The sequence below is a fragment of the Rhinatrema bivittatum genome, chromosome 4 (genome assembly GCF_901001135.1).
Source record: "Rhinatrema bivittatum chromosome 4, aRhiBiv1.1, whole genome shotgun sequence".
Classification (NCBI taxonomy): domain Eukaryota; kingdom Metazoa; phylum Chordata; class Amphibia; order Gymnophiona; family Rhinatrematidae; genus Rhinatrema; species Rhinatrema bivittatum.
In genome coordinates, this window is record NC_042618.1 from 321,838,986 (window position 1) to 321,972,291 (window position 133,306).

The 133,306-nt window shown below is 46.0% G+C and overlaps 1 protein-coding gene across 2 annotated transcripts; it reads right to left on the minus strand.

Moving 5' to 3' along the window:
- Positions 1–54,768: 54,768 nt before the first annotated feature.
- Positions 54,769–121,681, minus strand: PMP22 (peripheral myelin protein 22). 2 transcript variants are annotated; one of them, XM_029600296.1, is made up of 5 exons: positions 121,345–121,681; positions 114,672–114,772; positions 113,339–113,432; positions 69,446–69,586; positions 54,769–56,201 (listed from the first exon to the last, which is right to left on the minus strand). In XM_029600296.1, the coding sequence occupies exons 2-5, from the start codon at positions 114,747–114,749 to the stop codon at positions 56,029–56,031; spliced, it is 486 nt and encodes a 161-aa protein (XP_029456156.1). In that variant the 5' UTR covers positions 114,750–114,772; positions 121,345–121,681; the 3' UTR covers positions 54,769–56,028. The 2 variants fall into 2 exon arrangements, with proteins under 2 accessions (XP_029456156.1, XP_029456155.1); XM_029600295.1 differs by lacking the exon at positions 121,345–121,681 and adding an exon at positions 116,512–116,896.
- Positions 121,682–133,306: the final 11,625 nt, after the last annotated feature.

The window sequence follows — 133,306 nt, forward strand, 5'->3', positions numbered from 1 at the left end:
GGAAGACACTCTAGCTTATGTAGCCTCCTGTTCTAATTGTGCCAGACAGAAACCTCTGCCTAGGTGTCCTTGGGGCCTGCTTCAACCCTTGCCAGCACCGGATGAGACCTGGACCCATATTGCAAAATATTTTGTGGTGGACCTGGCACTCTGGAGGTAACAATACCATCTGGGTTACAGTGGATCGATTTTCGAAGATGGCTCACTTTGTGGCTCTCCCTGGTTTGCCATCAGCAATGGAACTTGCTAAGTCATTCATCAGTCACATCTTTCGCCTACACGGCCTGCCTAAACATATTGTTTCTTACAGAGGAGCTCAATTTACAGCTAAGTTCTGGAAAGCCTTGTGTAAGAAATTTGATATCACACTTGACTTCACCTCTGCGTCCCATCCTCAGTCAAATGGCCAAACTGAGAGAATGAATAGAACTCTCAAACAGTTCCTCTGCGCTTATGTCAGTTCACGACAGAATGACTGGGCTGATCTGTTGCCCTGGGCTGAATTTACCATCAATTCTCATCCAACATCATCTATTGGATCTACACCATTTGAAGTGGTCTACGGATGACAACCATTACCACCTTTACCACTTCCACTTTCTGTGTCATCCTCGGCAGCTCAATCTACTGCCAAAGATATACAGCAGCTCTGGAGAAAGACTAAAGAGATGCTCCAACAAGCAGGACAAAGAGCAAAAAAGGCTATGACGCTCACCATAGCAAGACTCCTGAATTCCAGCCTGGTGGTAAAATGTGGCTATCTACCAAACATCTGAGACTTAAGCTTCCTTCTGCTCGCTTTGCTCCATGCTTTGTTGGTCCCTTTCCTATTCTCCGACAGTTGGGTACACTCACCTATAGTCTGCAACTTCCTCCAGCTATGAAGATTCATAATGCTTTCCACGTTTCGCTGCTGAAACAGCTTGTTCTTAGCGAGTTCTCCACCAAGATACCTGAACCAACTTCTGTTGATGCAGAAGAAGACATTGAATACAAGGTAGATGCCATCCTTGATGTAAGAAAGAGAGGGAGAGTTTGGGAATCTCTCCTGTCATGGGAGGGATATGGACCAAAAGAAAACTCTTGGGAACCATTGGCTAATATCATGGACAAAGAGATCAATTTCATCGATCACATCCTCAAAAACCAAGACCAGGTAGGGGGTCTGGAGGGGGCCCTTTGAAGGGGGGTACTGTTGCGTCCGGTCTCAGACGGCTTCGACCTTTGTGCCTCACCTTTTTTCCTTCTCTCTCCTCAAGCCTTGGGAAGTTGGCTGCCACCGCGTCTTCATGCCGCTCTCCCCGGCGTCCCCGGATCTGCAACAGCGACGTCGTTCGCCATGTTTCCTAAAGGCCTCCTAGGGTGCATGCGCACACACCACCCACATCTTTAATATGTCATGGCAGGAACCTCGGGGGGGTCCCCTCCGAGTGAAGTCAGCACATCCTGGTATTTAGCCTACCCTTCGTTTGATAAAAAACTGAGTTAGCAAGGACTGGAATAGCTCTGGTCTAAGCTGCTCTGCTGCTTCCTAGCTGCCGCAGGAGGCTCTCTCCACCCTTCAGGGTAATTCTACTTTAACTAGGGTACCCGCTCCTTGGGGGCCCTTCTGCTTCTTTTCAGGTGTCTATCCTGGGATACCAGGTACTCACTCCTCGAGGGCCTGCTCTCCCTAATCTGGTGCCTCCCACTCTGGAAGTCCTGGCAGGCAGAAGTTGTAAAGCTACAGCTTCTGCTTCAGTGAGTACTAACCTATCAGTCTATCTCACCTACAGCTTTAGAGCTCTACATCCAGGACTTGTTCCTGTTCACCGCGCTGTCTTCACCTTCTCAAGAGTGAGATGGGTCCTCTCTGCTGAGGATCCCTGGACTACTACTGCTGGAGCTACCTTCCACTGCTGCCCGCTTCCCGGGCAGTGCCACCATGCTGTATAATAAAGATCAACTGCTCTGTGTTTGCGTGAATAGATTCTAGCCTGGTACTGCAGTCCCTCACGGGGCTTCTCCCTGTGGGAGTGGCCATCACTGCAGCACCCAATTATCCACTCCAATACCTCATAACCATAACAGTTTTGCATTCACTGAAATGTAACCAATCCTTTGGTTTGTCACTACATGGTCTAGGTCCCTTACGATTTGGACTAGTAACATCATGGAATTTTCCATTCTCCTTCAGTCTCTCCATTGAGCTGACTGGATTAGTTATACCAGAGGCATAAGGTGGAGTTAGAAAAGTACAGAGTGTGCTCATTTTGAGTTGGGTTGGAGGAGTAAGGAGTGTTTGTTATTTTTCTCCATGCTGAGTTGGGCCCACTAACCCAGCTCAGAATTTTTCTTGCGTTTAGTGGAGATCCCTTCTCAGTAAACTCCCTGTCTGCGAGTGTCTGCCTCCCTTTTGTAGAGGATTACGGTTTTTGTAGATTTTGATCCAATTTTCATGAGTTTCCTTATTCTAGGGAACACCCTGTGCCTTGGGAAAGGAGCAACCTCTTCTAATCCTGAGAACAGGGGCTGGAGAGCTGTAAGCAACCCTTCTGCTCCCTAGAGGAAGCAAGACCAGTGACGGCACTACCCAGCGTGAGATACTTTGGATAGGACTTTTTGTTGATGTGGAGGTTTTTGTCCCACCCCTCTGCACAACCTGGTGAAGGAGATAGAGAGCTGTGAGCTGAACTGGAACATCTGGCCTCTCACTCCCTGAGAGCTCCATCAAGGTTGTGACATCAAGACTTGGGAGATTCCCAATCAGATTTCCACCCCAGGGCACAGGCCTGGGCACAGGCCGAGGGCTTCAGACTATTTGGACTCAGGTAGGATCTTTTCATGGCGTGAGGCTCCCCACTAGGATTCTCCCTCTACTGGGCTGTTGCACAGATGAATAGACAGTGGCAAGCTCCCTCCCAGGAGCTGGAGAGATGGACACCAGCATCCCAGCAGAGACCCCGTGTAAATAGTTCAACTGCACAGTTTCATTTGCTTAATGTTTGTGGGACAGTAATTGACCTGTTGGAAATGATCAGTAAATATGATTTGATCACCCAGTCTGAGTCCAGCCTGTCTGTCCTTGAGGAGAACACCACACCAGAAAGATACACACACCATAGAAGGGACTCTCAATCACCAAGGCCACAGAGGATTTCCTCTTTCCCCAGAGAAATGCAGGAAGGAGGGGAAGGATTGCAAGATCAGCCCCGACTTATAAATAACTTTATGGCCCTAGAGGAACCATCAACACCCCAGCAAAGAGTTACAGAAATATTCAATTCAGTATTTTAAAGAATGGACTGGCTAAGTTAAAAGCAAAGTCCATGAAATAAATAAACTGGGCTCTGGGATAATGCTTGGATCGCTGGTCATTCCCTCTGAGTTCCTGGTCCATGGATAATAAGAAGGAAACAGTTCAGAGAAGGACTATTAAAATGGTAATAGGACCTGTAACCCAAGCTCTACACAGAGAAATTGAAGACAATCAAAAGGTTTTCTTTGGAAGAAAGAAGGAAAAAGTGAGATATGACAGAAACACTCAAACATTTGACAGGATTCAATAAATTAAATGAAAAGGTGAAATTTTCCATAGAAAGAGATTCAAGATCAAGGGTTCGTGAGATGAAGCTGGAAGGATGGATGCTCAAAGGGAACATGAGATATTGCTTCTTTAGTAAGAGGAAGGTAGATACCTGGCACAATGTACCAGGAGAGGTGAAGGAGATCATACTTTTGCAGAAGTTAAGCATGCTTGAGGCAGATATGGAGAGCAATGGTAAGAACAGGATTGTAAGGCTGGTTACAAAAAAAATGAGGGGCCCCCCAGGATGCTGTTTTCAGTATGGGTACTTGTATGCGCATCTATTTAGATTGGCAGAGACAACAAAACTGATGAATAAGGAGAGATATCCTACAAATGGTCAAGTTTGTATGAGTGACAGATAGGAGATAGCCTCAGAACAGTGCAGAAGTAACTAGGCAATTGGGTGGGCTAACTCTTGCTTACCTACCATCATTTACTACGTTACAGCAGATCCAGAGATCTAATTTAACTCATCATGATCTGGCATCTTTAATTAATGCTATAATCACCACCCGCTTTAATTGCTGTAATTCTTTATTTGCTGGTCTAACAAACCCCAAATAGCCAGATTGCATCTTATTCAGACTACCAACACCCGCTTACTGTTAGGATAAAAGGCAAGGAAGCTACCACGTTACACCAGCACTAGAGACACTTCATTGGGTGCCAACAGCCTTTAGAGTACAATTTAAGATTCTGTCCTTGCGCAAGATGATACACTAGAAGAGACCATCTGATATGAACAAATATTTACAGAATTGTATTCCAGGCTGGGCAATTCATTTCTTTCAAGAGGCCCTTCTTCTGCATCCTTCAGGAAAGAAGATTAGACTTGTAGAAATCAGAGGGGAGGCATTCTCATGTGCTGGGCCTATTCTGCGGAATAAAATTCCTAAGGAGTTAAGAATCATGCAGGATTATTTAGTTTTCTGAAAAGAAAGCAAAGCCTGGCTTGTTAGCATTTTGTTGGTACTGTTTTTTGGATTTAATACACTTATTATGCTGTCGTGATACTTTGCTTTTTGCTAGCCTGTATCATTTTTATTTGCAGTCTATAAATTAATTATGGGTATTAAAAAAAACAAAACCCCACATCATTCCTCCTTTCATTAATACTTTTGAAAAAATGCAGCACTTGGATGTCTTTTCCCAGAAAAAAAACAAACCTTCACCAGAGAAGAACGTTTATTTGAAGAGGCAATTGCTTTCAGTGCAAAACGTTTCACCCATCTGCAAATATTCTGATATGTGCTGGTGAATAAATAGCAGTCTGATTGCTCATTGCCATCCCCAAAGTGGCCATGCTTTGATGTCCTTGTTGGAAAAGGGCTCTCTAACCACAAAATAAAATCCCAAATCTTGAAAAGGCAGAATCACAAAACCTGAGTGCACAGCGTGCAATCTAGAGGGCTCATTTCTCTGCTTTGGACATTGTGAGGGTGTTTCTCTGTTGGTTTCCGCTGGGGTCATGGCATTTTGTTGCACTCCTGCAATTTTCTGCAACGTTTACTCCTTTCACACCTGCCAGCTGTTCCTGGGCCCACCTTGTGCTGCTTTCCAGGCAATTCTATTTCCCTCTTGAGGCGTTTTGGGATTTCTAATCACGCTTTCTCAATACGAATGCAAGGTCGTAGAATCTTGGGAAATGGGTGAAAGACTCGGCTGCCAGTTGTTCATGCAGGCAATTCGAGGTCAGGTGGTAGGGTTCCCACTTTGCCCATCAGCTGAACAGGTTTATCCCCATTGCATGCATCTGATCTTTTTTCCCCCTTTGATTTTTATAAGAAATTAGAACTACAGCTCCATGCATCCAAAGGGATAAAACTAGGACTGTATCAGGCTGTTTGGTTGACGGGTAAAGTGGCAGCCCTATTGCATAGCAAGTGTGCTTCTCGTGGCATTTTGGATTTTGCTTTCTGTGCTCGGTTTCAGGAGCTTACTTAATCTGGGTTTTTTATTTTTTGGAGGGGTGTGGGGGGGAGGGATTGCCTATGATTTGAAGAATGTTTTCACATTTTCTTCTGTTATGGGATCTTTCATTTCTTTATCTTCCCATTTTATCTGGGATTTCTTTTCTTTTATCTGACATGCTTTTATATGATATTTTCATACCGTTCTACAGACTTGTAGCTCCAATTTTCCTAATAAAGGCAAAAGGCAGAACTAGAGGTCCATAGAGTCGAGAGGCAAAACCAGAACTGGATCAGCCTGTTAAGGTTGATCTGGATCAAGTGGTGACCCTAATAGCAGAATTTCCCAAAATTATTATTATAGTAGGAGAAAGCTACAGAAGGTTAGATGTTTTGGCTTCTTTGAACTTGCTGGGAGAGGGGGAGGTTTGTTAAATGTGCTTGAAACACATCACAGAAACAATTTTACACATTGTGCTCTTACTAAATCAAATAGTGTTTTCCTTCCTTAAAAAAAAAAAAGTCTCATTGAGTTTAAACATGGCTTGACAGCACCCCCATGTGGCCAGTGGAAGTAGCACTTACTAAACTGGAATTAAAAGGACTATGCTGGAACATCCAGTGCTTTAGGCAATAATTTTAGGTATACAAGGCAATAAAATGTCTACCTGAGAGGCGATGGATGCCAGCTGTGTGCACATTTGCAAGACTATTTCTTGCTGAGAACAGCGGGATGTGGATAAGATTTTTATGATGCAGCCCACAGTAAAAAATAAAATTCCTAATAGACTTTTCACCTTTATAGTCTTGTCTTACAGTAAAAGCAAGTATTTTATTATATTGTTTTGTAATTGCTTGTTTTATTAGATAAAAAAATATTTAGTATATTATCAGGCAAACATTTTGCAAGCCGCATGGTTGAGACAGCTCAGATTTGGGACCCTAGCTGGGGTTTAGCTACTGACTTAGGCTGGGCCAGATCTTGGTCTACTGGATGAGCCAATTGGTCTTTTCCGTCATCCTCTATGGTGGCAATAAGAGGGCAATTTTCAAATATAATATGACCTGACCGAAAATCACCTTCCTCAAATGCGGGAGAGCCTGGTAGGAAAGAGGAGAGAGAGACAGACTTTTATAGTGGGCCAGAATAGCTGCTGGCCCACTATAAAAGTCTGGTAAGTTGGTACTGCTTTTATATCTTTTTTCTTTTTAGAAGTGTGACAAGGCCCCTAACATAGGGTCAGATCAATAAATGGGCCATGGAGAAATTGTAAGGAAAAATGGCCTTAACATATAGGGTTGACTGATGAGTCTTTATTGCAGAGGTTATTCATGGGGATGTGTGTGTCTTTCTCTCTCTCTCTAAGTGTGTGGCGAGGGAGAACTATTATGGGGAGTGTGTAAGGACATAATATAAGAGAACAGAGGGGAGTGTTTGGCAAGAAGCTGGAGTGAAATCAGGGAGGGGGAGTTCCTCTCTCTTACTGCCAGTGTCCAGCAAGGCTTATGACACCAGGAGATGCAGAATATACTCCTGGGCAGTGCTACCGAGCCACTCAGAAAGAAGCCTGAATTTTTCCAGTGCGGTTGCTTCCATTCCTTGAGCAGGAAGATGTTGAGAGAGGATTATGAATCCTAAGTGCTATCTATGCTGAAAGAATGGACTACGTTTAAATCGCTATTGCTCAAAGGGAAGAAGAGCAAAGAATTGATGTTATCCTGAGAGAGAACCTTGGAGGAAGAGTGTTTTGTTGTTGCCGTTTTTTGATACTGCTACTAACGCTGTAAGAAACGTACTATATACCCGGAGAAATCAGACATTTTAAGGACTTCTACTCTGACTGTTGATATCTCCACATTTTGGTAACTAAAATTATTTTTTGATTATACCTTTTGTTTGAAGTCTTCCTTAATCACAAGGTGGGAGTTCATAAAAAAAAACCAACTGGTGGTAGCTAATGAAGCTGGGGATCATTCAGAGGGGTCACAGAGGGGAAAGAGGTTTTTACTAGATCTACTACTGTCCTCACCTCTAGGCAAGGTCCATTACACCACCTGTGTAACTCCAGTTCACAGGGAGTCACCTTCCCAGCCCTGCAGAGCCCTGGGTTTGCTCGATTAGCATAGAGGAAAAGACTTTCTGGGCCAAGGGAATTGGGGCTGAAAACACCTGCAAGGCTACTGAGCAGAAGTTACTTCCAAAAATTAAAACAGTTCACACAAATGTTGTGCTCCAAACAAGAAAACAGTATACTTAAAGATGAAATTTAAAAGCCGGGCACGCACCAAAATCGGGAGATGCACATGTGCGCCGGATTATAAAAGCCTCCCTACATATGCGTGCATTTCACGATATGCAAATATCTCAAGCCAGGTCCAAAAGGGGAGTAGTTTCGGCAGGTCATGGGCATTCCGGGGCATAGCCAAGAGATGCGAGTGCAAATATTTACACAACTGGGCACGCACCCAGGTCCAGAGCTGCATGCTCATGCATGCACCACTGCTATAGAGAAGATATAACTTAAAAAAAAGAAAAAAGCCATTTCTGAGGGGTTTAAAGGGTCTGGGGTAACTGAGGGGAATGCAGACTAAAGAATCAGGGGGGGTTTGAAGATGTAACTCTAGTCTGGGTGAACTGGTGGACGAACTGGAGAAACTGGTCATGGCATGAATATGTACCTGTTATTAAACTCCTCGACTTGCATGGCTCATACCGTGATGTTTGTGGTTGTGCATGCCAAGTTGCAAAATCGGGCACACCTATATGTGTGCCTATTCTATTTTATAACATACACACGTATGTGCATGCATTTTATAAAATTGCTGCGGCCCTGGGTGCACACCAATGCACAGACGTCATTGTGCATCCGCATACCCCTTTGAAAGTTACCATCCCTGACAAAAAAATTGTAAAGTTTCAGCAGTTACATCAGCAAGTTTAAAACTTTGTCAGTACAAAATCCACAGAAAACAAAAATCCACTATTCTCCAGAAATCTTCCCAATCACTTTCACAATGCACAATTCTTAAGCAAAGTAAGTCTCTTAGTCTCCAATAGCTCTACTCTTTCTCCCTTTGGTACTCTATTGTTAGCCCAGAAATGATCAGGCTAGAAGTTAAAATCTCTCCCGAAATTGCTGCAATTATGCACAATTCAAGGAGCAATAGGGATGTACATTCATTTGTAACAAATGACAAAAATGCAACGAATGAGGCAATTTCAATATGTTCTAAATGGAATGTTCCAAAATTAATCTAAATGCAACAAATGAAGTCATTTTCGACATGTTCTGAATAGAATGCTCCAAAAATAGTCTCCTACAAAAAGAATTAATTTTCAGGTACTTTTGTATTCGCAACATTTTAAAAAGAAGCAGACCCCTGGCAGATCTAGTGTTAGGAGCGCAGCCTTCAGGCCCTGTTAGGAGCACGGAGGCGCAGTCCCATCTCAAGGGAGGATGTGAGCCCTTGAAATTGTCGGTTCAGTGTGCTGCGGCAGTCAAAAAAGCAAACAGAATGTTGGGAATTATTAGAAAAGGAATGATGAATAAAACGGAAAATGTCATAATGCCTCTGTATCGCTCCATGGTGAGACCGCACCTTGAATACTGTGTACAATTCTGGTCGCCGCATCTCAAAAAAGATATAATTGCGATGGAGAAGGTACAGAGAAGGGCTACCAAAATGATAAGGGGAATGGAACAACTCCCCTATGAGGAAAGACTAAAGAGGCTAGGACTTTTCAGCTTGGAGAAGAGACGACTGAGGGGGGATATGATAGAGGTGTTTAAAATCATGAGAGGTCTAGAACGGGTAGATGTGAATCGGTTATTTACTCTTTCGGATAGTAGAAGGACTAGGGGACACTCCATAAAGTTAGCATGGGGCACATTTAAAACTAATCGGAGAAAGTTCTTTTTACTCAACGCACAATTAAACTCTGGAATTTGTTGCCAGAGAATGTGGTTCGTGCAGTTAGTATAGCTGTGTTTAAAAAAGGATTGGATAAGTTCTTGGAGGAGAAGTCCATTACCTGCTATTAAGTTCACTTAGAGAATAGCCACTGCCATTAGCAATGGTTACATGGAATAGACTTAGCTTTTGGGTACTTGCCAGGTTCTTATGGCCTGGATTGGCCACTGTTGGAAACAGGATGCTGGGCTTGATGGACCCTTGGTCTGACCCAGTATGGCATTTTCTTATGTTCTTATGTTCTTTTGGTCCGGGATCTGATTCATCACGCCCATAGGTCTGGTCTGTCGGCGGCCTTTTTGTCCCTCGATCAGGGGAAGGCCTTCGACAGGGTAAATCGCAATTTTCTCATGGGTACTTTGCGAGTGTTCGGTTTTGGACCCGGGTTCGTGGGGTACCTCCGCCTCTTGTACTCGAGAGCGGAGTGTCTGGTTAAAGTCAACTGGTCCCTGGCGGCGCCCCTGGCATTCGGGCGGGGAGTGAGTCAGGGGTGTCCCCTCTCGGGTCAACTCTACGCGCTGGCCATCGAGCCGTTCCTGTGTCTTCTGCACAGGCGGCTCGTCGGTCTGGTGCTGCGAGAGCCTGAGTTGCGGGTCACCCTTTCAGCCTATGCCGACGACGTGCTCCTGGCAGTACAGGACCCGCTTGACTTACAGAGGGTGCGTGACTGCCAGCAGGTTTATTCCACAGCCTCATCCGCTAAGGTCAACTGGGACAAAAGCTCCGGCCTCTTGGTAGGGCCGCAGGGGGTGGACGCCCATCTCCCTGCCCTGTCGTGGGGCAGGGAGACCCTTAAGTATCTCGGCATCCACCTGTCCATCGCGGATGCCACCGCCTCCGTTAACTGGAGTGAGCTCGAAGAGAAGCTTGCCTCAGGGCGTGGAGGGGTCTACTGCATCTGGTGTCATTCCGGGGTCGGGCCTTGGTGGTGAATCAGCTGCTGGCGAGCATGCTGTACCACCGCCTCACCGCCTTGAGTCCGCCCCCGGAGTTCCTTGCTCGTGCTCAAAGGAAACTGCTGGACTTCTTTTGGGGCGGTGGGAAGCACTGGGTCTCCGTCGGGGTCCTGGCTCTCCCGTCGGGAGAGGGCGGTCATGGGCTAGTGTGCCTGAGAAGTCAGGTGCACACCTTCCGTCTACAGGCCCTGCAGAGATTCCTGTACGCGGACCCCGCTCCGCGATGGCGCCCGCTGGCAAACCATTTTTTGCGCCAGACGGGCAACCTGCGGTACGACTGGCAGCTGTTGGTCCTCGACCCGAGCGGCTTCACCCCCAAGAGGCTCTCGCGGCTGCCGGGATTCTACCGAGAGATGCTGAAGGCTTGGATGCTGCTGGGACTGACCAGGGGGTTGCCGAGCGGGCCGGGCAAACTCCTGGGGGAGCCCCTCCTACATAACCGCGCTCTCGGTTTGGTGGGGCTGGAGGAGAAAGTCTGCCTGCGACGCTACCTGGTCGGCGCCCAGGTGACCAAGGTCGGGGACATGCTAGATGCCCCGCCTCAAGTCATCAGCCACATTCTCAAGTTTGTGCCAGACACTCTCCGTCTTCTAGCGAGAGTCGTGAGCGAGGCGGGCCCGCTAGAGCCCGGGGCTCCCCGCCTGACTGCATCCCCTGGCCCCCCGGCGCTGATTATAGGGCCTAGGTTTGCCGAGGACGGCAGGCCCCCTCGAAGAGCTGACGTTCCTCTTTGCGCCCACAGTCTTAGTAGGCTGCGGGAACTGCCCGTAGCGGACTTCCGGACCGTGTCCCGGAGGGTCCTGGGCAGGCTGGTGCTAAATACCGTGCATCGCCTCGCCCTCGCTCCGAGGCCCGACACTCCCTGGCAGGAGGTGTTGCCGCCGAGGAGGGTGGACGGGAGCGGGCCCCGCTGGGGATCGTTCTATTCTGAGCTGATCACCGGCTACGAAGGGGACCGCTCCTGGAGGTTGGTGCACGGGGCCGTGGCCACCAGCCGGTTCAAGGCGCGGGTTATCCGGGAGGATCCCTCCTGTCCGTTCGGCTGCGGGCAGGAGGAGGACCTTTTCTACCTGGGGCTTCAGTGCCCCAGGCTCACCCCCTTCCTGTCCTTTTTGAAAGGTTTATTTTTGGGGTTTTGGTTACATTTCACCCCGCACCACCTCATTTACGGGCGCGCACTTAGGAGGGGGCCTCTGCGCCAAAGGGCCGCCTTGGTCAACTATCTCCTGTCCGCCGCCAGATCCTCAGTCTGGCGGTCGCGGCAGGAGATGTTGACCGAGGGCCGGTCCCTGGGGTGCGAGGTCCTCTTCCGTTCGACTGTGCGCGCCCGGCTGAAAGCGGAGCACATCTGTGTGTTGTCCGCCGGGCGGGTAGAGGAGTTTACCCGCCGGTGGGCAGTGGACGGAGTGCTCTGCTCCCCTTCCCTCCCTCCCCTTTTTGAATTAATCCCTTTGATTTGAGTTTTTTGTGTTATAGTTCTGTTTTGTTTCTGTGCACTTTTTGGGTGTCCCTTTTCCCCTTTGTTTCTATACCTTTCCTCCCCTCACCCCCCGCTAAGGATCAAAGCGGTGGGGGTGAGGGGGCCCCTTCCCCCCCCCCCTCCCTTGGTCCCGATCAGGATCAGTTCCCTTTCTAATCGGCGACCCCTCCCCTTTTCCTGCCCCATCCTCCGCCCCTTGTGGCGGATCATTTGCGGGCCCCCTACCCCTGAGGTCGAACATCCCCCTTCCCTTTCCTTCCCCCTCCCTCTCTTTTTTCACAGGGTACAGCGGTCCTTCGCCAATTGGCGGCATCAGCGTAGACTGCCGCCCTGTGTCCCCCTCCCCCCCCCTGGAATGCCGTCGGTGTGGGCAGGAGTATCCTGCATGGTGGGCCTTGCCAGCAGGGGCTTAAGAGGCACTACTCAAAAATACTCCGCTCAGTATCCCACCAGACCACACACAACAAAAGAAGGCTTATTCCAATCCCCAGTTTCACTCGCAATCAAGCCATCAGTCTCTCACTCATCTCCATTATATTGTTCAACGCCCAATCCCTCCAGAAGAAAAACACATCTCCTACATGACATTCTAACTGATTCCAAACAGAAATATGCGCTGTCACTGAAACCTGGTTTAAACAACATGACACTCCCCTCATCAACCAACTACCCATAGACAACTACGACGTGTTCTCAATACCACGTAAAAAGAAGAGAGGAGGCAGCTTACTTTTGGCTGTAAAAAAGGAGCTCCAACTTCTATCCCAGAAATGCGATCTCCCAAACCAGTACGATATTGGCTTTTTCAAATCTAAGTCACTTCAAATTTGTCTCATTTACACCCCCCCAGGTCTACTAGAGAAAGACTCATCCCCCCTTATTGAATTCTTTGCGAAATCCCTATCCGCTGACTTACCCACGATTCTCCTTGGAGACTTTAACTTACATGTGGATGCTTGCCCGCAATCCCCGGCCTGTGAAGCATTCATCTCCTCCCTCGAAGCTACGGGTTTCAACCAAATTGTTCACTCTCCTACACACAAAGCTGGCCACACCCTAGATCTGATTTTCATCAACTCCCCTATCAACATAAGCAATCCCCCTTCATGCCTGGCAGTACCTTGGTCTGATCACTCTTTGATTCTTACTAACCTCACTCTTCCGCAAATTTCCCCTACCTTGCCCTGCCAGACCATATCTTTCAAATGCCGCAAAACTTGTATTGTGGACATTATCACACAAGCATGCTCTGACAATCAAATTGACCTCTCTTCCCCAGACAACGCCTTCTCCTCCTGGGTCAACCTCACCCTTAACATTGCCAATAAAAATTGCCCACTAACAAAAACCTTCAACCCGAACCGTAGAAACAGAAAACCCTGGTACACACCTGATCTCAGAATTCTTAAAACTCAGCTCAGAGCTGCTGAAAGGTGCTGGCGCAAACACCACTCCCCCCGCAGCCAAAACCAACTATTACCAATGCATGCACGAATACAGAAACTCCATCCTCCATACTAAACGTGAATACTATGCCAGAAAAATACACGGTCTACAACATAACCCCAAGGCCCTGTTCTCTATGGTTGCTGACCTTACCACTCCCTCTCACATGCAACAACTAGCAACCACCTCCAAGAGTCGATGCAATGAGTTAGCACATTTCTTTAGAGATAAAGTTACCTCCATCACGGCACACTTCTCTCACAATAACAACAATGTTATTCTTCCTATCTTCAGCGCTTCAGCTACTCTTTCCTCTTTTGACTCTTCTTCCTCCCTGGAAATAGAGAACATCCTAAGAAAAATGAAACCCTCCTCATATCCCTCTGAAACTATCCCCTCTAAACTTCTACTATCTATTCCCAAAGTAATCGCCAAACCGCTATCCAACATCCTCAACTGCTCTTTAGAGCAAGGCACAGTCCCTAACCTTCTCAAACAAGCAGTAGTGAAACCGCTACTCAAAAAACCCAATCTTGACCCTGCCACATTGTCTAATTACAGACCTGTTTCCAACCTACCCCTTCTAGCTAAAATTCTTGAAAAACTAGTTAACTCTCGCCTTTCTCTTCATCTTGAACAACACAACATTCTCCCATCAACCCAACATGGTTTCAGGAAGCATTTAAGTACTGAAACCCTACTACTCTCTCTTTCCGACACACTTATCAGACACTGGATCCTCTTATCTGATTGCTATGCTAGACATCTCCGCCGCGTTTGACACTGTCAATCACTCTATCCTCCTCAACATCCTCAGAAGTATTGGGATCTCTGGTAATGCACTCGCCTGGATACAATCTTATCTCCAAAATCGCTTTTTCACTGTCCTAGTTGATAACAATGAATCTGAACCTATCAGTCTCCCTCAGGGATGATGTTCCCCAGGGCTCCTCCCTCTCCTCTACCCTCTTTAATATATACATGCTTCCCCTTACCACCCTTCTCACCAACCTTCACATCAAGCTGTTTGAGATTAATATTTTTATATATTGAAGGTTTACTGCATGCTGTGAACCCAGTATAGGACACAGCACATTCTCCCATAGTCCCTGAAGCAGGCACCCCGTGCCGAAACATGGCCCGTGTCGGACAAGCAGCTCCGTACCCATAAGACATTACAGAGGCGACGACCCTGATAATTATGAAATAAGATAACAGTGGGATGGAAAAGCAGCAGGGGAGAAGGGATTTTTAGAAAAATTAAAAAATTAAAAAAGAGATTCGTGAGAGATATTGTTCAATTTAATAAAAGAATAATAGACGGAGGTTAAAGAGAGGATAACTGCAAATCGGTTACCCTCATTCAATAACCTCCGTACAAGATTACCACCAAGCAAACATTCCCTTGTATGTTCAACTTGGTGTACTGATGCAATTGATAGCAGTGACTATTCCCTAAGTAAATTTGATTAATAGCCGTTAATGGACTTCTCCTCCAAGAAATTATCCAAACCTTTTTTGAACGCAGCTACACTAACTGCACTAACCACAACCTCTGGCAACAAATTCCAGAGCTTTATTGTGCATTGAATGAAAAATAATTTTCTCCAATTAGTCTTAAATGTGCTACTTGCTAACTTCATGGAATGCCCCCTAGTCCTTCTATTATTCGAAAGTGTAAATAACCGATTCACATCTACCCGTTCAAGACCTCTCATGATCTTAAACACCTCTATCATATCCCCCCCTCAGCCATCTCTTCTCCAAGCTGAACAGCCCTAACCTCTTCAGCCTTTCCTCATAGGGGAGCTGTTCCATCCCCTTTATCATTTTTGTTGCCCTTCTCTGTACCTTCTCCATCGCAACTTTATCTTTTTTGAGATGCGGTGACCAGAATTGTACACAGTATTCCAGGTGCAGTCTCACCATGGAGCAATATAGAGGCATTATGACATTTTCCGTTTTATTAACCATTCCCTTCCTAATAATTCCTAACATTCTGTTTGCTTTTTTGACTGCTGCAGCACACTGAGCCGATGATTTTAAAGTATTATCCATTATGATGCCTAGATCTTTTTCCTGGGTGGTAGCTCCTAATATGGAACCTAACATCGTGTAACTACAGCAAGGGTTATTTTTCCCTATATGCAACACCTTGCACTTGTCCACATTAAATTTCATCTGCCATTTGGATGCCCAGTCTTCCAGTCTTGCAAGGTCCTCCTGTAATGTATCACAGTCTGCTTGTGATTTAACTACTCTGAATCAGTTTATATCATCCGCAAATTTGATAACCTCCCTCATCGTATTCCTTTCCAGATCATTTATATATATATATTGAAAAGCACCGGTCCAAGTACAGATCCCTAAGGCAAGCCACTGTTTACTCTTTTCCACTGAGAAAATTGACCATTTAATCCTACTCTCTGTTTCCTGTCTTTTAACCAGTTTGTAATCCCCGAAAGGACATCGCCTCCTTTCCCATGACGTTTAATTTTCTTCGAAGCCTCTCATGAGGGACTTTGTCAAACGCCTTCTGAAAATCCAAATACACTACATCTACTGGTTCACCTTTATCCACATGTTTATTAACCCCTTCAAAAAATGAAGCAGATTTGTTAGGCAAGACTTCCCTTGGGTAAATCCATGTTGACTGTGTTCCATTGAACCATGTCTTTCTATATGCTCTACGATTTTGATCTTGAGAATAGTTTCCACTATTTTTCCCTGCACTGAAGTCAGGCTCACTGGTCTATAGTTACCCAGATCGCCCCTGGAGCCTTTTTTAAATATTGGGGTTACATTGGCCACTCTCCAGTCTTCAGGTACAATGGATGATTTTAATGATAGGTTACAAATTTTAACTAATAGATCATAAATTTCATTTTTTAGTTCCTTTAGTACCCTAGGATGCATACCATCTGATCCAGGTGATTTGCTTCTCTTTAGTTTGTCAATCTGGCCTACTACATCTTCCAGGTTCATAGTGATTTCGCTCAGTTCATCTGTGTGACTGGTGTTTTTCATGGTTAAATAGGATACAATATTGCTAGGGTTATCAGATTATGCTTTAATTTTTCTGGAGTTACTTTTTTTTTCTTCACATCATGTATTGTGATAATATTGGAACATTTTTCAAGGTTACTGTAGAACAGGCCATCTAAATTAATAAAAGTATTTTTTAAAAAAAGAATAAAAATGGATATTACTGATTAAACCAGTCAAAAGATCAAAGATCTTGTAGATTTTCTAGGTCTGTCTGAAGGCAATGAAGCAAGCACTCCCATGGAAACAGGCTACCAAAAGGAAGGTGGGAATCAAAAAAGACTCAACACTAATAATCAGTACAGGACAGTAATTGGGAAACTTCTCAATATTGCAACAGTGGTGTGCTGTGACATAGCCAATGCTATGAGCCTACTGAGCAGAAGGGTGTCTAATCCAACTCAGGAAAACTGGACAGCAGTAAAAAGGCTAGGAAGGTACCTAAAACGTACAATGAACTTAAAACAGTAGTTACCAGCCCACTGAGAGTTCAGACCTGACTGGCTATGTGGATACAGATTGGGGAGGGGATAGGACAGATAGAAAATCAACAACAGGATAGGTCTTCTTAAACAAAGGTGCAGTTATCACATAGTTGAGCAAGAAGCAGACAATTGTAGCTTTCTCTTCCATAGAAGCAGAGTATTGTGCTGCAGAGCAAGCTGTCAAGAGAACTTGCATGGCTGTGCAGGTTATTCTCGGACTTTGGGATCAATCAACTGATGCCAGTACAGATTTTTGCAGACAACCAAGGGTGCTTCAAAACAGCGGGCACAAAATAACTAAAGCCAAACATGAAACATGTGGACATAAAAGTACACTATGGGGTAGATTTTTAAAAAAAGTGTGTTCGCGTACTTTTGTTGGCGCACCAGGCGCCAACAAAAGTACGCTGGATTTTATAAGATACGCGCGTGGCCGCGCGTATCTTATAAAATCCTGGATCGGCGCGCGCAAGGCTGCTGATTTTGGGCAGCCGGCGCGTGCCGAGCTGCACAACCTGCCTCCGTTCCCTCCGAGGCCGCTCCGAAATCGGAGCGGCCTCGGAGGGAACTTTCTTTCGCCCTCCCCTCACCTTCCCCTACCTAACCCAACCCCCCGGCCCTATCTAAACCCCCCCCCCCTACCTTTATTCATGGATGTACGCCTTCCGGAGGGAGACATAAATCCACACGCGCCAGCGGGCTGCTGGCGCGCCGAGACCCGACCCAGGGGCGGTTCCGGAGGGCGTGGCCACGCCCCCGGAACGCCCCCCCCCCCGCCGAAACCACGCCCCTAGGCCCGCTCCCGAAACGCCTCGTCCCGCCCCCAAAACGCCGTGTCTTTCGGCCCTGCCCCCGACATGCCCCCTTCAGAAAACCCCGGGACCTACGCGCGTCCCGGGGCTCTGCGCGCGCCGGTGGCCTATGCAAAATAGGCGCGCCGGCGCACAAGGCCCTGCTCGCGTAAATCCAGGCGGATTTACGCGAGCAGGGCTTTTAAAATCCGCCCGTATGTGAGGGACATGTGTGTGGACAGTATAAAAACATAACAAAACAGTATATCTGTTGCTGGGAGGGGGCACCCATGCCCTGGAAGATGCCCTCTGGCATAGGTAGGCTGGCAGAGGAAGGACTGTCCAAGCTCCAGTTGTCACCTACCTTTAGTGAAAGATAATAAACAGATGTAAGCTCTCACTGCAGGCCTGCAAACAGTATATTAACTCTTTAAGGGCTGCTACGATTGTGAGATTTCAGGATGATACCGAGGGAGGGCAGGCAGACCTTTGGAAAAAAACCTCTAAAGCAGGGGGTCCCAACCTTTTTGGGAGCGTGGACCCCTTTTCAAGTTCCAAAATTTTCGCAGACCGCCACATGCTTCTCTTTCATTTTTACCTGTAGTTATGTTCCATATATAGAAAAGTTATTAATGTAATAATAAAGAAATAATTAATTGCACACCAGACCAGACATTCTTAATATATAAAATGTATTAAACAATGCTTACTGATATAAATGGAATACATATAATTGCAAAGCACAGCAGTAAATAAATATGGAAGAATGTATTCATATTCAGGTATCTAGAGAGCTGGATCTGGTGCAAGTGAGGGAATGGACTGGTGGAGAAGGATAGAGAGAGAGAGTGACTGGCAGGGTGGGAGAAAGAGAGATGCGGAGATGGACTATTGAAGAAGGGAGAGAGAGAGAGGTGGAGGGAGAGAGAGAGAGACAGAGCAACCGGCAGGGCTGGATTGGTGGAGAGTGAGAAAGAGAGTGACAGGTGGGGACAGACTGGTAGAAGGAGAGATGGGGGGATGGTTGGAATGGACTGTGGATCAAAGACAGAGAGTGAGAGACTGATTGGGAAGGGGGAAGGAGGGATGTTTGAGACAGGTCCACATCACTAAAAGAAAGATGTGATAAGAGCTTTGGTGCACATATTTCCCTCAAAGCCCCCTATCCCCCCCCCCCCCCCCCCGCCAACATGATATTTTTCAAAATTATTAATATTTTTAAAGAAAATCACCTGTGACAGGGTAATCACCCTGTTTGTCTGATCTTGACAGGGGTCTATTGGCTCTCTCCACGCCTGCCTGTTACCAAATTTGATACATGCAGAGACAGGACAGCCCCGCTCATAAAGCAAGAGGCACTGCTACAAACATTTTGCTCCATTATTACAAGGTCCTGGGTATGCATCTCGGTGGCATCTCTAGACAGAAGAATCTTCTAAGTAACAAAAAAAAAAGCCCTGGCCAGTTTCAACAACTAAGTAAAACTACTACTAAAATTATTCAAAGGCATCAATCAAAAATGTTTCTATATAGGAGTGGGACAAATCCCAAATATAAAACATGCATCTCATGTTCTACAATACTCTTTGTTCACGGAAACTCCCCCAGCAAAGGTTGCAGAGTAGAACAAGGACTTTTCCACTTACCATTTCACCATAGAAAAAAATAATATTCAAATAATATTCACCTATTATTTATTTCGTTCATTGTTCCTTTTATCACTCCACTGTTTATTGTAAACCGGCATGATGTGATACCCTCACGAATCCCGGTATAGAAAAAACTAAAATAAATAAATAAATAATAAATTCTGTTGTCAACTCAGTAATAGTAACACAAACTCTCTCCACTACAAGGAACATTGTACAATACAAAATCCTGCAAAAAAATGTACTCAGAACCTATAGAAAAACGGCCATACCATATCATACAACTGCCAGGCTCAAAAGAGTAAGAACCCTACCTATGAAAAGGCAAAACTGCATATATTACAACAGGCCCTAAAACGCAAATACACCTCCTATTAGGGAAACAGAACAAGTCAAACATGCAAAAACTGAACCGGAAACCACAAGAAGCCAAACTCTGCATTGCAACAGTGGAAAAACAGAAACATCGCTGTTCCTCATAAAACATCAAATAATACAATCAAGAAATATAAAATATCAATAACAGTAAAATCATACTATTAAAAGTAATATTTCAAAACTGACATCCAATAATTTAAAACTCATATAAATTATTTTTAAATTTCCCAAACAAAATATTTCAAAACAGCAGACACATCAAATAACAGCCAATAATTGAAACTAATAAATATTAAGTCTAAAAACCTGACTGTATAAACAAGCCTTTTATAAGCAGAATGATGAGAACAAATAAGCACATATGTAAGTAAGCACCAAGCATTCAACTTTATTAAAATGTCTTTCTCCTATCTCCTATTACATATTATAGAAAGTTAACTTTATATAGGAACTGTTAAGAAGTTTTTATCCCAACCAAAATACAAGCAAACTCAACATATAGCTTTGATATTTAAAAAATGTTACCGTTCCCTAATGGCACACCTATAATATGTTATCTATACCAATCAACTTTTAACCCTATTTTGTGCCTTTTTGTAAACCGTTGTGATGGTTAATTAACTTAACGACGGAATAGAAACGTTTTTAAATAAATAAATAAATTTCAAATTTCCCCATTATCCATACCTGGGAAATTTGATTTTCAGTTACCCTGAGATTGCCATGGATTAGTAGGGGTGGGAAAGAAGGTTCACAAACTTTCTCCTCTCTCTCATATACACACACATACACGCACGCCCTTTCTCAAACATGCTCACACAAACATGCTCACTTTCTCTAAAACACACATGTTCTCAGTCTCTCATACAAACATGCTCTCTTACATACACGCTCTGTCATTCATATGTCCCCTCTGTTTCACACCCACACACATGCTCACACCTACACATACACTCTCTCACACAAACATGCTCCCACATACACAAATCCTCTAATACATGCTCCCTCTCTTATACAAATGTTTTCTCATTCACATGCTCCCTCTTTCAATCAAACACATACACACATGCTCACACCTACATATACCTTCCATCTCACACACTTTATTTCTCATACACATATGCTCACACACATACACACACACACATGCTCCCTCTAACATACACATATGCTCATACCCAAATGCTCCTTCTCTCATACACACATGATCTCTCTCTCATTCATACACATACACACACACACATATATATAAACGCGCCCTCTCTCTCATTCACAATGATTCTCTCACACACACATGCTCATAACCCTCTGTCACAGGACCTCTCTATATCTTTTTCCTATAGTCTGCAGGGGGAGAGAGTGTCCCACGGCCTGCTCTTCACTCAGGCTGCTGGCAGCCCCACGACCACCTTTTACACTTTTGCCGCTAGCAATATGGAGTGCACCATCACCCCAAGGCCTTCTTCATGCTTCAGCCACCGGCGAGATGGGGGTGCGCTGGTGGCATCTCAGTCCTCCTCTTTCGTGGCTGCCATGGGATAGGGTCCGGCGGTGGCCTGTTGGGCCTCCTTTTGTGCAACCTTTTATTTCTTCCTCCACAGTCCGTGGACCCCCTGTTATAGTCTGGTGAACCCCTAGAAGTCTGTAGACCTCAGGTTGGGAATCACTGCTCTAGAAAAAACAGGTTCCAGCAAGCCATGGGAAGGCCCTGCAACTGGCCGCACCCACCCCAAGCACTACCGAGGTCTCAGAATGCCACGGGATCTCTACAGGGCTGGGACGCCACCACCATCATACACTATGCCTGAAGTACTGCACCTCCCCCTAGGCGCACATGCACACACTCACCCTGCACGTCTAGGCTCCGTGGTGGAAAAGTCCTGGCGGTACCCCCTTGATGTTGTCAGCGTGGCTGGGTATTTAATATCCAGCCACGCTCCAGCCCGGTGCTTCAGCAACCAGTCCTCCTACCTTGCAGTGCGTGTTGTTAACTTTCTGTGCCTCTGCCTCGATGTCCTGCTTTGCCTCATTGTCTTTTCCCTGCTTTGCGTTGTTGTCTTGTTCTTGCCTTGCCTCATTGCCTTGTTCCTGCTTTGGCTTATTGTCTCACTGCCTTGCCCTGCCTCTCTGTTACTTTCCCCAGTCCATCCTGTCTGTGTCTTGGTCCCAGGTGCCTTGTCTTGTCATGTCCACTCATCTCTTCCTGGTTCTGGCCTCTGCTAAAGATGCTGACTACTCTTCTGGACTGCCCTCCCAGCTTGGATCGTAACCTGCCTTCTTGCTCCCTGCCCCACCCTAGCCTGAACCCGAATACCGATTGCTCGCTGCCAGCCCTGACTGCTGCTCCCATCTCAACTCCTTCTGACCACTAAATGCAGGACTCTCGCCTAAGCCCTGCCAGCTCCTGGACCCAAAGGCTCAACCTGCGGGGAACGGAGCTGGTATACGTGAAGCCCCAGCTCCAGTCCTAGTAAGAGCGAGTCCACCAGCTATTGGCGTGGACCTAGTGAGTTTGCCTGCTAGGCTGTCAACTATGCTACAGTCCAAGGGCTCACATCCATGACACTAATTAAATGTTTCCTTCTAGGGTAAGCAGCCTCCTGTTTTTCTGTCTTCAGAATTGTTTTGAGGTTAGCCAAGTGATTTGTAACAAAATTCATTACTGTTAACTGAGTAATGAATAACTGTATATATCAGTGCAGCATTGTATGGATTCGCAGTTGTGTAAGCCAGTGTCGATAATTGTATAAGTAAGTTGAGCCACTGTATTTGCCTTTCTCAAGATATTGTGTTAAGATGGGATTACATATTTTATAAAGTATAAAAAATGTTTGCATGTGAGGCACACCGTTGAAAACAACCTCTAGAGCAACAAGCTGCTTGCTTTTGCCCTGCCGCTGGAAACTAATTGCATCTGTTTACTACTAAGGGACTTGAGCTGCAGATAGATGGGTGGCTGAACTCAGGGGTACCAAGGGACCCTGTTGTGAGGCTTGCATTGCCGACTAGGCTGTCAGTCAGCCTGGAGAGCAGCAACAAATTTTCCCGCCAGCCAGGATATTCAAATCTGCAGCACAGTAGGCCCACTGGGTTGATTATAGGGCAGAGACTTACAAAGCATTGAGATTACTGTGTCTTCCAGCCTGGATTACTCTGCTCATTACCATTTAGATAGTTCACATGCACATTAGAAATTGTATGGTATTTGTAAAGCCTAACTGATTAAGCTTGGTTCATTCTTGCAGCAAACTGTTATGGTGTTTTATACTTTTGAATCATGGTCTCATTACTGGTGCTGGGTTAAATGCAGAGCTGGAAATTGCCCATAGTGATTGCATAACACAAGCTGAACCTTAGATCCAAAGCAGCATCAGATGAAGAAAAGCTAAAATATATATCAGTAAATGTTATACAGTGATACGGTATTCTGGGCAGGAGCAGGCTGAAAAAGCCTGACAGTTAAAAAAGAAAAAAATTATTTTGTTTTCTTTCTTGCCCTGGCACAGGTTCAAAAGGAGCCCATGGCTGAAGCACTGAGGAGCAGGGTCGGCAGCCATGGGGAGATCTTTCTGCTACTTCCCGCGGCTCTCTCAGAAGGGGAGGCACCTAGCGAGTGCTCTGCCGCGGCCTGTCCCAGCCATGTCAGATGAAAGAGGCTCCTGCTGCTGCACAGAGGCAGTACCGGAGCCAGGAAGAAGTGGAGCCCTGGGAAAGTCCTCCCTGCGTGACAACAAGCGTGATTGGGCACGGCGTGGCGTCATCACCATGCGACCCTAAAAGGGGCCCAGCTCACAAAGGCATCAAGGGAGGGGGGGAGGGGGCAGGAAATAAAATAAAAAAAAATAAAAGAATTAAAAATAAGATGGTGGGGCAGAGAAGCAGCGGGAGGACCTGAGTCCGTCCTCACTGCGGTGATAAGGGTGTCCATTGCCCCAAAGTGCACCATGGCACTCGGAGGATTAGGAAGCAGCAAGAGGTCCTGGGTAAACCCTGGCTGCGTATGGCATGTATGCTTGGGAGAAAGTTAATACCCAGAAGCAGCAGCCGCAGCAGTGCCACCTCCAGGGAAGAACTATCTAAAATAAGTAAATGGGCCAGGATTAGTGGTGAGGTGCTGTGTACTAGCCTTCACCACTTGTGCCAGGGTGGTTGGGCACTCTAATGTAACTTATTTTATAAAAATGATAGAAATCAAATGGAGGTGGCTGGCACAAGTGCCAGGGTACTTGGGAGCTGTGGAGATACGTGACAATTTTTTAAATGGTAATGTTTTTATGTGATGTGAGCAGGTCGAGAGGGGGGCCTTCCAGCCTTTTGCATTGAGTGTCACATATATGTTTTTTTTACCTGCTAGTGAGAGACTGTATGTGTGCACCCAATGCAAAGAGTTCCTGGTTCTCGGAGAATAAGTCCGATCTCTGGAGACTACAGTGGCAGACTTGGAGGAGCTGAGGCAGACAGAGAGGTACATTGATGAGACCTTCAGGGACATAGTAGCCAAGTCCCAAATCCAGTCTGGAAGCCCCGGTGCTGCCTTGGATCAGAAAGGTCTCCTGTTTGGAGAACATCACCCTGGTGTAGCAGGAAGTGATCCTGCTACACCAGGGTAGCAGTATATAGCAAGCACCTGCTCTCCAGATAATGTGTTGTCCTCTCACACTGAGGACAACTCTCCCAGGGCTACTGCCCAGGAGGAAAGGGTTAGAACAGTCATCATAGTTGGTGATTTGATTTTTAGAAATGTAGATAGCTGGGTGGCTGGTGGATGTCAGGACCGCCCGGTAACTTGCCTGCCTGGTGTGAAGGTGGCAGATCTGACACATCACCTAGATAGGATTATAGACCATGCTGGGGAGGAGCCGGCTGTCTTGGTACATGTGGGCACTATCAACATAAGAAAATGTGGGAGAGAGGTTCTGGAAGCCAAATTTAGGCTCTTAGGTAGAAAGCTGAAATCCAGGGTAGCATTCTCTGAAATGCTACCTGTTCCATGCGCAGATCCCCAGAGCTCAGTATGGATGAGACGATATGCAGGAAAGAGGGATTCAGTTTTGTAAGGAACTGGGCAAACTTTTGGGGAGGGGAGTCTTTTCCGAAAGGACAGGGGAGTGACGCTTTATATCAGGGATGGCATAGAGTCCAACAGGATAAAGATCCTGCAAGAGATTAAGTGCACAGTAGAATCTTTATGGGGAGAAATCCCATGTGTGTGTTGGGTAAGAGTAGGGTAAGAGTATAGATGATTGAGGGGTTAAAGGCACTCAGGGAAGATAAGGCTATCATGGAAATTCTTTGCTTCAGTGTTTACTAATGAGGATGTTGGGGAGATTCCTGTTCTGGAGACGGTTTTCAAGGGTGATGATTCAGATGATCTGAACCAAATCATGGTAAATCTGGAAGATGTAGTAGGCCAGATTGACAAAGTCCAGTAGCAAATCACCTGGACCAGATGGTATACACCCCAGGATTCTGAAAGAACTCAAAAATTAAATTTCAGACCTATTACTAGTAATTGGTAACCTATCATTAAAATTTTCTCCATTGTACCTGAAGACTGGAGGGTGACCAATGTAACCCTGATATTTAAAAATGGCTCCGCAGTAATGCAGGAAACTATAGATCAGTGAGCCTGACTTCAGTGCCGGGAAAAATCATGGAAACTATTCTAAAGAATAAAATCACAGAACATATAGATAGTAGGGATGTGAATCGTTTTTTGACGATTTAAAACAATCGTCAGATATATTTTAAATCGTCAAAAATCGTTAGAGCCGCGATACAATAGCAATTCCCCCGATTTATCGTCAAAAAATCGTAAATCGGGGGAGGGGGGAGGGCAGGAAAACCGGCACACCAAAACAACCCTAAAACCCACCCCGACCCTTTAAAACAAATTCCCCACCTTCCCGAACCCCCCCAAAATGTTTTAAATTACCTGGGGTCCAGTGGGGGGGTCCCAGCGCGATCTCCCGCTCTCAGGCCACGGCTGCGTTAATAGAAATGGCGCCGGTGGCCCTTTGCCCTTACCATATGACAGGGCAAAGGTAGCACCGGTGCCATTTTGGTTCCTGTCACCCGACATCACGAGTGCAGGAGATCGCTCCCGGACCCCCACTGGACCCCTAGGGACTTTTGGCCAGCTTGGGGGGGGCCTTCTGACCCCCACAAGACTTGCCAAAAGTCCAGCGGGGATCCGGGATCGACCTCCTGCACTCGGGCTGTATTGCCAATATTCAAAATGGCGCTACTTTTGCCCTCACTATGTCATACGGGTCGTGAACCGGTAGATGTAGCGTATTTGGATTTTCAGAAGGACTTTTCACAAAGTCCTTCATTAGAGGCTTCTAAGAAAACTAAAAAGTCATATGATAGAAAGCGAAGGCTTTTGTGAATTGTAAACTAGTTAAAAGACAACAGAGAGTAGGATTAATTGATCAGTTCTCTCAGTGAAAAAGGTAAACAGTGGAGTACTACAGGTATTTGTACTTGGACTGGTGCTTTTTAATATCATCCCAATTTTAAATGCCTGTCGCGTGTAAAGAATGGGGATTACACGCGCAGCCAGGCCTTGCATGCGCTGTGCGTATTTTAAAAGGGGCCCGGCCACGTGTGTAACCCACGTTATGTGCACAAGAGCCGGGCCAAAAAAAAGGGACAGTCCAGGAGGCGGAGCTGGAGGTGGCTGGTACAGTGGCCATTTGCTGCTGTGCCAGGGGATCGTGCGCCAGCAGCCTGCCAGCGCGCACAACTTACGCCAGCTCAGAAGCTGGCGTAAGTTCTAAAACAAGAAAAAAAAAAGGTAGGGCCTTCTAAGGGGTCGGCGAAGAGAGGGGAAGAGGGAGGAAGGGTAGGTAGGGGGGTAGGAAAGTTCCCTCCCAATCCACTACTTAATTGGAGTGGACTGGGAGGGAACTGGGGAAGTCCCGATCTCATCGCCATGCGTAAATTGCAATTTTCAACCCCTCCCCCCTTGCGCGCGCCACCCTGGATTTTATAACATATGTGTGCCTGCGTGCACATGTTATAAAATTGCGTGCTCTGGGAAGCGCATGCACATGGATGTGAGCACGTTTTTTTTTTTGTAATCTACATGTGTAAATGATCTAGAAAGGAGTACGAGGAATGAGATGATCACATTTGCAGATGACACAAAATAATTTAGCATAGTTACATCACAAGCAGATTGTGATAAATTGCAGGACGATCTTGCTAGACTGAAAGATTGGGCTTCCAAATGACAGATGAAATTTAATGTGGACAAGTGCAAGGTGATGCATATAGGGAAAAATAACCCTTGCTGTAGTTACACAATGTTAGGTTCCATGTTAGGAGTTAAAAGCCATGAAAAATATTTAGATGTCATAGTGGATAATACATTAAAATCATCGGCTCTGTGCCACCATGGTGAAACACAGCAAACAGAATGTTAGGAATTATTAGGAAAGGAATGGTGAATAAAAGGGAGAATGTCATAATGCCTCTGTATCGCTCCATGGTGAGACCGCACCTTGAATACAGTGTGCAAGTCTGGTCACCGCATCTCAAAAAAGATATAGTTGCACTGGAGAATGTACAGAGAAGAGTGACCAACATGATAAAGGGCATGGAATGGCTTATGAGAAAAGGCTAAAGAGGTTAGGACTGTTCAGACTGGAGAAGAAATGGCTGAGGGCGGATATGATAGAAGTCTATGAAATCATAAATGGACTTGAACAGGTAAATGTGAATTGGTTATATGCTCTTTCAAATAATACAAGGACTAGGGGGCGCTCCATGAAGTTAGCAAGTAGCACAATTAAAACAGACTGAAGAAATTCTTTTCTACTCAATGCACAATTAAGCTCTGGAGTTCATTGCATAGAGGATGTGGTTAAGGCAGCTAATGTTGCTGGGTTTAAAAAAAAACATTTGGATAAGATCCTGGAGGAGAAGTACATAAATTGGTATTAATCAAGTTGACTTAGGGAATAGCCATTGCTTATTACCAACTTTAGTAGTATGAAAACTATTTAATGTTTGGATACTTGCCAGGTACTTGTGACCTGGATTGGCCACTATTGGAAACAGGATTCTATGCTTGATGGACCCATGGTCTGACCCAGTATGGCTACTCTTATATTCTTATCTGCTTTAGGGAAAAAAGGTTCTGGAAGAAGGCAGAAGGACTGTTCACCAGCTCTGCCAGACTCCATGGAAATATTTGTGGAGCCAGCCTGGAACAAAAGGGGAACAGCTGCAGGAAATAGTAACACTTGTTTTACTGTCTGCCTGAGACAAATGGAAGAAGAAAAAGAGGGGAAAAAAGTGAGTATAGTTTCAAGTGACTCCTGTGCCAGGGTAGGGGGACAAAATAGTTCTGTTTTCCCTTTTCTTAAGCAGGAGAGGTTGTGAGATGGAGTCAGTGCTGCTCCCTTAAGGTTCCATTTAAGACAGGATATTTTGATTATCTGTTTATTTTCTATAGCTAGAAACCAGTTTCAACAAGCCATCAGACACCTCACTTAGCTGGCGGAAGATTCTTAGTGCCAGGGAGAACCAGTGCCCAGTGCATCTGGATTTGATGTCCTGAGGACGTCCTCTGCTCCAATAATCATTGCCCAGGAGATGTCTGCTGCCACAGAGATATTGCATCAGCAAGCAAAGTACTGGAGATAAGTGAAGAATACTCACATCTGAGGGTCTGGCCAGATTAGTTACATGCTATTGAGCGCAATAGTAAAGCAAAGACAGAGAAAAACAACTGACACACACAGAGGGAAAGGGAAAGAAAAGAATACTTACCTCAAAGGAACTCTCTGATCCAGAAGAGCCAACACAAAGGATCAATTTCTTAAAACACCACTTTGGAGTACAGACGCAGATTACAGTAAATGGAGAAATACAGACACAATACTTATCTGACTCATAGTTGATTTCAGCTTAATCAACTGCAGAAAAGGAAAAAATTATAATATTGTTTTCAAAGTATTTCTATGCTAAAAATAGTTTAAATCTGGTAAAATTTCAAATTGTTGTCTAAGTACGGTATATCTAAAAAAGAAAAAAAGTTGTTTTGAAGTATTGTTTCAAAGATACTTGTTGAAAGATTTTAAATACTTGGTATATTGTCTATTGCCAGCCAATTATTTTCTTTTTAGTATAATACAATTATTAAATCTTTTTTCTTCAGGAATTATTTATTTCAGAGGTTTTCTGGGCTAACATCCTCACTCAGGGCCTGTTTCCTAATTGTATCCCTCCCTACCCTGGGGAGACTTTGCTGGGTGGGTTCTGGACCTCTTTTTTGCACAGAAGACCCAGTTGGGAAGAGGGCATCATACATTACACCCTGTGAGGTTCCAATACAGAAACACCTAACACCCCACCAACCTTGCCCATGACAGAGGAAAAGGTCTCTGCTACAAGGGGGTGCTGTTTAGATGTGTGAAAACAGATAAGTTGACCTGAAATACTGCCCCACAGAGAACATGGTGGCAAATACAGTATATTAACTAGAGATGTGCATTGTTTTGTTTTATCGGTTCGCGCTTCGTTTTCGGGTCCCCTGCGGGAAATTTCGTTTTCCCTTGGTTCGTTTTGTTTTGTTTTTTGTGGGTCCCGATTATCTAATTCATGAAAAACGAACGCACATGTCTAATATTAACTAAGCTTTTTTTTTCCAGGAGTCTATTCTTGGCCCTGCATGATGAATTGGGACTAGAGTAATAATAGATAGCAAATGTGCAGAGTGGTTGAGAAGAGGATTGCTGGGAACATCAACTCCAAAAATGTAAAAAGGAGGGAAGTTTCTTATGTTCCTTTGAACTAATGCACTGTTATGTAAGAATTGATAATGTTAAAATGGTTTTTCCTCCATTTGTGTTTCAGGCTTATTGTTTATGATTGGACAAGGGGAGTGAGCTTAGGACAAAAACCGATTTTTCTTCTTTCTTTCTTCCTGTTTTCTGCTTTCAGTTTTACTTCTGTTCTGCCCAGCAACCATGCTATAGCTTCTAAATAGAGTAGACTTTCTTATTTTACACAGATGTTTTCTTTTCTCAGATAAATACTAAACTACTTTTTTGGAACTTATTATTAAGTGGTGTATGCATTCTTTCTTCTAGCTACTTACTTTGAACACGGGTTAAACTGCAGCCTCCATTTCATCTAGCCCAAGGAGAGCATTCTCTCCCAGACTGTATTCGTTTAACCTCCAATCGCAGAGAATTTAAAAAACTTTAAAAAACTCATCTATTTACTCAAGCATTCAATTTATAATAATATTCCAATACTAGATCGGACTCTCATTCTCGAAGCATTACGTTTATTTTGTTGTCCATAATGATTGTTGTGTTATAATTTTATGTATGTATTTTTAACTATGTAAACCGCCCAGACGGATAGACCCCTATCCATTGTGCGGTATATAAAAATTTTAAATAAATTAAATAATAAGCATGCAGAAAGGAATAGATCCCCAAGGAGTGATCAAGGGAGTCACAGATTTCCAGAGTGTATTATTGATGGCATACGAAAGATATATATATAAGATGCCAAGTTATTTTAATTGAAGAAGTTCCTCAGTAAATTTTATGTTATGTTGGAACACCATCACTGTGTGGGAAGTCTATTGAAGAGCAACACCCAAGGATTTAGAAGTAGTGCTTCTCCCCTATCGTAAAACCTTGGGGTGGTAAGAGTGAGAGGATTTATCCAGCTCCTATTTTGGAGGACTTGACCTTGTTCAGAGACTATACTCTCTTACTGACACGATCTACACATCTAAATTTCATCTCCAGAATGAGTTTGCCCTTTGCCATGCCTTTCTCCTTGATTGAAAGGGTAGACAGAATATTACTAGTTCCCCTGCCTCTTTCACCCATACTCCCAGTGCTATGGGTGCTGCTCCTCATCATATTTTTCTGAATCATTTAGAAAACAAAACCATTTGATCATAAAGTCTGTCAATTTCCATTTTCTCCCTCCCTCTAATTCCTCTGAAAAAATGTTCTTCAACAGGATAGCTTTCTGTGTCATACTGTCCCTAGATCTTCATCTTAAGAACTTTGAATTATTGGTGCGAATGTTCATGACCCCAGGTCCTTCACAAATCAAGTTACCTACTGCATAAGATTTGATAGTTCATGTGTAATACTGGCACTGGACCATGTGAGGGCAGGGCTGTGCCATGTTTGAGACAATTGTAAGCGTCAGTGAGCCAGATGTTCTAGGTGCTTTCACTTGATCTGTGTCTGGGAAAATCTCATAGCACATCTGCCTCATTTTTCTCTTATTCTTATGTGTAGCTTCAGAATCCTCTGGAGAACTTAAACAGCCAATGCTTTTGTTCCTTTCTTGCAAAATTGAGAACTTTAAAATTAGAGTGTAGATTTATTTATAGTAATATACAGAAACAGATTCAGGAAAGTTTAGGGCTGATGCAATAATGAGTGCGGAAAATGGGTGCTCAGTGTTGAGCGTCTGCTTTCCTAATGCACGCCCAGGCACCTCTCCTGGATGCGCGATGCAATTTTTAAATGAGGGTCAGTTGCCCCTAGCGCCTCCTTGGCAGCAGGCGCCCAGAAGTGATTGTCTGTCAGTGGGTTAGGAAAACGGATGCTCAATTTTACGAGCATCCATTTTCCTAACCGATGCACAGCCACAAGTTAGGAAAATGGATGCTGGTTAATTGAGCATCACTTTCCCTAACCCTGACCACCAACACTTTTTAAAAAACTTTTTTTTTTAACTTTTTGTTCCTCCGACTTAATATTGCCACGATATTAAGTCAGAGGAAGTACAGAAAAGCAATATTTTCTGCTTTTCTGTACAATGTTTTGGGCTGTTCAGAAATTAACGACTGCTCTGGGCAGGCGTTAATTTCTGAGTGTAAAAATGTGCGGGTCAAGCGCACATTTTTTTTTAGATTGGGGTGAGTAACTAATAGCCTCATCATCATGCAATTGCAGGTGATGTGCTCTATTAGTTTCACCATCGGTTGGATACGCATTTTGGATGCACTAATCCCTTATAGCATAAGGGGCTGTGGATGAGCATACAAATCGGGCGTCTAACTTCAGGTTAAACAGTGCGGTAAAACAGAGCACAGCCCTAGAGATGTCAGACCCTGCAGCATCTGACGTCATCTCTAGAGCTGTACCCCATGCTGCGGGCCCTTATTTAAAACCCTGCAGCTGGCTCTAAGCTTTGCCTTGCAATGAGGTTCACTCGGTTGAGTTATTAGTTGCTGTTCCAGAGTATCTTCTGCTTCTGACTCCTGGCTTCCGACCTTGGCTCATTCACCGACTTCTGGCTTCAGCTTCTGTCCTTGGTTTTTGTCTTTGGCTTCTGACTCCTGGCTTCCGACCTTGGCTCGTCCATCGACTTCTGGCTTCAGCTTCTGTCCCTGGTTTTGTCTTCGGCTTCTGACTCCTGGCTTCTGACCTTGGCTCGTCCACTGACTTCTGGCTTCAGCTTCCATCCCTGGCTTGACTCCGGCTTCTGGCTTCTCTTTATCCTCAGGTATCCAGTTCTTCGCCCGCCAACGGGCCTCGCCTAAGTCTCAGCGGCCCGGGTACTCACGGGCTCCTCCCGGGGACGCGGGCTTCCAAGGGTGAAGTCTTCATCGACCTCCTGGTGCCAGCTGCTTCACTGGCTGATCTCTCCTGGTCCTCGGCCGCAGAGGATCTCGCCTAAGTCCCAGCGGCTCGGGTTCTCATGGGCTCCTCCCGCGGAGGGGACCACGGGCTTCCAAGGTGAAGCTTTCCAGGGCCATCTCTTCAGCGCCGCCTCCCGGCTGCGACATCCACTGTGGGCTCCCACGGTGCATCACCATCCGATTCAGCCGACTCAAGGGTCCACGCTCCTAACACTGGGTGTACCCCACCACACAGACTTGGTGACTTTTCCTACACTCCCCGGTCCTCGGGCAGTGCCTTTCTATCTCTCTAATAAAGACTCTATTCCACAGTTGTCTCTGTCGTCTGCTGAGACCTCGCCTCCCGTTGGTGAGGCTCACGGGGCTCCTCCCTGTGGGCGGTACCATCTCTCACCTCGGCCCAGGGCCCACATACCTACAAATCCTAACAACAATTTGTACAAGTGTTGACAAAGTAATAAATAAAGAGGATAATTTATACATGGACTTCTGAGGGTAAAGCAGTGCTTTACACCCAGCAATGGCCTTTTAGAAAATTGTGAAAACAATACGCATCTAAAATTACACACATACATACTATAGGTGCATACGTTTATGCACAGAGGGGAAGTCTGATCTAAGGGATGGTCTGGGTGAGGTTTGGACTTACATGCTTTAAAAAGTATGCATGTAAAAATGTTGTAGTTACGTGTGTTTTGGTGGATCCTTGGGTGCTGTGGAGATGACCACGCCCACGGGGAGGAGCCCCGGGAGGAACCGCAGCACTGGGCTAGATTCATACTACACAAAACACAAGATAGTTCTTTATTAGACAGCTTGATGAGAACCAGCAGAGGTGGCAGTAGTGAGGCAGTCTGTAGTTGCAGTTTCAGGGACCTCGGCAGAGGGAGCCCTTCTCTCCTTGATGACATCAGGAGGTTCCGCAGTAGGTCTCCCAGCGTGGAGATACTGTGGATGAGATAGACTGAGAGTTAGAGTACTCACTAGGTATTTGCTGTTGATATACGATTCCACCAGGTATGTTGTAGAAGGTACAGGCACTGAGGCAGGGAGAGCAGGCCCTCGAGGAGCGAGTACCTCTTCCCTGTAAGGCACCTGAAATAAAGCAGAGTGCCCCCGAGGAGTGGGTACCCAGGTTAGCAGTTACCCCGAAGGGCAGAGAGAGAGCTTCCTGCGGCAGAGTAGCGTAGACAGGAACGGATTTGAGTCCATGCTAGCTCAATGAGCTAGCAAACTAGTGAAGGTAATACACCCGGATGGCGTGACATCAGCATGAGGGAACACCCTCAAGGTTCGCACCAAGGGTGGTACAAAGATGGGTTATGCACACCCTAGTACATACTTGGGAGGAGCAATGGCGGGAGGCTGCATCATAGCCATTCTGGGGATGCCAGAGAGGTCGGCTTGTAGAAGCGGCAGTAGCCATCTTTCCCAGGTAAGTGGGAGGAGCCGTGAATAAGATGGTAAGTATGTGGCAATATGTGTCCATGGTTCTTCTGGCACTGGCAAGGGTTGGAGTAGACCCCATGGACGACCTGGCGGTGTCTTCTGTTTAGCGCAGTTTGCGCAGGAGGCAACATAGGAGAATGTGTCTTCCTTCATGGTAGGCCACCAATAATAGGTCACGGGGCCGACCAATGACCTCCCCAAGATGGCGTCGGCCGTCCATTGCTCCTACTATGTGACAGGGGCCGACCAATGGCACCGGTAGCCCCTGTGACATAGTAAGGGCAAAGGCTATCGTCACCATTTTGAATACTGGCAGCCGATGGCCTGAGTGCAGGAGATCGCTCCAGGATCCCTGCTGGACCACCAGGGACTTTTGGCACGTCTTTGGGGGGGGTCAGGAGGGTGGGGGTTTATTCGTTAGTGATACGTTGTATTCGTGGGGGTTCACCATACATTTCGTGACCCCCATGAATACAACGAATATGGCATATACATTGCGGATTGCCAATACACATCCCTAGCCTCTTCTCATTGCGGGTAAAGTTATGCCTGTACTGGTACTAGACATGTACTTTTAACCACCTAATAGGCAGGCAATTTTCTAAAAGCCCAGTTCTGGGGGTAATGCACTGCTTTACCTGTGCAAATGACTTTGAAAATGTCCCTCCTTGTGGTTAAAATGAAAGGACAAAGTGTGTTATGTAGATAGATAGATAATCTCAAAAAACATAATAGTGAAAATAACAGTAAGATAAAATTACAAAACATAAAGCAGATGGCTGTGACCGCTCTTGCTCACCTCTTTCTTCACAGCATTGACTCCGTTGGGAAGACTTGCAGACTCTGCCAGCTATCACCGGCCTGCCTACTGCTCCCAGGCCTCCCTGGACGGCACGGACACTGTCGACTGCCATCTTGCCCTCAGAATCCCTTAGGCGCGCTCGTGCATGGGCCAGTCTTAAGCACATCATGGCGGGAACCTCGGGAGCATCCCCTCCAGATGATGTCATTCTTCCAGGATACTTAAGCTGGCTGGCCCTGCCTATCGATGACTTGGCAACAAGTTCCCTTATTGCTGAATCCGCTTCGCTCACTACGGACGTCCCGTTCCTGATTGCTGCCTATCTGGCATGAGACGCTCTGGGTACCCACTCCTCAGGGGCCCTTTCCTCGTCTCTGGCTATCCACTCCTCGGAGGGCCTAACGCCTTAGACTGCTATCTACCCCGTTCCCTGGGGTTTCTCTTGGAACCTGCGCTACTGTGAGTACCTCCGCTCTGCGGACCACTACCTTACCATCTCTAGTGAAGAACCCTCATCGGTGCTGCAGACAACTACTGTACCATCTCTAGTGAGGAACCCTCATCGGTGTACCCCGCGCTGCAGACCACTACCGTAACATCTCTAATGAGGAACCCTCATCAGTGTACCCCCATGCTGCGGACCACTACCGTGCAGTGGTGTAGGCAGAATTGATTTTTTGGGTGGGCACAAGGTTAACATGGGTGGGCACAAGGCATGCAGGTCTACTAGTTGTTTTCTTACTGATAAATAATGTCATATACTGCACCCTATAATGGCTTTCTAAGTAGTTTGCAACAGCCATTATGTGTCATGTATGAAACTTTAAAATAATTTACTTCAATTATTTCAAGTATAGAAAACAATCAAATCCAATCATATAATAAAACAAAAATTAATGTATTCTTTCATGAACCATCTTTGCAGAAACCCAGAAATCTTCATAAATACAATAAAATATAATTAATCATCAGAACAGGTGCAGCGCAGAGCTAGGGCAATTCACATTACAAGTAACATGGAAAAAAAAATTCTGGTGTCATCTCAGCAAAAAATAATCCTTCACTGCTATTTTGTGAAGTAACAAACTCTTGCAAAGAAAGAGGCATCTGGAACCTTGCCATACAGTCACAGCACTGACTCTCAGGATTCAAACAGCAACCTTGTGAAAAAACAGCAATGCAAATACTACATCAGGCCCTAGAACATTAATACATCACCTACTGGAATAACAGAACAAGCTGGGCTACTACTAAAGAAAACCTATATGCTAGAAATACTGCATTTCTGTCACACACAGGCAAAACTGAGACCAACCCTTACCTAACCAACCTAATAAACGAAGCTTGACCAACGTGCCACATGCGCAGTAGAGAGCAGCTCTACTGCGCATGTGCGGGCAAGCACGTCGGTCTCAGCGAGCATCAGCTGAATATCAACATGGCGGCGGCGAGCGGCGGCGAGCAGCAGCGGCAGCGATGTCGAGCGGCAGCAGCGGTGGCGGCGGTGACGAGGAGCAGCAGCCAGTAGCGAGGAAGGAGAGTGAGAGGGAGGGAGGTGAGAGTGAGATGGAGGGACTGAGTGAGAGGGAGGGAGTGGGAGGGAGGAAGGGAGGAGAGAGTGTGGGTGGGAGGAGGGAGGAGAGAGTGGGAGGGAGGGGAGAGAGGTAGGGGGTGGGAGAGGTGGGGAGGAGTGAGGGGAGAGGGAGAATGAGGGGGAAGAAGGGGAGAATGAGGGGAGGTGAGAGACAGAGGGATGGGTAAGGGTAAGAAGTTGTGGAGCAGAGAAAAAGGGAGTGGAGGAGGGCTGAGGGAGAGGGGATGGGATTGAGAGAGGGTGGGGAGTGACTGAGGGAGGTGAGAGTGAGGGGAGGGAGGCAGTGGGAGACAGAGGGTGAGTAAGACTGAGTGGAGGGAAGGGGGTGAGTGAACGAGGGGAAGGGGGAGTGAGGGAGAAAAAGTGTAGAAGGGTGCTGTGTTTGAAAATGGACTGAAAAAAAATTTAATGTAGCCCGTTTTAACGGGCTTAACGGCTTGTATAGAAATAAGAGACTATAAATTAGAAACAGAAACATGCAGATAAAGCCAAAATAGAAAGCCTTAGAAACTAAAATGTCTGAACAGTGGAAGAAAGAGCAAAATACAAAAATATAAGAATGCACATTCCCAAAGATGACATATTTAAATTGCTAACATCTCTCTCTCTCTCTCTCTCTCTCTATATATATATATATATATATATAATTTTTTTTTTCCCCCTTTGTTGTCTGATCTTTGTATTTTTCTAATCAGTTGGTCCTGGTCTCTTTTTCTCATTTTTTCCTTTGTCGCTCATTTCCTAATTCCTCTTCAGTGTCTTTTCTACTACTGTCTTCTTCTCTTCCACACACACTCAAGCTCTCATTCTCATATGCTCTCCCCCCCCCCCCCCCGCCCCAAGCTCACATTCTCTGCAGACATACATACAAGCTCTCACTTTCTCACCCCTCCCCAGGCTTATATTCTTATGCACACACAGATGCACATCCAGGCACACATTCTCACCCACACATACACATATTCAAGTTCCCATTCTCACCCACACATACACATATGCAAGCTCCCATTCTCACCCACACATACACATATTCAAGCTCCCATTCTCACCCACACATACATACATTTAAGGTTCCATTCTCACCCACACATACACACATTTAAGGTCCCATTCTCACCCACACATGCATACATTCAAGCACCCATTCTTACCCACATATTCAAGCTTCCATTCTCACCCACACACACAAACCCAGACTCCCATTCTCATCCACACACACAAATCCAGGCTCCCATTCTCACCCATATATACACACATTCAAGCTTCCATCCTCACCCACATATTCAAATTTCCATTCTCACCCACACACATTCAAGATTCCATTCTCACTCCCATACACACCCAGGCTCCGATTTTCACCCACACACACACACACACACATTCAAGCCTGTGCACATTTTCCACTTCCTCCCCCCAGAGCAGGAAGATCAGCTGGCCTCTCCTGCTGCCACCGGCCTCCTGCTATCTTCGGGCCATATGGCCGACCGATCTTCCTGCTGGGGGGGGCGGAAGCTGTGCGCGGCACTTCCGCTCTCCTCCTCTCCCCCCCCCCCCCCAACAGGGAGATCGGTCGGCCGTACGCAGGAGGCCGGTGGCAGCAGCAGAGGCCAGCTGATCTTCCTGCTCTGGGGAGAGGAAGCAGAAGCTGTGCATGGCGCTTCCGCTCTCCTTCCCCCCCCCCCAAACAGGAAGATTGGTTGGCCGTATGGCCCGAAGATAGCAGGAGAGGCCAGCTGATCTTCCTGCTTTGGGGGGAGGAAGTAGAAGCTGTGCACGGCGCTTCCACTCCCCCCCCAAACAGGAAGATCGGTCGGCCATATGGTTGCAGGACCGCTTTCCCACGTGTGCCGTGATGGAGCGCCAGGCATTGGTTCTCCTCTTCACTGTCGCGGGGATGGGATCCCACGACAGCCTTGCAGTTCCGGTATCAGTTTGGTGGGCCTGGGACTAAATTGGGTGGGCAGCTGCCCACCCAGGCCCACCCGTGGCTACACCACTGCTACCGTGTCATCGCTAAGTGAGGAACCCTCATCGGTGTACCCCGTGCTGCGGACCACTACCGTTTCACCTCTACTGAGGAACCCTCACCGGCATACCCTGCTCCACAGACCACTGCCATATCATCTCTACTGAGGAGCCTCATCAGTGTACCCTGCTCTGCGGACCATTACCGTGTCATCACTACAGAGTTATTCCCTTTGGGTATACCTCACCGCACAGGCTCTGAGATTTTCTCCTGCACTCCCCGCTCCACGGGCAGTGCCTCTCTATTTCTTAATAAAGACTCTAACCTATAGCTGTGTCTGATGTCAACTGAGACCTCGCCTCCCGACGATGAGGCTCACAGGGCTCCTCCCTGTGGGTGGTTCCATCTCTTACCTCGGCCCAGGGGCCACACACCTACAAATCCTAACAATAAAGTGTTCGTCCTTCAAATTTATGAAACAGCCTTAGTTTAATGAAATCTATTATCTCTTTTTGGTGCATGATATAGCCCAGTGCACTCCTCTGGATTTGCATCATATTTGTTCTACCTTTTAAAGGATGTTAAAAGACCCTTGAGGAAACATGACCTTTTCTCCCCGCCCCTCCCTTTTTTAGAATTGGTCCAATGTGTGGCATCTCTGAGAGATCTTCAGGGAAATGAGATTTGTAGGAGACTGGGAAAATGTCAGAGTTTAATCATGCCCAAAGAATATGGAGGCTTTGTGTGCAGTGTTGCCTCTAATTTTTCCAGGCTATGTGGGGATGTGCCCTAATTGTTCAACACATTGTTTTTGCATATGAGTGGCCAGGGGGGTGAGAGTGGTGAGGAGGGGAGGCAGCAAGAGACCAGCTCTTCCAGAGTGCCATTACTTACTGCTGCCTCTAGGTCACCACCTTCATTCTCTTCATTTCTCTCTTCTTTACCATCTCTTCCTCATTCCTCTCAAGTTTTTCTCACATCTTTCAGCTTTCACCTACATCTCCATTCTCCTCTCTCCTAGCCTTCCATTCCTTTTGTCTCCCATTCCTTCCACCTTCTTCTCCATTCCTCTATTCCTCCATCTACCACTATCCATTATCTATATCATACCTTCATTTCCATTCCTAACTCTTGCCACCAAAAACCTTCCATTTCCTAGCACATAGACAGATGAGGTCAGGACCAGTGAGTTATGCACCTCAACCAGCAGATGGAGACAGAGCAAACTGATGTCACAGTATATATACTCCTGTAGTGACATCAGCCTTCCAGTATTCTGCATCTCCAGCAGATGGTGGACGTGCATCTCCTTACTGAGGATTGCTTTAGATTTTGATAGGAGAAATAGAAGAAAACGTAATCACACCACTTTCCTGCAGTGATACCAAATGGTCCCTCCTCCTGTTGAGATTTCATGAGGTGATTTCCGTGGTCCCTCAGATGAGTGCCTTGGTTCATTAGCTGGTTTTTCAGCCGGCATGGACTTAGGTGCTTGGACAGCTGAAAGGCAGTGGGTGCAGGAAACTGAGCGCAGTGGTAACAGCATATGCCCTCTCCCCCCGCAGCCAGAGACCATCTCTGTACTCAACCAGGAAGGCTGAGCTTGGGTAAGTTAAAAAAAAAAAGTCAGACACAGAGTAGAAGGGGTTGGTAGGGCGTCCTCCGGTCTCCGTACTCAGCACGCCATTCCAACATTCGTTCCCGCTTCCATGGGGGTTAAGGGAACTAGACGTCCTGATGGGTTGAGCATCCCAGGTGGGCTAGGTCCTGCTATTAGGCTCTTTCATGAGTGCCACGTGGTAGGCTGCAGTGGTGTTTTCACGCACTTTTCTACATGTTCGGCTGCCCTTTACAGAAGTGCTTCTCAACCGGTGTGTTGCAACACACCAGTGTGCACCAAACACCGGCAGGTGTGTCGCATCTCCCGGTGTCCCACTACCCCATTGTACTTTCCTTCTCCCTTTTTCCAGCCCCCATGGGCCAATTGGAAGCCTCCTTTCTTCCTACCCCCACTGCCCAATGGGAAGCCTCCTTCATTCTGCCTGCTCCCACGCAGGCCAATCAGAAGCCTCCTCCCTACCTGCCAGTGGGAGTAGGATGATTGGAGGAAGCCTTTGATTGGCCGGTGAGGCAGATATCAGAAAGCCCGAGGGGTGGGATGGGAAGAATAGAAGTGTTGAACTCCGATGAAGCAAGGTCACCACATGAGCCCATTCCTATGGCAGTGAAAAGGAAAACCCGACCCCGATGAAGCAAGGCCACCACGGGAGCCCATTCCCATGGAGGTGAAGAAGAAAACACAACCCCAACCAAGCAAGGCCACCACAGCCCGTGGAGGTAAAGAGGAAACCTGACCCCGACCAAGCAAGGCCGCCACAGTCCGTGGCAGCGAAGAGGAAACTGACCCTGACCAAGCAAAGCTGACACAGCCTGTGGAGGCAAAGAAGAAACCCGACTCCGACCAAGCAAGGCCTCAACAGCCTGTGGCGGCGAAGAGGAAACCCAACCCCGACCAAGCAAGGCCACCACAGCCCGTGGCGGCAAAGAGGAAACCTGACCCCGACCGAGGCCACCAAGGGAGCCCATCCCCTTGGTGGTGAAGAGGAAACCTGACCCTGACTAAGGCCACCACGGGAGCCCATTCCCGTGGTGGCGAAAAAAGAAGGCCCGCCGGAGTAAAGCCGCGGTGGAACTGGAGCCCATCCCTGCATTGAAGGAAGAATAAGTTTTTGGTGAGAGCTGGTGTGTCTGTGTGTGAATGAGTACCTGGGTGAGAGCTTGTGTCTGAGGGTGTGAATGAGTGCCTGGGTGAGAGCTTGTGTGTGTGGGTGTGAATGAGTGCCTGGGTGAGAGCTTGTGTGTGTGGGTGTGAATGGATGCCTGGGTGAGAGCTTGTGTCTGTGGGTGTGAATGGAAACCTGGGTGAGAGCTTGTGTGTGTGGGTGTGAATGGAAGCCTGGGTAAGAACTTGTGTCTGTGGGTGTGAATGGATGCATGGGTGACAGCTTGTGTGTGGGGGTGCCTGGGTGAGAGCTGGTGTGAATGGGTGCTTGGGTGAGAACTTGTGTGTGTGAATGGAAACCTGGGTAAGAGCTGGAGTGAATGGGTGTGAGAGCATTTGTGTGTGATTGAGAGCTTGTATATAAGAGACCACGAGTGTGATTGAGAGAGAGACTGGTCAGGGAGATGATGTGTTTCTGTGTGAGAGAGAGAGAGACTGGTCAGGAAGATGACTAGTGTGCGTATGAGAGAGTCTGGTCAGGAAGGTGACTGGTGTGAAAGAGACTAAGACTGGTTGTGGGATCTAATTGGGGGGGGGGGGGGGGGGGGCGGTTGAGTGACTTGTTGTGGCCGCTAAGGAAGAGGATTGTGAGGACAGAGCTTCAGCAGCTCTTGTTGCTTCTGGTGAGTGCTATTGGCCTGGAAGGGAAAGGAGTAGGAGAGTTGCTAGAGAGGGTAAATAAAGGTGGCTTTTTACATTTATTTTTCTTGATTGACTGCCATTTTAATTATTGGGTATTATGCAATGTCTGCTGTTCTGAAATATTTTATTGATATTTGGACACATTTTAATAATTTTTATGTTTTTAATTGTTGGATATTATTCTGTTCAGCAGCTGTTTTGTAACATTTTTAGTATAGCTTTACAATTATTTCTGTGTGGGGCTCTATAGCAGCTTGGCTTATTCTGTTTTCCCAATAGGAAATGTATTAGTGTTTAGGGCCTGGTTTAATAGTTATATTTCTTAGATAGGGTTTTTACTGTTTGAGTGTGTTCCATAATACAGGTGTAACTTTGTGCGGGTTAGTTTGTGTGCATTATTGCAAATCCTGAGAGTCTGTTAGGTGCTATATTTCTCTTTCCATTTCTCCAGGTTTGCACTGCATGCAGAGTGGCTTTTTTTGGTTTTCCATTCCAGTTTCTGTCTCCATATTTATAATTTGTGGTTTGTCTGTACTTGGTGAAGGGTGTGTGACCGAGGTGAGGTATTTTACTAGCATGTAGGCATTTGAATCAATCTTATTTGTTGTGTTTTCTCAATAGGATATGCATTAGTGGTAAATTACTGTCTTTTCATAAGGAAGGCTATTTTGCCTGGTAGTAAAAGGAGTTTGTTTTGCTTTTACTGAGATGTCATCAGAACCAGAATATCTTTTTGAATGGTGAGTTGTACAGGGTAATGCCCTAGATCTGCTCTGCACTCATTGCTGGGGGTTGAGGGGATTCCTGAGGATGCAGAGTGTATGTTTACATTTAGCCCCATGATGGTCACATGTTCAGTGTGTCACGCATGTGAGAACCATCTGTCAGGTGTGTCCCGGCCAAACGTTGAAAACCACTGCTCTAGGTAATAAATAAATACATAAAGTAATTGAAATAAGATCTTCACCATTACGATCCTTTTAAAAATAATGGAGTTGATTTCAAGACCCGCACGTACGCGTCCATGTGCACGCGGTACCTGACACGTGCACATGGACGTGGCTATTTTATAACAAGTGCACGTGATATAAAATACGATATCTGCGCTCACATGTGCGGAGGATTTTAACTTCCACATGTGCATTTGCGGGCGGATCGACTCTGCACGCAGGAGGGGGGAATTTTTAAAAGCCCATGCGTGGTGACGGGAATAGGGCTTCCCCAGTTCCCTCCCAGTCCGCTCTAACTACTTACTTTTTTTTGTTTGGTTACTTACTGCTCCTCTGGAGCAGAAGTAATCTGCGCACGCTAGCCAGCTGCCGGCAAATGCTTCCCAGAACAGCGACTAATGGCACTGTCCCAGGCTGCCTCCCCCCACCTTGCCCACACCATGCCCCCCCAGGCTGCCCCTTTTCCCTCAGCCAGCACTTGTGTGTGTACTGGGATTTACACGCGTGGCCGGATCCGTAGTAAAATGCACAGTGTCCACAAGGCCCAGCCACGCGTGTAAAGCCTTTGAAAATTCACTTGAAAGCCAGCAGCCCAGAGGCTGACTCCAAAGTGACATCAGTTTGGTGCCAACCTTAGGGTCGCTGGCACTATTTATAAAAGGATCACTCCTGCACCTTTTTCTCTCCAGAACTCCCATGGAAGGGGGGAAGGCCGGGATGGTCCCAGAAAATTATTTGAGGGGATGGGAGAAGAAACAGAGAGGCCTGGGGAGTGTCAGGGTTGATGGAATTTGAGACCAAGACCCTGGGACTTTTAAGCTGAGGACCTACCACCTACCTGCCTGGCTTTCCTGTGGGTAATTTTGCTTGTTTTCTGGGAAAGTCAGACACGCCTTTCCGGTCTTCCAATTGGACTTACATTAGATGTGCCCAAATAGCGAGCTGTATCTAAGGAGTTCTGGTCTGACACAGCTTTGCTGGTCCAGCAGCCCAGATGGGGACCGATGCAATACAGTGCCCTCAGCCCATCGCACTGTATAACCTGCAGTCGGACGGGGGTTAAATAGGCGCTAATCCACCCCCTAATGCAATAAGGGGATTAGCACCTTTTTAACGAGCGTCTGACGCGGAGTGAATGGGATAGTGCTCATCACATGCAAATGCTTGTGAATGAGGCTATTACTCATTCACTCCAAATGCAAAAAAATAAATGTGCGTCTCAGACGCACATTTATCGCTCAGATATTAACGCCTGCCTGGAGCAGGCGTTAATAGCTGAGCGCATTGAAATGAAGTACAGAAAAGCAGAAAAACAAAAAAACTGCTTTTCTGTACTTTGTTTAAAAAAAACAAAAAACTCAGCCGGCCGCATTAAGAAGACCCACGCTGATATGCTCGGTGTCGGTTTTCATAACCGGTCGGCTGCATTATGAAAACAGTCGCCGATAAACTCAGCATCAGTTTTCATAACTGGCAGACCGCCGGTAACCGCGCCCCCCTAATTATAATATAGCATGGCGCCCCCCTTGGGGGCGCTGACTTTTCAGCACCCACTTTCCGTGCTTTTTTTTTGCATCGGCCCCATGGTGTCTGCCCTGTGGAAGTACAAGAGGTTTATCTGTTGATCTGGCCTGTATCCTTGTCCCAATACCAGTGTATTCCAGTTTTATTATCCTGTACTCTATGCTCGTGTTCCTGTGATGCAGCGTATTCCCATTTTTCCTGCCTTATAAATATTCCTGCATTCGCCATCCAGTGTCCGGTGTCTTGCTTGTCTCTAAGTTTCCAGTGCTTCCTGTTCCTGCATTCTAGTTTTGTGGTTCCTAGTTCCTGCTCCAGACTCAGATCTTGGCTCCTCCCTGGATTCCTGTTCCAGTCCTGATCCTCTGTTCCACTCTTGGATCCTACTCTCCTTCAGGGCAAAGGAACCCTTACTTCTGGCTGCCCGGCCTCTCACAAGTATACCCTGTGCAGACATCAGTCTTGCCAATACTCCCCTGCGGAGCAGGCCATGACAGTATGCATCAGCCCAAATCAGAGGCAATGGTGCCCAGTGAAATTTTGTTTTTTTTGCTGCAAATCATATATCCTATTTGAAGCTGTAACATTCAGAAAAGACTTATTGTGGATTATTTTCCTGTGCCCGTGACTCTCCTTGACAACAAGATCTATATAGAAGTGTCTGTTCTGAGAGGCCTCTATGATATGATCGCCAGCTATAGAAAGATGAAGAGCAACTAGCCCAAGTCATGATTCCTTGCTGGCACTCCAATTTTACGAATTGGACCTTGGCCCACAACAACAGACTGCTATCCAGGCTGTGCCCTGGGAATCAGCAGTGGGGGAACCACACGGACCAGGGAGGACATTGTTTTAAACAAAAATACCCCAAAATTTTCAGGCAGTTTTGTGCAAGGCTACTTTTAGTTCATTCTATTCAGAATAAATATAATGGCCTTTTTCAGTTATTCTTTTTAATTTACTTTGTATTATCTTACAGAACAATCGACAAGAAAACTCTTGTTAAAGGGATTACACAAAGATCTATATAAAGAATAAGTAATACAAATAATGGTACAAAATATAAACTAGTATACAGGCCCTGTTACAGATCACAATTTGGGTAGATTTACAAAAATAACAACCGACTTGGAAAAAAGAAGCCCTTTATCATATCATGTCCAGAATGCTGAATCACTCACTAATTGGATTAGACTTATTTTGCATGAAATTTTCCAATTGAATAGGATTAAAAAATATATAATTAGAAACTTGTAATTTAACCAAACATTTACACTGGGACTTTACTAGAAAGTGGTCCAAGGGCCAGCACCCTTTGCTTCTTCTCCAAAAATGCATTTCTTTGGACTTGTGTATCCCTGACCAAGTCATGAAATACAGATAACTTATACCCAAAGAACTGCTGATCTCTGGAATGAAGAAAAAAATGTAAGATCCACATTACCATCAGGTCTAGTGGAAACGTTTGACTCTGGAAAGTAGTAAACCTTGCCAACCTTAGGAATGATTTTCCTAGAAACTCTAAGGAAATCTGTATAAAATCTCCAAAGCATTTCCAGTGGAGAAACCATCTGAGACCTTGGGAAATTGAGAAATCTTAAATCATACCTTTTTGCTTGGTTGCCAAGAATCTCCAACCTCCTATGCCAGAGGTTCCCAAACCTGACCTGGGGGACCCCTAGCCAATCTGGTTTTCAGGATATCCACAATGAATATGCATGAGATAAAATCTGCATGCTATGGAAGTAGTGCCCTATGCAATCCCAAATTATCTTTAACTAAAGAAGTCCTTTAACTGAAGAAGTCCTTTAACTGAAGAAGTCCTTGAGAAAAAGATTGAAATGTTATCGGAAAAGAGAGAAAAAACCCAATGCATACAGAAATTCCAAATCAGAAACCAAAGGAAAAAGCTCACAGTGATGGATGATTCTGTCATCAGAGGCATTAATATCTTCCCTTGCACAAATGCAAAGAGAAAAGTGGATAACAAACCTCAACTAAATAGGTCACAAAAGGAGTCCAGGAACAGCAGTAACCTGAGCAAAGAAAGCTGGAAAGCTATGAGCACAAATGCTCGTAGTTTGGGTAATAAAATCCCAGAGCTGCAAGCCCTAATGGTGGAGGCGGACTTGGACATTGTTGCTGTCACGGAAACATGGTTTACGGAATATCATGACTGGGATACGGCAATACCAGGCTATAACTTGTTAAGGAAGGACAGAGAGGATAGGAAAGGGGGAGGAGTGGCTCTATTTGTCAGAAACAATATCCAAGCATCTGAGCTGCAAGGAAGATGGGGCAAAGAAGCACTATGGGCAGACTTAAAAAAAGATGGGGCATCCATTTTTATTGGAGTGGTTTACAGGCCTCCAAACCAAAAGGAAGAGCTGGACAGAGATCTAATTGAAGACATCCACAGGATAGCAAAGAAAGGAGAAGTGGTGATCGTTGGAGACTTTAATATGCCAGATGTAGACTGGAGAATCCCATCTGCAGAATCTAAAAATAGTAGAGAAATAGTAGATGCCCTGCAAGTAGCTTTATTCAAACAAATGGTAATGGAACCCACGAGAGAAGGAGCTATACTCGACTTAGTGCTCACTAATGGAGATAATGTCTCAGACGTCCAGGTGGGTGCCCACCTCAGCACCAGTGATCATCAAACGGTATGGTTTAATATCACAAAAAGGACACGGAAAAGAAGCACAAAAACCCAAGTTTTGATGTTCAAAAACACAGACTTTGATGAAATGGGGAAGTACCTGGAGGAAGAACTAAAAGGCTGGGAAAACGAGAGAGATGTGGATCAACAGTGGACCAATCTAAAAGGAGCAATCACCAAGGCAACTAATCTATATGTTAGAAAAGTAAAGAAAAGCAAAAGAAAAATGAAACCTATCTGGTTCTCAAAGGAGGTGGCTGACAAAATAAAGGCTAAAAGAACAGCATTCAAGAAATATAAAAGATCCCAAAAGGAGGAACACAAAGAAGAATATCTGGTAGAACTGAGGGAGACGAAGAAATTAATCAAGATGGCAAAAAGTCAAGCGGAAGAGAGGATTGCCAAAGAGGTAAAGAGTGGTAACAAAACATTTTTCAGATATATCAGTGAAAAGAGAAAAGTTCAAAATGGTATAGTGAAATTGAAAGGTGGAAAGGATCAATGCGTGGAGAGAGACGAAGAAATGGCAGAAATATTAAATGAATACTTCAGTTCTGTGTTCACTAAAGAGGACCCTGGAGAAGGACCGACACTAGTTAACAAGAAACTGGAGGGAAATGGAGTAGATGTAACTCCATTTACAGTAGAAAATGTATGGGAAGAGCTGGTGAAACTGAAAGTGGACAAAGCCATGGGGCCTGATGAAGTTCATCCCAGAATACTGAGGGAGCTCAGAGATGTGCTGGCAGGTCCGCTGTGTGACCTATTCAATAGATCCCTAGAAACGGGAGTGGTGCCGAATGATTGGAGGAGAGCGGTGGTGGTCCCGCTTCACAAGAGTGGGAACAGAGAAGAGGCTGGTAACTACAGACCGGTTAGCCTCACTTCGGTGGTGGGAAAAGTAATGGAGTCACTGTTGAAAGAGAGAATAGTGAACTATCTACAGTCGGGAGAATTGCTGGACCAGAGGCAGCATGGATTCACCATTGGAAGATCCTGTCAGACAAATCTGATTGACTTTTTTGACTGGGTAACCAAGGAATTGGATCGAGGAAGAGCACTCGATGTCATCTACTTGGATTTCAGCAAAGCTTTTGACACTGTCCCGCACAGGAGACTGGTGAATAAAATGAGAAGCTTAGGCGTGAGTGCCGAGGTGGTGGCCTGGATTGCAAACTGGTTGACGGACAGAAGACAATGTGTGATGGTAAATGGAACTCTCTCTGAAGAGAGAGCGGTTTTAAGCGGTGTACCGCAGGGATCGGTGTTGGGACCGGTCCTTTTCAATATCTTTGTGAGCGACATTGCGGAAGGGATAGAAGGTAAGGTATGTCTTTTTGCGGATGACACTAAGATCTGCAACAGAGTGGACACGCCGGAAGGAGTGGAGAGAATGAGACGGGATTTAAGGAAGATGGAAGAGTGGTCGAAGACATGGCAGCTGACATTCAATGCCAAGAAGTGCAAAGTCATGCATATGGGGAGTGGAAATCCGAATGAACTGTATTCGATGGGGGGAGAAAGGCTGATGTGCACGGAGCAGGAGAGAGACCTTGGGGTGATGGTGTCTAATGATCTGAAGTCGGCGAAACAATGTGACAAGGCGATAGCTAAAGCCAGAAGAATGCTGGGCTGCATAGAGAGAGGAATATCGAGTAAGAAAAGGGAAGTGATTATCCCCTTGTACAGGTCCTTGGTGAGACCTCACCTGGAGTATTGTGTTCAGTTCTGGAGACCGTATCTCCGAAGAGACAGAGACAAGATGGAGGCGGTCCAGAGAAGGGTGACCAAAAAGGTGGAAGGTCTTCATCAAATGACTTATGAGGAGAGATTGAAGAATCTAAATATGTACACCCTGGAGGAAAGGAGGAGCAGAGGTGATATGATACAGACTTTCAGATACTTGAAAGGTTTTAATGATCCAATGACAACGACAAACCTTTTCCATAGGAAAAAAATCAGCAGAACCAGGGGTCACGATTTGAAGCTCCAGGGAGGAAGATTCAGAACCAATGTCAGGAAGTATTTCTTCACGGAGAGGGTGGTGGATGCCTGGAATGCCCTTCCGAAGGAAGTGGTGAAGACCAGAACTGTGAAGGACTTCAAAGGGGCGTGGGATAAACACTGTGGATCCATAAAATCAAGAGGCCGTCAATAAAGAGTGGGTGGCTCGCCAGAATGACGGCTACTGCCTGGAGATAATACCCTTATTCAATAAACATACACATGGTTACTGTGACTCCAACATCACTCTAAGCTACAACAGCAAGAGGAAATGTGGAAAAAAGGATTCGCACTCACAAAGTGGGGAGTAGCTGGCTTGTTACGGCGGTTACTACCCCAAACCAAATAAGCCTGATACTTCACTTTCAATGCATATCCAGCATAGCTCTCTGCTTCAACGGTAGGGGAGAAGAAAAACTGATACTTCACGCATAGCTCTCTGCTTCAACGGCAGGGGAGAAGAAAAACTGATACTTCACGCATATCCAGCATAGCTCTCTGCTTCAACGGCAGGGGAGAAGAAAAACTGATACTTCACGCATATCCAGCATAGCTCTCTGCTTCAACGGCAGGGGAGAAGAAAAACTGATACTTCACGCATATCCAGCATAGCTCTCTGCTTCAACGGCAGGGGAGAAGAAAAAAGGATTCGCACTCACAAAGCGGGGAGTAGCTGGCTTGTTACGGCGGTTACTACCCCAAACCAAATAAGCCTGATACTTCACTTTCAATGCATATCCTGCTTCAACCGCAGGGGAGAAGAAAAACTGATACTTCACGCATATCCAGCATAGCTCTCTGCTTCAACGGCAGGGGAGAAGAAAAACTGATACTACACGCATATCCAGCATAGCTCCCTGCTTCAACGGCAGGGGAGAAGAAAAACAACCAATAAGGGCTGAATAACACAGTCTGGGTAAAACAAATAAACATGGGTGTAGCTTGCTTATTGCGGCGGTTACTACCCCTACTACCCCTAACTAATCAAGCTTGATATTTCACTTGGTTGCAGCTCCATCACTGCTCTCTACATTCATGGTGGGGGTGGAAGAGAAATAGAACCAAAGAGCTAAGAGAAACAGATAAGTATGAGAAAAAAATGTGAAGCTTGCTGGGCAGACTGGATGGGCCGTTTGGTCTTCTTCTGCCGTCATTTCTATGTTTCTATGTTTCTATGTAACATTGTCTCAGAAAGTGTTTTATATTGTACTTTTAATTCACTAATATCCCTAAACTGATCTGTAATAGTTTGACTATGTTCATTCATTTGAATCATTAAGTTACCCACACTACCTAACATATAGGGTCATTCTTTATTCTGCGATGGGCCATTATCGCGGGGATGCCATGCTAATTAAGGGAAGGGGAGAAATGTGGGCGGGGTTATGGCCCGCCAGCGCTGCCGGCAAAGTTTTCCACATTATCACCGGCAGCACCGCGGGAAATAACGCCATCTTTTCCCGCGGCGCTATGGGGGTGATAGTGGGCGGCGCAGCCGCACTGCAGCGAGCGAAACCACAGCACTGCAATGTGGCTGGCTGCCCACTATCACCCCCCGCCCCTTTTTTTTTTTTTTTGCTCGACTCATCATTCTGCTATAAATATAAATATAGCAGAATGATGAATCTAGGGGATAGATTCGATCCTAACTGATAAAGTCATAGCAGTCCACAGAGAGTCCAAAGTAACCACCACAGGTTTCTCCAACAGGGGAACACTCGTAGGAGTAGACTTTAAAACTTCTAAAGACCGGGTAAACCCCACTAGGGGTCTGGGAAGGAGAAACCACTTCAATACTCACATAACCAACCTCTTGACCCGGCTGAGGTCAGTATTTGAGGACTGTGGTGGGACTGGACCTTTGGGACTAAGGGAGATGGAAGAACCCTGAAGATCAGAGGGAAATGCAAGGCACCGTAATCTATTTGTCCCAATGCTTGGCTTCTAAAACTAAATGTCCAAAGTCAACTGGGTAAAAGAGAAGAGAGCAGCAGTCATAGTGGGGAAAGGCCTGATGTCACTTTTCCTTTTTCTCTCCATAGTAGACTTGGCTACTTACAAATGCAGCTGGAAAGATGACTCACAAAATCTAAACCTAGATGCGTGGCTTCAGTGCACTGGCATGCCACTGCATGCTGATTTTTTACTCCCCAGCTGAATGAATGACATGGCGGAGGGGGATATCACCATGCTCAGGTGCAATATGCAGGGCCGGTGGTGAGGGCTCCATGATAGCTGTCCCTGTGCCATTCATTTAAAACAAATGCATAACCCTAAAAACGGATTCAGAGATAGCATCCATTCAGGCATGCTAGAAATTTGTCTAGAGCTTCTGTTTTTAGGTGTTTATAATTTATAAATTTCAGGGTTTATTTTCTCCCTATTTTAAAGTGGGTTTTTTTTTATGTAGACACATAAAATCGGTGTTTTTCAGGATATTCCTGCCACATCTGATAAGAACTTGTGTAAATGTGTACCTGAAGAACCAGCCACACAAAAGAAAAGTGGTGAGTCCAAGGTAGGCAGGAGGTAGATAAAAGAGCACTGGAGCCAATGGCGCTTTGTTTATCCAATAAACACCGATATTTGTTTTTATGCACTGGGGTGTTTTTATCAGTTAAAACCTAAAGAAGGAAGCCCTAGATACATGCTATCAGTCACTGTCTACACCCCCAGTTCTCTAGTGTGAGGACCTATCTCAATGACTCCTGCCAGGCCCAGGAAGTAGCCAAAATCAGTAGCTGACTGACATGATCCTCTCATTGAAGCAGCATGAGTCAGACACAGGCACTGAACTCTTCCGGATTATCTTTTAACCAGGTACTGTAGATTATTAGCATAAAGGGAGCTCAGTACAGCAAAAGGCCTAGAAGTCAGACTCCTGATCTTCCTGTTTAATATTTCATTCAGTTATACAGGCCTTCGCATGGTCATGCTTGGTTAGCTCTCGTAGGCCAGTATCTTCAGATGTCTTGTGTATGATCTGGTGAATGTAACAACATGATACAGTACAGTTTTCATATAGCTTCTTTCCAGTGGTTACAACAGGTTTCAAACCAAAATTTTAAAAAGATGCCCTCTGTTTAGTAAATTTCATGAGCCCTTGAGGTAATGTTAGCCCATTGAAGGTTCTATGCCAGTGTGGGACCGGGGGGACAAGGCTCAAGACTGAATTGATCAGATTTATTAAAATGCATAGCGGCACATGGGTACAGGGATAATTGCTCTCCTGCTTTCTTAGTCTACCTGTGGGGAGTTTCAACCTCTGACACCCTGACAGCTTGGTGACACTATTCCCAAAATGTTAGGTGGAGCATAAACAGAACTGAATTAGTAGGAAACACAAATTCTCGACAGGACCACTGAGCTATTTCTTTTGCATGGGCAGAATGCACGTGTGTGTGTTTGTGTGTGTTGGGGGAGGGGGGTGGCCATGTTTGCCAAAATATAAGGGCCAACCAGACATCTTCAGCTGCCAGCTGAATCCATCAACACAGGCCCGAAGCCAAAGGAGTGAGTTTCAGCCCAGAAGGATACAAGGCGTCCATGCTGGACTGTCCTGCCACAATGAGACTGCGGGTGTGCTGGCTGGCAGATAGAGAAAAGGCCACACTTCTTGTTGGCTTAAGCAGGCCAGAAGAAGGCGTGGTGGAAGGAGGAGGTTGCATGTGCATTGGCCTGCATGAAGAAGGAAATAGCAACAGTTTAACAAGTGGGAAGGTTAGAGGCTGGTGGGGACCAGCCTGTGGGGGAGGGAAGGGAATGAGTGCTGAGACTGGGCCGGGGAGGAAGGGGTGTTGGGGTGGAGAATGCTGGGGGTCAGGCCTGGGAAGGGGAGAAATAGTGCATGTGTAAGAGAGTGTAATTTGGGGGAGGGTGGTATGCGAACTAGGAAGTGTGACTCCCCTCCTCTCCTGTTAATCCATGCCAATCTGAGTGGGGGGGGGGGGGGATTTGGCACCCCCACCCACCCATCTGATCTCTTTATCCCTTGCTCCTCCCCAAATTAAGCAATCAAATTCCAGCCATGGTTTCTCAAGAACATTTCAGGGAGGGGGAAGGAAGGAGTAGCAGTCTGCAGGGGAAAATAATTAAAAGGAAGCTCAGAGTCCCCTTCAGTGGCACAGACCCCTAACCATAAGAACATAAGAAATTTCCATACTGGGTCTGACCAAGGGTCCATCAAGCCCAGCATCCGGTTTCCAACAGTGGCCAATCCAGGCCATAAGAACCTGGCAAGTACCCAAAAACTAAATCTATTCTATGCTACTGTTGTTAGTAATAGCAGTGGCTATATTGTAAGTCAACTTAATTAATAACAGGTAATGGACTTCTCCTCCAAGAACTTCTCCAATCCTTTTTTAAACACAGCTACACTAACTGCACTAACCACATCCTCTGGCAACAAATTCCAGAGTTTAATTGTGCATTGAGTGAAAAAGAACTTTCTCCGATTAGTCTTAAATGTGCCCCATGCTAACTTCATGGAGTGCCCCTAGTCCTTCTATTATTTAATCTGCACAATGGGGAGTACAGGTACTTTCTCTATAGTTCTGTGATGAACAATATCAAAGGTTTACAGCTGAGCAGACTGAAGCATGTAGAGGAAATGTCTTCTCCAATAAAATGTAAACCCATTGGCAGATGCATGGTTGTCTCCTGATACCAGACCCACAGTCTGTATGGATGGAAAATTCACACACAAATTACACCAGTTTTCAAAGCGAACTTATGCACCTACTTTCATTATGAAAGTTATCCCACCAAAACGATTCAAACACAATTACACTTGATAATTTTTACACAGACATTTTTCAGGAAAAGTTACACACATACTTTTGAAAATTTAGAAGTTAAAGATGTGAATCGGGTGCCGGAATTGTTCCAATTTTGGGATCGTGGACCCACGGGAAATTCTGTTTCCTGCGGTCCAGATATTTTTTTTTTCGGCTGTCCATAGCCAAAAAAACCCAAACCCCACCCCGACTATTTAAATCTAATTATTTACAATCCCCCACCCTCCCAACCCCCCCAAAACTTTCCTAAAGTACCTGGTGGTCCACCGGGGGTCCCGGGAGCAATCTCCTGCTCTCGGACCTTCGGCTGACAGTAAACAAAATGGCGCCGGTGGCACTTCGCCCTTACCATGTGACAAGGGCTATCGGTGCCATTGGCCGGCCCCTGTCACAAGGTAGGAGCAATGGACGGCCGGCGCCATCTTAAAAAATGGCTCGGGCCATCCATTGCTTCTACCATGTGATCGGGGCCGGCCAATGGCACTGATAGCTCTGTCACATGGTAAGGGCAAAGGGCCATCGGCGCCATTTTGATTAGTGGCAGCCGATGGCCCGAGAGCGGGAGATCGCTCCCGGGACCCCCACGTACTTTAGGAAAGTTTTTTTTTGGGGGGGGGGTCGGGAGGGTGGTGGATTTTAAATAATTAGATCTAAAGGGTCTGGGTGGGTTTGGGGTTTTTTTTTCTGTGTGCCATCCCCCCACCCCCCCAAAATGATAAGTAAACCACATGAAAATTTTGTGGGGTTTTCCTATCATTTTCGGGGTCTCCCGATACATGACGGATTAGAACATATCATACGATATTTTCATCCGTCAAAAAAATGGTGCACAACCCTAGTAGAAGTATGCATGTTAATGACAAACCGCTCTTCAATCCTGCCCCAGGCAATGCTTCTGCTCCACTCGGGTAAATGTGTGCATGTGTAGGATATGCCTGCGTAAGTTTACCCGCATGGTGGGCGGGCAGTTTTACAACAGGCTGTTTGTGCAAACAAAGCATGGAAACACCTGTGAAAATTATCCTCCCTATGCACAAGACCCTGAATGTGAGAGAATTACACCACATTTGTAAAAAGGAGGCAGCCGTGATGGGGGGAGTGGCAGGAGGGAGGACGCAGGAGTGAGGTTGCACTGTCAGGGACCGCCACTTCAGAAGAGAGAACAGCATCAGTCACAGGGCAGTCTTCATGTAACATTTCTCGACCAACAGAAGTTTGAAACCCCTTCCACAATAAAGGCTTATTTTCCATTCTCATAATGTTATTAAGAGAAGCTAAAACACTGAAGTTAGTTTGACTTTTATTTCACGGCTTCTTAGTCCACACAGTTGGTATAAAATCAGAAAAGCAAAAGCGAAAAGGCATTCAGTCTTAGCATCAGAAAGGCACGGAGTATACGATGGTCTGGTGCCAATACACTTCATTACCAGACCCACCTTTCAAGCACAGACGGAGGAGGGAGTGAACCAGCTGGTTTCATTTTTTTCCAAGACAGGTTGGGCTAGTCCTGCCTTAACTCCATTGCATGCTGGGATGCGTAGTTCCAATTTCCCTGATGAAAGCAGGTCTACATCTCCATGCAGGCAATGGGGTAGAACTAGAATTGGTTCGGTCCTGGATAATGGGGGAGGGGGAGAAAAAAAAATGCTGGAGCCAGCTGGTCATCCTACAGAGCAGAGCTGCTAAGGGTTAAAAGGTCAGTCCGGTTCCACTGAATCTGGAAATTTTGTTCTTTTTCTGCTGATCACACAAACTCAGTTATGTTAAAAAAAAAAAAAAATACAAAGAGGAGTAAAACAGACAAGTCACTAATTCCTTGTTAGGTACAAATTTAGTTAGACCATTGTATATTACAGAGGATTACTTAATTTTTTTTTTCATTCTATTCTATAATGTGAAATACTAAGTTTAATTTATGTTTTCCAGTAAGAAGGTTAAATGGCTATCAATATAAGGAATGGTAAAATGCATAGCACCATTTCAAATAGTGTGGTCTCTCTCTTTCTACATATCAAGGTGAATACATTGGAAACTTTCGGCTATAATTTTTTTTTTTTTAACTTTTGTTTTTTTTACAGCATCTTTATTCATACACAGGCAGAACACAGTTTGCTTGCTCTAATTGTACATATGCGCTTTGAGTAGCATAATGAAGGTACTTGTTTTATTTATTTAGTTATTTTTGGTAAAAGTCTATATTTGGCTGTCGGTCATTTAAGACAAGGGCAAAAAAAATATACACATAGTGAACTGTTAAAGCTATTGTAAGTGAAGAAAGTTCCTTAGGCACTTCTTTAGCTTTCTGAAGCTTGAAATCAAGGCTCAAGGTCAAAAATAAAAGCAAACAATACTATGTACATATATGTAAAAAGTGTTATAAATAGGTTTTTAAACCATAGATACTATATACATCTTCAATTAATACAGTAACCCCCTTTCTATCTTTTTTTTTTGTTTGGTTTGTTGCTGCCTGTTGTCTTGAGCTCCCTTCCCAGACATCTTGTTGGCATTCCTTGGTCTTTTGTCCTCTCCCTCCACCCCTTTCATTCGCGCTTCCTCAAGATGACATAGATGATCCCGCTGAGAAGGGTGAGGGGGAATGCCACCCAGGCAAGTATGTAGGCGAAGCCATAGGAGTAGCCCGCCACAATGGGCAGCTGCTGCCACTCTGTGTGTCTCACAGTGAATATTGCTGCACCGGTCATCACGCACAGGCCTGGGGAAGGAAGAGAGTGAGAAAGGGAAAGGGTTAACTTCGCCAAGATCAGCTTTAGGAACAGTTTTTATGGAATGTTATTTTAGACTGTATTTGTGTCATGTCTTTAAATTTTAGCAGCCTTGGTAAGACTGAGAAGGTGGTTTAGAAATCACCACAATCAATAAAATGTCTCTATAATAAAGATCTTAAAAAAAAAAAAAAGAACTTGCGAATTTCAGATCAAAACATTTTTTTGGTGGTGAATTCCACAAAAAAACTTGTTAATTGAGCAAAAATTCAATTAACAGGAGCAGGGAAAAGTTGGCATGAACCAGCAACATACTATGAAATTCTGCAAAAACAGCAGGCCGTTCTACAGACTCACACTAAAAGTTCATTGCAAACACCTTTCAAGGGCCCTATGCACTTTGAGCAAAAGCTCTCAGCACAACACAAGAGATTCTCAAAATAATCTGCAGAGCTGAAACAAATTTAGCTTGGTCTGCTTTCGCTACAGAAAGGATTTGAATCGATCTAGTCCACAATTACTGAGCATTAACAAAAGAAAGAATCTGCATCCTCTACTATATGTAACTCTGGTAACTTTATTATTTTTCTAATGCCTCATTTCAGTGCCCTTGAAACCTCTCCCCTGCCCTACTAGTTAGGTTTTCAGGATATCCCTAATGAATATGCAATTCATAATAAAGTAAACGGGGACAGGCTTAAAGATCTAAACACGTATATATATTCTGGAGGAAAGGAGAGAAAGAGGAGATATGATCAAGACAATTAAATATTTCCAAGAATAAACGCACAAGAGTGGGCCTTTATCAAAGAAAAGGAGGCTCTGGAATGAGGAGGTCATGGGATGAGCGTGAAAGGGGGGTAGATTCAGGAGTAATCTAAGGGGATATTCGGATCTGGGAATTTTTGCTTTCCAGTCACCCTTAGACTGCTGTGGATTAGTAAGGGTAGGAAGGAAGGTTCACAGACTTTCTCCTCTCTCTTATACACACATGCTCTCACACGTACAAATGCTTTCTGTCTGTCATACACACATGCTTTCAGTCTCACACACATGCTCTCTCATTCACACCCACAAACATGCTCACACACCCACACATACACTCTCTCACACATACACAAACATGCTCCGACACACAACACAACCGCTCCCTCTCTTATACACAGATGCTCTCTTTCACACACACACATATGCATACACACGCCCCTCTCTTACACACATGCTCTCACACACAAATGCTCTCTCTTTCTCAAACACATGATCTCTCTCCCTCATTCACACACACAAAAACTCCCTCTCTCTCATTCACACAGGCTCTCTCTCAGTCACATATGCTTATACACCCTGTCTGTCACCGGGCCTCTCCTTATCTTTTTCCTGAAATCTGCAAGGGGACAGAGGGCCCCTCAGCCTGCTTCTCACTCAGGCCACCAGCAGCCCCACAGCCTCCTTCACACTTCAGCTGCTGGCATTATGGGGTGCGCCACGGGCCCCGCTGCCCCTTCATTCTTTAACCATCTGTGAAGTGGGATGCGCTGGCAGCCCACAGCATCTTTCATTCTTCTGCCGCTGGCGAGATGGATGCACTGGCGGCCCATAGCCTCCTTCGTTCTTCAGCTGCCAGCGAGATGGGATGCACCATTGGCTCCACATCCTCATTCACTCTTCAGCCACCAGAAAGATGGGATGTGCTAGTGGCCCAGCGACCTCCTTCACTCTTTAGCTGCCAGCGAGATGGGGTTCGCCGGTGGCCTGCAGCCATACCTGGAAACATTCAATGTACACACACACACACACGACCTATCACATATACGCCCTCCGCATCACATACAATATGCATACACACACACCCATAGTCACTCACTATCTCTGCCTACCCAAAACCCACCAGTGGCAATAACCTCCTCCTAAGTACATCTGGGGCCAATGGGTAGACTCCTTCTTCCACCCAACAGCAACATCTTCATAATTTTCTGCTGTTGCTTTTGCCATAGGCCTCCTCCCTTCTTGCCAACAGGGGCCAATTGGAGGTCTCCTCCCTTATTCCTGCCAGTATAGTCAGGAAAAAAGAAGGCATTCCATTGGTCCATGGAGACAGGCAGAAGAAAAGAGGTCTCCAATTGGTCACTGGAGAGGGAAAAGGAAGGAGGCATCCAATTGGCCCATGTAGGCCAATCAGACACCTTCTGGTCTGGCTGTTTCACTAGCACAGCAGCAGCAGGGCACCCTGAGATTATAGGTGTTGTCCAGGAGACCCTGTAAGTTGATTAGAATTTGAGTCTCTGGGTCAAATCTGTTGAGTTCCCGGGTATGGAGATATATTTATTTATTTATTTTTTACAGAGATGGTGTGGATTCATACAGCAGCCTTCCTGTGGAGGAGACAAGGACTTCAAGAGAACATGGGACAAGCACAGAGGATCTGTGAGGGATAAGAAGGGACTATAAAGCTGAGCAGAAGTTGTGGATGAGAAGATTGGATGTGCCATATGGTTTTTATCTGCCGTCACGTTTTATAAGATATATCTGCATACACTGGAGGTAGTATATGCAAATATATTTTATGCTTATTCCAGAGATGCCAAGGATGGGCCTTCCCAATGAGTGAGATTTACCTCCCCAATGAGATTGTAGGCCAAAGAGAAAGATTTTTTAGGCAGTGTGTCTATAGTAAAATTTGGCCTCTCCTGGACCCTTCTGTGGGCTGCTCCTTCTACCATTGGGCAACAGAATGCATTTTCCCTATCAGGACTGCTGTGCTCAACTATTTGGGGATTATATCACCGACCTCCTCCCAGCTTGGCTGTCTCAGTTTCTTGTCTCCGTGGGTGGCTTTAGGCACTGTTATGGACTCCTCTTTCTCTCCATGTGCACTTTCTTTGTGTGGCTCTTGGCCAGGGCTGGTGCAAAGGTATTAGGCATCCTAGGTAAAACTTATAGCCTAGAACCCTCCCCCCACATATATACATTCCTCTCCACACACAATTAAAAATTAAGCATTTATACAGATTTTTCATGAAAAAGGATGTTCAAAGTACAGTCTTTTGAGGTAAAAAATATCACTTAATATAACATTTATATTATATTTACATAAACTGCAGTGGTGCCAACCAAAAAAAAACCTGAGAAAAAACACTTGGAACTCACTTGGCATTAGGCTTATTGTACCACATGTTGGATGTGGGCTTGGCCCTCAGACAGCCATGAATAAACTATCTCAATTACAATACAGTAAACAGCCCATACCAAAACAACACTAACTGCTGGCTCTTAAACAGTGAAAACCCTACCTATGAAAAGGTAATACTGCAAATATTACTCCAAGACAATTCCTATTAGGAAAGAGAAACAAGCCAGGCAGCTATACATCCCTACACAGAAACTACACGCTAACAGAATATCTTACTTCAGTAACATATGTATACAGAACATAGACAGACCCTCACCAAATGCAGAACAAAGTGACCATAAACTATAAACAGAAACCTGTAGACAAAAACTGAACTGGAAACCACAAGACACTCTTTATGCAGTGCAACAATGAAAAAAAACCAAACAGTGCCATTCCTCATAAAAGCACCAAGCAATAAAATACAGAAGTATAAAACATCAATCATAATAATAAAACTATATTAATCAAAAGAATAAATATTTCAATACAGATAATGAACTAAATATTCAAAACTCAATTTTTAAAAATTAACAAAATACCAAAATACTTCAAACCAGCAGACACAAATAAACAGGCCATAATTAAAACTAACAAAGACAAAAAAATTCCATGCTTTCCATACCTGTGAACTTTTGATTTCCAGTCACCCTGCAATTGTTTTGAATTAGTGAGCAGGAGAGGGGGATAAGAGAAAAGGGTACACAAATTTCATCCTTTGTCATACACACACACAAACATTCTACCATGCTCTCTAACACCCCCCCATGCTCGCTCTCTCTCTCACACACACACTCACGCGCATGCTGTCTCTCACCCAAATACACATACCCCCATGCTCTCTTACACACTTACCTCTACCTATGCTCTCACACACATGCACCCCCGCTCATACTCACACCCATGCATGCACACAGGGTTTCTCTCTCACACACCCACCCATGCTCTCATACACACAAGAACACTAGCTCTCGCACACATGCATGCACATGCTCTCACTCTCTCTCATACATACACACCCAAGCTCTCACACACTCTCCCTCTCTCATACACACAGGATCTCTCTCTCCCTTGCACACACACATACTGTGGAGATTTTAATCTGCTGAATGTGGATTGGAGTATCTCTGCCGTAGAATCTACAAGAAGTAGAGAGATTGTGGATGCTCTTCAAGGGGCTATGCTCAGACAAATGGTGATGGAATCCATGAGAGTAGGAGCGATACTGGATGTGTTACTCACAAATGGAGATAGTATCTCAAATGTCCAGCTAGGTGCCCACCAGGGCACCAGTGATCAGCAGATGGTATGGCTGGAAATCACAGCCAAGAAGGAGTGGAGTTACATGACGACCAAAGTCCATGATTTTAAAAATCCATCTTCTCATGGAATTGCTTTTAGCAGCTCTCTAAAATATCCATACTTTCTGTACTTCTATTGCCTCCTTGTTCTTGGGATCGGTTGTGTCTTTTTACTTCGATTGTAAGTCCTTTGGTATAGGGAAATACTTACAGTACCTGAATGCAATCCACTTTGAAGTGTTGAAAAATAGAATATAAATCAAATAAATAAATGTATTCATTTTAAGAAACACAGACTTTGGTAAAATGGGAACATACCTCGAGGAGGAGCTAGATGGCTGGGAGGAGAAGGCTGAAGTGGAACAACAGTGGACCAAATTAAAAGGAGCTATAACAAAGGTGACCAGCATTTATGTAAAAAAAAAAAGGAAATACAAATTAGAGAAAAATAAAACAATTATAGTTCTCCAATTTGATGGCTAAGAAAATAAAGACAAAAAGACTGACATTCAAAAAGTAGAAAGAACTCAAAATCAGGAACACAAGGAAGAATATCTGGTGAAGTTGAAGGAAATGAGGAAAAAAAATCAGAATGGCAAAACCTTGAGTGGAAAAAAAGATCACCAAAGAGGTAAAGCATGGTGATAAAATATTTTTTTTAGATATATCAGAGAAAGGAGGAAGACCAGAGATGGCATTGTAAGATTGAAAGGAGGCAAGGGGCAAGGTGTACAGAGATGAAGAAATAGCAGAAATATTAATCAAATACTTCATTTCAGTTTTCACTAAGGAATACTTTGGAGAAGAACCGTTGCTGGCTAGCAGAAGTACAGATGAGAGTGGGGTAGATACATTCCCCATTGACAGAAATAGTGTTTGAGTTGAACTTGAAAACTGAAAATGGACAAAGTCATGGGAGCCGGATAAGCTATATCCCAGGATACTTGGGGGAGCTCCAAGAAGTGCTGGTAGATCCACTGAAGGACCTGTTCAATAGATCCCTGGAGATGGGAGAAGTCCCCAGGACTGGAGAAGGGAGGTTGTGTTCCCACTTCATAAAAGTGGTAGCAGGGAGGAAGCTGGAAAATACAGGCTGCTTAGTCTTATCTTGGTGATGCGAAAATTAACGGAGGGCCTGCTAAAGGAAATAATGAACTATCTGCAATCCAATACATTACTGGATCTGAGACAACATGATTTTACCAAAGGAAAGTGCTATCAAACAAATCTGATAGATTTTTTGATTATAAGACCAGAGAATTGGATGAAGGAAGAGCATTCAATGTGGTTTACTTGGATTTCAGCAAGGCATAGGAAGCTCATAAAAAAATAAGAAGCCTGGGAGTGGGTCCCAAAGTGGTAGAATGGATTACAAATTGGCTGATAAGACACATCAATGAGTAGTGGTAAATTGAATCTATTCTTAAGAAAGATGAGTTAGTTCTGTTCAATTTCTTTGTGAGCAATATTGCGGAGGGATGAGAAGGTAAAATGTATCTTTTTCCAGATGGCACTAAGATATGTAACAGAGTGGATACACCTGAAGGAGTAGAGGGAATGAGAAGTGACCTATAAACGCTTTAGAATTAGAAGAAGGTTTGGCAGTTAGGATTCAATGCCAAGAAGTACAGAGTCTTGCATTTGGGGGTAGAGCATTCTAAAAGGAATCGGGTGTTGCATAACTTTTGCCTCTCCCCAGCACCCCATTGGATTATCCCGCTAATATAATTTTTTGTACCATTTTGTAGGCCATTCAATTTAGAATTTAACAGTATCTTACACATTTCTTATTATTTATGGCTGGAACATATAATAGCGAAAAATTGCATCATATTGACCATATTAAGGGGTAGATTTTATAAATCTACGCACGCACGTACTTTTGTTCGCGCACCAGGCGCAAACAAAAGTACGCTGGATTTTATAAGATATGCGCGTATCTGCGCGTATCTTATAAAATCCGGGGTCGGCGCGCGCTGCCCGTTCCCTCCACCCCCCCCCCCCCCGCACCTTCCCCTCCCTAACCCACCCCCCCGGCACTATCTAGAACCCCCCCCCTACCTTTATTCGAAAAGTTACTACTGCCTCCGGGCAGTAGTAACTTACGCGCACCAGCTGTCTGCTTGCGCGGCAGGCCCCGACGCAGGCCGCTGTGTCGGGGCACTCGGCCACGCTCCCGGACCTCCCCCACGCCCTGAAGCTGACACCACGCCCCCTGGCCACGCCCTCGGCCGCCCCTTTTTGCAATCCCCGGGACTTACGCGCTCAGCCGAGCCTATGCAAAATAGGCTTGGCGTGCGCAGGGGTTTTTTTTAAGGGTTACACGCATAACTTATGTGCGTAACCCTTTTAAAATCTGGTCCTAAGTGTATTGCATTTTGTGAGGTGTGTGATGGAAAAGCAACCTTTATTACAAAAAAGTGGATTGCCGAAAAATTAGGCCAAAGTGAATGCTGGGTTCAGAGGACATGGGGAAAAACTGCAGACGAGTATTTTACAGATTTTGCTGATGGGTCAACCAGTAAATTGTATGAGGAAAGTAAAAAATTATTGAAGATTCCAGCAACAAGCAGAAAAAAAGCTGTTACCAGGTGGCATGAGCAATTTGAGATGAGAGGAGGAAAAAAGTTGATAGAGGAACTGTTTATCGCTATTGAGTCAGGACTGGTGTCCAGGCATTTTATGTTATTTTGAAACCACTGAAAACTGAAATCCAATCCAAGACAGGCTCTGGATGGCAAATTTGTTATAAATTGGGATGAAAAGGATTTCCTTCATTTAGCTCCTTCCACCGAATTTTTATTTGGCCAATTCGAAAACCAATTTTTCAAAATTATCGAGTTTGGTCAAAAGCTTTGAATGAAATTAGCAATGAAAAACATCAAATTTTCAGAAACCGTGCTTGCATTGGTCTTTTTGTCATGTTCACAGTGAAGAAAATATTGTGAGTAATCAAAGAACTTGGGGAACTTTGGGATGGTGCCTATTTGCGGAATGCAATTTTAGCCAAAAATGTTATCCCATTTTTGAGTGATACAAAAACCATTTTGGTAATATCACGCAACTGCTGCTTAAAGAACATGGCATTGATTTTTGGGGTAACTACATTTGTCTAGGGAATTCTCCAGATATGAACACTGCCAAAAACATAGGTGCCGTTATTAAGGATGACATGGAGAGTCTAATGTTGAAGGAAAGTAGTCAGGGACATTATTCCACCAAAACTTTGCATCAAAATTTGGCACTGGTCTTATTAAATTAGGAAAGTATACAAATTTAATTCAAAATTTGTTGTGTTCATACCCTGCTCGTTTTAAAGCAATTTTGCAAGCTAACGGTGGGCACATCATCTAAAAGTTATATGTTTATTCTGTTTCGAATGCTGATTAAAATGGTATATTTCATGTTTCTATAAGATTTCTGGTTGTTGCTGCAATGGGGGAGGCAAAGGTTATGCCACACCCAGTATGTATGAGGGGGCATGAACTGGGAGAGAGACCTCAGAGTGATAGTGTCTGAAGATCTGAAGGTAGTGAAACAATGCGAGAAAGCAGTAGGCCAGTAGAGGCATATTCAGCAGGACAAAGGAAGTGATAATGTCCCTGTACAGATCCTGGTGAGGCCTCACCCAGAATACTGTGTTTAGTTCTGGAGATCTCATCTAAAAAAAAAAAAGATAAGGACAGAATGGAAGCGCTCAAGAGAAAGGTGACCAAAATTATGTGGAGACTGTACAGAAAGCCATATGAGATGAAGCTGAAGGGCTTTAATATGTATACTCTGAAAGATAGAAGAGACAGGGAGACATGATACAGACTTTCAAATACATGAAAGGAATTAATTATGCAAAAAAATGTAATATTTTCCAATGGAAAGGAAGCTGTAAAACTAGGGGTCATGATATTAAACTCCAAGGGAACAATGTCAAAAAATATTTTTTCGTAGAAAGGGTGGTGGATGCATGGAATGCCCTCTCCGAAAAGGTGGTGAAGATAGGAATGGTAATGGAATTCAAAAGGCATGGGACAAATATAGGATCCCTGCTGGCTAGAGAATAGAAATGGAAAAATGGGGTAACTTTTCTAGCACACTTGGTTTACATTTCTACTTGGGGGTAGCTAGCTTGGAGCAGCACTTGTCACTACTCTTAACAGAATGCCTAAAATAGGCAGTTGCTACTACCCATAACATAGGCAGTTGCTACTACCCGTAACAGAAGGCTTGGCTGTAGCCACATTCTGGAAGGCTGTCCTTTCACAATTCTGAAAGGGGATTGGCCCTTTCACTGACATGTGACAGTAGAGGGAACAACCGGCTGCTAGTAAGAACAGCCCTGCTAGGAGGAGGTGTGGTCATTTTCAGCTGGGATTCATAAGCAGTGGGGATTTGGAGGGGTGGGAGTTCTCATGGGCACAGAGTTGGGTTTTTTTGTTTGTTTGTTTTTTTTTCAAAGGTGAAAGGGAGTGGGGCAGGGAGGGGAAGGGGGACCTACCGGACTGGACGTGACCAGACCTTGCTCCAACTGCTTTTTCAAGGTGAGATAGTTGGATATGCTTGGGAAGGAAGAATTGCTGGGCTAGCCCATTCTGCTCAGCCCAATCCAACCAATTCAACCCTGCCCAGCCACAATGAGGCACAGAAAGACCAAGTGATTTATCCAAAGCCAAACAGTCTTCTGCAAAGGGAAAATTCAAACTTGTACAGTAGGAATTCTCTTTCAGTGCTGGCCTGCCCTCTCACCTGGGACTAGGCAACTGTAGTCTAAGACCTTATTTACTTATTTGTGCTGTTCTGAAAACCAGACCGGACTCTAGTTTTTGAGGACCAGAGTTGCCTACCTTTGCTCTAACCACAACAACATCTCCCTGATGTTTCAGTTTAGATGTTCTCTAACTGCTTCCTTTACATGAGTGCCACAAAATGCACAAAGCAAGCACTGTCCATGGGCAAAACACAATAGCCCTGCTCATCTGATGCACTATAGACTTTTATATGTCATTGCAACTTTATTCCACTCCCAAATTTGTCTAAGCAGCAAAAGGCCACCTACATTTAGCTAGTGCCATTTTCAGAGTTATTTCCCTTTCACAAAATGCCCTTTGTTCACAAGAAATTCAGGAGTGGGAAAGTAACATCAATAAGCATTTCATCTACCATTCAGAGACGAAGCCTCCTACTTGCATAGCACATGCGGCAGAAGAGAGGAAGATTGTCTTGGAGCATTTGGTGGGCTAGAGTGAATGGTGGAGCTCCATACCACGGGCACCTACGAGCACTGGGGAAAAATACAAGAACTGCCCTGTGAATGGAGACAACGAAGGACATTCACAAAGATTTTGGAGGCAACTGCAGAATATGTGTTCTCTCATCGTACATAAGAAAGGCAGCCTTCTTGGAAAAAGTGGGTAATTATTATGTTTTTTTTAATATTTGGTATTCTGTTTTTCCAAAATAACCACAAAGCAGATAACAAGGGATTAGAATCAACAATCCCTCAGGTCAGCTTTATTTCATATGTATTTGGCTTCCAAATGTCCTGTAAATTTCATAAAAGATGATGTGGGTGGAAGCACAATGTTACTAAGAACTGCCATTTTCTTATAAACCGTGTGTGGCTTTTGCTTGGTCACTAGAATGTGCTTGAGTGCATGTGTCTTATTATTGAGTCTTTTCCAGCAGTGGAGGGCTCAGTAAGAGTTCAGAAGGTGGATGTATTTAGGTGTGCAAGGAGTGTATAATGTACTGGAATGACAGGATGGTCTTTCCCTCATTGGGGATGGACAAATAAAGGGAGCATAAAACAAGCCTCCCACAAGGCTGGCTGAGGGTTCCTAGGAGTGTTAGGGAGTTTCTAAAGTGGAAAGTCCTGTATAGTGTGATAAAGAGTTAGAAGCTGTTGAAGAGAAAAGAACTGGAAGGCACAAGGAGAATTTGGCCTAGCACGACTTAGCCAGTTCTAGGATCGCCTCTTGAAGGAAGAGCACCCTTCTCTCAGCAGTCCAGAATTTGAACCTGAGATGCATGACCACTGGGAGAAAATGGGATTTATTTTCTTGGGTCATCTGTGAGTGTGAACACTGTGAACAAGAACTAGAGAGAGACACTAACGTTTTTTGGGAGAACAGCAGAAGACCTAGTAAAGAGAAGGAGAAGGCTAAACCTGTGTAATATCTGATCCTGGAAGGTGATTGTTGAGGAGTCTTGAACTGTTGCATTCTGGATTTCTACTATGGATTTTGTTTTATACCTGCTGAAACGTGGTTATTTTTCTAATTAAACTTTCTTCTTTTTGGAGCACCAGCCTCTATGTGTTTTATTTTTTTTTTTAAGGTAACTTCTGCCTACTTTGGCCTTGCAGGTGGTTTCTGTTCCCATTCCACAGGACTCTGAGAACTTTTCCCCCGCCCTGGTTGAATGAACTCAGTACTCGCCAGGGCAGGGAAGATGATCTTCGGCTGAGGTGGGGTTACACTTAATATTCTCTTACCTACACATTTAAATTAGAATATTTTGAAGTTTGGATACATTTTTTTTTTTACTTTTCCAATATAAAAAATATATAATGACAGCAAGGGTAAGTTCAAATATTTTGCCTGATGGTGCTCAGAAGGGCGATTAATTTAAAGGGAATGGTGAAAACATTCACCTGAGTCTTGGTTGGTAAAGACTGGTGGAACAGTAGGGCTCACTAATTACTGGCAGGGATCGGGGGCAGGAGAGAGAGAAGTCTAGCAGACACACCGTGGCCGTGCCCTGTGTCTTGTAACCGCCAACAATCCTGTACAGCCTCTTCCTCTGGAATGGTTACGACTCTGGATTTGCAAGTCATCGGATTTTTCGACCTTTATGCCAGGCTGTGGACGAATCATTCCATGGACGGGGAGGCTACTAAAGTGTAATCCAAAGCTTACTCAGTACAGTGGAAAAGAAGCGGAGGCTCCTGAGCAGCCGTTAATGCCTCAAACAAAGATCCATTTTGCTGCTCCACCCTGTCATTATACAATTTCTATCATCTGACTTGTATAAAATCCAATTTCACTGTGGAATCTCTCCCAGTAAAAGGTGAAGAGGTGCCTCTGGGCAGACAGCAGCCTTGTTCACAGAACTCTGCAAAGCATCATAAAAGTAGCAGGACTGCTGACACAGTGATTCCCAGATCACCCCGGCTCATTTGGCCATACAAATGCAAATACATCTCCTGCATATACATTGTGGGCTATCTCAATAATCAGACGAGCCAGTCTGGAAATCACTGGGCAATGAAGTTTTTGGGCTAGATTCGTCCAAATTCAGGACTTAGAAATATTTAGCTAAAACGTTTGTCACAGAGCTTAGCATATAAATATGATTTGTTGCTTGTGCATCTCGGAAAGCTCAAATGAAAACCCTACATTCAAGGTTTTAGACTGGCTCCTGCTTCGAATGGCTTAATATGTTACCCATCATGAGATATAGGGGGATAGCTCTCCAGATTACCTCAACTGAAACTGGATACTCTGAGCAGGCTCTGTCTGTGATATCAGCTAAAGAGAAATAAACTAAAAAAACACTTCAGTCACCAGCCTGTCTCATTGAAATACACTCTAAAACTACAAGCAGTACAACTTCATATGATAGAATGAATAATGGGAACCCCCGTTCCCACATCATTTATTAATGGTGGAAAAAAGCACTGCCCTAAATCAGCAAAAAAAATTTACACAATGCTACACATAGGTGTAGGGGCTGGGCGGGGAAATCTCAAATCCTTTTGCACACTTGTTTTGCCCTCACTCTCTTAACAGCAGCATGACCAACTGAGGCTCATTCCCTTCACAAACACCTCTCTGCATTCTACAACCTATGAAGCGGATTTCCTCACTAAATCCATCCTAGGGTAGTAAGCACTGATAACCCCAAACAGCGCAATAAGGAGCAATATAGGGCAGGCAGAGAATAGGGTCCTCTAGGACTACACAGGTGTTTTTGAACATTTTAATCATGCTCAAGGTAGTTGGTTAGGAAGAACATATCACCAACTGCTTGTCTTATACTGACAGACCTTTCCTTCAAATCAGTTGTCTGCTATGGTGTGCATTTTGCATGGCTCTGATCACAAACTCATTTCCTCCACCCTCATAAAAGTGCTATGCTGAAAGAACATAGGGCTACATTTTGAAAGAGACAACAAGCACTCCTTCGGCTGCCTAAATTTAGATATTTTCTGATGATCTTAGGTGCGTAATTTTTCAGCTTGCATTTTTTTTCTAAATTTAGTCCTGCTATGGCAATCCCTAGGTTTAGGCACCTAATTAGGTGACTAGTGCTGAAAATCAGCACCGAGGGCCTGATTTTCAAAAGCATTTACATGCTTAAAACTGGGTTTTACATGTGTAAGTACACTTTACCCGAGTAAATGGCTTTTGAAAATTGCTACGATGTTATATTAGACGCGTAACTCCTTTCAAAATTCACCTGTTTGTGGGTTTACCTCGCCCTGGCCCCACCTACTTTTTGATGCCTATATTTAGGTGCTCAGTCCAGTTCCATTTTCAAAGGGGCTGTTATAGCCATCTAATTCCCAAAATTAGGCAGCTAAACCCTTTGAAAATTAACCTCATATTCAGCAAGTGGTTTTCCCTCTAGCCTGACCAACCATCATGGAGGCTACTGTACAGATGAAAAATGAAAGCATTAGAAAGAGATATGGAAATGCTAAAGCAGAGGACACAAAAATCGCACACACATGTTTTTCACATAAAAACATCTGTTTCTCTTCACTTACTAGCAAGGATCTGGAAAATGCCAGTTAAGTAGAATCGTCCACCCTTGGTGAGGGTAAACAGCTGGCAGAAGAACAGGAAGAGAGAGAGGACACTGAAGATGATGGAGAGAATCATCATAGCCTGGACCGACTGCAGCCATTCTGTAAATGAAAGAGAAAAAAATAAATAAAAACGTTACTGACTGGGGAGACGATGCATTTCAATTTGTGTCAAGGGCTGAGCTTCTTCTGTGCTTGGCATTCATCACCTGGAGAACCTGATATCAGGGCAGGAATACGATATGGTTGACGCCAGTAGCCTGGCAGAAATCCAGAAGGCCTAGGCCAGCGTTAAACCAAACAAACCCAACCGGGTTGCTACCAAGCTTTGGAAGCATTTGTCATCTTTTCAGCAGCCAACTTCCAATTTATATGCCAAAGTTTAAGCAACCATTAATTTCCATCACTAGTTAGCAATGTGGCCACCACATTTTTTAATCCTGTTTCAGTGGCCTTGGATGTTGTTGCAAATATCCCCATAAATATCTGCACTGCTCACAGGTATTTTTCTCAGAGTGGTCATGTTCTCACATCTTTACTATATTTATCGTCTGGTGCACAAGGCTCTAGGCAATTTACAAAAATAGCAGACATAATAAAATACTTAAAAATAAAATTACGGAGTTGAATCGTACAAAGCCAGAATAAAGGTACACGGAGACACAAGGAGAATGAGAGTGGATGTGTGTGTAGTAGGAGCAGAGGTTAGGAGAATGAATATGGGGCGGGACGTGTGGATGTATGTGGTGGGGTCAGTACCAAACTGAGTTTACTTTGAGTGGCAAAAACGCCCATGCTGTATCTGATCACACTACTTTTTTCCCCCAAAGAACATTTCACTTTGGCAAAATCTTGCACATCACATAACCCCAGGACTTCAATTTCTAATGCTCTTCCAGCCCGAATTTAGGCATATGCAATTGCCTCTGGTGCCAGATTTTAATGGGTGCCGGAGCACCCCTGCATTCAGAGTGTGCCTCTGCTGTCCTCTTCTGTGGAGCCGGCAGCTGCAAGAGCAGTAACAATGAGAACAAAACTCAGCATGAGGCCTGTAAAGCCATTGTGTATCACGGGCCCTGAGGAGGCCCTGCCCCTTCTTGCACAGGTTTTCATGGTAACAGAAAACCAGTGCAGAGGAGGCAGTGTTTCTGCGGGACCTGTGACGCACGCCAGCTCAAAGGCCCCATATTGAGTTTTGTTCGTGTTAGTGCCGCTGCCGGCACCACAGAAGACAGCAGCGGTGACTATATGCAGAGGTCAGGAGGGGCGCAGCAACACAGAAAGGGGAGGAGATCTGGACAAGGGCAATGCTTTTTAGAGCAGGGAGGAAGCATCATCCCCCCCCCCTCACACACACAGATACCCTAATCATTTCTGAGGGACTCGTTCCTCCCTCTCACCAGTGTCTGCATTTAAAATAATCCAGTCCTGTGCCCTTCATGATAGGACATGTTGCTGAACTTCATGTAATTTGCTCTCCTTTGCCAGCAAGGCTTTAGTGTTCGTTAGTAACAATGCAGCAAAGTCTTTCTACAAAATGAACAGGTGTGATTTTTTTTTTTTTTTTTGTGCAGACGTGCACCTCCAGAGGACAGGGCTAGACATCCCCGGAGCTGGCCCTGAATTTCTCATTTGTAGCATCAAAATAAAATGATGTGGGCTGAATCGCCAGGAGCGACAGCTCATGAGAAGGAATCTAATTGATTTAGCTGACCAAATAAAATAAATACATATAGAATGAGGTCACTTGCCCTCTTATGAGCCCAAATAAAATCAAAGCAGTTATTAAAAGAATGCAAATGAATCTCAACTAGACTAGTAGTCCTCATGAATCACAGCCAGCCATAGGCCTGCATAGAATCAGACGCATACATATAGCCAGAGAAACCTGTTAATGTGCTGGCATGGCCACTCTAGGTCGTTGGCTCTTTCTAAGTCTTGATTTTTTTTGGCTTGTGGTGTTTCTACTAAGACTAGGATATCCTTGTGCTGAGCATCTAATGTCTGTTCTCACTAACTGTATGTGAAGATAAAATATTGAGACTTATTCAATTCAGCTTTAGCAAACAGAGCTGAAGAACAGAGGAATCTGACCCAACCAGTTCATGCATGAGTCACTGCTAGTGTGACTGTTACTATGCATCATTAATACATTTAGCAAATTGCAAATACTACTGTTCACCATGGATGTATCCTGGGTTTTTTGCCAAACTGTGCTTACAATGGCATTATTATTCTATTTGTAACCCCCATCTTGGGGCACATAAAATAGAAGAGGTCTGATGCTCAGTTTTTCCTGATCCTGGCACCAGCTCTCTGGCTTCAAAAAAACACACTTGGCAGGTGAATGTTGGATTGGACCTAGCTCAAAGATATAGGGGCAATATTTTCTACTGCTGGACAGGGAATTTACCAAGCTCAACCTTGTCACATCTGTGACCATCAGACTAGACCACATGAAGAAAGTCTCAATCTCTTCTTTTATTATTCATTAGCAACCCAAGATCTTGAACCCACAATCCTGGGATTTCTTAGCATGACCTACAAGGTCTTGTAGTTTAAAGTTATCAAAAACATTTATTCTTTTAGGATACCAGCAATCAATAAAATAAAACCACATAGTATGAAGACACCCTGGACCAGCCTCTAGCACTGGTACCCATTCTTCCATATCCTAATGTAAAACACACACATATTAAATATACTTGGAGGTCAAAGAACACTTATCTATTACAACTTTGTACCCGAGTAGGGATGTGCATTTGTTTTAAATGAATGTGCAAAATGCAAAAAATAAGGGCAATTAGTTTCATTTGGGCTTGAAATAAACTGAGGGCCCTTAATGAAACAAGCCTTATTTGTTGCATTCGTTTAAAAAGAATGCATCGGGCCTAGGCTTAGGCCCGAAGCTGGGGCCTCGCCTAGGGCCTAGGCTGAGGCCCAAAGCAGGAGCAGCAGCCTAGGCCTGAGCGTGACACCGGGATCTCAGCTTAGGCCCGAGCTAATACTGGGGCAAAAGCAAGACCTGAACCCCCACCTTAAAAAATTTCACCTGATCCGTTGGGTATCCGAAGACGCCACCAGGCCAGGTCCCAATGTCGGGGCTTCAATCCAGACCCAGGCCCAATGCTGGGGCCTGGCCCGGACACCAGGTCCCAATGCCTGGGCTCTCATTTTAGGCCAGGGCCAGAGCCCAAGCCCAACGTCACGGCCCAGCCCTCGGCCTAGGGTCACACCCAGGCCTGGAGACTGGGTCCCAATGCCTAGGCCTCAGTTTAGGCCAGGGCCTGGTCCCAGGCCTGATGCCACTGTCCAGCCCTCAGCCTAGAGTCAGGCCCAGATCCCAAGCCTCGGAGCAGTGACGGTGGCGTCTTCTTCTTTCTTCGTAAACTGACTTTGTCCGTGGGGATCACACCAGAGTTAATTAACTCCAGTGGACAACGCCATTTTGATATGGTATTTCCAAATGCCGTATATCAAAATGGCACCATCAGCTGGGATGAATGCGCAGGAGTTAACTCCAATGCGACCCCAGTGGACAAAGTCAGTTTATGACGAAAGAAGAGGATGCCATCATCGCTGCGCCAAGGCCTGGGCTCTGGGCATGAGCCTGACTCTAGGCCAAGGCCCAGGCATTGGCCTTATGTAGGACCCAAAAAACAAAAAGATAGGCAATCTATAAAAGCTGTGAGGATAATCAAAAGGAGACAGATGCCAGTTGACTTTTACAAAAATTTATTGTGGTGGAGACGTGTTAAAAACTGCCCGACTCAGGCCGAGATTCGTTACTCTTAAAGTGGCTGCCTCAGGGGCTCAAACACTCATTTGGACCGATTCCCACTCAAAGAAGGTGAAAGATTTAGTAGTGCACTACTGTTTCAGAGACATTCGCAGCGAAGGTTTAGCTTTGGTTGTGTGTGTTGTATAGCATATTCTCGTTTCTTTGGTATACAAGTGTGTGAACCTCACTCTAGAGATTGCGTCTAATACATGCTCATCGCGACCGGATGTTCAGTCTCCACTCCTTTCAGCCTACGCAAGGCTGAGACTTTGGCCTGGGCCTAGGCTTCACAGCTGGATTTCCACCGGACTGGGTAAGTGGGAGCAGGAGGGATTGTGACCCCAGCATTTTTCTGGGTGGGAGGGATAGGTGGTGGGAACAGGAGACTCTGTTTTCTATTTTTTGGTTCGTTTTGGGGAAGGGGTATTTTTTTGTTTTAATTTGTGCGAAAAAAAATGAATCAATGTATGATATATTCCACGAACTGAAATTCGTGGGGAAAAAACTCCCCAAAAACAAATTTTTTTATCTCTGCACACCCCTATACAAATAACACAGCACAAGCCCACTAGTAATACAATACCTGATCCAAGACCCCAGCACTGATAGCTTAACCACCATGACCTAGCAAGCTAAACTATTCCCAGGTCTCCCGACCTATAAGCCATGGCCTTCAGGCTTTCCCACAGCCAGCAAGGAGCCAACCATTAGAGGGGGCTGAACCCAGACCCTCCCCAGCGCGTCACATCCACCAGCACTCTGCATCCAACTATGTTCACATCTTGTCTCGGGTACCCTGCCCCGCTGCGACATCCATCTGACAAGAATAATTCCATGCACCAAAACAACCACTATAGATAAACAGTAAAGAAACAGTGGGTGGGTGCACAATGACATTCTGAGCCACGAGGACTGCGCAGGGGCCCATTCCTTGATATTTAAACCTAGATCCGGGAGAGGGGGGGAGAGAGATTTTTAAAAACCCACGTGCCTTGGGGGGGAAACCACAGTTTGTTATGAACGGTCACCCCAGCAATGCAGGTGGACAGCCAAAATCACCCAGCCTAAACTGGACCGCTCCTTCTTCATCCTCCCCCTCCTCCTCACCATCCCAGAACCCACCAGCCACTTTAATTAGCCCATGCACACTGATGGGGAGGAGCAAGGAACAGCAGGAAAAAGTGATGCGGAGCTTCGCGTTGACCAGGGGCCCACATTATCTCTGCCATTCCAAAAGGATGAGTTAAAGAATTCCACAGTAGACATAATAGCAGCAACAAAACTAATGCACTCCTTACTCTTCTCCTTCCTTTAGTGTGCATTAATATCCCCATCCTTTCTTCTACCAATGTGCAGTAATCATTTTTCCCAACATAATCTCATCAGTGCTCACACAGAAACACTGAATTCTTCACAGGAGGAAATTTTCAAACGAGGCCACAGGATCTCCCATAATATCTTCAAACTGCCCGCACTGGAAAACAAAGATCATGCCAGCTTTCTACCCTCAAGATTTTGCATCAATATTCAAAGTAAAATTACACGATTCAATTTTGAGAACTGCAACAGGTACAAGTACATATGGTCACTTGCACTGGCTTTTTTTCATGTGTACAATTTTGTTCAAAACAAAAAAAAAGTATGCAAGAAGATTTGAAAATGAAATCTGTGTGTCAGATTTTCAAAGGATTTACGCGCGTAACCGGCCTTATGCGCGCCGGGCCTATTTTAAAAAGGCCCGGCGACGCGCGTAAAGCCCTGGGAAGCATGTAAGCCCCGGGGCCAGAGGCCTCCGACAGAGCGGCCATTGCCGCTGTGTCAGAGGATCGTGTGCCGGCAGGCTGCCGGCGTGCGGAACGTGCGCCTGCCCAGAGGCAGGCGCAAAAGGTAAGACAAGAGTCAGGCGGGGGTAGCAAGGTTAGGTTAGGTTAGGTTAGGGGGAAGGGAAGTTCCCTTCCAGGCTGCTCTGATTTCGGAGCGGCCTGGGAGGGAACGGAGGAAGGCAGTGCGGCTCGGTGCACAATTGTACACCCCCTTGCGAGCGCTGACCTTGGATTTTATAACGTGCGCGCGCATGTTTTAAAATTGCGCGCGCATGTAGGCCGCTCGCGCTTCTTTTAAAATCTACCCCTATATGGCTACACTTCCTTCCCTGTTCTAAACATGCCCCAGAAATGCTCTCTTTCCCTCTTAATGTGGCTAAAAGATTTCCCCATCTCAAAAAAGATAATCTATCTTATAAATGGGCCATGACCGACGGCCCGCAAATGCGCAGTAGAGCACAGCTCTACTGCGCATGTGCGGGCAAGGACGTCGGTCTCAGCCAGCGTCAGAAAAAAAAAACATGGCGGCGTCGAGCGGTGGCGTCGGGTGGCAGCGGCAGCGTCGAGTGGTGGCGGCGGCAGCGGTGGCCAGTAGCGAGGGGAGGGAGGAGAGAGAGAGAGGGAGGGAGGAGAGAGAGAGAGGGAGGGAGGGACTGAGTGAGAGTGAGGGAGGGGGAGGGACTGAGAGGGAGGGAGGTAGGGGGTGGGGAAGAGTGAGGGGAGAGGGAGAATGAGGGAGAGGTGAGAGACAGGGATGTGAGTAAGTGGAAGGGTAAGAAGTTGTGGAGCAGAGAAAAAGGGAGTGGAGGAGGGCTGAGGGAGAGGGGATGGGATTGAGAGAGGGTGGGGAGTGACTGAGGGAAGGGGAGAGAGGTGGGAGTGACTGAGGGAAGGGGAGGGAGGTGAGAGTGAGGGGAAGGAGGCAGTGGGAGACAGAGGGTGAGTAAGACTGAGGGGTGGGAAGGGGGTGAGTGACTGAGGGGAAGGGGGAATGAGGGAGAAAAAGTGTAGGAGGGTGCTGTGTTCGAAAATGGACCGAAAACAAAAATGTAATGTAGCCCGTTGTGACGGGCTTAACGGCTTGTGAAACTAGAAAAGGTTCAGTGGAGTCAACAAAAACGATAAATGGGATGGAACGGCTCTCCTATGATGACAGGCTACTCAGGCTCTTCAGCTTGGACGGCTGAGAGGGACATGATAGGTTATAAAATCATGAATGGGGCGGAACAGGTAAATAAAGGATGGTTATTTACCATTTTAAATAATACTAGAGCAAGGGGGCACTCCATGAAACTAACCAAAACAAATCATAGAAAGTACTTTTTCACTCAGAGCACTGTCAAGCTGTAGAATCTGTTGCCAGAGGAATGGGATCAAGGCGACCAGCACAGAAGGGTTTAAAAGAGGTTTGGACACGTTCCTGAAGGAAAAGTCCATAACATATTACTAGCCAGGTAGAATAAAGAAAGCTATTGCTATCCCTGGGAGTGAGTAACAGGAATTAGATCTATTTTATAGGATCTGTCTTATACTTGTGACCCAGACTGGCCACTGTCAGAGACAGGATGCTGGGCTCGATGCACCTTGGTCTGACCCAGCATGGCATATTCTTATGTTGAGGAACAACATGCACACTTTTAGCTGTAGTGAAAATGGGCAGTTTTCTGACAGCCGATTAATGCAGGTAAAATGCCTTTTACCCTATAAATCAGTTTGAAAATTGGACTTTAAATCATTAGACAGGCATATTATGTTTAAAAAGATATTCATTTTATAGTTTTTTCTTTAGCAGAAGATTGTTTTGTCAGATTGAAATATGGGGGGTTACAAATATTTGAAAATAGCAATATGCACCTTATTTTTGTACAATTACAGATCATTCAATAAAACGGAAAAATAAATTCTAACTGGGGTTATCATTGGCTCAACTCTTAAAACACAGTGTTAGGCCTTTAGCAATATCGCTGTTATCTCCAGTGCCTCTTATGTCAGGTGGATTTGATGCCAAAATCCAATATAATATGATAGCAATGGTAAATTATTTGCACATTTATTTTTCTGCTTTTTAAACAATATGCATGTTAAGGCAGAATTTTTTATTTTATGTCAATATTTATACAGTGCACTAAGAAAGGAATTTGTTCCCAAATCAATGTGCATCGTGATTTGACACAATAAGGTGAATTTTAAAATCCCAGTGTGCACCAAAACCGGGAGATCTGCGTACAGGTTGGGCCGGCGCGCTCCAAGTAGATTTTAAAAGCCGCCTGGATACGCGCATAGGGGGAGATTTACAAAAAATGCGTGTTCGCGTACTTTTGTTGGCGCACCAGTCGCAAACAAAAGTACGCGGGATTTTAGTAGATACACGCATAGCTGCGCGTATCTGCTAAAATCCAGGATCGGCGCGCGCAAGGCTGCCGATTTTGTGCAGCCGGCGCGCACCGAGCCGCGCAGCCTGCCTCCATTCCCTCCAAGGCCGCTCCGAAATCGGAGCGGCCTCGGAGGGAACTCGCTTTCGCCCTCCCCTCACCTTCCCCTCCCTTCCTCTATCTAACCCACCCCCCCGGCCCTATCTAAACCCCCCCCCAACTTTGTCCGGGGATTTACGCCTCCCGGAGGGGAGAAGTAAATCCCCACGCGCCAGCGGGCCGCTAGCGCGCCGAGACGCGACCCGGGGGCGGTTCCGGAGGGCGCGGCCACGCCCCCGGACCGCCCCGGGCCGAAACCACGCCCCAGGCCCACCCCCAAAACGCCGCGTCCCGCCCCCAAAACGTCACGTCGATCGGCCCCCGCCCCTGACACGCCCCCGACACTCCCCCGTCAAAAAACCCCGGGACTTACGCGAGTCCCGGGGCTCTGCGTGCGCCGGCAGGCCTATGGAAAATAGGCGCGCCGGCGCACAAGGCCCTGCTCGCATAAATCCGGGCGGATTTACGCGAGCAGGGCTTTTAAAATCTGCCCCATAATTGCCACTACATGCAAAAATAAAAAGTTCAAAAAAGGGGTGGAGGCATGGGAGTGGTCTGGGGGGGGGGGGGACTTGAAATTAACACATAAATACTTAAACGCACAGGCACAAATTGGGGCGCCCCCCCGTGTAACTTTATTTCTGCTATGGATGACGTACAAGATATAAAACAAAGATAAACAGATTGGCGGGGTTTTAAGTCAGGACTAGCAAGGGAGAAGGGAGGCTGTTAAACTAGAGGGGTTTGGAAGTCCTATCCCTTACCTGGGCGAACTGGGAAAACCGGTATTGGCGTCGGCGAGCGTGTCTTTTAAAACCCCCCCCCCCCCCCAATTACGCGGTAGAAGCGGCATTTGTGCGCATAGGCACGCATCTACCTAAAACTGCGTGCACAGGCTACTTTAATGGTTGCATCCCTGGGTGCGGGCCGGCGAATGCGTGCCCATGGGCATGCCTGTTTAAAAGTTACCGCCGTCTGTATCTCTTCTAGCACCCAATATATACACAGTCTAACATGCTTCAAATTACTTTCGGTTATGATCTAATAACTGATTAAACAGGCCCCGATAGGCTCCCCGCAGAAAGCTTTTTTAAAGAGGCACGTATTTAATCCTTTCCTGAAATCCAGAACATTGGGACAACACCAAATCTCCTCTGGTAACGAGTTTCACCAACAGGCAGCAATTATATAGAAAGCTCGTTCCTTAGTTCCCATTAATTTAGCATCTGATAAAGAAGACAGAATACATAGATTTTAAAAGCCCTGCGCAAAGCCCCGGGACGCACGTAAGTCCTGGGGCTTTGTAAAAGGGGCGGGAGGGGGCGTGTCCGGGGGGGCGTGTCCCGAGTCCCCCGGCACTGCATCCTGTGCCGGGGGATGCGAGGCGGCGCACGCAAGTTACGCCTGCTTCAAGCAGGCGTAACTTGACCAACAAAGGTAGGGGGAGGATTTAGGTAGGGCCTGGGGGCCTCGGAGGGAACAGAGGCAGGCTGCGCGGCTCGGCGCGCGCAGGCTGCCGATTTTGCGCAGCCTTGCGCGCGCCGACCCCGGATTTTATAAGATACGCGTGGCTACGCGCGTATCTTATAAAATCCGGCGTACTTTTTAAAGATCTACCTCATTGAGTACATTTTGTAAAACAGGAGAAATATGGACTGAAGACCTAGACCCTTACGGCTTTATTCTGCACAGGCTACCGTGTCTGCAGAGTTTTCTGTGGTGGAAGCCTACATAAATGGCCCTGCAATAATCAGTGCCTGCATCACTGCTGCTAAGTCAGGAACAGCTGGAAAAGGTTACAGCTGCGCTAAGACGTGCAGCGTTCCATAGGCAGCCTGACGAACCAATTTAACTTTGGAGAGATCAAGGATAAAGTGGGCTCACACTTGACCCCCAGATTTCAAATTTCAGAACTGAAAGATAGTACCACCCCTTTCTAGCAGAAGGGGGGAGAGGGGAGGATTAGAGCAGAAACATCATTTCTGGATGCCAGGAAGAGCTCAGATTTCTCACAAATCAATTTAAGCTCCTTGGCTTCCAACCAGCGGCTGGCTGTAGCTAAGCACTGATTAACCACTTCCAAATCTTTTGGTACATTATTTTTTTTGTTTAAAAGGAAAATACAGCTGGATATCATCAGCGTAAATTAAATAACGCAGCCCAAAACTCTGAATGATCTCAGACTGGTTTCAGGTGGATATTAAAAAGAACAGGGGCACATCACAGATCAACAAATATGGGTCCAAATGAAATTCCCCCACCTATACACACTGCTTTCTCCCACATAAAAAAAAGAAGATGAAAACCGTGCCACAAATCCCCGTATATTTTATTCACAATAATAAAATATCAGGGTTACAGTGTCAAAAGCAGCAGACAAATCTGAAAGAACCAACCTATTACAGACCTTTATCAAACCAATATTTCAAATCATCAACAGAACTGTCTCAGACTAGCATCCATCTAAAACCCCCAGCTCATCTAGGAAATCTTGGGGTTGAAGAAAAACCTGTTGCCCCTATTAATTCTCTTTAATATGACAAAATGCTAGACAGGCCAGTAATATTGCAACCTCCAAGGTCGCTAAAGAGGGTTGTTTTTTTTCTCCGGCAGTGGTTTAACCATTACCATTTTCACTACATCGGGGAACGGACCATCCTGCAAGGATGAACTGATCACCTGGCCAGCCCTCTGTCCAAAACCCTCCTCAGTGACCTCACAACCCAAGATGGGCATGGGTCAGAAGCACATAAGAACTGTAAATCTACCTGGTCAAAGGAAGCCCATTCCAATAAATTAAATTGAGGGTGGGAGCTCTCAAGTACCTTTAACAATGTAATAATGTACAATCCTTAGTTTCCATGTGAGAGGCAGCACCAGGACTAATATTGCCTGTGACACTGGGATTTACTGAGTAGACATTTCCCCAGACTGAACGTGTCCTGAGAAACGGCCTTTTACATTTGTAAAACCTGCGTGAGACTCTTGACAGGTCTGCCAGGTCCTGCATGATAGGCACAGAGGTTACACTTCTATTTCAAGCCATTCTCTACTTTTGTTTAAGGACGCCTTCAATACACCTGTATAAGACAGGGTTGGCCATCATTAGAGCTGCCGTATATTTTCATCTCTGAATTCTACAGGCCACCCTATCTAAAACAATCAAAAGATGGCCTCCATTTTCTCTCCACAGGTCTATATTCCTGTCTCATTACCCTTAACTCATTAGTATACCAGGGACAGGGGTATCTTTTTTCTTAAAAGGGCAAATTTTGCTTGACCACTTAAGAATGGCATCTACTACTTTACTTAACTCATCACTCCAGGAAACTGCTAAATCCTCTATGTGAATACCCAGCAGCCCTCAGAGGTACATTCCTAAATGATCAACCACTGTAGACGGGGTAAAGTATTTTGGGTTTTTTTTTTTTTTTATTTTAAAGGGTTTGGCAGTGACCACATTTGGGTTCTGCCCTGAATCCTTAGATAGCAGAGACATTTATTTTCTGAATTTGTGATGAAATAGCTCTCTCTTATTCCCTACCCACCAGGCTTAAGTAAATTCAGAGTATTCAAACATTTGAGCCAATATGTGGCTTGCTGAAGGAGTCGACTGAGAAACCAGTTTAAAACCCACCATGCTTTCAGAATCAAGAAAGTCCACCTCCCTTCCCCCCATACCAGGGTCTGCCCAAACATTAAACTACCCTGACACAATCAAGTTCTTAGCAAATACGGCAGTGTCTGAGAATAAGTCTAACAGTACTAAAAATCTACCACCAAAAGTTCTGACGTGAGGCATCTTTTAAGAGGAAATCAATGGAGAACAAACTGGGTCAGCAGACTAGTGGGACAAGAGGAAGGAAGCCTCTAAGAGTGAAAGCATGGCCACTTATGTCGCTCCCCTGCAGATTCTTATCGCTATATGATTTTGTCTCTTCCTCTTCTGTGGTGCCCCAGTGTTACTGACTACAGCATGCAAAAGTATGATCGGTCGAAAATGCTGAGCTTCAGCAAACAGATGTTTTTACCTCCATATAAACTGCTGACAATTCTATCCAGTGTTGCAGAACAGTCACCTCTCCTCTTGGTGTATATACTCAGAAAGAGCAAGGCAACTAGCAGGCGATACCCTGTTGATTTTGTGCCGTGAATCCCCCCCCCCCCCCCAGTTCCTCCTGCTCCTTTGGGCTTCCAACTCAATCGGAACCAAATCTTTATTAGGCTAAGGTACCATGAACTTTCCTTTGCAAGTATCTATTTTTGTCCTCTTCCAACTTAGCCCAGCCACTGCAATGACGGTCCTTGGACAGAGGGCACAGAACCCACCAGAATCCTGTCTGCTGCTCTCCCCCCCCCCCCCCCCCCCCCAAAGTCTAACCACTAGATGTGATGGCTGAAAACCCCTCCCACCAGGGGCTCTGAATGTAACCCCAGCCAGCTCAGAGAGCACAAGCTGGATCAGGTGATGCACGGTAGGCAATACCGATCCTCAAGTGCCGCAAGCCGGTCAGGTGCTCAGGATATCCACAATGAATATGCATGGGATGCCTCTGCATACAATGCAAGCAATGCACACAAATGCATCTCATGAAAATTCAGTATGGATGTCTTTAACACCTGTCATACAATAAAATCTTCCCCCAAAAAGATTGTTTGCCATAGAAACAGACCTGACGGCAGAAAAAGATCAGATGGTCCATAGAGTCTGCCCTACAATCTTGTTTTGAATTTGAATCACAGACCTTTAAGTCTGGGCCCTTTCATTGTCACTAGGGTTTAATTGAAACTGTTGGCCCCATGCCTCTCATCTTTAGCTCCTTTGGGGGTTCACAGAGTCTAATCCACTCACTAAAGCGTCGTTTCGTATCTGCTGCTTGTGTTTTGAATTCTTCCACCATGGAACAGAGACGACTTAGGCGTAAGAATTGTCCTATGCACAAATTGTCGCTTTAGTGAATGGGGGTATCCTGCATGTATCATCAATAAAGCTTACAAAAGAGCTTGGTGGGCCAACAGAGATCTTCTTTTGTTTCCACCAATATAAGATACAGAACAAAAAACAGTGGGCTAGATTTTAAAAGCCCTGCGCGCGTAAATCCTCCTGGATTTACGCGCGCAGGGCACTCGCGCACCGGCACGCCTATTTTGCATAGGCCGCCGGCGCGCGCAAAGCCCCGGGACGCGTGTAAGTCCCGGGGCTTCGTAAAAGGGGCAGGAGGGGGCGTGTCCAGGGGACGTGGCGATGGTTCGGGGGCGGGCCGGGAGGGCGGTCCCGAGTCCCCCGGCACTGCAGCCTGTGCCGGGGGATGCGAGGCAGCACGCGCAAGTTACGCCTGCTTCAAGCAGGAATAACTTGCCCAACAAAGGTGGGGGGGATGGGTTAGGTAGGGGAAGGGAGGGGAAGGTGGGGGGACACGGAGGGAACGGAGGCAGGCTGCGCGGCTCGGCACGCGCAGCCTGCCGATTTTGCGCAGCCTTGTGCGCGCCGACCCCGGATTTTCCACCCGTGTGGAAACGGGCGTATCTTATAAAATCCGGCGTACTTTTTAAAGATCTACCTCAGTGTGTTTTACCATATACCCCACATCCACGAGCATGTAAATCAAGCATTAAAAAAACATTGGCAGGTTCTCAGCGTTCATCCAGTTTTCCATCAACCACTCACTTTTGCTCTCACTAGAGCTCAGAACCTTCAGAACTAGTTGGTCCATTCGGCTCATTATACATCAGATTATGACCATGTGCCTGACCCTACAAGAGGGTTCTTTGCTTGTGGACACTAATATTTGTAAACATACGATACAGGGAGCAGAATTAAAACTAGCACATCAAAAACCTTTCAAATTTACACATCTACTGTCTTTACCAGATATACAACTCCTTCGGAAGAGCACGTGTTCCTGTGATCTTCTATACGTGGGAAAGACACGCAAATTTCGTACGCACATTCAAGAACACCTGAGTTGCATTCAGAGGCAAAAACTGGAGGCTCCTTTGGTGGCCTACTGGATAGAGGCGTCGCATACCATCGAGGATTTACAAACATGCCTCATCCAATTGCATCACTGTCCTTGGGGAGGAAATTTTGATCCACATTTCTTACAATTGGAATAACCTTTCATTTTCCAATGGAACACAGTGGGCCAGATTTTAAAAACAGCGCGCGGGCGTAGATTTGTTCGCACAACCCGGTGCAAACAAATCTACACCTGATTTTATAACATGCGCGTGGAGCCGCGCGCATGTTATAAAATCCGGGGTAGGCGAGTGCAAGGGGGTGCATACTTGTGCACCTTGCGTGCTCTGAGCCCTAGGGTAGCCCCGATGGCTTTTCCCGTTCCCTCTAAGGCCGCTCCGAAATCGAAACAGCCTCGGAGGGAACTTTCCTTCCGCCCCACCTCTCCCACCTTCCCCTCTCTAACCCGCCCCCCCCAGCCCTACCTAAAACCCCCTCCTGACCTTTATCTTGAAAGTTACGCCTGCCTCTGGGCAGGCGTAACTTGCGCGCGCCGGCAGCCGCCATCCCTCAGCACGGCGGCTGTGCAGGAGGCCTCGGTCCCGCCCCCAGCACATCCCTGGGCCAGCGTTCCGCCCATGGCCCCGCCCCTGGAACGCCCCTTTTTGCAAGCCCCGGGACATACGCGCGTCCTGGGGCTTGTGTGCGCCGCCGAGCCTATGCAAAATAGGCTTGGCGCGCGCAGGGGCAGATTTTCTCAGGTTACGCGCGTAGCCTTTGAAAATCTGCCCCAGTGTGCCCAAAAGGTCTCAAAGAAATTGAATGGGTGCATTTTTTATTGAAGATCCATGTTTCAGTTGTTCTTTCACTGAGATGATTTGATAGCTGTCAAACTTTTTCTAGCCTCAGCGATTGCCAGAATATTAACAGCCTTTCTCTAAATTCCCACAGATAAACATCTTAAGGGACACTTTACATGAGTAAATTGCATCACTCCAAAATAATTTTTACAGAAGAATAAAGGCATACATTTTATTTATTATCTCCACAGATCAGTATTTATTATTAGTTTTTAGTAAGTAGTTTGCAATATTAAAACCCCCATTGACAGTCTGTGTAAGACTTCAAGAGGTGTCAGCTTCTCTATAATCACCCCAAATCCATCTCAGTGACAGATGACGTCACTGGGGATGACTTTCTATTGGTCCCTCAAGATATAAAATGATGAGGCAAGCCACCGATAAAGTTTCCAATATGGCGGCTTATACCCGGATTCATTACATTTAAATGTAAGTCGATGGTTGGTTCATTTCACTTCTTTTATGTCTACATTTTGGTGAATTTACAAGATGTACTTTCAGTTTGTTTATGCAGCTCTCTCTGAAGCCCCTGATGCAGACGGAGTTCCGTCGAAACACAGTGTCAGGCAAGGGAGTGGAGAGCAAGAGCAGGGGTGCTCCAACTATAAGGAAGCAACTTGCAGTGCTGCCGTTTTTCATGATGCCATAACTTAAAAAATGAATAAATAAAAGAGCTCTGCGGGTCCCCCTCTTTCTCCTTCCCATTACAACAGACAGAGAAACAAGGTTTTACTAAACATTACGCTAAAAAAACTTTTGGATTAATAAATGATAACAATACATGTTGGTTTTTAAACATATAAAAAAAAATGAGACTTTGGTTGACTTCACGAAAGTACTATTAAAAACGGAGCGGTACACGTCTAATGGTGTTGTGTTTTGCCCACCCCGGTTTGTGGCACTGCAGCGGACAAATTTTGATCAACCTATACACTTACAATTCACCTACTCTGTGTTGTATGATTTTGTTAAATTTGGCACCAAGGGAGACGCTATGGCGCTGCAGGCAACAATCTGAGATCTAAACAAACACAAAGAATGGCTATCGTTTAAAAATTCCCCCTGATGCAGTGTACGAAACACAGACCTGTGTCGAGCAGTTTTGTTTCACTGGGAAATCAGATACGTTTTATTTGCATATAAAAACTGTTCATATATAAAAAGTGAAAAAAAAAAAGAGAAAAGCCTATATTGGCTGATGATTATATATAAGGCAAACGAAAGTATCTTATATGGGAGTGCCTAGTATGATGGCCACATAGATGGTAAATTCTTTTCTGGGGAAGATTTATTGTATGATTGTTCGCACTGTCTTCCTATTTTGCACGCTTCTTATATTTTTAACACCTGACCAGCTTGTGGCACTTGAGGACCAGAGTTGCCTACTCCTGTTAAATGAACCTAGATCTTCCGCACGGCAACATATGGCACTGCTGCTGGGCTCATGCTGTGCCTTGAATTTCTAATTTTACACAGCATCACTCAACATGTGACTTAGGCGTTACATCTGTTCAGGGGCTTTTTGTTGTGGTTCCTTTCAACCCACAATTTTTAAAATGTGCAAACAATAAAAAAACAAAATGCAGGCCATTGTTTAAATGTTAATATAGAAAGAATGGATCATGCTTGTGTGACCTGCTGATGCAGTGACCGAATACGAGAGTGAGGAAGGTACACAAAGAAAAAAAAAAGGAGCCACACAATTCCCCAGGGAGGGAGCACCACAGCATAAAAGAAGCCCATGCTACTGCAAAAATACGACCTGTATCAATTACAAAGTTTAGCTGCTTCCTGGTAATTTCCTGGAGCATCAGGGAGCAGCCTATGTTGCACCATGCTTACAGGAAGTGACTGGACCATATTGGCTAGGATGTCAGAAACCATCAAATCCTGCTGTGTGATGCGCATCCAGGAGTTTATGACAAACACAGGCGCGCGACTATAAGAAATGAGAAAAAAAAATAAAGCCTTGTCAGTAAAGTACTGCAGAGAGATGTGCTATTGCAGTATTGCTTGCCTTGTGAACTTTTGAAACACCCATGACATGCAGACAGCACTGCTTTCTTTAAACTCTTTCTACTGCTTAACCAAAGCAAACTATTATACAAGGAAAGGGTTTTGGAAGTTTTCCTTAAAAATAAAATTCCATTCTTTTGAATGACTGGTTCTAGAAATAAACTATCCGCTGTCTCTCATCACCAGCCCATAATATGGCACAAGAGGACTCCAGGGACTTGCCTTCTTGACCAGGTCAAAGCTAACCAAGATCTACAGAGAGATTGCTGGCGGGTCTGCATGGACCTCCCAAACGGGCGCACTGTTTTGGCTGTCCACATGCGACCCGTAATATAAAGACAACTCAATTTTAAAACCAAAAATCACAGCATGCGTAGACTAGATATCTTCGTAACTTTACTGCTGCTCCTGATGAGGAGCAGGTCTGTAGATCTTGAGTTTTGGGGCTTACAGAACAGGGTGAGGGGTCTGGAGGACCTCACTATTAACTGTACAAACTGGTGAACTAAGTGGAAAACTGGGAATGTGCCTCGTGCGAGCATGTTTCAAAGTTCCCTGACATACGCACGCAAAAGCCGACAAGCTCCTATAGAAGACACATACACGCTAGCTGTGCCTAAATAACCTCTTAAAATTAGAAGTATACCTATGCGCGACTAGTGCATTTTAAGACATATGTGCACAAATGCGCACACAATTAAAAATTCCAGCATATCCTCGCTCTCACGCTAATATATGCATGCACGGTTGCACGCACGCTCATTTTAAAATTGACCTCTATGTGTATATGAGAGAGAGACAGAGAGGAGACCTTTTGGGCACGCCCCCACCCTGGACTAATCCGCAGCAATCCAAGAGTGACTGGAATCAAAAGTTCCTAGAAATGGAGAATGGAAAACTTGTTAAAAACCTTTATTGGTTTTAATTATTGAGTGTTATTTAATGTCGCCTATTTTAAAATATTTTATTGGTATTTGAGAAATTTACAATTTTTTAATGAGTTTTTGATTACTGGATATTCAATTTATCAGCTATTTTAAAATATTTATGGCTTTACTATTATGATGTTTTATATAACTTGGTTTTATTGTTTGATGTTTTCTGAAGAATGGTGATGTTTCTCAGACATAAACAGGCCAACGAGGGTGTGTGCGCCCATACACGTGCGTATCGGTGTGCAAGCGGAGTTGCACTGGAATTTTAAATCATGTGCACTTGCGCATGTTGTTGCGTCAGAGAGGGACCCTTGGGCCGAGGTGGGGTTGACGCAACCCGTAGGTAAGGACCTACGGATCCCCACCATCGGCAGGTGGAGTGGGCTGATAGGCAGAGGCCACTGGAGCTTCACCTATACCTGCCCTCATTCCCCACGGGTTGAGCCTTTGGTTGCCGGGGCCGACAGGACTTAGGTGGACCTCTGTGTAGGGTTGTAGGAGAAGTTGGTTCAGCCCAAAGGCAGCAGTCCTGCTCTGGACTGGATAATGTCTTGGAAACTCGTGCGCCAATGCAATGAAGGCAGACAGAGGGCGCTTGAACAAAGATAGGCCGAAGCCTGATGAATCCACATCCAGGGAGTAGGCAGAAGAGGCGTCCAAGAGGACATCCAAGAGGCTGAGTCAGGGCTGGCGGCAATCCAGAGGGAGTGGCAAGCAAGGCCGAGGTCTGATCACGGAGATAACCAATGGCATAGTCAGACGAAGCGAAGTTCAGGATCTGGAGATAGGCTGTAGAGTAGTCAGGCAAAGCAGAGTCAAAGTCCTTGTAGTCAATTCGAAGCATAAGCAGGGCAGGAACCAGGAACAACGAGGGTCAGGAACTCAGGGACGAGACAAATCTCTTAGTAGCAATGAGTACTCGACCAGCGAGGAGACCTGTTGCAAAGGCAACGCTATGGAGCGGATCCTGAGCTTAAATACTGAGTAGGTTGACATCATCATCCAGGGCCGTGGCCAGGTTCCCGCCTTGGCCTCTAAAGATCAGCGCTGGGCACGCACCTAGGGAAGGGCGCAGCACGGGTAGTGGCGTCTCTCTGCGGGCCACGCGAAGAGACCCGACAAGCAATGGCAGCAGGACCGTGAACGCTGGGGACAGTGGCAGAGCTGGAGGCACCTGGGGAGGCCCAAGGACGGAACTGGTGGCCCACCACAACCAGCGAGGAGGAACCAGAGGCTAGAGTCCTTGTGGAAAGGTTAGGGGGCCGTGCCGCAGGTCTGCCGTGGACAGCATGAGTAACACATGTATGATTTAAAATATGCCTACCGCACGTAAGTATGCTCCTAATTTTAAGAAGTTACTCAACCAAACTTACTTCGCGTATCTTTCATAGGACTTTGCTGGCTTTAACACGTATATGTAAGCAATTTTAAAAACATGCTCACACGAGGGGTATTCCCAGTTGTTCCAAATAGTCCACCAATTTGCCCAGTCAATATCAAGAACATAAGATAAGAACATGCCATGCTGGGTCAGGCCATCAAGCCCAGCATCCTGTTTCCATCAGTGGCCAATCTAGGCCATAAGAACCTGGCAAGTACCCAAAAACTAAGTCTATTCCATGTTACTGTTGCTAGTAATAGCAGTGGCTATTTCCTAAGTGAACTTAATTAATAGCAGGTAAAGGACTTATCCAAGAACTTATCCAATCCTTTTTTAAACACAGCTATACTAACGGCACTAACCACATCCTCTGGCAACAAATTCCAGAGTTTAATTGTGCGTTGAGTGAAAAAGAACTTTCTCCGATTAGTTTTAAATGTGCCACATGCTAACATCATGGAGTGCCCCCTAGTCTTTCTATTATCTGAAAGAGTAAATAACCGATTCACATCTACCTGTTCTAGACCTCTCATGATTTTAAACACCTCTATCATATCCCCCTCAGCTGTCTCTTCTCCAAGCTGAAAAGTCCTAACCTCTTTAGTCTTTCCTCATAAGGGAGCTGTTCCATTCCCCTTATCATTTTGATCGCCCTTCTCTGTACCTTCTCCATCGCAATATCTTTTTTGAGATGCAGCGACCAGAATTGTACACAGTATTCAAGGTGCGGTCTCACCATGGAGCGAAACAGAGGCATTATGACATTTTCCGTTTTATTCACCATTCCCTTTCTAATAATTCCCAACTTTAGGGATGTGCAGCAGGGACAGCTTCGTCCCATATGGTATTCGTATGGACCCAAATCCATTGCATCAGTTCTCAGAGGACCCCGATCCATTCATTAGTTACATATGTATTTGTTTCCCAAAGAAAACCCCATCCCAACCCTTTAAATTTAATTAAACTACAACCCCCCAACCTCCTGACCCCCTAAGACTTGCCAAAAGTCCCTGGTGGTCAAGCGGGGGTCCTGGAGCGATCTCCTGCACTCGGGCTGTCGGCTGCCGGTATTTAAAATGGCGACGATAGCCTTTGCCCTTACTATGTCACAGGGGCTACCGGTGCCAATAGTCAGCCCCTGTCACATGGTAGGAGCAATGGACGGCCGGCGCCATCTTGTGCTCCTACCATGTGATAGGGGCCGACCAATGGCACCGGTGGCCCCAGTGACTTAGTAAGGGCAAAGGCTATCGGCGCCATTTTGAATCCTTGCAGCCAACGGCCCGAGTGCAGGAGATCGCTCCAGGATCCCCGCTCCAAGTCTTGGGACTTGCCAAAACGTATGGCGAACCCCCACGAATACAACGTATCACTAATGAATAAAACCCCACCCTCCTGACCCCCCAAGACTTGCCAAAAGTCCCCGGGTGGTCCAGTGGGGGTCCTAGAGTGATCTCCTGCACTCGGGCTGTCGGCTGCTGGTATTCAAAATGGCACCGATAAGCCTTTGCCCTTACTATGTCACAGGGCTACCAGTGTCATTGGTCGGCCCCTGTCACATGGCAGGATCAAAGGACGGCCGGCGCCATCTTGTGCTCCTACCATGTGACATCTTGGGTGAGTTTCCTCACTCCGAAGGTCAACAAATCTTCACAAGAGAGCACGGTTCTGTTCATACGTCTCACTTTGAATGCCAAAGTGGCCCCTAACCCCTACACTAATACCTAAACCTCACCTTGAGTTACTAGATGGGCCTCCCATAGAGATATAAATACCTACCTAGGGTGAGGGTATTATGGCTAGCCTGTCTGTCTGTCTCTCTCAGTGTAGTTAAAGCCATGGGGCCAATATCCTCCCCTTTTTCTCATTTGCATCGCACCAAACATTATGGTGCTTTCTGCATGCGTTAAAGGTGTTTTTTGCATGCGATAACTAGTGCTGGCACTGAATATACCTGGCTATCTTAAAGTTGGCTGGACAAGTTTATCTGGCTAACTTTAGGCCAGCTCTATGGGACAACCAGAGTTAGCCGGACAAGTTATCTGGCTAATTCTGAATACTGGAGGGTGAGGCCATGAAATAGTCTCTTATTTTCATTAGCTTCATTTGCTTGTTAACAAGGCCTTTTGCAGATTTATCATCTTGGTTGTCAAGCTGCCCTCTGCTATATAAGCTAAAATCTAGAAGTTCTTGCAAGAGATAGGGAAGAAAATGTCAGTCATGTAACTAAAACTTTTTTTGGTTTTTTTTACAGTTGACAATGCAAACAAAAATATTAAGACTATTTTCTTTGAGCTATATTGCAAATATAGAAATACTTTAAATACTGTTATCTCAAAAATAAAAGCTCCTCTTTCCTCATCTTTGTTTATAATTAGGTATATTAATTGAGGGTTTGCTGTGCTGATCTGTAGTGGAGCCCCCAATACCTACAAACAGGTAAATAAAAAAAGTGCAATGATACCAAGCACAATGGAAAATTGGAAGAGTGCGGGTGGCTCAGTGAAGAATGTGACAACTATTTTGGTTACTTTTCAGTTTATTTTATTCATTTTAAATTATTGTTATACTTAATTGCTTTATTTTGCCTTTATTATGTTACTTACAATATGATTTTATTGAATTTTTGTATTAGGTTTATGTTATTGAGTTTAATGTTTTTGTGCTTGCATCAATTGCCATTTGGTTTTGTTATCCACTTGGAGCAATATTTTTTTTCACTTTTAAAATGGTCTATAAGGCAAAGGAACATAAAATGTAAAAAATGGCAGTTGATTAAAAAATGGTTTGAAAATTGGCTTACTTCCGGTAGTATTGACTTCCATTCCATGGAAGTCCCCTTTTAACCCGTTAGGGAAATCCAGTAGCATTATGGAACATTTAGAAGTGTGAAGATTGAAAAATAATTCATACTGGGCCAGATTTTCAAAAGGTTTTGTGTGCATAAATGGGCTTTTGAAAACTGCCCGGAGGATTTTTCGTGTAAAAGTGTGCGCAGATCTCACCTGTGCGTATTTTTACATGCACAGAAAGAGGTATTCTTGGGGGGGGGGGGGGGGGGGGGGCACAGTTGGGGCAGGCAAATCATTTGTTTGCGAACTTTCAATTTTCAAAAGTATGCTTGCAAATACAGTGCACACATTTACCCCTGCTCCACAGCAGGAGTAAATGTAAGTGCATAAGTCTGCTCTCATTTTCACAGCCCTAATTTTCAAAAAAGACTTACATGGGTAAGTCCACTTTGAAAATTTAGGTTAAAGTCTATGAGTACTTTCTACACGCACAGTTATAAAATCACTCTCATCTTGAACCAAATAAGGAGTCCCCCCCAGGGGTGGCTCAAGGGAATCTGCTGCGTGAGGCAAGGATAAGATGGCACCGCCCCCCCCCCCCCCCCCCCCCCCAAAGGCATGGCACAGGTCATGTTATCAAGAGGGGTCGCCTTGGTGTCTGGCCCTTTCGGCGATTTGAAAAACTACAGATGGGGAAAAGCAGGGATCAGAGTTCCCAGAAGAGTGAGTGGCAGATAGTGTGTCAGTGATACTATTTCTAAGAAGCTGGCAATCCTGCCACATTCCCAGGAACCCTACCACCTGCTTTCCACATTTCTCCAGCATTTGCTCCCTGGAGAAATGGGAAATAGGTGAATGTTGGGAGTCTGTGTCTGGCGCACTCTTTCCAGGTCGGTGCAAGGCTATTAGGTGCCCTAGGCGAATCGTAGAGCCATACACCCCCTCCCTTTTGCATGAAAAAGAACATTCATAGCCTTCTGATGTAAAAATATCACAAGATGTACATTATGTTTACATGCACTACTGTGTGCTAATTACAAAATCCTGCCTAAAGACATTTAGAATCTATATGGTATTTGGCCTATTGTAAAGCACATTTGATGTGGGCTTGACCCTCAGAAAGCGATGAATAAACTGAACTACAGCTATAATATAGCAACCCTCTACCAAAATAGCACTAACTGCTAGCACTCAAACAGTAACAATCCTACCTATGAAAAGGCAACACTGCAAATATTACACTAGGTCATAAAACCCCAGTATACCTCCTATTAGGAAAACAGAACAAGCCAGTTTGCTATAGATCAATAAACAGAAATTACATGGCAGCAGAATCACACCTCAGTGCAGACAAAAGCTGAACTGGAAACCACAATAACGCAGGTACTCGGGACCAGTCGTTCAGGCACTCACTCAACATTGCCCCCCCATAACCATTACAAATTAGACACTACAACTGATTGGATACAAAATAAAGGCCGCAGTTTATTAAACCTAACCCGAGCCAACTTAACAATGTTCCAAACAACTCCCCCACCTCCACCTCCTCTGCCGCATGTCAATTCTTCACTTACCATCGCGGCCCAATGGTAAGCAGCTTGGAGCTTCAGCCCCCCCCCCCTACCCCGCCGCGTCATCAGCGAGGGTAGGCTTGCGGCCTGAGCATCGGTCCACCCCTTGCTCTTCAGGCCTTCCCGTGCAGCAACCCCAAGCTGCACGAGCATTACCCCCCCTTTCCACGTGCCCTTCTCAACTCAACATAATACACAACAAATAAGGCTCGGGTTTCCGCCTACTGCGACATTCCATTAACACAACACCAAACAGCGCCGAACGACATTAGGGCGGGAGGGAGGGAAACCAGTCACCTCCACTTGCTTCGCTGCCTAACTCCTCAATGCCCGCTCCCGACTGTCCTCGCTCCCTTCTTAGTTCATTGCCCAATGGCAGCGCGGCAGTTCGAATTGCCGCGCTGCCATTGGTCCCCCGGTCCTCTCCTTTGCTTGCGCCCGCCCCCCCCCCCCCCCCCCCCCCTTTTCCTTCCTCTTCCTGCCTCCTTACCTCCCGCCCGATCCCGCGTTATATTCGGCGATACCGGGACGAGCCCGGTTCGCCTCCCCTAACGCAGGTACTCGGGACCAGTCGTTCAGGCACTCACTCAACATTGCCCCCCCATAACCATTACAAATTAGACACTACAACTGATTGGATACAAAATAAAGGCCGCAGTTTATTAAACCTAACCCGAGCCAACTTAACAATGTTCCAAACAACTCCCCCACCTCCACCTCCTCTGCCGCATGTCAATTCTTCACTTACCATCGCGGCCCAATGGTAAGCAGCTTGGAGCTTCAGCCCCCCCCCCCTACCCCGCCGCGTCATCAGCGAGGGTAGGCTTGCGGCCTGAGCATCGGTCCACCCCTTGCTCTTCAGGCCTTCCCGTGCAGCAACCCCAAGCTGCACGAGCATTACCCCCCCTTTCCACGTGCCCTTCTCAACTCAACATAATACACAACAAATAAGGCTCGGGTTTCCGCCACCAACAAGGCAAATTAAATGGCCTTGTTCCCCCACTGCGGCCACACCTGTAACTGCAACCTAAGACCTTCTTCCAAGGCATTGTTGAAGAGATCCATACCAATGTCGGAAAGGTGAACCCCATCCCCCAAGAAGTACCCGTCTAAAACCTCCCAGGACCAGTCATGACGAATCCAAAACCCTCCTTCCCGGACCAACCATTTGCCAATTTGGCGGTTCAATTTCTTGACGCCATGGCGCCACATGGGCTCCTCCCGGTGGCGCAGGCGAATGATAAAGTCCGACCACCCCAATTTGGTAGTGGGCAAGCGATTCAGGAGAAACGCAAAGTCTTTGCGGATAATTTTAATGAACGCACGACAGGTGAGGTGACCAATGTCATTCCCGCCCAGGTGAACGACAATAAACCTGGGTGCGCCGAAAACATCAACCTGGCCTTGCAAGAAGTCGCAGAGACTACCCCAGCGCATTCCCCCTTTTCCCAGCCAGCGCACCAGTCCCTCGGGTGCGGCCACATTCAGATTCTCCCCGTACGGGCGCTTCCGAGCTCGACGTTGAGCCCGATGAACAAAAGAGTGGCCCACGATCCAAGCACAATCTCCATGCGACCCGAGTCCATGCCGATCTGAAAGAAAAACACATACATTACCACTCGAGCTCGCCGACCCCCGGAACCACCCACCTGGGAAACCCGCTACAGCCACGGAACCCCTCTACCGGACATATCGGCGATAAACGGCAGACTTCCAGCGACCCAACGCCCGAATGCGATCCGCAGGCCATCCAAATTCAGCCGCCACCGTGGCCGCCCCAATTCGGAAGGAATGCGGAGTATACTGTCCCACATTCCACCCCAACGACGCCACAACTTTCCGCAGCACGGTTGCAAACTGATAGCGTGTTAACGGGGCCCCATCCTCATGCACCAGAAAGTGCTGCCCAACGCGAGGCCGCAAAGCCGCGTACCGCAGAGCCGTCTGGACTGGACACGCGAGGATGTGCGGAGCACGCCGCAGGGATATCCACGCCCCAGTGCCCCTCTGATCCGTTTTAGAGGTCCGAAGGCACAGCGTCACGCTATGCTCGTATAAAGAGACGTCCCCAATTAATAAACCCCCCATACCCCCTGGCCGAGCAGATCGTGCGACAAGCTCTCCAACGCGAAACGCACCAAAGAAGGCCCAAGCGAAGGCCACCCGGAATAAGGCCAACTCGAACGGCGAACTACAGATACCCCGCAGGCCCGCGGAAAGTTGAAGCAGATCGGGAAACCGGATGGGCCGCCGCCGATCCGGCAGGCGACCCAAACCGCGGCGCCAGCCCGCCAATAACTTACGTACCAAAAAACTACGAAAAGGACTGCCAAACCCAGCCAATTGCTGGAAAAAGGCAAAGCCCGCTAACTGGCTCCGTACCGAGGCGACCGAAAACCCCGACCATTTCGCCCATAGGATAAACCGAACGAGATCATCCACACCCACTTCCCCCCCCGTCCACCCGGAAGAGTAGAGAAAACCAGCCACAGAACGTCTGCCTGAGCGATATGAGTTCCAGGTAGTTGGCGCCACCGATCGCCGAATCAGGTCCCACATCAGGGGATGCCGAGCTTCCAGAGGCCAGCGGGCACCTTCTCCCCCGTCGGGCAGGCATGTGGAGCCACAGCTCTGAAGACATCCCACTTAAAACGAGAGAGAGCATCAGCAATACAATTCTGAGCGCCAGGCATATGTCGCGCTTTGACGGTCACATTCCAGCGGAGACATAACATCACTAGTTCCCGAACCAACGTCGATACCTGTGGGCACTTCGCCGCCAACTTGTTAACCACCTGCACAACACCCAAATTATCGCACCACCAAACCACTCGTCTGTTGGCTAAGTCCTCGCCCCACAGGGTCAAGGCTACCAAAATGGGGAACAGTTCCAGGAACGTGATATTCCGGACCGTGCCGGCCGTCACCCAAGTAGCCGGCCAACGCTCGGCGCACCATCGTCCCTGAAAATACAGGCCCAAACCCGCCGCCCCCGCCGCATCCGAGTACAGTTCAAGATCGACATTCGACACCTCCCGCTCCTGCATGATGCAAACTCCGTTGAAAGAGACCAGGAACTCGGCCCAAATATCCAACTCATCCCTTACCGCCTTAGTAACCCGAATAAAATAATGGGCCGCCCTGACCCCCACCGTTCGCGCCGAAAGGCGGCGAATAAATGCCCGACCAATCGGAATGACCCTGCACGCGAAATTAAGGGAGCCGATGAGAGCTTGCATCTGACGCAACGTGACTTTCGCCGCCCCCTTAACGAGCGCGATCAAACCCTGGAGCTGAAGAAGCTTGTCCGCTGGCAGGCGACAAGACATGGCCACCGAATCCAACTCTATACCAAGAAAGGTTAATTTGGTAACTGGACCTTCAGTCTTATCGGGAGCTATGGGGACACCAAGACGCGCAGCTGTGCACAGGAAACCATCTAATTGTCGTCGGCACGTATCGTCCGAACCCGGCCCTACAAAAAGAAAGTCATCCAAATAATGCACGGAGGCCTCACAAGCGTTATGCATGTTCGTGGCCCAATGGACAAAGGTACTAAATGCTTCGAACAACGCACAGGAGACAGCACAACCCATGGGCAAGCAGCGATCTAAAAAATAGTGACCTTCAAAATAAAAGCCAAAGAGCGGAAAACAACATGGACGAATGGGAAGCAATCGAAAAGCAGATTCAATGTCTGCCTTAGCTAGAAGCGCACCCGGACCCGCGGCACGGACTAAGGCAACGGCGTCATCGAATGAAGCATATGTGACGGCACAAGCCTCCGAGGGAATGAAATCATTGACGGAAGAACCCTCCGGGGAGGACAAATTAAGTATGAGCCTAAATTTGCCCGGAACCTTTTTTGGTATGACCGCGAGCGGCGAAAGGTGCATGGCGTCAAAAGGCCGAAGCAAAAAGGGGCCAACGATTCTACCCAAGGCAAGCTCATCCGCCAGCTTGTCACGAACGACATCGGCCAATCTGGAGGCTGATCGAGAATTCCTTGCCCTCCCCCCGACCCCGGGACCCACATACGGGATGAGAAAACCATAACGAAAACCATCGGCTAAAAGGGCAGCCGCCCGACGATCCGGGTAAAACCGTAACGTCTCGTCCAACTGGTCCAAGAGGATCGGCGAATCAGCTTTGCAATAAAGGGACAAATCACTTTGCTCCCTTACCGGCCCCAGCGCTTTGGCTCTGAGGGCATCTAAGGGCGGAATGGGCTCCACCACACGTGGTGCACGCGTGCCGAAATTTACATTCGGGGAACAAGCACGTAAGCTTGTTGAATCTCCAGCAAACGTTGGACCCGCCCCCCCCAAGTTTGACCCCCGACTCGCCTTTGCCCCCGGAGCCGGGCCGAAAGGACTGGACCGCAGCTACACCGACGGAATCCATACGCGCAGGGCCACTGGCCGCGCCTCCCGCCCCCGAGCCACCTCTGGTGGACACGACACCCTTATTAGTCATTTGTGTGAGCCACAAGTGAATGTCCTGCGTCCCCCAGGACATAAACCGATTACCCGCCATTTTATCCCGAAACTTCTCATCGTAGTTGAGCCACGCCCAACCATCATAATCCCGGAAGGCACCTAAAATACTATCCGCATAAGATAACAAGGAGCCATACTGAGAAGCATCGAAATGGCTAACTACACTGGCCAGCCGTAAGAACCCACGCACCCAATTAACGATGTTCTTGGCAATGCGAGGCCCAACACCGCGCCGGCGACTACGCTTCTTGGCCTTCCTGGATCCCTTCCTTCCACCCCGACGACCCTCCAAAAGCCGAAAAATATTGACAAACTTTCTTTTTCGGATGCGTTTAACCAACCGCCGGGGCACTTCCTCCCACAGTTCAGTCAAGGACGCCAAGGCGGGAGGGCCGACGTCGCATTGCTGGCCCTCAGTGGCAAATAAACTCGAGCGCTCGGTACCCTCGCTGGTGTCCGAATCCGAGGTGGCAGACGAGGAACTAGACCGCACCCGGGACCTCTTGGCCCTAACCCTCGACCCGAAAGCACCAGTTTCAACATTAATTTCAACATTAGACTTACCTGCCCCCGCCGCAGGCCGGACGACCTCCCCGTCCCGGGGGCCGGGTAACACTCCACGAGGACCGGCACCAGGATCACCGCCAAGATCAGACCGGAATCCGAGGGAACCAGTTGGGTCACGGTCTCTCCAGGCCTCTTGACACGACGGCCCGGGGCGCTCCTCGTCCGCACTGAGTGCCCGGCGCAAGCTCCCCGCAACTCGGGGGGGAGCCCTCTGGCTGCCCACCATAGGTGGTGCTCCGCAGGGGGCGAGATGCCCACTTTGGGGAAAAATAAGCCCTCCCGAGGGGAGGGGGGCTGGGCCCCGCTGCCAGGCCCCCAAGCCTAAGCAGTCACGTGACAGAGCAGCATCCGCGCACGGCTGGGCAGCGGCTACCGGGAAAAAACCGTACCCAGCCTTAGCCATGCGCTCCAGAAAGGCCTCCACCACCGCTGCCTCTTGGGGGGCCGTAGGAGCCAAGGGTAATGAAAAAGGAGGACCCAAAGGGCCTCGGGGGCTGTGCATGCTGAGATCACTGCAGGGGGGGGCTGAACGAGCGGTGTGAGCCCTTCCAGTCCTGCCTGTCGGCACTCGGGAGCCCCTGCTCCTATCAGTTGGACTCCCAGCTGGAAGCACCTGGCGGCGCCGGGACGGGGCCCTGGGGGAGGTATGAGAGCGGCCACCACGGGCTGCCTGGGGGGCGCTCAAGCGGCGGCCACGTGCGCCAGCGCTGGCCCGGCAAGGAGAGGGAGTGACCTGAGCGCCCGTGAGGGTAACGGCGGGGGCTGCAGGAGCCTGCAGTGCCGGCATGGCTAAGGGGCTCGGGAAATCGCGGGGTGGGGAGCCCAAAAAAGAGAAAGTAAGAGCGGACCCAGGGGGCGCCGGCAGGCGGCCAGGAAGGAACGGGCGGGGGGGTGGAGAGGGAGGCGGGCCCGCGTCCGCCTCAGGGCCGCTCTCACCCGAGTCGGAGAGGTACGGGAGGAGGCAGGCAATAGGCGGGGCCGGCGGGGGAGCGGGAGGGGGGGGCGCCGACGGGAGCACCGGTACTCACGGCACTTAGACCCGAAGACGCCGGCAGAGCCGGGACCCGGGACATCCTGGGCCTCGCCGGCGGGCGGGATCGCGACGTCGAGGCTGGCCTTGCCGCACTCCGTGTTTTCGCGCGCCGCATAGGGTTCCGAGGCGCAGGGGACAATAGAGAAAGCAACGGGGAAGTCAGACGGCGGAGCAACGGAGAGCAAACCAGTCACCTCCACTTGCTTCGCTGCCTAACTCCTCAATGCCCGCTCCCGACTGTCCTCGCTCCCTTCTTAGTTCATTGCCCAATGGCAGCGCGGCAGTTCGAATTGCCGCGCTGCCATTGGTCCCCCGGTCCTCTCCTTTGCTTGCGCCCGCCCCCCCCCCCCCCCCCTTTTCCTTCCTCTTCCTGCCTCCTTACCTCCCGCCCGATCCCGCGTTATATTCGGCGATACCGGGACGAGCCCGGTTCGCCTCCCCGAAGCCAGACTCTGGATGCAGTGCAACAGAAACATCACTGCTCACAAAACAATAATAAAATCAAGAAATATAACACATCTATCATAATAGTAAAACCATATTCATAGAAAGAATAAATATTTCAAAACACAAGATGGCGGATCTGAACTGACGCGCCTGGGATCGTTCCTATCGGCCCTGCTTTACTTACTTCATTATGCCGCATTCGGCGAGGAAACGGCAGGCTAAAGAACGTGAGGCCCTATCTGCTTCCCCGGCTTTACCGTTACAAGGCCCGATGGACACTCTTGTGGTCCGGGAAGCTTCAATTCCGGGAGTTGGCTCGCAGCGGGGTGTGAGGGAGGAAGTTGAACCTATTGCCCCACAGGAGCTGCAAATAACTTTGTCCCCGGAAGATCGGAGGCCCCCCAGAAAACCCGGCAGAGGCGCAACTCTCCAACCTGCTCCGTGTTTCACAACAGAGTGAAGAAGAGGAAGAAGGTATCCTAAGTTTGGAGAGCAGGAGTACTTTGGGTGGTGTGCCAGGGTCTTCCAAATTCCCTGCCGGTTGTGGGGAGACTACAGGCAGCGCAGAAGCTCAGCAGCTGGAGAGGGAAGTATTTACATTTTCCTTCCAACCTAAGAAAGAACTGGTAAAACCTGAAATAATCTCTCTGGATAGAATATGAGATGCAATTCAAACTGAACGATAATTTTATTCCAAAAGTTGAGTCCAATTGCTGCTTTTTTCAATCATATGGACTCTCATTTAAAAACGGTTGAAAAATCAGTAGAAGAAAATAAGATTTCTCGTGTATCTTTAGAAGAGCAGACTTTTCTAATTTACAACAAAATATTATTAAAGAACATCAGATGTTATTAAATAAGATAGAGCAATTAGAAAATCAAATAAGAGGGAAGAATCTTAGATGTATAAATTTTCCTAAGGACCCCCTGGTTCCACCCAGGGACATGTGGAAAAAATATCTCTCAGATTTTGAAAATCTCCAAACAGGCACTTCCTTTGGTGTCTAGAATATATTATATCCCTCCTTTTAAGAAGGACTCAACTTCTCAAAAAGGATTTCAAGTTCCTACACCAGTACTACCAGAATTAGATATTACTAATATCCTGGAAACCACTCAAAAAGAACAAGTCAAACCAGCTACATTAATTGTTTCCTTTTTGCTGGAGTCAGATAAAGAATGGATCCTATTGCTGTTTTTTCGACATCGTTCAGAGACGTTTTTATTTATTTATTTGTAAGGTTTTATATACCGTCATTTAGAAAATTCCATCACAGCGGTTTACAAAGTAACTAATTAAAATAATAAAAACCTCTCAGAAGAAAGCCAAAGAACGGTATAAATGCTGTGTCCGGTCTTCGGCGGCTTCGCCCCGCCTACCTCTCTCTACTTGCGGCTCCTCCCGCTCACCTTGGACTGATGGCCGCCGCGGCATCTTTTTGCCGACCTCTCCGGTGTCCCCGGACCGGCTTTGGTGCTGCCTCCCGCCATGCTCCTCCAAGGTACCTCTAGGGCACGCGTGCGCACGCCGACCTCATCTTTATTTCCAGGTTGGCACGAACCTCAGGGGCGTCCCCCTGTTTTGACGTCACGACACCAGGGTATATCTGCCTACTGCATTTGCTAGCTCGTCGAGTTAGCAACCGGAACTATACGAATGGGATTCACTCTCTGTTCCTAAGCTACTCTGCCACTCCAGCTCTACTGGAACTCTTACTACCCTTCGGGGTCACTAGCGGGGTACCCTCTCTTCGGGGGCCTCTCTGCTTCTTTCAGGTGCTATCAGGAAACCAGTACTCGCTCCTCGAGGGCCCATGTTCCCTGTGTCGCTGCCTGCAACTTCTACCTTCTACTTGGAAGAACTAACTACAGTAATCTGTGAGTACAAGAAACATCTCTCTCTACGGTGCCGCTTAGCCGGAATCAGGTACTTGTTCCTCGAGGGCCTGCCCTCTGCTCCGGTGCCAGACCTCTCGTCTAGTGGAATCTTGGCTACTGCTAGTGAGTACATCGCTACCGAGTCTCTCTGCTCTAAGAGATCAGGTACTTGCTCCTCGAGGGCCTGCTTTCCCTGTCTTGGAGCTCTCCTATTCTACTTGGGACTCTGAATGCTAATTCTATTGTGTGCTCATAACTCTGTCTCTTTCCACTACAGCACTGCTTCCAGAAAAAACGTTCCAGCATTCTGTGAGAGACGTGCCCAGCCGGGCTACAACCACTACTCACAACTGCCACCTCTGATGGTTCCAAATACTGTTTAATAAAAGATTAAAATCTATGTTTGTCTGTCCGGAGTCTAGCCTGACACTGTGGTCCCTCACGGGACTGCCCCCTCCCTTGTGGGCGTGGTCATCTGCCACAGTGTCCAAGGATCCACCCAAACATCAATAACCATAACAAAACGTAAATTCCTTTGTGGTGTGTGCAGTCTGATGGAGGCGTTAAGCCATTCTGTTGCTTCCCCATATAAAATTTTGGACTTAAAAGTTAGTGTTTTCCCTGATTTTGCAAGATCTACTCAAATGAAGGAGAAACTATTTCTTCAGTTGAGTTCCCAGGTTTTACAATTGGGTGCCCTTTTCTTATTAAAATATCTGTGAAATGTGTCATCAAATACCACAATTCTACGTATGTTTTCTTTGCTCCTTTGCAGCTTTCTAATTTTCTGAAGGATAAAGTGTCATCCTTTTCAAGTTCTTCCCCTATAACGCCTGAATGAGCGCATATATGTCCGCAGCTTAATCCGAACATTAATAGCTTTCTGTTTGTCGTATTCAATTGTTCTTATTATTTGTAAAATAATCCTGTGGGAGTGAATGGATCCACAAATGGAGGACGTATTATACAGAGAAAATTAATAGAACTTAAAGTTCTTTATTTGTTATTGTTTATTCTCTCTGTCTATCAGGGTTATTTACTAAAGGCTTATCGCACGCGATACGGCCATATTGCGTGCGATAGCATGCTAATTCGAGTTGGGGCGGAGTCTTCGCTGGCAGCGATAAAGTTAGTAACGTTATTGTCGCCAGTAGCGCGCCAAATAGCACCTTTCACGGTGGCGCTATTCGGTGCGAAAGCCAGCAGCAAAGACACCGCTGTGGTCTGAAGGCTGCCGGCTTTCACAGGCCCGCCCCCCCGTCCCCTGTTTTCGCTGGATTCATCATTCAGATGAATCCAGGCCTATGTTTGCAAATTCAAGTGTACTTCTTGAAATGTAACTTGAAAACTCATAAATAAAAAATAAAAATTTCAAAACAGCTGAAAAACAAAGCATTATTCAATATTTAAACTCAAATATTTTCAAAAAGGTCTTAAAAACCATTTCAAAATGACAACAAACACTATCCATCAATTAAAACTAATCTGAATAAAAAAATTCCCTGCTCTCCCTACCTGGAATTTTTTGATTTCCAGTCACCCTGAGATTGTGTGGAAGGGAGCCACACAAACTTTATCCTCTCTCTTTCACACATACTCACACACATATATACAGTTACACACTCCCTCTCTCATACACACACCAATACTCTCACAGGCTCTCTCCCCTTCACACAGACACGGGCTCTCATGCATGTTCTCTCACACACACAGCATACAGGCTCTCACATGCTTACAGGCTCTCACATGCACTCACACATGCTTACAGGCTCTCACACACATTGCTTCTCTCTCACATGCATGCACATGGGCTCTCACACATGCATACAAGCTCTCTCCCATGCACTTACACATGCGTATAGGCTTAAACACATGCTCTCTCAAACACCAACACAGACTCTCTCTTACATGCACACAGGCTCTCACTTACTTTCATTCACACACACAGGCTCTCACTTACGTTCATTCACACACACAGGCTGTCACTACTCTCACTCAGGCCTCTCCAGGTCTACTCTTCCAGCCGTGGCCATGCCCCTCTTTAAGCACCGGCAGGCCTAGACTTCCAACCATGGTGGGATGGGCTCCATTGTGGCCACACGCCGCTCCTGAGGCCCAGCTGGGCCTAGTCTTCCAGCTGTGGTGGGGTGTGCTCTGCCACAGCCATCTGGCTGTGGGCACTTAGGCAAAGTGAGGCGGCCACCGTAAGAGAATTTTTGGGAAATACTTTTTGCCCCAGAGTTTGCCGCCTGAGGCAGCCACCTTACCTTTTTTCATTATAGAACCACTCCTGGGGACCCCTTCTCTCCTGCCAGAGGAGAATTGGGTTTTCCCTGCTCTGGCTTCCTCTTTCCACCTGTCCCTCATTTCACACTGTTCCCCTCTTAATTCCTGGCAAAATGATCAAAGGCAAACTAGGATGCTGTAGCTGGTCATCTCACATTTCATTCTTTTTTATTCTATTATAGTTTTTATTTTAGATCACTTTTGTCCTTTTTTTCCTTAAAACATTTAAACTTTGCAGAGTGATCCCAGGATTGGCTGGAAATCTGCAATCATGCCAGGTTTTGCTTTACATGCCTAGAAATCTCTCAGCCAAATCAGCTGCAAGCATCCATAAAGTGCTCCGAGATTGCCGTCCATGTCAGGTTTTAATTCAATCAGCCCCTTTTAGAAACCATTACAACTTATGGCTCCCAGAGCTCAGCATTTAATACAACAGTTTTCACCAAGCTACAAGGAAAACAAATGTCTGTTAAATACAGAAATTCTGAAAGCCCCCACCCTTAAGAAACATCTTGGCTATCCTCACTTTAAATAATTCCATATGGACAAACCCTGGGGGGAGGGGGGAGTGCAAGGCCCTGGGAAGCAGCGTGGTAATGGTTAAGAGTGCACATTGTTGACTGGGAAATGGGAAATGTTTGCTGGCGATGTCACAGCCCAAGTTGCTGGCAGATGCATGCGCCTCAAGCAGCAAACACTGGGCCCCTCTGAACATGGCGCCGGGGGTAGTCACTCCACTCACCATCCCCTGAGGCCTCACCCCCCCCCCCTCACCCCAGAAAAGGTTCTCAGGCTCAGTGAACAGACTGAGAAGGCACCGTCCTTAGCTTACGACTCAGTCCTTGCGTTGACGCTTAGTTGCATTTAATTTGCTTCTTCCATTAGTCGTCCTCAGCACGTGGCTGACTGACCAGTCAGAGAAGCCAGTTCCCGTCAAGGTAAAAATCTAACTGTAGGTAGAAGCAGCAAGTAATGAAGGTGGGGGATGGGGCGAACGGCAGAAATCCCTCCAATCCCCCCTACACCCCACTTGTTAAGAGATTTTATATTGTATAAAAGTGACTTTCGCGTCCATGCTTGCAGGGCGCACTCCGCCCCGTAGCTCCGCAGAAGCCCTGCAGAATGCCGCCCCTTATTTTTTTGTTTCAGAAAAGCCACCATTGATTAGCAGAATGCCAGAGTGTGGGCTGCGCTGGCTTTCGGTAAATGCAAAAGGCATTCCTCCGCCACACCCGAGGTATCCTCTGCAGATAAACAGGGCACTTTGTGTGGCTGCAGATCTCTTTAGCCCAGTTCTGTTAAAGCAGCAGTGTCAGCCACCTCTGTTTTCTATAAATAAAAGTACCAAATACTTCCTTTAAATACTTGTTCCGTGGCTACTTATCATGAATGGGCCTGGGGAGAAAGATGAGGAACAGGTGCATCTACAATAAGTGCAGTTTAATCTAACGACACAGCAGGCCATGGCATAGCTGGGTGGGTACCACCAGATTATAACACCCCAGAGACCAAATGGGTCAGTACCAGCAAGCTGGCCAGGCACTGCCTGCATAGCTATGTTGGTATGCGCATCTACGATATGGAAATACATTCTATAATCTGCTGTGCACAATAGATTTTCTTTAATTGCAATGGATCCGATGCTGTAATATTATGTTAACAGCTGATGAACCTTTTAGCTCAACTATTAAAGCATATACATGGCTTGGGTATCTGCCACAACACTCATAACTGACCCCCCCCCCCCCCCCCCCCTTAGTTTTCATTGCAATGTTTTCTGACACTGCGTTACTTTTCCTTTTGGAAAATGTACATTTCTGCTTTGGGAAAACCTTATTTTTATCTGTAAAGCTTTATTTTGTTTTAAAAAAAAACAAACAAATCCGTACTAGCTAGCTTTTCTGCCTTCTGGTGAAGATCTTTTCTTTTGAACTGGAATCCCAGGCTGCTTTATATACACACACAGTACTCAACAATAAAGCACACAGCTGGGAGAACAGGGAGGGGGGAAAGACTGCAAGGCTTGGTGTTTGATCTCTGTGATCTCACCAAAGCATTGTGTGTGGTGAACTTGGGCACACGGAGATACAATGGCATATGCCTGCAGTCACTCAGAGTTTAAGGAAGAGACCGGCGGTCGCTAAAAAGTGATGCATGAACTTCCTGTGCTCATGAGGTTCTTAGGCCTCTCTTCCGACTTCTCAGCTCCATCACTGTGTCCCGTGTTCCCCCCCCGCTCAGCTCAATAAGGTCTACAGGCTTGGTCCAGGGGATGGCGACGGATCAGATCTATGGGAAACTTAGAGGGAGGGAAAGGAAGCACTCAAAAGATATATGACAGAAACCCTCCAAAAGATCATGGTCAGGACCTTTCATTCCCAACACAATTTCACTTCACTGCTGAGCTGGCCTTGCTGAACTGCTTTTCCCAACTCAACAATACAGCATCTTATTCACCCCGGGGTACAATGTTATTTGCCTCCATAAGCAAGTGTTATTTTAGGGGTGCCAGCTGCCCTCAGATCGCCTGTGGAGCTCGGTTAAGCAGAAGTTCCAGTAGAGGGAAGCAAAGCCTTACGAGTGGCTGCAGAATCTGCAGGGAGTGAACGCTAGTTATTGGTTCCCCAGTCCCCATCACAAAAGGAAATCATTTTTTTTCTTCTTCATCTGTTCATACTCTTGCGATTACCCCCTACAAAAAAGAGAGCCCAAAGATCTCAATTTTTTTTTTTCATTTTGCCTCTCCAAAAACTTTAGTCTGCTGCATTTCAGTAACAGTTCCGTCATAGTCCGAGCACAACTTCTCCCTCTCTGCGTAAAGGTTTTCAAATGTTAATGCAGACCAACATAAGCAAACATAAACCAAGCCCCTTCACATTCTAGTGTTAGTATAAGCTAAGTGGCCAGAGGAAAATTCAAATCGAAGACGCATGGAATGTGAATCAATCACACTGGTGAAGGATGGGCTAAAATGGTAAACATCGCCAAGGAAAAGCTAACGCGTTGATATAGATATTATCCTCAGAGAAGTCACAAGGCACAAAAAAAAGATTGTGAAACAGCGACCGCATATAAAACATTTGATTTATGGAGTTAAATATTGTGGTTGCTGTCTTAGTCCATGTAAGATACTTGGCACCATAAGCCTTCAGTAGCAACTACCTAGGGATTTTTTTTTTACCCTGTTTTATATCATGCCTTGCCCCAACAATGTACCTAGTCTGGCCATTGCAGTGATGGTCCTTGGCTGAGGGCTACGCACCAGAGCTCCTTCTGGAATCCTGCAATCATGGACCCTAAATCCAGCCACCAGGCATCACCCATATACAATGACTACGGCTCCCTCCAACGGAGTAGCCATGACTGGGCCTCAGGGGCCTATGTCACCTCACTTTTGGCCCAGGCACCCACCCCTAGCAGAAGGATCATGCCCCATCCGAGACAGCTCTTAAAGGGGCAGTAGTTAGAAGGCTTGGAGGCATTAGAACGACCGCCAGTCCATGATCCCCTGCACCTTTAAAGAGACTAACTTGAATGGGAAGCACTACTGCCCTTGGGCTAGACATGGAGGAGTTTGAGGCCATCAAAAGACTTTCTTTACTTTTGGCAGGTAATTATTTATCTCCTTCCTCTCAGCCCCAGCAAAGTTCAGGAATGCCTGAGCTAAGCGGAAGCTCATTAACATACCGTATTTTTCGCCCCATAAGACGCACTTTTTTTCCCCCAAAGGTGGGGGGAAAATGTATGTGCGTCTTATGGAGCGAATATAAAAAAAAAAAAAAAAAAAATCTAACAAACCCCCCCCCCCCCCCCCCCCCGACTCCCCCAAGACCTGCCGACAATTTCCTACAACCCCCCACCCTCCTGATCCCCCCCCCCCATGACCTGACAAATTAATTTCCTGCAACCCCCCACCCTCCTGACCCCCCCAAGACCTGCCAAACGTCCCTGGTGGTCCGGAGGGGGTCCGGGAATGATCTCCTGGGTGTGGGCCGTCGGCTGCCAGTAAACAAAATGGCGCCGACGGCCCTATGCCCTCACTATGTCACTGAGACCGACCGCTGCTATTGGTCGGTCTCAGTGACATAGTGAGGGCATAGGGCCGTCGGCGCCATTTTGTTTACTGGCAGCCGACGGCCCTATGCCCACACTATGTCACTGAGACCGACCGCTGCTATTGGTCGGTCTCAGTGACATAGTGAGGGCATAGGGCCGTCGGCGCCATTTTGTTTACTGGCAGCCGACGGCCCTATGCCCACACTATGTCACTGAGACCGACCGGTTGGTCTCAGTGACATAGTGAGGGCATAGGGCCGTCGGCTGCCAGTAAACAAAATGGCGCCGACGGCCCTATGCCCTCACTATGTCACTGAGACCGACCAATAGCAGCGGGCGGTCTCAGTGACATAGTGAGGGCATAGGGCCGTCGGTGCCATTTTGTTTACTGGCAGCCGACGGCTCACGCCCAGGAGATCGTTCCCGGACCGCTCCTGGACCCCCGCTGGACCACCAGGGACGTTTGGCAGGTCTTGGGGGGGTCAGGAGGGTGGGGGGTTGCAGGAAATTAATTTGGAAGGTCTTGGGGGGGTCAGGAGGGTGGGGGGTTGCAGGAAATTAATTTGGCAGGTCTTGGGGGGTCAGGGGGGTGGAGGTTGTTAATTTAAAGGGTTGGGATGGGGGGGGGGTTTGGGGGTTCCCAGGGAAAGAAAAGTTTTCTGATCTGGGGAGTGGACCGAAATGGCCCTCCCCAGACCCGAAAACAAAATGGGGAGAAAAAAAAAAGCTATGCACTCCCCTAATTTGCTCCATAAGACGCCCAGACGCAGAGCCGGTTTAGCACAATTTTTTTTTTTTTTAATTTTCCCCCTCTGAATCCTAGGTGCGTCTTATGGTCAGGTGCGTCTTATGGAGCTGCTCCATAGCAGCCCGAGAGATTAAAACTTGTATAAAGTAGTTACCTTAACCCCAGAGGAAGCACGAGAAACAGCAGAGACAAGCCAGAGGGACAGAAAAGAGACAAGAGAGTTACAGAGTGTTGTCAGAAATGAAAAGCATTTTGTAGCCACTGCCTGAAGAGCCACATGGGATGGGGGCAGGGCAGGGAGACAACAGTGTCCACTATGGACCACGCTAAAAATTCAGCTCTGGCTAGGCTCCTGGCTCCCTCCCCACCAGGGGCTTTGCAGCATCCCCCGTGGCGAGTAGATCCAATTATAGGCTCAGACTGGAGACCTTCCATATAATAGTGCACAGCACTGCCACCGAGCCACCAAACTGGCCTCAAATCTGGATTTTAATGTAAAAGCGCTCAGGAGCCGGATGAAAATATGCAAGGCCACAGATTAATCTCAAGTAACAAAGAGACAGTCACTAATCCCCAGTTAGAATACAGAGCTGCCTTTGTAGAACAAGCCCGGGATATTCTAGCCTGACAATATGCTGAAAGCTCTGGTTCGGATTGAAGGGGGGGTTCCCCATTTTTTTTCCCTATGCGGAAACCTTTAGTTTGAAATCCCTTCATTCTCCCCATTGCTCAGCTTTTCTCGTTGTTTTTTTTCCCCATGTTCCTAGATCTCGACCATTTTCTCATGTCATTGCCCTCCAGGCTGGTCTCGGCTTTCTTCTATCATGCCCTCCAGTATAAGGACAACTAATTCACAAACTCCCACCCATTTACTCATCCCACTGGGGTCACTGAAATAGTAAACAGGAAATGGGATGGGATGGGATTAGTTAGGAGTCAGGAGCTCTCACATGCAAGACTCTACCACACTACCAAGTTGGTACTTTTTATATCCCTGTGCTGGATTTTACCTATTTATTTATTTGCAGTTTTTATATATCGACATTTGTTTAGTAACCTCACATCGGTTCACAGATAACAGAAACATTGCAGCTGTGCGTAGAACAAACATATGCAACAGTGCTTTACAAAAAACATTTACAATAATCAATAAACTTATAAAATACTTATACAATATAAAAATATAAAAAACTTATACAACAATAATCAATAAATCTAACTAGAATTGCACCTAGTAATGCCAAAGAGCAGACTTTTAACTGTAAGATGCATGCCCTCTGAAGGATTTCACCACGTGTCAATGAAGCATTACTTTAATACTTACAGCATTATTAATTAAAAAGTGTATGCAAACAGAGCTGCACACACACCTGTTGTGTGTTAACCATAAGGACAGTCCCAGTTAGGCAGTAATCATGAAAACTGTCAAATCCCTTTGAAGTTGTGCTAGGACAGAAGGTGGTTTATGCTACTTAAGAGGTGGATGAAAATTAAGAACAATAATTTCCCAAATCAAATTCTTCAATTTGATTTTAGCACCAGCATATTAACGGGTAGCACATTATTAACTTCTACTGTTATTGCTAATAACAGAAATTTTGCTTGGCTTCAGGTTACTGGAAGAGGGTGAGGCAGCCCTGGGTTTTTGATCTACCATTTCAAAGCGGGTCGTATTGAGGAGGGCCGAAGGATGCCCTCACACAGGAGCGGATGCACCAGGCCAGATTCACCCATTTCTTAACACCTGGAGCCAGGGCTGCGGGATTAGGCAGCGTCAGCGCTGCCAGGGTACGTGAGAGTGGCATTTTCAAAATGTGAAAGAAGGGGTCTAGGTTTGGGGAGAGGAAGGAAGAGAGAGCGAGATAGAGAGAAAGAACTGTAAGAGGGTGACCAGAACTCTCTATATCTACCACTGTCAGTGGGCACATTCAACTCAGGGCGGGTTAGGGGTGCAGGGCAGTGTTACATTGGTCTGCCTAGGGTGCTACAGACCCTTGCACCAGTCCTGCCTGGAGCCTGGTGTTCACTTTAAAGTCTCAGGCAGCCCCCCTTCCTGTAAGTTTTATCTCTGCCAGCATTGCTCCAAAGCAAGACTTCTTTCTATGGTGTTTCTTGGCACCAATTTGCTCATGAAATTGGTAATTAGAAAAAAAAAAAAATGAAAGAGGATAAAGGTTCATTTTACATTAGATTGCATAAGCAGGGAACAGTGCTTTGTGTATGCAGCCTGGAGGTGGAAAGTTCCAGTCTGGCAATACTTGCCCTCAAAGTGCTAGTCTGAGCTGAGGAGTGGCCCCTCCCAGTGGTGGCCGGTAAGTTAGAACAAAGGCAATGCCAAAAGCAGTATTGTCATTGCCCTCCCCCCCCCCCCAACCTTCCTCACTTCCACCCAGTACCCCTCTCTATCCTTCCCTCTTCATTTCTCCCTTCCCAGCCTGGATCTCTCTCTCTACCTCCCAGCATCCATTCCCATTACCTTCTGGTATCTCTGGTGTCTTTCTGCATTTTGGGGGTGAAAAATGCACCACCACGCCTGCATATGAGCTGCTAGCATCCCCTCCATCTTACCCTTGCCTTCAATGAAGCAAAACTGAGCAATGAGGAATTTCTATCCAAAGAAACAGAGATAGTGACAGAAAAGGAACAACTTGCCCATGTGTCCCTGCCTACTGTGCTGTCTCAGGCCTTACTCCATCTAGGTTCTTCCCCATCCCCCCCCTCCTTCCCCCACTGCTAAGGACCCTTGTATGCTTATTTCTGCCACTTTTCCCAGATGTTCGCACGCGCTCAGTGAAAAAAAAAAAAAGTACTCTCTCCCATTCCTTTTGAGCCTTTTCAGCTTCATATGATGACCACCCCCCTTACCCTCAAGTCTTTCATTCTTTGGAATAAATTCTAGTCAGGTGAATCTGTGACGGCAAGTGTACTCTATAGAATGCTGTGACTGGACTGGCTGCAGACTTTGGGCTTTACGGTAGGTTCAAGTTCTGTAGCACCATCTCATCTGGGTGGACGGTCATGCTCAATCCCAAAAGAGGATGGAATGCATAAAGGCAAGAGAGAGATACCAGCCTTATCATCATAACAGGATCTCAGAGTGCCATCAATATTTCACAAAGAGTGAGCGTGAAACAGCAGCATTAGCAGAAAGTATTCCTTTCCTGCCATTTGCTCTTCAGCTGATGCACCAGGGTGAATGGCTTTTGCTTTCCATGTGATCTAGAGCTGGCTCCACGATAGTGGCACCATTCCGTGCTACTGTATGTGTAGAGCCAGTTAGGAGTTTAAAGTGAAATAAACCGGACAGAAGATCTTTATGACTCAAGTGACCACACATGGATTTGAGTTGGTCCTGCTTCTACCCCCACTACTTGCATGGAGATGCATCCAGCCTTGTTTTGGTTTTTTTTAAGGGGTAAAAAACTACATCTCCCTGTATGCAATGCGGCAAAACCTGGACTGGATCTGCTTGTTCACTGTACATTTTCAACATGTCTTATAGGGATCCTCATTAAGATGCCAGTATTTCTCTGACCCTCTCCAGTTTCCAAACCCTCTATATTTCATGTCATGACTCCCTTAAAAGTCATTGCCAGGGACCCTGAACAACAAGAGTTAAAGTGTGGTAGATAATGCACCCATCACAGGAAAGCACTACAATGCTGCAGATTCCTGGAACAGTCACTCCTATTACTGGGAAATGTATCTCAGAAAGCTGATTGTATAACAAGGATGTAGTTCAAGCCCTTGCAAACAGCCAGAAAAATGTGAGAGACGGAAAAAAAAAAAAAAGACCTAGATAGAACAAAAAGAATCTGGTAATATTACTCCATTCCAGTTCTAATAATGCCCTAGAGGTAGAGTTACTTCTTAATTTGCAAGTGAGGACAGGCACGCTCCTAAATCTACGCTGAAATATCAAAACGACTGCCATTTCTAACGGAGCACATCAACAAGAGCAAAAATGATTGTGGAGCTCAAGCGGTTTGTTCTCTTCTGCTGTCCTAGAACTGAGGGGCTGACAGAGACCTCATAAAAGGTCATCCAAAAAAAAAAAAAAAAGGACAGCAATGCCCTTCGGAAGGCAGCACTGAGTGGGTGGGGGGGCACTTAACTCCTTTGATGCCTGTTGACAGTGACTTGGCTGAACAGTTAGGATACCTCCCGGATCAAGCAAAACCAGGTGGGTAGCAGTGCGCCTGGTGCTATGCAAGTTGCAGTTATCCGCCCCTGCTGCTTTGTAAAACGACTGTGGCTGTTTTTCCCCTGCGCTGTGCTGATATATCTCACCTACACCACATAGACAGCTTCAGGGCTGCCAAGTGCTGATGATGATAAGGAAAGTTAACAGCAGTCGCAGGCCAGGGAGTGCGAGTGCGAGAGGCTCTGTGGCCACTAGGGGGCTCCAGCTGGTTGGCAAATAAAGACGCTGCATCCTTTCATGCCCTGGCCTCTCAGAAACCTGAGCCCCTCCCCAAACCGGGCTACTACCCCACTATATTTAAACACACTTCCAGTTGTAAGTAAAAGGCAAATGTTGTGAGCAGGCAGGCCTCCACAAATAATCTGCGGCCATTAACCAATCTGCCAAACACAGCTTGGGAGATATAGGGGGTGGGGGGAGAGAAGGGTTCCCAATGATTCAAGATAAGCAGTTGGGTTCCTTTTAAATTGAAAAGGGAGAGGTAGGCAAACAAAGTAAAAAAAAAAACAAAAAAAAAAACAGCAAATAAAACAGTAAAACTCCTTACCATTGTTAGAGGATGTTAAGCAATGCCAGGTGCTCATGCCCTGGCTGCAGTTCTGCCACAGATCTGCTGAATAGTTTTGGCCAACTATCCATTCCTGTATTAATAATAAAACAGTATTTATTATATCACCATCTATCCATATATAGTGCAATAAAGGATAAGTCACGCAGTTATAAATTAAGTCTGTGCTCCAAAAAAGCTTACAAGCTAACAGTTTGATTACTGAGAGAGCCATTCCCAGGCTCCCCCACAGTTCATGCACACATGGCGGAAAGCTCTGGGTGATGGGGAGGTAAAAGAACTCCTCTGAAGCTAAAGGGACAAAAAACAAACAGTGCACGCAACAAAATGATCCCCACATCTTAACAGTACGTTCAGTCTCGTTTTGCTGCGACTCTGTGAGGATTCTTTTTTTTTTTTTTTTTTTTTCTAATCGACTTTTAGATCAGGGCATCTTTTATCCAAGCTCCAGATCTCAGCCACGTGTCATTTTGCCAAATTTTAATCAAGAGCCCTGCCTGTGCTGAGAGGATCGGAGGTCCTTTAATCATCGGTTTTTCATTCAGTCGCAGAGCCTTGATATATTCTGCTGGCTGGAAGGTTGAAGTTCCCCGCCAGATCAGGTCATGTCGGACCGAAAACTAAAAGGCAACTACTGTTTTATTCTTGAGTGATTCTAGATTTTTTTCATTGAAAGAGAGAGAAAAAAAATCCAGCCACCCTATAATTATGCTTACATCCCCAGGGTGCCGGGAACACAAGAATTTTGAACTATTTAGGTTTGTGGGTTATATATCTATTTATTTATTTAAAATATATAGCCTGCTCCACCCCATGTTCTGGGCGGGTCGCAAAACAACAATCATAAAAAGTATACAAATTACAATTAAGAGAGATTATGTTTCCTTACATTCTCCAAGGAATCTCTTTATAGATCTTTTGTGCCAGTGCATTCCCTCCAACAACGGAGAATTGCTCCCAACCCAAACGTACGGAACGGGATTATGCTAAATAAAAAGTATAGTATGTATCTTGTCTCGTCCGGGTCAGGGCAAATGAGCTGCAGAGAGAGAGAGAGGGAGCGAAAGAGAGAGGGAGCGAAAGAAAGAGAGCGTGCGCGAGAGAGAATTAGCAGCAAACGCTCCGTGTTGTGGTTTCCGAAACGACCACGAAAACGAGAAAAAGAAAACCAACCTGCTCGTTTCGGAAACCACAACACAGAGCGTCTACCAGCGACTGTGTCGTTCACCGGTCCGCTCCAAAAACATTATATATATAAAAGTAAACCCGAAGAGTTATTATTTTTATTATTATTATTATTATTATTACTTACGCTAACAATAGTGGAGACGAAGAGTAGCACCAGCACTGCAACGTGAAGAAGAATGATCCCCAGCAACAGGACAAGCATTTTCGTTGCACTTTTCAAAAGATCTAGCGAAGGGAGAGGGAAAAAAAAACCAAACTAAACTGAGAGAAACCAACTTTTTCGTCCTTCTCCCAGTAACCGAGCAGCCCGTATTGGGCGTGTTCCTGGGTTCAGTAAGATCATATGAACGTGGGTGTGTCTGGCAATCTGAAAACAGTGCATCTTTATCACCAATAGAGGGCGCTGTGTAAGCAAAATAAACTTGACATGTTCATCTGCCTAACCTACACCAACCATTCCGTATTTTCACTTTTAAAAAAGGCTTTATTCTGTGTCTTGATGTTGGGGAGGGAGGAGGAATCATAAAAACTAAAGATTATGTGTTGCCATATTCTTGTTTAAAGGTTTGGCCCAAGGCATAAAAAAAAAAAATAATAGGAGTTCCCTAGATTGTCCTACAATGGCTGACTGGACACACCCCTATTGCTCTTCTCTACTATATTATTGTACTTAGCACATTTTATTTACGGTAAAAATGGTAGCCTTGTGTTTGAGCCATTGTTTGCAATAAGAGGGGAAAAAAGCTAAAAGCATGCGTTAGGAGACAGAGAAAAGCTGCTTTTTCTCCTCTTGAAAAAAAAATCATCATACACATCAGTGATAAAATTATCCCTAACGCAGCTTTTTATTCGGGGATTTTTTTTCAGTACCTTTTTAGCAGCGAGGCTACAAGCATAAAGAAAGTGGAGAATCTTATATCACACAATAAGGCACAGCTTCAAAAGCCTCACACCCTGTAAAACTCAGGATTCATTAAATTCTGTAGAATATTTCATTTGCCCACTAGCTGGCATTCAACAATTTTGGCTTTTCTTTTTTTTTCTACAAAACTGAGAGCTTTCCAGTTTTAAACCCAAAGTCAGTAAATATGATGTACGAAAATGTCGCCGAGGCTCCTTGTTCTTCAGGGTGGGGAGGAACTGGAAACCGTTATCCACAGATAGAAGTCTGCAGCACCGTCTGCCTTTCGCTATCTGGAAGTTCATTAAACGCCACAGCCCCGAGAGCTCGTCCAATGGTAGACTTTAAACCTCCTTGTCTGCTCATTGTAAGCCAACTAAATAATGTATAACGTGGTGTGAAGTGCAGAAAAAAAACACAAAGGGCTTATGTTCTAAGCTTTTTCCCCTACAGACACAAAATGGGGGGGACGGACCGGGGGAGGGGGACTTTTTTTGACAGAGTTCAGCAACTCCCAGTGAGCAGTGCTACTGGACATGTCGATGATATTTTTTGCAACCCGGAGCTGCCTTTTACATAGGTATCCACGAAATTGCTTAAAAATAAACTAGCTAGCAGGTCTAATTATAAAGAATGATTCATGCCTGCAACCAGATCCTGTTTCGCGGAGTCGGTATTTGGGGTGCGTTCCAGCGTGAAGGGGGATCACTGACGTACGGCTATTTACTATTAACCAAATGGATGACATGGAGAATAATAATTATTATTAAATATATGAATTGAATATACATGCTCGGACGATTCTTCTCCGCCGTCCCCAGAAGCAGATCCGGGATGATTTTTTTTTTTTTTAACGACATTAAAAATAACACACATCAGCCCAGAACAGAATCTGACAGCAAAAGAGCCACCCAAAACATTTCGAAGCATTAAGAGCCAGGCTGCGGGACTGGGAGCAGGAAAATGCATGCTCCTTGCAGGAAAATGCATGCTCCTTTGGGTTATACTGGCTGAAAGTGTAGCACATCCCCGGAGAATCCAGCAAAGAAGAGCTCCCACTTACTTTTTCTAAGAGGATCCGCACAACGTTCGAACGGAGCTTGCTCCTCCTTTATGGCGAAAAAAAAAAAGAAAAGAAAACAAGCCGAGGAAAGCAAGCGAACCCCTAAAAAAGAAAAAAAAAAGGAAAGCCAAGAAGGGGAGAACAGATCCAGGATCCCGTGTGAGTCCCGTTTCAATCCAGACTCCAGTGACAGAGGTCAGAGGCAAGTGTGAAGTTATAAAGTTTCCCTTTAACGGGAACAACGCCCTGATTACGTGTGAGCGGTTGGGTGTGCCCTCGTGTGCGTGTGTGTGGGCATGTGGGGTGAGTGTGAGGGAGAGACAGTTATAGTGCTATAAATAAGCCTCGGGGAAACCACAGGAGCCCTATCTCGGATTCTCTGGCGTGGAGTGACGCTGGAATGTGACTTTGAGCCCGTTTACATTATTGCGCTGTGCGTGCGTGCATGGAAACCCAGGGAAGGAGCGCGTTCTCCTCCGCCCCCTCGCGTAGGGTGGAAGAAGGGGCTCTGAGGATGCAGGGAAAGCCTCGCCTTGCTTGCAGGATCCATGTGGGCTGCAAGGCTCCTGGCATGCAAGATCGGGGGGGAGGGGGAGGGAATTATTGTCAGAGCTTGGCCAGCAACGACGCTCGGGACCCCTTGGAGCTGATGACCGCCGTCTGAAGGTTGTACAAGCCGGGAATGTGTTTGTGGAAGTTTCATTTGTTGGGCGCCCAAATATTACGACTTTATCATTTTTTTTAAATATATATATCATACATTGACTATAAGTTAGCCGGAATTTGAAAACTTTTTACTTAAAAAAAAACTTTAAATATAATAAAATGGAAAGTGACAGACTTATAAAAATTATTCTTCTTGTTAAAAAATATTATTTCATGACATTACAAAATCTTAATAATACTTTAACACGGACATATGAAATTTGTTTGCCTTTCCAAAAGTTTAGTGGTGCATGATGCTGTGCGGTTTGATGAAGATATTGCACTGAACCGGGAGCCCATAAACTCTCTTAGATGCCCCACCTTAAATTATTACAAGGCAGATTGTTTTTAATGTTAGCAATAATTTGCTTCCTAGAGAGAGATAGGTTTCACATCATTGTGTCTAATCCCTCTCAATTCAGAATTACATGATAATAATTTGAGTGACTGACAATGATTGAATTACGCGAGTAAAAAAAAAAAGCAAGCAATATATTAGTGGAGAAATATTTGTAATAGTAGCTGGAATGTAATATTCTGATGGCATTATTGACTAGATTGTTCCCACTACATGTGTTAAATCCTACATTGAGAGCGCAGGCAGTGGAGAATAGAAGTGCTAAGCTTGTGTTAAGACACTGGGCTACGTGCCCTGGCAGTGTATTCACACTCAGCTGGACTGGAGACGTAGGTGAGGCAAACTGAACATCTTTTGCAGAGCTTCCTCGTCCTAACCAGGGCATGGGACAGGTCGAAGAGGTGGAACTGCCTAGCTAGCAGTCCTTCCTTCAGGTGCTGGGCACTGGCATTTGAAAGTGGTCTGAATCCAACTTTTCCCAATGTATTTTGTGATGATTGAAGTTTATTTTACAGTTTAAACAGGTATGGATTGGAACTGACAAAAGTTAAATGAAACTCTGTAGTCTATGAAGTAGGCAGGTGCACAGAGAAACAGCGTCTGACACTCCAGGTGTGACATGTGCTGCCGAGGTTTTTTTTGCTACAAAGTTTACTCCTGCTATTTTGGGCTTTCAGTTCAAATCGAAACCGACCTCTGTGGATGATGATGCTCAGGATTACTTCCCCTCCCAACTCCCTTAGCCCAGTCATTACAGTGACAGCAAAGCAGGTTTTAACTCCAAGGGGTGCCCCTTCTAAGCCAGGATCAGGGCCCTGAAGCAAGGGCGCCCTGTTTGTACATCCCTAAAGCCAGTCCCACGCCACAGTCCTCTGCCATGGGCCATTAGGCTCCCTCCTAAACCCTGAAATCCAGGGGGTCTAAATTCAGCAACTAGGTGTTGTCATTGAGCCATGGCTGGGACTCCTCTTCTTCTCTCCCCACCCGCTTTGTTGCCCCTGCAATGTTTTTCTATTTTCATTTTTTTTTTATTGCCCACCAGACTTCATTTGCAACTACTAAAGGGGGGGGGGTTTCCTATACTTTTAGCCCCCTTTCCCATTTAACCTACCCATTGCGGCAACAATTCTCAGCTAAGAGGCCCCAGAACTTGGCTCCCTGTGCAAACGGGCACAAGTTCAACCTGGGTCTGCGATGTAGGTGTCTCCATTGTGCCATGGCTTGGACGTTCTCCCACTGGGATCTGTACATACCACCTCCACCTCCACTGCATCCCCAGCCTCAGTTGGCCAAGCTCAGACGTTATACCTGAATCTCCTGCATGGCAATGTTCATGATATTTTAATTTTTATTTATTTCTCAATACTATTTCCTGGTCTGATATTTTATTTTGTTGGTTTGTTTTATGTATGTCTTATTGTAAATTTTATGTTTGAATTGTAAGTCAATCAGAGTTTTATTTGTAAGTGAGCGTCTAAGAAACTGAAATAAATAAATACATATAATTACTTGTATCAATAAAAACAGTTGAATATTGGAACTGCCAGAGCCAAGCCCCTAGTTTATGTGGGATACATTGTACAGGTAATGGATGTTGACCGCTGGGGTAGGGCTGGGGTGAACTCTCCTAACACAACCACCGTAATGAAGGGGTTCAGATTATTTTGAGGATTCACTGGCAGCCCTGTGCTTGGGAGATGACTTTAATAACCCAGGCAACTGTCCTGGGGAAGAGACTGGTGTGATCCAGCAAATGTTGGACTGCCCGATGGCATTAAAAAAAATGTGGCTTTGACCAACTGATAAAGGGGATGGAACAATTCCCCTATGAGAAAAGGCTAAAGAGGTTAGGAGAATAGATAACTGAGGGAAGATATGATAGAGATCCATAAAATAATGAGTGGATTGGAATGGGTAAACGTTAATTGATTGTTTACACTTTCAAAAACTACAAAGACTGGGGAACATGCAATGACGTTACTAGGTGATGCTTTTAAGTCAAATAAGAGAAAATGGTGCTTTAACTAGTCTAACCTTCAACACGTCTCTCTCTCAACCAGACTCCAGTAGAGTCTGGATTGCTTAGGAAATAAGAACATAAATTTTGCATACTTGATCAGACTGGTTTCCAACAGTGGCCAATCCAGGTCATAAGTACATGGCAGGATTCCTAAATTCAATATATTCCATGCAGCTTATCCCAGGGACAAGCAGTGGATTCCCCAAGCCCACCTTAATAATGATTTATGGACATTTTCCCAGGAATTTGTCCAAACCTTTTTTTTTTTATATATGATACATAATTTATCCTTTTACATATTATATCATTGTTGTCCAAACCTTTTAAACCCAACTATACTAAACAGCTTTTTTTTCTTTTGGAAAATCATTTTTATTCAGCAATAATGCACTAACAGGTTTTACCATATCCTCAAGCAACAAATTCCAGAGGCTGAGTAAAAAATTATTATATCTCACCAGAAAAAAAAGAATCTAATTTTGCATTTAAAATCTGAATTCCTTTTATGTTAGTAATTTTGTTTTGGTCTTTAGCAGCTGGACCCAAAAGTGAGTGTTGCTCTGCTCTTGATGAAATCAGTGCATACCAGTAGTTTCATTTAGCTGGTAACATAGCTTGGCTATGCTAGAGAGCCACAGGGTAAGTCCTTGGACCTGTTTTGTTTTGTTTTTGACATTTTTATGAGTGATATTGCAGAAGGATTGTCAGGAAAGGTTTGCCTTTTGGTTGATGATACCAAACTCTGCAACAGCTTAGACACACAGGGAGGTATGGAAAAATATGAAGAGGATTCTAGTGTCAGGTTTAGGGTCAGGTAGCTAGGATTTAATGTTAAAAAAATGCAGCCTTATGCATTTAGGGTGCAAAAACCCAAGGGAGAAGTACAGTATAGGAGTGAAATTCATCTACGTAGACAGACGAGCAAAATCTGGGGTGATTGTATCAGATGATCTTAATGTTGCCAAACAGGTGGCTAAGGCAACAGAAAAAGCCAGAAAGATACTGGATGCAGAGGGACAGGAATGGCCAGCAAAGAAAAGAAGGTGTGATATTGCCCCTGTATAGGTTCCTGGTGAGACTTCAATTCTGGAGCATTCTGGAGAATGAACTTTCAAAAGAATATAAACAAAGTGGAGTCGGTCCAGAGAGTGGCTACTAAAATGGTCAGTGGTCTTCATTCTAAAGCATATGGGAATGGGGCAAGACTTAAAGATCTAAACACGTGTACCCTAGATGAAAGGTGGAATAGGGGAGATATGATAGAGTGTTTAAATATCTCCATGCAGAGGAGGTGAGCCTCTTTCAGAGGAAAGGAGGCTCTAGAACCAGAGGTCATGGGATAAGTGTGAAAGGAGGAAGACAGGAGTAATTTAAGGAAATATTTTTTTCAGAAAGGGTAACAGATGCAAGGAACAGCCTCTTCATAATCCTGTTTCTATGTATCACACGGGGAGAGTGGACTGCCTCTTCGGCTTGTCTCTGGGCTTTTACTGGCCTCCCTTGATCTCTGATGTTCTTCCAGCTTCACCAGACGAAATTTGATCATCGCGCTGACTCACCCAATTACCGAACTAAATGAATTGCATAATTTTCAAAATGACTCACAGCATTAGTTTTTGCAGTTAGTAAGTGCCCGTGCCTTTTTTTTTTTTTTTTTTTTTTTACCGGTTTGCCTTGGCAACCTCGGATTGCTCCAAGCCACACATTAGAAATAAAGCGCAGATGTTTGAAATTCTTAACCAGGACTTACCAAGTAAAACAGTCGCGTAAACGTTCCTGAAAATGTGTTTCCTAGAAAGACGAGTTTAGAGTTGCTCCCCTGGCAGGACCGCAGTTTTGTTGTTCCGAAAGTTCCTCCCTTTTAGTCCTCCCAGGGCGATTTCTTCTGTGCTGGACTTGGCTTACTGGAAACGGAGACGTTCAGCTTTCCCTGTTTATTCGGCCTCCAGTCCCAACGCCCAGGAAGCGTCACGGTGACCCGAGGGAGCCCGGCCTCCTGCCTTTAAAGGGGCAGCCCTGGGCTTTGGGGGGCTCTGGCTGGGCAGCTCAGGGCAGCAAGACAGTCCAGGGACAGATAATCTGCAGCAGAGGGGCAAGTGTGAGGGGAAAGGGGGGGACGGTGCCTTGAAATAACGAAATAACTCTCTCTCTCTCTTTCTGGGTTCAGCGCTTTACGGCAGTCTCCAGGGTGCATCCGGAGGTCCATCCGCTGGAAAGCTTGGGCCGAAGACGATGGAGAACTCTGCCCCGGATGAGGGCTGGGTGAGTGGAATTAAGGGAGAGCCGAGGAGGCAGCGACAACGCCAACAAAAGGTCAGGATGGACGTGGACGCTGCCTGCCTTGAAGACTTAAACAACAACAAAATCCTTATTATGCTGTAAGCACTTTCTCAGGAGGTGGCGATTCACGGCTCGATTTCTTTTCTGATCGCTGACTTCTTCAAGCGGCTTTTACTCCAACCAGTCTAAGAAAATGCTTGAAGCAGACAATGGAGGCTCTGTGACAGTATCCGTGCGACTCTTTTGCCTCTCTCGGAATGCGTTTTTAAGTTCTGTCGGTAATTACCTGCAGTCCCCTCCAGCAATCTACATTAAAGGCAACAATTACAAACGTAACCTCTATCACTGAACCTCAGATACTTCAGGCACGGTTTCATCCATTGTATTGCTTGGAAATATGAATGGTTCTCTCTCCCTCTCTCTAACCTGTATTGGCACATATCACAACAATATGGCTTGTGCCATTTTTTTTACAATACTTTATATTGCCATGGAATTTGGCAGGTAAGGATAGGGCCAAACTGTAGCCTAACACCGCCAGGGGACATTGCAGACATCCGAAGAGCAAGGCTGTGATGAGCACAGCAGGCACGTCATGCGCTCCACATGCTACCCTCACCAGCTAGAAGGAAGCTCTCTTGGAGCTGTTGCGGCTGTGCTTCTAGATGAAATGTCAGACTTTGCTGGTGGTGGGGGAGGGGGAGGGGGAGGGGTGGGGGCGGGGTTCTGTTGTATCCTCAGCCAGCAGAGATCTTGCAGTTCTTTGTGATTTTGCCATGGACCAGATCTCCATAGAAAGTACCTCCGAGATCACGACTCCTTCAAAGTGTGAGAATTTTATTAGGGGGAAAACATTAAAAATGTCTTTAAAATTTGTTGGCTTAGTCCTAAGCAAATGAATTGACTTGTTAATCCAATTGAAGGGGAAATAATGCTGTGTAGCTTAAGAACATAAGAACATGCCATACTGGGTCAGACCAAGGGTCAATCAAGCCCAGCATCCTGTTTCCAACAGTGGCCAATCTAGGCTACAAGTACCTGGCAAGTACCCAAAAACTAAGTATATCACATGCTACTGATGAAAGTAATAGCAGTGGTTATTTTCTAAGTCAACTTAATTAATAGCAGGTAATGGACTTCTCCTCCAAGAACTTATCCAAACCTTTTTTAAACCCAGCTACACTAATTGCACTAACCACATCCCCTGGCAACAAATTACAGAGTTTAATTGTGCGTTGAGTGAAAAATAATTTTCTCCGATTAGTTTTAAATGTGCCACATGCTAACTTCATGAGTGCCCCCTAGTCCTTTTATTATCCGAAAGAGTAAATAACCGATTCACATTTACCCATTCTAGACCTCTCATGATTTTAAACACCTCTATCATATCCCCCCACAGCCGTCTCCTCTCCAAGCTGAACAGCCCTAACCTCTTTGGTCTTTCCTCATAGGGGAGCAGTTCCATCCCCTTTATCATTTTGGTCGCCCTTCTCTTTACCTTCTCCATCGCAACTATATCTTTCTTGAGATGCGGCAATCAGAATTGTACACAGTATTCAAGGTGCGGTCTCATCATGGAGCGATACAGAGGCATCCTCTGTTTTATTCACCATTCCCTTCTTAATAATTCCTAACATTCTGTTTGCTTTTTTGCCTGCCACAGCACACTGAGCTGACGATTTCAAAGTATTATCCAATATCCACTATGACACCTAGATCTCTTTCCTGGGCGGTAGCTCCTAATATGGAACCTAACATCGTGTAACTACAGCATGGGTTATTTTTCCTTATATGCATCACGATGCTCTTATCCACATTAAAGTTCATCTTCCATTTAGATGCCCAATTTTCCAGTCTCACAAGGTCCTCCTGCAATTTTGTCACAATCCGCTTCCGTGTAACTCTGCCGATGCACCTCAGTCCTGACCACTAGCACGCTCTGCTATTCCAGGACAGAGACCCACACACCCAGCTCAGCACACTTTGTTCCTGACCAGCCCCACTGCTATTTCAATACTGACCCAGACATACATCTCTGCCATGCACCTCAGTCCTGTCCTGCAGCAGTCCCTGCTATTCCAGTATTGAGACCCACACACGGTTCTGAAAATGCCCCTCCTTCCTGACAATCATTTCTCTGCTACTCCAGTACGGAGACCCATTCATACAGCTTTATCACTAGATCGCCACCCTGTCCAGCAGTGCTGGTTTTCCAATCGATGTCTTTCTTCCCCCCACAGGTGTACTAGTGCACACATGGAGCTGCAGAGCACTGCATTCAAGTTATGTAACTGTCCTGTGGTGATGCTCTTCTGTGATTCGCCTTCAACTGGGATTACTACTATTCATTCACTCTGTAGCATTACTAGTATTGTATGGCACTGTAAAGCTACACATGAGAGACAGTCCCTTCTCTGTGGAGCTTAGTATGAGACCAAGGTCTACAGGCAAGACAAACATGAGACTGGGCTACTCCCAGGAAGTGGATTAAGGGAGGAGAATGGGACAGGATTGAGGAATGGGGGAGAAGGGGAAGATCAGGGATTAAGAGAGGATTGGGGAGGAGGGAAGAAAAGGGAGGTTCTGGGATTGGGAATGGGAGAGGAGGAGGAGGAGGGGAGAATTGTGTCCCTCTCCTTCTTACTCCCATGCTCATGCTCCCTCCTATTCCCCTCCACGGTTCTGCTCTTGCTCTCTTATCCTGTCCCCTCTGCACCCTCCCCCACCCTTTCCACCCGCCTCCTCCTCCTTCCTCTTCCTTTCCTTCATCCTTGGTCCTCTCTTGTAGGAGCAAGGCTAAATTTGCCTTACACTCACTCTCTCTCCCACCTGCTCCTGGTACTGACCCCCTCCTCTCTCACACAGATCCAGACACACACACACACACACACTCCCTGGAAGGAATCACCTCTTTCTCTCTCACACTCTCTCTCACACACACACATGCATAGAGACAGAGAGAGAAAGATATCCCTGGTGACAATCCCCTCTCTCTCCTTTTCAAACACACCCTTAGCGGCCACACACATCCCCCCCCCTCTCTCTCTCTTATCCCCTCTCAGTATCTCTTTCCCATCCTCCCTCTCAGCCCTACTGTCACCCATTCTATTCCACAGCCTTCATTCCCTGCTCACTGCCTCATGCCACTTCTCTCCTTCCCCCCTTCTCCTTCCTCCTGCTGATCCCCTCTGTCACTGCCAATCCAGCTGACAGTAGGAGCAAGAGAGCGGCAGCAGTTAAGGCAGTGTCCTCCTTTTTCACCCCAGGAGCCAAAGTTGGAATTTGAACCATATGGCACTATGGTGTCTTGTGTGGTTCAAAGTACGTGTCTGGCCCCCAGCATCAGCGAAGGAAAAGGAATCAGCCTGAGGCACCACAGCTGTCTCCTCCTGCTGTTGGCTGGAAAAGCAATGAGTGGGGGAGGAGGATCCGGAGATGGAACAGAGATCGGTGCAACCTGGATGGTGGACGAGGAAGATCGGGAGGAGAGAGGTATAGACTCACCTGACCTACTGCGCCCACCCCTTTCAGGAAATCTCATCGTGACTGGGCAATCCCGTAGCAACAGCTACAATTTACAGCCCTTGCCACAGAATTGCAGGAAGCTAGGGACTCATTGTATAAATGGATGTATCTATTTACATGTGCTTGTGTGTGTGTGTGTGTGTGCGTGCACTCACGCCTCTTCACTATAGGTCATTTAAGAAAGGGTGTGGCAGACAGCGGACATCTTTTCCTACAGAACAGAGCTGTCTTTTGCCTGGAGGGAGTCTGCTGTGGTAATTAATATATAATATATATATGTCTGTCACACCCTTTCTTATACAACCAATCTACTCTAATTTAATTTTAGGTTTATATCCTGCATTTTCAGTCCCTCGGGACCACCCGCGTTGGTTTGGTGTACACAGAAATGCAATTTGTTAAATACGTATTGCATAAATACAAATTTACGTATGGCATATTCAAGCACAGTTCATACATAGAAATGAAATATAATTTATACTAAACAATTCTTAAATGAGCCAATACATAAATAATAACAAAGCCTTAACACCCACCTAAATCGCACTCCCTATTCTCACCAAGGTCACAGAACTTAAACATAACAAATATTAAATTAAAAAACAAACAAACCACAATCTAATGAAAGACTGAAGGATGGGGGAAGGAGAGAGGAGAGGAGAGAGCTAGCAGGAGGACAGGCTGGGGAGAGGGTAGAAGATGAACAAAAAGAAGAGATGGTTCTGCATGAGCAAAACTGGAGACGTTCCCAGCTTGACTGGTTTCCTCAGGGACAAATAGGTCTTGGAAGAGGAAACCAAACCTGCCTCAGCCAAAAGGAAGCAATAGTTCCCTGGCCCTGTCTAAGTTTTTATGTATGTCTCAAATGGAGGAGCAGCTGGCTGAGAGCCAGAGAAGCCAGGGTTCAAACCCTGCGGACGCTCCTGCGTGCATGTTATAAAATAGGCTGAGTGCACGCACACGTGCCCAGAATTTTAAGTGGGTGCGTGCCTATCTTCACAAATGCCGCTTCAGCCACATAAGTGGGGGGGATTTTAAAGGCACGTGCGCCAAAGCCATTGGCCATTTTCCCAGTTCGTTCCCAGTTTGCCCAATTAAGGAATAGGACTTCTAAACCCCTTAGGTTTAATAGCTTCCCTTCCCCTGTTAGCCCTGACCCTTAAAACCCTGCTGACATGCCTGGATTTTTTTTTTATTTCATTACGCACGCAAAAAAAAAAAATGTCCCAATAAGAGTACAAATGAAATAAGTGTAGCAAAAAACGTTGCAACCAAACTCTTTAAAATGTTTTACTGCTCAAATGAAACAAATCTAATACAGAGAATACCTTTAAAGTTTCAATTATTTGGACCATCATAGCACCCCGCAAATGCTGAATCTTTTTTCATTCAGTATTTTCACTGCTACAGGTCACATATAATCATTGGTCATCAAGGATAAATTTCTCTTTTTTTTTGAGAGAGAAATTTTTTTTAAATTTTTGAGTGCGTACAATCAAAAAGAAGAAAATACTTCCCCTTCAGTAAGTTTGAGCGAGCCCGACATGATATCATGTTTTGCAAAGACTGTCTCGGGGGCTCTCGGTTTGTTATCATGATATCACGTCTATGCAAATAGTGGACTATCAATATTTTCTTATGTACAGATACTACTCTCCTCACCAGTAAAGAACAAGCTGAGAACCCCCGAGGCAATGTTTGCAAAACGTGATACCATGTCGGGCTCGCTCGAACTTACTGAAGAGGAAGTATTTTTTTCTTTTTGATTGTAAGCACTCAAATATTTTCGGGCTCGCTCGAACTTACTGAAGGGGGAAGTATTTTCTTTTTTATCATTGTAAGCAGTCAAAATTTTTCAAAAGATTTCTCTCAAAAAAAAAAAAAAAAGAAGAAATTTATCCTTGAGGATCGATGATTATATGTGACCTAGTGGTGAAAATACTGAATGAAAAAAGATTCAGCATCAGCGGGGTGGTATAATGGTCCAAATAATTGAAACTTTAAAGGTATTCTCTGTATTAGATTTGTTTCATTTGAGCAGTAAACATTTTTAAACAGTTTGGGCTGGATTTTCAAAGCTCTACGTGCGTAAATCGGCTTAGGTGCGCCGGGCCTATTTTCAAAAGGGGATCGCGCGCCGGTCAACTGCCGGCGCGCGCAACTTACTTCAGCCCCAGGGCTGCAATGAGTTTTAAAACAGAAGGAAAAAAAAGAAAAAGGGAGGGGGAAAAGGGAGGGGGAGGGAAGGGAAGGTGGGGTGGGGGGGTATGGCCTGGGAGGGAACGAGGGAAGGCAGTGCGACTCGGCGCAGGCTCGGCACGTGCAAGGTGCACAATTGTGCACTTCCTTGCACACGCCAACCCTCGATTTTATAACATGCACACTACTGCGCGCGCATGTTATAAAATCGGGTGTACATGTGTGCGCGCCGGGTAGCGCGCATACCTCTGAAAATCTACCCCTTTGCAACATTTTTTGCTTTATTTTATTACTTACATGCCATGTCGTGTATCTCCCGGTTTTGGCGCACATCATTCACCTTAAAATGGGGGGGAAACTTTAGTGAAATGGTCCCTAAACCCTCTGGTGACAAGGAATTACCTGCTGAATGTAACTCATCTTGAGCCACCCATGAAAAGGCTTGAGATAAATTAAATAAACAACAGCAGGGGTATGGGGAGGATGTACATACAGAAGATCAATTGGCCCCAAAATGAATGGAGATGGCTGTGCTTTAGATCTTGTTTAGATCTTTAAACATAGAGAAAGGAATTTGAATCCTGCCTCTTGCACTCTTTTTCATCATGTCCTTGGCACACGGCTGTGATGAGTGTTGTAGCAGAATTCACCGATTTACGGCAATGGGACAGGAGCTGCCGTCTGAGCTCTTCTGCTATGGCCTCTGGAATTAGACAGACCACCGACTCATTTCACATGGGCCACCTGAGCTGGGATTTGAACAGATGGCCTAATGTAATCTGCTTTGAAGCAGAATTGAAATCAAAGAAGGAAAGAAAGAAAACAAGATGAAAGGCTCTGTAATGCTGTCTCTAGATGACCTTGGATAAGTTACTTCATCTTCCATTTATCCATCTGTAATTGGTTGTTGATGGCCAAAATGATAAAGGGGATGGAACACCTCCCCTATGAGGAAAGGCTAAAGAGATTAGGGCTGTTCAGTGTGGAGAAGAGATGGCTGAGGGGGGATAAGATAGAGGTCTTTAAAATCAAGAGAGGTCTAGAATGGGAAAATATGAATCGGTTATTTACTCTTTCGGATAATAGAAGGACTAGGGGGCACTCCATGAAGTTAGCAAGTAGCACATTTAAAACTAATCAGAGAAAATTATTTTTCACTCAACGCATAAGCTCTGGAATTTGTTGCCAGAGAATGTGATTAGTGCAGTTAGTGTAGCTGGGTTTAAAAAAGGTTTGAATAAGTTCTTGGAAGAGAAGTCCATTAACTGCTATTAATCAAGTTGTCTTAGAGAATAGCCACTGTTATTACTGGCATCAGTAGCATGGGATCTACTTAGGGTTTGGGTACTTGCCAGATACTTGTAGCCTGGATTGGCCACTCTTAGAAACAGGATGCTGGGCTTGATGGACCCTTGGTCTGACCCAGTTTGGCAATTTCTTATGTTCTTATATGAGTCATTTAATATCTCTTTCTCTCTGCCATTCAGCATTCAGAACAGTGTGCCAAGTCATTCGTCTAAGTCATTCTCTCTTTCTGAAATGTTATAGTTGAGAAGTGTGGGAGGATATGCTCTGAAAGAAGAGTCCATGTTTTTGTAAAACAAAAGGCGCATCTGTATCCACAGCTGTAGGTGAGAATAGCCACTCCAAGGTTTACTTGTTGCAACAGAACAGAATTGCAAGACAAGATGTGTCACTAACTGGAAAATGGACTGTTTCCAATATATTTTTGTTTGCAAAGACATTCTGCAGCATCCTTCAGGGATTTTGTCAATATGATACCCAGGCTGCTGTCCAAAAGCAGAAATATGTAGTGATGTATGAGGGGCCAGGAGGTACTGTACATTAGCAAGCGAACAAGGTGAGAAGGAGTAAGCATATTTATTTGGAGTTCTTCTTTCCAGGTGTTGGAGTAAGATGTGTTACACAGAAATGCCAGCAGAGAGAAGTCACTTGTAAAGTCAAATGGGATGTGAACTTGGCAGTGTGATGGCATGAGGGCAGGGAAGGAAGGATTTTGGCTCCTCTGGGGAAGCAGAATGATCTTGTTTATTTATTTATATGCTTTCTTATATTTAAGCTCATGCCTTTTCATTGATAGATCAAGGCGAGTAACCATCTGGCTCCAAGTCATAAGGAATACCTGAATCAGGGGACTGAGCTAGGCTTTTAGAGAGAGTTGAGTCCCCAAGTACTCAGTGAAAAGTGTCCCCCCCCCCCCCCCACCTCTCCTCAACTGGTCGCACCCCCAGGGCTTCTCTTTCGTTGAGACAGGATGGGATCCGCTGTGGGACATTCTTTTAGTGAGTGGTCAGAGTGATTTCTCCATGACCTCGCTAACTCTCTTTCATGCCTGTCTGATTCTCTTTCTTTCATTGTTTCCAACTCTCTATTAATCTCTATCAGTCTCTTCCCGTCTGTCATTCTTCTTTCTGTTCTCCTTTTGTCCCTCTTATTCCCACTAATCAGGGCCAGATTTTGGGGTTGGCGAGCTGAGCGGTTGCCCAGGACACCACCAGCATCATCCATCCCATGGTTGGTGGAGCTGCGGCGGATCCCATCCTGCCTCAACCAAAGAGAAGCCCTGGGGGCATGATCAGCTGAGGTGAGATGGTGGGGGGGACGGGGAACTTTTCATCGAGAGTGCCATTAGCCCAAAATCCGGCCTTGCCACTGATCTCCCATGCCTTTATTCCCTATCTTCTTTATCTGTTCTCTTCCTTCTCTACAGTATGTGCTTTATTTATCATTCACCCTTTTTAATTTTCCACTTTCCTCATTTTCACTCTCTACCACTTTCTCATACTTGGAAAATTCTGGTTTTTCAATTCATTCATCAGAGTGTTTCATGCTGAGAAACTCCTGGAATACAGATTGAATGGAAGAGAGAAAACCAGGACCATCACTTATTTCTTATGATCTGGAGCTGGGCAGCCTTAAGATGTCTGCAGGAAATAAGATCCTTGCAAATCTGAGACCAGGACTGGATTAACCCCTGAGGTGCTCCTTGGCACACTAGGTGAAAGGGGTGCTTCCATCTGGGCAACGTTGTTTCCCCAAGCATCACATAACCTGAGTGGCAGCATCCTGTCAAATCTACCCCTCCTCAAAGGCACAGAGGCAGGTCGGCAGCGATTCTATGTTACAGAGCTCCAAATGCTGCTGGCCCGCTAGTCCCTGCTCTTTCAACAGGCAGGTCTGATGGGACACTGCCATACAGGCTAAGCTGTGCTTGGGAAGGAGGGCCTTCCAGATGGAAGAGGAGGGGGGCCCCTTTTACTGCAGCGCTCTAGATAGGTGGCTGATCTGCCTAATTAGAAATCTGGGCCTGGCTGAGACTGTAGGTTTCTTCTCTACAGTGCTGTGTGCCTGGAGATTCCTGGGGTTCATAGAATCTGAGAATCATGCAATCACCTTGACTCCATGCAAGGGTGTATACTAAAACTCTTAATTCACTAATGAATGCATTTGTTCATTTTTCAATAGTATTGATGGAAAGATTCTTGCATTGGTAATAGTAATGTTGTTAGTCTGTAGAGGTTGGGGGTGTGTTTCTGCTTTTATGCCCATTTTAACTCTTCCTCCTAGGTCATGTTTCATAAATTCTCATTTAAGGTGGTTGCTCATTTTGACCCTTCACTTGCCTCTTTCCTCTATCGCTACCATGTGCATGTACCATCGTACCTTGGTGTCTCCAGTTTTCTCGCCAAGAGAAAATATAAGTACTCCCAGCAATGTATGTCAGGGCACTTCACTGTTCATCTATATTCTCTGGGACCGATACAATATGGTGCGTTGAGCCAAGCGCACTCTTAACGTGCAGTTGGATGCGGGTAGAATAGGCGCTAATCAGTCCCCTAATGCAATAAGGGGATTAGCGCATATTCAACGTGCATCCAATGAGGAGTGAATGTAATAGCGCTCTGCCAGGAGCAGGCGTTAATAGATGTGCGCATCAAAAAAAGAAGAAAAAGAAAAGAAATAAAAGAAAAAAAAATTTGACAGTCGGACCCATCACAAAACCGACGCCGAGTTTAACGGTGTCAGTTTCCCTTACTGTCGTAAGGCGGTCACGAAAACCGAAGCCGGGTTTATCAGCGTCGGTTTTCATGATCGGTGTACGGCAGTCACGAAAACCGTTTGGGTTCGCATTAGCAAGGAAGCACTAAGGGTCGCAAGTGACCCTAGTACATCCTTGCTAACATGACCCCCTAATTTTAATATTGCATGGCGCCCGCCCTTTGGGGCATCATTCGCGCATTAAGAGAGCGGGCACTGACTGTTCAGCGCCAGCTTTCTATGTGACTTTATTGCATCGGCCCCTCTGGCCACAGAGGAACCTGCTCTGCTAGGTGACTGGTTTCACTGTGTGCACTCAGGAACTGGCTGCCTTCCTTGGAATATTTAAGGACGCTCTGACCGGATTATCAGCGGGATGCACCACACTGAGCAGCAGGAAGAGAACAGTACACGCCCTCCTTCCATGTAGTCAGGGATCAGTTTTGCCCTGAGGAGGGGTGAAGTTAGCATACGTGGGAGCTCTCCGGATTTCACCCTGAGGTTCTGGGCATTTGGGTCTCCGATGAAACATTAAAAAATCTGAGCCTCTCTGTTTTCAGCTCCAGCCACACCCCTTCAGTAAGCCTGTAGGAAAACGGAGAAGAGGAGTAAGCCTGGAGCACACCCTTCAAGCAATATTTGGGGATACACTGGAGAAGAGCTGCAACACCCAAAACAGTTTGCATAGTGCGATTCTAGGAGTTGGGACTCAACGGAAAGTAGAGTGAGGGAGTACAAATCAGGGAGCTGTGACATGGGCGGGGGTGAAGGCCAAGGGAGTCAGGGAGGGAAGGCAGGGAAGCATGCTGGAGGTCATAGATGGGGGGGGGGTGGCAAAATGGTGATGGTACCAGAGAGAGTGCAGCTTAACAGGGAGAGGATGGAACAGAGAAAGCTGATTTGCTTTATTCATTCCTTCCCCCAAACATCCCCTCTGCTAATCAACAATAATCTCAGGATGACCATAACTCGGAAGTTCGTAGATATGGCAATTAGCTCCTGCGCGTTTGACAAAAGATAGCTGTATCTTTCTTGAATTTCATTTGAATTATTCTGCTGCACTAAATGGGGAAGGAAGTTTTGTTATATATTTACCCAGCTACATGAAGTAGGCAGGAGAAGGCTCTGTGTAAAACAAAATGTCAATACCTTTTAACCGTTCTCTTGAGTGATTAGGAAACTCATTCAACCCTTTCTTGTGAAAGTAAATGTGAACGTGAATTGTGTGTCATAGGGGAGAGGAAAGCCTTGCTTGCTATCTGCTTTAACAGAAGGGGAAAGAGACAGCGAAGGCTGCTCCCATGCGTCACACTTTAATGTGGCTTTCCTTAAGCTCATGGCTGAAGGGTTGTGATATGTATATGTGCTGTAGAGATAGTGGCTAGAAACCTTGCCAAGCCTAGAGAATTTTGCGATCTGTGCTGTAACAAGGACACACCTTCCTCCCTGCCATGTTAAGTGGGCAATAAAAGTTCTGCCACTGCAAGTCGCCTCTGACAGCTCAGTCTGCACCTCTCAGCATTGCATGCTATGCCACCACACCTTACACACACACACACACACACACACACACAAACCTCCAGCTAAGGCCCTGGTTACAGCGATGGACATTTTCTATCTTGCAACTATGATTAAACATTTGAACCCTG

Excerpts from the sequence above, each read along its gene's own strand:
- PMP22 (XM_029600296.1), bottom strand. The coding sequence starts at position 114,749 with ATGCTTGTCCTGTTGCTGGGGATCATTCTTCTTCACGTTGCAGTGCTG. Across the intron at positions 69,587-113,338 it reads CTTAACATCCTCTAACAATG|AATGGCTGCAGTCGGTCCAG; the intron begins GTAAGGAGTTTT and ends TTTCATTTACAG. Across the intron at positions 56,202-69,445 it reads CATTTTCCAGATCCTTGCTA|GCCTGTGCGTGATGACCGGT; the intron begins GTAAGTGAAGAG and ends TTCCTTCCCCAG.